Raw genomic sequence first — 137,828 nt, 5'->3', positions numbered from 1 at the left:
AAATGTGGTTGTTGAGGCCCTGTGAAGTTTAATAACTTTTCAGTAATCACAGGTGCTTTTCTGTCCCCTGAAGCCCACGATCTTAAAACACTCTAAAAGAGTTTAAGTGTCATTATTATCTTCTATAAAGGTTTTGCTAGTTTTCCTATCGTGACTGCCACTTCCAGGATAAGACCACTGGAGGGCAGCAGAAAACTTTGTAACATTTTATACCACTCAGTCTAAAAGAGGGAGAATAGAAAAGGGAATGGGGCAGGGAGCAGGAAGGGGGAAAGAAAGAGAGACAGAGAGAGGGAGAAAGATAGAGGGAGAGATGGGGAGAGCGAGAGAGAGGGGGAGTGAGAGAGTGTTGAGGGGAGGGGAGAGAGAGAAGGCAGGGGGAAATAAAGAGAGAGAGAGAGGGAGAAAGATAGAGGGAGAGACGGGGAGAGCGAGACAGAGGGGGAGTGAGAGAGTGTTGAGGGGAGGGGAGAGAGAGAAGGCAGGGAGAAAGAGACGGCGGGGGGCGGTGGGTAGGGAGAGAGAGAGAGAGAACCATCAGTGAAAACAACTGGGGTAGGGAAAAGCCCAAGGTCTGGTGTATATGTGAACATATTTGAATTAAAATGAAAAGAAAAGTTTTCTGACTGGAGTCAATAAAAAGTCATCTTTTGCCTTAAGGGCTATCTTATTAAGATTCTTATGTGATAATCTAATATTAGTTAATTTAGAGTTTGGGGGGCATTCAGTTATCATTTAATGATACCCGGTTCTTCAAAATGCAGCCTATTTGTGCTGTCTTGATGGGTTGGGATATACGTTTTGAAGTAGCGCAGACCTTGTGTTGGAATTTTACTTCCATCACTTCCTACCTTTGTGAGTTGGAACAAATTACACTAATTCTCAGTTGCATTTTCTTCATACGTAAAAGTAGGCATGGTAACACCAGTCTTGCAGGGCTCTGTTCACAATGAAACGAAAGACCAACAACTCATAGGGTGTCCAACACAGTGAAAGCTAATTTTATTTTTTAAGCAGCTGTTTAAGAAGAGGTTTTGCTAATTTTCCAGATCTATTTTCTGGAATAAATTCTAGACATTCTAGACTATTCTAAACCTTCTTTCAGAGAATGGGTTGCAGTACTCACTAGAGGGCCTTTCCCAGGGAGGAAACTTCTGCTACCAGCCTTAAGGTTTGGCAATGACCTTTAGTAGTTCCTGTTTAGATCTTGTTGAACTTCAGATCTGTGTCTAAATTTAATAGGAGTGTTTTATTGCCAGAAGTACTTGTTATTGACAGGAAAGTTATTTGATAGTGACCCCATAATTTGGTAGGCAGAACGAGTTTGAGTTATCTACGTTTTAACTTATCAGTTCCTCCTTAACTCTTAACACTCTTACAGAAGTGAGCAAAGCTCCCTCAGTTATTTCACATTTTTATAACTTTTTATTTAGATAACATTTCATGCTTACACAAAAGGTGCAAGAGTAGAAGGAATTTCGATACACTATCCAAATTAATCAGTTGTTAATATTTTACCCCAATTGCTCTATCATTCTCTTTTTTTAAACAACTTGAGAATAAGTTGCAGACATCATGCTGTTTTACCCTTAAATACCTCAACATTTATTTCATAAAACAAGGACATTCTCTTATATAACCACAGTTAATTACAAATATCATTTATATAATATCATTATCTAATCCATAGCTCATAGTCAAATTTATTAACTCTTCCTATAATGTCCTTTATGGCTCTTCCCAGGATCACAATTTGCACTTAGTTGTCAAGTCTCCGTAGTCTCTTTAAGCTGCAATAATTCCTCAGTGTTTATTTTGTCTTTTGACCTTGGCAGGTTTGAAAAGCATTGGCCAGTTATTTTGTGGAATGTCTGTCAATTGGGGCTTGCACGTTATTTCCTGGTAATTAGATTCAGATTATGCAGTTCTGGCAGGGAAATCACAGAAAGATATTCTACCATTCTCAGGAGACGTTTGCATCTATTGTTTCAATACCTTTTGCAATAATAGTTATTAAAGCAATTGCTTTATTATAGTATCTGGTTGCATGGTTATATATTGATCTTCAGATTAGGTTATTTACCCTTTCTTTTTCTCAATTTTTTCTTTAAAAGCATAGGATCTTAGTGTCAGGAAAGAGCTTTGTTTTCCTTATCGTCGCCCCCACCACTCCTCTGTGAATTTCCTCAACATTGTTGACAGAGCAACTTCTGCTGCATGTGCCCTCACAACAGCTAGCATTCTGTGTTTGTTGAATGAATGAGTGAATGAATAAATGTTTCCAAATTTCAGTAGCTTTGGTACCATCCCCAAGAAGGCCATTTATTCTGGGAGAGACAGAGCAGAATTCCTAGTGGTGCATAGGAGGTTCTGAGGCCCAGGCTCACAGAAAAGACATTTGCCCAAGGACTATGCCTGAGTCTGTCCAAATCCCGGGGACACAATGGGCAGCAGAAGATCTGACATAACTCAGGGACTGTCTCAACACTTGGGTAGAGCAGAGTGATTGGGAATACAGGGTAAGGGAGTAGCCATCCTTTCACACATTTGAAAACGATATATTTGCTGAGCATGAGCTGTGCATGAGGCTCTGGGGATTCAGCCATAACCAACCAGATATGGTCCCAGCTCTCTAGGAACTTAGATGGGTGCAATTTTGAAGGTCAGCTCATGGTAACAGGGGCCTAGCAGTTAGGAGGAGATTCTGGCAAAAAGCTCCATTTCTCAAAGGGAATTTTATAAAAAGTACTAGTCACATTAATTAGTTAGAGAATGGGGATTAGAAATGGGGTCTTAATTTCCAAATCATCAATTTTTAGTGGGGAGTAGAAGCTCTAAAATTTTCGAGGCATAGTCAGGACTAAGAGAACTGGAAGTTACTTACATTTCTAGGGAGGAGCTGTGATCCCAGATAAGTCTGGGATCACGTTCCTCGATGAAAAGAGCAGTGACTAAGAGGACCCAGCATCCAATGCCCAGGCACCAGGCCCAGCTCTCACTGAGGCATGAGGGCATGTGAGGCTGCACGTGAGGCTGTCTGCACACAGGGCAGGACTGAGCTTTTAGAGGTGGAATGAGTGGGCGCATCTATGGGAAACAGGATGGCAGAAACGGGAGATTAAGCAAGGGAAGAGCAGCATGATGACATGAGCACTCCTGCAATCTCCTTCTAGTTAACTTTCCTACATATCTGTTTTTTCAAAAAAATTGCGTGTGTGTATGTGTCTGTGCACATGTATGTGTGACAATATAGTTTTTTTTTTTGGGGGGGAGCAAGTATTGCTTCAAAATCTGGAGTTTTCTATTGCATTGTGTTCCTCTATTTTCAGCATCTCCCCCGCTTTGGCATTCATTTTGGTGGAATCCGTGGTTGTTTCTCGTGTACGTTGAGCTTGCTAAGCAGACCAAGGTTTCCCACCACCGGCAGCAGCAATTCTCTGTGTTCCATGGATTAGTGGTTGTAAATTTACTTCTACACTTACGTTAGCGCCGAGGCTTAATTTGAAATTAAGCTACATCTCTTTGGGTATAATGGCTTTATATTAAATAATCCTTTGTTTATACATTTCTAGTTTGTTCACTAAGAGACAACGAACTGAAGGCCTTTTTACCAGGTTTTTTATCTGCACCCCGTGTAGTAAAACCCCTTCTTTTATTTCCATGTGTCTCTACTATACTGGGCAGAGGGGCACAATTCAGTGAGGATGGACCTCGCTTTTCTCTGGATAGATCATGGTGAGTAAATGCTTCGTGTGGCTCAGAAGTCTGCCTTTTAAAGGTTTTCTAACTTATTATCCTACCAAACATAATAGCTCTTGCCCCACTCCCTATTTTCCCTGGATCACAAGCTACTCCCTAGAAACAAAGTTAACTTTTAGCATCTTCTGTCCTGACTGTATCTTGAACAATTTGTAGCTTCTGTTCACTACTAGAAATTGATAGCTTTTCTCCTCCACCCAGCTATAGCTTCTTTGTGAAGGAAGACACAGCCTGGCTTCACTGTCTGTTACTGTTCCTGGGGAGGTGGGAAGAGTGAGCTACCTTTTTATGGATACAGTGGGTTCTAAATTTATACTACAGCTGTTCTCCTCTTAGGTTCCATGAGTATCTGGAGTTAAATCCATTCTACCAGTTTAAAGATTGATTTTCTTTAAAAAACTCTCATCTACTTGAGAAATTAATATTACATTCATGAACATAAAATTGATCATATTCTTATAAAATTCATAACCCTGGCCTCCTGCTAACAGAGATTTTGCTCCTCCCTTGCTCTGAGACATGTTATGATCTTCTTGCATTGACTAATAATGAATGATACAAACATAAATCACTTTTCTCTAATCACTACTTTTTTGTTTTTACTGACTGGAGGGGAAAATGTTTCAGTCCGTCTTACCCCAAAAGTAATAACATATCAGATAACACTTACTACATCAGTTTCATTGAATCCAAATTCATTCACTATTATTTAGAATGTTTCTGGTCTGCAGGGGCCAAGTCTGTCTCACTGCTCTTTTCTAATGTTTGAAGATGCTATTCTGTTCTTCCAAGTTTTCCCTTTCCAGACTCAACATTCTGACTCAACTTTTCCTCAGAGAGCACAGTTTCCAGACTATCATCCTGGCCATCTTTCTCTTTCTGAATTCCAGTAAGCCAATGACCCCTGTAAAATACAGCAACAAGACACTCCACATGTGTCTAATCTGTGGGACTAAAGGCTTCCTTTGTTCTGAACACTTTGCTTCCACTGATGTTATTATAATCTAAGGCAAAGCAGCTTTTTTGGGGGCAATTATGTCATACTTTGACTCACTGAATTTGCACCTGATAGAAATCATAAGTCATTACCATGTGAACTTCTATTAGTAAATCAGCTCTCGCCAATTCTATGCACCTGTAAAGTTGAAGTAGATTTATCAAGCCCAATTTTAGAACCTTACATTTATGCATATTAAGTCTCTTTATTTTAACCTGTCAAGCACTTCATGAATCTTAATATGAAATATATAGCAATAATTCTTAGTTTAGTTTCATGAAAGAAAACCAGAATACTCTTCTTTCTCTATCTTCATTCCACACCTTAAAATATTAAAATTAGCACAGGACTAAGTAGAGATTGCTGGCCATGACAATAAGAATTTCCTTGTAGGTTGAAAGTGATTCATTTTAAAGCTCTTTTTAGTTATTGATCAACCAGTTCTGCTTAACCAGGTTTGAACACATAATTCTGCTAATATGTTAATTAAGAAATTCAACTTGTCAGTTGAATTCTAAAGACATTTTTGGTTTAGCATGCATAGTTAAAAAAATATTTGTATGCCCTCAGGTAGTCAAGCATTCTTCATTTACTCATAATTCACACCTTTCACCCTTAGACTTGTTTGATCATCTATATTCTCCCCCTGGACTTTGTAGGCATTTGAGTTTGCCAGCCCTATCCGAATCATTCCACTTAGGATATAGAAACCTTTAAAGCATGTCACCCCTAGCCTAAAAATGAGAGGAAAAGCTATATAACTTATAAAATCACAAATTTTCTTGAATCTGTGAAAAAGCCGAGGTCACAAGACAACCAGGTTAACTGAATTTCAAAGGGCAACAGGCCCTCTGAGGAGAGATGGGGCACATGAATTGCTACGTCTTTGTGGGAGTAGAGGAGAAAGAGGCAGCTGTCTTGAGTGGGTAAAAAATAAGCAGCCAAAATTTTAACAAATTCTTAAAGGTCCACTGTAGGCTAGTGAGACAGTTCAGAATCTTCTAGAGATCTAGACTCAAGAAGAATAGACACTCATTCTCAAATCCTTTTCCATAAGCCTCCATGGGGAATTCACAAGAAAGACTGGAGACAGGACCGGAGACCTGAAAGATTCCTTCTCTGAGATGAAAGCAGGTACAAAGCCTTCACTATTCTGTCTCTGCTGTTATTTGAAGCAAAAGCTATGTGCTCTGGGGGAGGGCGAAGGGCACTTGTCTGGTTCAGGAACTTGCAATCAAACAAAGCACAGAGGTCAGCTGCCACCAGGGGAAGAGTAGAAACTCTCCATGCAAGATCTTTCTTAGACACAAGGCAGAATTTGCTGCGGGGATGAGAAGAGAAGATGGAGGAGGGGGAGGAGTACTGAGAAAGCCCCAGGCCATGGCCCAGGCACGAGAGTCCTTCCTTAGTTTGAGGCTATACCAGAGAAACCCCTTGCCCTGCCTTACGACAAGCCTGGCAGCAAGTAACAAGCAAGCAACACTAGACTACTGCAGAGGGAGTTGGAGGTGCATGCCTGTGGAGAGGCATGCTGGGCCTGCTGCAAGCTGAACACAGAACAGAAACAGAGAAAAGCCCTCAGGTGTTTCAGACTCCACAATAGACACAAGGTAAAAGCAACTCACAGCTGGAGGAGTTTGAAGTTGTGGTGCACTGAAGGCAACTAGAGCCAAACAAAACCCAAACCCAGCTCAACTACTGACTAGATTGACTCAACTCCCATACTAATTGCCTGAAAGAAGAAGATATGTGTCTATTTCAGGGTATAGATACCACCTACCTCAGTCTTTATTGTTTTTCTACGCACAGCATGCAACATTCAATAACAAATTATGGGCTGGGAGTTATAGCTCATGCCTGTAATCCCAGCACTTTGGGAGGCCGAGACAGGAGGATGGCTTTAGGTCAGGAATTTGAGATCAGCTTGGATAACAGAGTTAAGACTCCATCTTTGCAATAAAATTAAAAATTAGCCAGGCTTGGTGGCATACACCTGTGGTCCCAGCTACTTGAGAGGCCAAGGCAGGAGGATCCATTGAGCTCAAGAAGTCAAGGCTGCAGTGAGCTATGATCACACCACTGCACTCCAACCTGAGTGAGACCCTATCTCAAAAAAAAAATTATTACACTCACACAAAAACGAGACAAACAATTCATTGTCAAGAGATAAAGCAATCCACGGAATCATACTGGAGACATTAGACAGGGACTTTAAAATGACTGTGATTGATGGGTTAAAGTCATTATGAAAGTTTGTCAAATGCTTTCCTAAAATCTAGACTTAACATATCCTAATTTTCCTAAAGCAGTTGACATTTTAAGAATCGGTATCCGTAGTTGTGGCCATTTTTTTTTTTTAACTTCTCGGAGTCTACTTCATTAGAAACTGGGCTATAATATCTATTAACTTAAATTTCTTCATGCTAATCATCATGTTTGCTTAATTCTCCAGGTAACACAAAGCAAACAAAAGATTCAGACCAGATCTTCTCCCCTTCTCCTTCTCCTTCTCCTTCTTCTCCTTCTCCCACTCCCACTCCCCTTCCCCCTTCCCCTCCTCCTCCTCCTCCTCCTCCTCCTTCTTCTTCTTTTTGAGATAGGGTCTTGCTTTGTCATCCAGGCTGGAGTGCAGAGATGTGATCACAGCTCACTGCAGCCTCGAACTCTGGGGCTCAAGTAATCCCCTCACCTCAGCTTCCCAAGTAGCTAGGACTACAGGGACATGCCACTATGCCCAGCTGATTTTTAAATTTTTTGTAGAGATGGAGTCTCACTCTGTTGTCCAGCCTGGTCTTGAGCTCCTGGGCTCAAGTGATCCTCCCGCCTCAGCCTCCCAAACTACTGGGATTACAGGGGTGAGCCACTGCATCCAGCCCAGACCAGGTCTTCGGACTCCAGTCAATGATGATTTGCATGAAACTACACTATAGTTAGCTGTAGGTGATTCTCTGGAACAATACTAACTGCAGCTAATATTTACTGCTATTAATATTTACATCAGATATTGTGCTAAATATTGTACATGTTTTATCTCATTCAATTCCCCAACTGCCCTTTTTTTAATAGTATAATCAATACTCTAAGTGCTGATGAACTGAGGATTAAAGCAACTAAAATAACTTTCAGCCTTCTTACTCTGTCTCTGTTGTCTCTTGTTTTCCATATCCTTTGTTGGGGTAAGGTGAGTGGGAAGCTGTTTGTCCCTTTTGTCCTCACTCCCCTGACCTGGTTGATGAGCCCACATCCTCTGAAATTTATTTTCTGGAAGTGGTGGTACCGGCTTGTTTCTTTTCTAGCTGGCCGACTTTTCTGTGTTTGGTTCTTGTTCACATAAACTGTAGGACCTAGTGGCTCTTTTCTGATTAAGTTTACTTTTCTGAGTTTGACAGCTCAAGTTATAGACCCTCATGTGCAGGGTTTATGATTCTCTGCTCCAGTCTAGATGAATTCCAGACATGGTTTTAGCATCTCTCAGTCAGCCCTATAGTCTTGATCCTCAATAAAATTATATTTTTCAAGTCCCTGCATGATCAAAGGACACAATTGTTTAGGAGATGGGCAGATTCAGGCTTCAGTCCTGATTCTACTTTTTGTAGTCCAATGACTTTGAGCATATTATTTAACATCTCTAAGTCTAGCTTACACTTTGGAAAACAGAGATAACATCATCTGTCTCAAATGGTCATTAGAACTGAATGAATAAAGTTTGTAAAGTGTTTAGGACAGTGTCTATTACTACCTAGGGAGTGCCCACTAAATGGCAATTATTATTATTGTTTTTAATACTGTGATTATTATTCTTTAGAAGGAGGTTGGCTAGACCTAAATTGATAACATTCAGTGTTCTTGGCCTTATAGGCCAATTAGTCAATCAAATCAGTCACAATCACCTAAATGCACAACAGTTTCTTGGCAAATGTACCTCACTTTTCATATATCCATGTTTTCAGTTGAATTTAATAGTTGAGTGACTGCCTAGCAAAGACTTTGGGGAGTGGGTAGATGGGAAAGAGATTTAAGTATCAGATGAGAGGCCTTTAGGATTTTTTTTCAAATTTAAATAAAGGTCCTTTTTTTAAAAAAAAATTAATTATGTAATTCTTTTTAGTTGCAACTGCTTGTGTTTCGGATTTTGTTTGTTTATTTATTTTTAGAGACAGGGTCTCTGTTGCCCAGGCTCTAGTGTAGCAGTGTGATTGTAACTAACTGCAGCCTTGAATTCCCAAGCCATCTTCCCTCCTCAGCTGCCAAAGTAGCTGGGACAACAGGCACGCACCACGCCCAGCTAATTTTTCTATTATCTTGTAAAGATCTGGTCTTGCTGTGTTGCCTCAGCCTCCCAAAGTGCTGTGCTTACAGGCATGAGCCCTGCACTGGGCTGCTTACCAGTTTGTATTGTTCATTTTTCCTTTTTTAAGCAAGCATGGATATTATTAAGAATTTTTTTTTTAAATAGAAGAAAATACCTATAAGATTTTTTGTACATTTCTCAAGTTGATGGTTTGTAAATTCAATGGATGTTTAACATATTTAATTATAAAAATGTTAGTTGAAAGACAACATGTTATTGTCCAAATGTAGAGAACAGTTAGAATGATATTTTAGCTGAAATATAATGTAAGTTTTCTGGACTTGGTGTGGGGTTTTATTGCATCATTTATATCTTTTTTTTCCCTTAATTAAAAAATATGCCTTTAGATGTTGTTTCAGACTGGGAGATCTTTGGGTAAAACTTTAATTGCTGTCAAGGGAAACATAGTTTTCTGGCCAACTTAATGTAGCCACATGGTTCTACATTCATGTGAGTTGTGTACAAAAGCAGAACTGTACTGTAGTATTGAGAAAGGAAAATTTTGGTCAAGCTGCTGCTTCTGGATCTTGACCACAGTTACATAAACATTGAAATTTTGTGACTAATGGCCAGGAAAACAGCATTGTTTACATATTGGCCTAGCGGAACAGTTTACTATAATTCTGTCAATAATTTGAGTTGCAAGTTTCCAGAGCCAGTAGGGGCAGAAGAACTGGGCAGCTAAGCACATGATCTCTTCTACTTGCTCACTCATGCCTGACGTCCCCTAAACCAAACAGGGGCTAGGCTTTCAGGGTATAGCTAGAGAGGACTCTTACAAGGCAATTATCTACGGAAAAAGGCATACATGGACTTTCATATATCAGGGTACATATGACTGATTGCAGATTACTCCCAAAGGAGATTTTTTACTGGGATATAAATCAAAGGGGCTGACACAAGGTTACTTTATACCTGAAAGTAATGGATGGTGGTGAAAGGAAGAGCAAAGAAAAGGGAAATGAGAGACACTAGAAAAACAAACCTATTTTAGTATTTTACCTTCAATTACTTCTTTGTATAATGAAGAGTTTCCCATTCTCACATTTAGTTTAAAAGTGTTTGATTTTTAGAAAATATGGTGATACAGAAATTAATACATTTTTCACATTTCTGTGTATTACATATAAGAAACTTCTATTTTAAAGACTGGTATCCGAAGTTAAAACAACAAAAAAGGAAATGATTTATGTTCTGCTAACAAGCGGTTGATTTGTATATTTTTATAAGTTCTATATCAAGAAGTATGTAATAGTGTAGATAAAAATATCTAACCTAGCTCCAGAACTCTTTTTGTACATATTTTCTTCTTTCGTATACTAAATATACACTTAGCATTTAAAAATTATCATCATTATTCAAGTTAAACTTCATAGTAACCTAAAAAGTAGTTAGAATACACAGCATTTGCCCTATTTTCCAGGTAAGGAAATTGAGGGCAAATAGGCTAAGTGACCTTGTTTTGTTTTTGTTTTGAGGTAGGGTCTCTCTCTGTTATGTAGGATGGAGAGCAATGGCATGATCATAGCTCACTGCACCCTCCTCCCGGGCTCAAGCAATCCCTCCACCTCAGCCTCCTGAGTAGCTGGGACTACAGGCATGTGCCACCATGTCCAGCTAATTTTTGTGTTTTTTGTAGAGATGGGGTTTCACCATGTTGCCAAGACTTGTCTCAAACTCCTGGGCTCAAGCAATCCTCCTGCCTCGGCCTCCTGAGTCCTGGGATTACAGGCGTGAGCTGCGCCTGGCCAGCTAAGTGACTTTGTTAAGAAGCACATAACTAGTATGTGTTAGGACTATATGTAAGACTCACATCTACTGTCTAGTGTCTTTAAGCCCAGTTTCTTTCTTTTTTTTTTTTATTTCCAACTTTCATTTTAAGTTCAGGGGTACCTGTGCAGGATTATTACATAGGTAAACATGTGCCATGGTGGTCTGCAGCACAGATCATCCCATCTCAATACCTGGGCTTAACTTCCAGCTATTAAGTCCAGGATCCATTAGCTATTCTTCCTGATCCTCTCCCTTATTCCGTCCCTTGCCCTTTGACAGGCTCCACTGTGTGTTGTTCCTTCCATGTGTCCATGTGTTCTCATTATTTGGTTCCCGCTTACGAGTGAGAACATGCGGTGTTTGATTTTCTGTTCCTGTGTTAGTTTGCTAAGGATAAAGGCCTCTAGCTCCATCCATGACATCCAAAAGACATGATCTCATTCCTTTTTATGGCTGCATAGTATTCCATGGTGTATATGTACCACATTTTCTTTATCCAGTCTATCACTGATGGGCATTTAGGTTGATTCCACGTTTTTGCTATTGTGAATAGTGCTGCAATGAACATATGCCTGTAAGGTCTTTATAGCAGAATGGTTTATATTCCTTTGGGACTATACCTGGCAACAGGATTGCTGGGTGGGATGGTGTTTCTGCCTTTAGGTCTTTTTTTTTTTTTTTCTGAGACAGAGTCTCACTTTGTCGCCCAGGCTGGAGTGCAGTGGCGCAATCTCGGCTCACTGCAAGCTCTGCCTCCCGGGTTCACGCCATTCTCCTGCCTCAGCCTCTCCGAGTAGCTGGGACTACAGGCGCCCGCCACCACACCCGGCTAATTTTTTTTTTGTATTTTTAGTAGAGATGGGGTTTCACCGTGGTCTCAATCTCCTGACCTCGTGATCCGCCCGCCTCGGCCTCCCAAAGTGCTGGGATTACAAGCATGAGCCACCGCTCCCGGCCCTGCCTCTAGGTCTTTAAGGAATCACCACACTGTCTTCCACAATGGTTGAACTAATTTTTTTTTTGAGACAGAGTCTTGCTTTGTTGCTCAGGCTGGAGTGCAGTGGCACAATCTGGGCTCACTGCAATCTTCATCTCCTAGGTTCAAGCGATTTTTGTGCCTCAGCTGGTCACCACCATGCCTGGCTAATTTTTACATTTTTAGTAGAGACGCGGTTTCGCCATGTTGGACAGGCTGGTCTCCAACTCCTGACCTCAGGTGATCCGCCTGCCTTGGCCTCCCAAAGTGCTGGGATTACAGGCGTGAGCCACCGTGTCCAGCCTGGTTGAACTAATTTACACTCCCATCAACAGTGAGTATTCCTTTTTCTCCACAAACTTGCCAGCATCTGTTGCTTTTTGACTTTTCAATAACAGCCATTCTGACTGGTGTGAGATGGTGTCTCATTGTGGTTTTGATTTGCATTTCTCTAGTGATCAGTGATGTTGAGCTTTTTTTCATATATTTGTTGGCCGCATGTATGTCTTCCTTTGAGATGTGTCTGTTCATGTCCTTCTCCCACTTTTTATGGGGTTGTCTTTTTAATGTAAGTTTGTTTAAGTTTCTTATAGATCCTGGATATTAGACCTTTGTTAGTTGGGATAGATTGCAAAATTTTTCCCCATTCTGTAGGTTGTCTGTTTACTCTGTTGATAGCTTGTCAATTTTTGCAAAAAAAGTTGCAAATTTTTTGCAAAAATTTGTCAATTTTTGTTTTTGTTGCAATTGCTTTTTGCATCTTCATCATTAAATCTTTGCCCATGCCTATGTCCTGAATGGTATTGCCTAGGTTTTCTTCTAGGGTTTTTATAGTTTTGGGTTTTACATTTAAGTCTAATCCATCTTGAGTTGATTTTTGTACCTGGTGTAAGGAGGGGGTCCAGTTTCAATTTTCTGCTTATAGCTAGCCAGTTCTCCCAGCATCATTTATTAAATAGGGAATCCTTTCCCCATTGCTTGATTTTGTCGGGTTTGTCAAAGATTAGATGGTTGTAGGTGTGTGGTCCTATTTCTGGGTTCTCTATTCTGTTCCATTGGTACCTGTGTCTGTTCTTGTACCAGAACCGTGCTATTTTGGTTACTGTAGCCCTGTAGTATAGTTTGAAGTCATGTAGTGTGAGGCCTCCAGGTTTGTTCTTTTTGTTCTTTTTGCTTAGGATTGCCTTGGCTATTCGGGCTTTTTTCTGGGGTTCCATATGAATTTTAAAATAGTTTTTTTCTAATTATGAGAAGAATGTCAGTGGTAGTTTAATGGGAATAGTATTGAATCTATAAATGGCTTTGAGCAGTATGGCCATTTTCACACTATTGATTCTTCCTGTCTGTGAGCATGGAATATGTTTTCATTTGTGTCATCTCAGATTTCTCTGAGCAGTGGTTTGTAGTTCTCTTTGAAGAAGTCCTTCACTTCCCTTTTTTAGCTGTATTTCTAGGTATTTTATTCTTTTTGTGGCAATTGTGAATGGGAGTTCATTCGTGATTTGGGTCTCAGCTTACTTGTTGTTGGTGTCTAGAAATGCTGTCAATTTTTGCACATTGATTTTGTATCCTGAGACTTTGCTGAAGTTGCTTATTAGCTTTAAAAGCTTTTGGGCTGAGACAATGGGGTTTTCTAGATATAGAATCATGCAATCTACACACAAAGATAGTTTGACTTCCTCTCTTGCTATTTAAATAACTTTATTTCTTTCTCTTGCCTGATTGCCCTGGCCAGAACTTCCAATACTATGTTGAATAGGAGTTGTGAGAGAGGGCAGCCTTATCTTATGCCAGTTTTCAAGGGGAATGTTTCTGGCTTTTGCCAATTCCCGTGTGTTATTGGCTGTGGGTTTGTTATATATGGCTCTTATTATTTTGAGGTATGTTCCTTCAATACCTACTTTATTGAGAGTTTTTGACATGATGGGATGTTGAATTTTATTGAAGGCCTTTTTTTTTCATCTATTGTGATAATCATGTGATTTTTATCTTTAGTTCTGCTTATGTGATGAATCACATTTATTGATTTGCATATGTTGAACCAGACTTGCATATCAGGGATAAAGCCTACTTGATTGTATTGGGTAAGCTTTTTGATGTTCTGCTGAATTTGGTTTGCAATTATTTTGTTGAGGATTTGACGTTCATCAAGGATATTGTTCTGTATTTTTTTTTTGTATTTCTGCCATGTTTTGGTATCATGTTTTGGATGATACTGGCCTCAAAGAATGAGTTAGGAAGGAGTTCCTTCTTTTCAAGTCTTTGTAATAGTTTCAGTAGAAATAGTATCAGTTCTTCTTTGTACCTCTGGTCAAATTCAGCTATGAATCTTTCTGGTCCTGGGCTTTTTTTGATTGTCAGGCTGTTTATTACTGCCTCAATTTCAGAACTCATTATTGGTCTATTCAGGGATTCAATTTCTTCCTGGTTCAGTCTTGGGAAGGTGTGTGTGTCCAGGAATTTATCTATTTCTTCTAGATTTTCTAGTTTATGTGCATAGAGGTGTTTATAATATTCTCTGATAGTTTGTATTTCTGTGGGGTCAGTGGTAGTATCCCCCTTATAATTTCTAATTGTGTTTATTTGAATCTTCTCTATTTTCTTCTTCCATTAGTCTAGCGAGCAGTCTATTGCTTTTATTAATTTTTTCAGAAAACTACCTCTTGGATTTATTGATTTTTTGAAGGGTTTTTCATGTCTCTTTCTCCTTCAGTTCCACTCTGATCTTAGTTATTTCTTATTTCTTGTCTTCTGCTAGCTTTGGTGTTTGTTTGCTCTTGGTTCTCTAATTATTTTAGTTGTGATGTTAGTTTGCTAACTTGAGATCTTTCCAGCTTTTGGATGTGGGCATTTAGTGCTATAAATTTCCCTCTTAACACTGCTTTAGCTGCATCAAAGAGGTTCTGGTATGTTGTATCTTTGTTCTCATTAATTTCACAGAACTTCTTGATTTCTGTCTGAATTTCATTATTTACCCAAAAGTCATTCAGGAGCAGGTTGTTCAATTTCCACATAGTTGTATGGTTTCTAGTGAATTTCTTAATCTTGAGTTCTAATTTTATTGCATTGTGGTTCAAGAGACTGTTTGTTATTATTTCAGTTATTTTGCATTTGCTGAGGAGTGTTTTACTTCCGATTATGTCATCAATTTCAGAGTAAGTGCCCTATGACACTGAGAAGAATGTATATTCTGTTGCTTTTAGGTGGCGAGTTCTGTAGATATCTATCAGGTCCACTTGATCCAGAGCTAAGTTCTGGTCCTGAATGTCTTTGATAATTTTCTGTCTCAGTGATCTGTCTAATATTGTCAATGGGGTGTTAAAGTCTCCCATTATTACTGAGTGGGAGTCTATGTCTCTTTGAAGGTCTCTGAGAATTTGCTTTATATATCTGCATACTCCTGTATTGAGTGCATATATATTTAGGAAAATTAGCTCTTCTTGTTGAATTGAACCCTTTACCACTATATAATGCCCTTCTTTGTTGTCTTTTGGATCTTTTTTTTTTCTTTGGTTGTTGTTTGTTCGTTTTGTTTTGAGACAGAGTCTCGCTCTGTTGCCCAGGCTGGAGTGTAGTGGCATGATCTTGGCTCACTGTAATCTCTGCCTCCTGGGTTCTAGCGATTCTCCTGCCTCAGCCCTCTGAGTGGTTGGGACTATGAGCACATACCAGCATGCCTGGCTAATTTTTATATTTTTAGTAGGAACAGGGTTTTACCATGTTGGCCAGGCTGGTCTCGACCTCCTGGCCTCAAGTGGTCCACCTACCATAGCCTCTCAAAGTGCAGGGATTACAGGCATAAGCCACCGTGCTCAGCCCTGATCTTTGGTGGTTTAAAGTCTGCTTTGTCAGAAACTAGGTTTGCAACCCTTGTTTTTTTCCGTTTTCCATTTTCTTGGTAAATTTTTCTCTATCCCTTTATTTTGAGCCTATATGTGTCTTTGTGTGTGAGATGGGTCTCTTGAAGACAGCATACCAATGAGTCCTGGTTTTTTATCCAGCTTGCCATTCTGTGTCTTTTAATTGGGGATTTAGCCTGTTTACATTTAGTATTGTTATGTGTGGATTGATTCACACATAACATAATGCTAGCTGGTTATTTTGCAGACTTGTTTACTTGGTTGCTTTATATTGTCACTGGTCTGTGTATTTCAGTGTTTTTGTAGTGGGTGATAACAGTTTTTGCTTTCCATATTTCGTGCTTCCTTTAGGAGCTCTTGTAAAGTAGGTCTGGTGGTAATGAATTTCCTCAGCATTTGCTTGCCCGAAAAGGATCTTATTTCTCCTTTGCTTATGAAGCTTAGTTTCACCTGATATGAAATTCTAGGTTGGAAATTCTTTTCTTTGTGTTTTTCATTTATTTTCTTTATTTTCTGTTTTCTTTTTTTTTTAATTATACTTTAAGTTCTAGGGTACATGTGCACAATGTGCAGGTTTGTCACGTAGGTATACTTGTGCCATGTTGGTTTGCTGCACCCATTAACTCATCAATTACATTAGGTATTTCTCCTAATGCTATCCCTCCTCCTGCCCCCCACCCCATGACAGGCCCCAGGGTGTGACGTTCCTTGCCCTGTGTCCAAGTGTTCTCATTGTTCCATTCCCACCTATGAGTGAGAACATGCAGTGTTTGGTTTTCTGTCCTTGTGATAGTTTGCTCAGAATGATGGTTTCCAGAAAGATGCATCCATGTCCCTGCAAAGGACATGAACTCATCTTTTTTTTTTTGAGATGGAGTCTTGCTCTGTCACCCAGGCTGGAGTACAGTGGTGTGATCTCGGCTCACTGCAAGCTCTGTTTCCTGGGTTCATGCCATTCGCCTGCCTCAGCCTCCTGAGTAGCTGGGACCACAGGCGCCCACCACCATGCCCAGCTAATTTTTTGTATTTTTAGTAGAGATGGGGTTTCACTGTGTTAGCCAGGATGGTCTTGATCTCATGACCTCGTGATCCACCTGCCTTGGCCTCCCAAAGTGCTGGGATTATAGGCGTGAGGCACCATGCCCAGCCAAACTCATCCATTTTTATGGCTGCATAGTATTCCATGGTGTATATGTACCACATTTTCTTAATCCAGTCTATGATTGATGGACATTTGGGTTGGTTCCAAGTCTTTGCTATTGTGAATAGTGCCACAATAAACATACGTGTGCATGTGTCTTTATAGTAGCATGTTTTATAATCCTTTGGGTGTATACCCAGTAATGGGATCGCTGGGCCAAATGGTATTTCTAGTTCTAGATCCTTTAGGAATCGCCACACTGTCTTCCACAATGGTTGAACTAGCTTAAACTCCCACCGGCAGTGTAAAGGGTTCCTATTTCTCCACATCCTCTCCAGCATCTGTTGTTTCCTGACTTTTTAATGATTGCGATTCTAACTGGTGTGAGATGGTATCTCATTGTGGTTTTGATTTGCATTTCTCTGATGACCAGTGATGATAAGCATTTTTTCATGTGTCTGTTGGCTGCATAAATGTCTTCTTTTTGAGAAGTGTCTGTTCATATCCATTTCCCACTTTTTGATGGGTTTGCTTGTTTTTTTCTTCTAAATTTGTTTAAGTTCTTTGTAGAGTCTTGATATTAGCCCTTTGCCAGATGGGTGGATTGCAAAAATTTTCTCCCATTCTATAGGTTGCCTGTTCACTCTGATGGTAGTTTCTTTTGCTGTGCAGAAGCTCTTTAGTTTAGTTAGATCCCATTTATCTATTTTGGCTTTTGTTACCATTGCTTTTGGTGTTTTTGTCATGAAGTCCTTGCCGATGCCTATGTCCTGAATGGTACTGTCTAGGTTTTCTTCTAGGGTTTTTATGGTTTTAGGCCTAACATTGAAGTCTTTAATCCACCTTTAATTAATTTTTGTATAAGGTGTAAGGAAGGGATCCAGTTTCAGCTTTCTACATATGGCTAGCCAGTTTTCCAAGCACCATTTATTAAATAGGGAATCCTCTCGCCATTTCTTATTTTTGTCAGGTTGTCAAAGATCAGATGGTTGTAGATGTATGGTATTATTTCTGAGGCCTCTGTTCTGTTCCATTGGTCTATAGATCTGTTTTGGTACAAGTAGCATGCTGTTTTGGTTACTGTAGCCTTGCAGTATAGTTTGAAGTCAGGTAGCATGATGCCTCCAGCTTTGTTATTTTGGCTTAGGATTGTCTTGGCAATACAGGCTCTTTTTTGGTCTCATATGAACTTTAAAGTAGTTTTTTCCAGTTCTGTGAAGAAAGTCATTGGTAGCTTGATGCAGATAGCATTGAATCTATAAATTACCTTGGGCAGTATGGCCATTTTCACGATGTTGATTCTTCCTATCCATGTTCTTCCATTTGTTTGTGTCATCTTTTATTTTGTTGAGCAGTGGTTTGTAGTTGTCCTTGAAGAGGTCCTTCACATCCCTTGTCAGTTGAATTCCTAGGTATTTTATTCTCTTTGAAGTAATTGTGAATGGAAGTTCACTCATGATTTGGCTCTCTGTCTGTTATTGGTGTATAGGAATGCTTTTGATTTTTGCACATTGATTTTGTATCCTGAGACTTTGCTGAAGTTGCTTATTAGCTTAAGGAGATTTTGGGCTGAGATGATGGGGTTTTCTAAATATACAGTCATGTCATCTGCAAACAGGGACAATTTGACTTCCTCTTTTCCTAATTGAATACGTTTTATTTCTTTCTCTTGCCTGATTGCCCTGGCCAGAACTTCCAACACTATGTTGAATAGGAGTGGTGAGAGAGGGCATCCCTGTCTTGTGCCAGTTTTCAAAGGGAATGCTTCCAGTTTTTGCCCATTCAGTATGATATTGGCTGTGGGTTTGTCATAAATAGCTCTTATTGTTTTGAGAGACGTTTCATCAATTCCTAGTTTATTGAGAGTTTTTAGCATGAAAGGCTGTTGAATTTTTTCGAAGGCCTTTTCTACATCTATTGAGATAATCATGTGGTTTTTGTCATTGATTCTGTTTATGTGATGGACTATGTTTATTGATTTGCGTATGTTGAACCAGCCTTGCATCCCAGGGATGAAGCTGACTTGATCATGGTGGATAAGCTTTTTGATGTGCTGCTGGATTTGGTTTGCCAGTATTTTATTGAGGACTTTTGCATCAATGTTCATCAGGGATATTGGTCTAAAATTCTCTTTTTTGTTGTGTCTCTGCCAGGCTTTGGTATTGGGTTGATGCTGGCCTCTTAAAGTGAGTTAGGGAGGATTCTCTTTTTTCTATTGATTGGAATAGTTTCAGAAGGAATGGTACCAGCTCCTCTTTGTACTTCTGGTAGAATTCGGCTGTGAATCCATCTGGTCCTGGACTTTTTTTGGTTGGTAGGCTATTAATTATTGAAACCTGTTATTGGTCTATTCAGAGATTCAACTGCTTCCTGGCTTAGTCTTGGGAGGGTGTATGTGTCCAGGAATTTATCCATTTCTTCTAGATTTTCTAGTTTATTTGCGTAGAGGTGTTTATAGTATTCTCTGATGGTAGTTTGTATTTCTGTGAGATTTGTGGTGATACCCCCTTTATCATTTTTTATTGCATCTATTTGATTCTTCTCTCTTTTCTTCTTTATTAGTCTTGCTAGTGGTCTATCCATTTTGTTGATCTTTTCGAAAAACCAGCTCCTGGATTCATCGATTTTTTGAAGGGTTTTTTGTGTCTCTATCTCCTTCAGTTCTGCTCTGATCTTAGTTATTTCTCGCCTTCTGCTAGCTTTTGAATGTGTTTGCTCTTGCTTCTCTAGTTCTTTTAATTGTGATGTTAGGGTGTCAATTTTAGATCTTTCCTGATTTCTCTTGTGGGCATTTAGTGCTATAAATTTCCCTGTACGCACTGCTTGCAATGTGTCCCAGAGATTCTGGTACGTTGTGTCTTTGTTCTCATTGGTTTCAAAGAACATCTTTATTTCCGCCTTCATTTCATTATGTACCCAGTAGTCATTCAGGAGCAGGTTGTTCAGTTTCCATGTAGTTATGTGGTTTTGAGTGATTTTCTTAATCCTGAGTTCTAATTTGATTGCTCTGTGGTCTGAGAGACAGTTTGTTGTGATTTCTGTTCTTTTACATTTGCTGAAGAGGGCTTTACTTCCAACTATGTGGTCAATTTTGGAATAAGTGTGATGTGGTGCTGAGAAGAATGTATAGTCTGTTGATTTGGGGTGGAGAGTTCTGTAGATGTCTATTAGGTCTGCTTGGTGCAGAGCTGAGTTCAAGCCCTGGATATCCTTGTTAACCTTCTGTCTCGTTGATCTGTCTAATATTGACAGTGGTGTGTTAAAATCTCCCATTATTATTGTGTGGGAGTCTAAGTCTCTTTGTAGGTCTCCAAAGACTTGCTTTATGAATCTAGGTGCTCCTGTATTGGGTGCATATACATTTAGGATAGTTAGCTCTTCTTATTGAATTGATCCCTTTACCATTATGTAATGGCCTTGTCTCTTTTGATCTTTTTTGGTTTAAAGTCTCTTTTATCAGAGACTAGGATTGCAACCCCTGCTTTTTTTTGCTTTCCATTTGCTTGGTAGATCTTCCTCCATCCCTTTATTTTGAGCCTATGTGTGTCTCTGCACATGTGATGGATTTCCTGAATACAGCACACTGATGGGCCTTGACTCTTTATCCAATTTGCCAGCCTCTGTCTTTTAATTGGGACATTTAGTCCATTTACATTTAAGGTTAATATTGTTATGTGTGAATTTGATCCTGTCATTATGATGTTAGCTGGTTATTTTGCACATTTGTTGATGCAGTTTCGTCCTATCATTGATGGTCTTTACAATTTGGCACGTTTTTGCGGTGGCTGGTACCGGTTGTTCCTTTCCATGTTTAGTGCTTCCTTCAGGAGCTCTTTTAGGGCAGGCCTGGTGGTGACAAAATCAGCATTTGCTTGTCTGTAAAGGATTTTATTTCTCCTTCACTTATGAAGCTTAGTTTGGCTGGATATGAAATTCTGGGTTGGAAATTCTTTTCTTTAAGAATGTTGAATATTGACCCCTCCTCTCTTCTGGCTTGTAGAGTTTCTGCTGAGAGGTCCGCTGTTAGTCTAATGGGCTTCCCTTTGTGGGTAACCCAACCTTTCTCTCTGGCTGCCCTTAACATTTTTTCCTCATTTCAACCTTTGTGAATCTGAATATTATGTGTCTTGGGGTTGCTCTTCTCAAGGAGTATCTTTGTGGTGTTCTCTGTATTTGCTGAATTTGAATGTTGGCCTTCCTTGCTAGGTTGGGGAAGTTCTCCTGGATAATAACCTGAAGAGTGTTTTCCAGCTTGGTTCCATTTTCCCTGTCACTTTCAGGTACACCAATCAAACATAGATTTGGTCTTTTCACTTAGTCCCATATTGCTTGGAGGCTTTGTTCATTTCCTTTTACTCTTTTTTCTCTAAACTTCTCTTCTTGCTTTATTTCATTAATTTGATCTTCAATCACTGATACCCTTTCTTCCACTTGATCGAATGAGCTATTGAAGCTTGTGCATGAGTCACGTAGTTCTCGTGCCATGGTTTTCAGCTCCATCTCATCATTTAAGGTCTTCTCTGCACTATTTATTCTAGCTAGCCATTCATCTAATCTTTTTTCAAGGTTTTTAGCTTCCATGTGATAGGTTCAAACATCCTCCTTTAGCTTGGAGAAGTTTGTTATTACCAACCTTCTGAAGCCTACTTCTGTCAGCTCATCAAATTCACTCTCCGTCCAGCTTCGTTCCATTGCTGGTGCGGAGCTGTGATCCTTTGGAGGAGAAGAGGCACTCTGGTTTTTAGAATTTTCAGTTTTTCTGCTCTGGTTTCTCCCCATCTTTGTGGTTTTATCTACCTTTGGCCTTTGATGGTGGTGACCTACAGATGGGGTTTTGGTGTGGATGTCCTTTTTGTTGATGTTGATGCTATTCCTTTCTGTTTGTTAGTTTTCCTTCTAACAGTTAGGCCCCTCAGCTGCAGGTCTGTTGGAGTGTGCTGGGGGTCCACTCCAGACTCTGTTTGCCTGGGTATCACCAGCAGAGACTGCAGATCAGCAAATACTGCAGAACAGCAAATATTGCTGCCTGATCCTTCCTCTGGAAGCTTCGTCCCAGAGGGGCACCTGCCTGTATTAGGTGTCAGTTGGCACCTACTGGGAGGTGTCTCCCAGTTAGGCTACACAGGGGTCAGGTACCCACTTGAGGAGGCAGCCTGTCCATTCTCTGAGCTCAAACACTGTGCTGGGAGAACCACTGCTCTCTTCAGAGCTGTCAGACAGGGATGTTTAAGTCTGCAGAAGTTTCTGCTGTCTTTTATTCAGCTATGCCCTGCTCCCAGAGGTGGAGTCTACCTTGCTGAGCTGCAGAGGGCTCCACCCAGTTCAAGCTTCCCCTGGCCACTTTGTTTACCTACTCAAGCCTCAGCAATGGTGGACGCCCCTCCCCCTGCCAGGCTGCTGCCTTGCAGGTTGATCTCAGACTGCTGCGCTAGCAGTGAGCAAGGCTCCGTGGGCGTGGGAGCCTCTGAGCCAGGCGTGGGATATAATCTCCTGGTGTGCCATTTGCTAAGACCATTGGAAAAGCGCAGTATTTGGGCAGGAGTATCCCGTTTTTCCAGGTACTATCTGTTATGGCTTCCCTTGGCTAGGAAAGGGAAATCCCCCAACCCCTTGCACTTCCCAGGTGAGGCAATAACCGACCCTGCTTCATCTCACCCTCTGTGGGCTGCACCCACTGTCCAACCAGTCCCAATGAGATGAACCAGGTACCTCAGTTGGAAATGCAGAAATCACCTGTCTTCTGCATCAATCATGCTGGGAGCTGCAGACTGGAGCTGTTCCTATTCGGCCATCTTGGAACAGAATCTGGAAATTCTTTTCTTTAATAATGTTGACTATTGGCCCCTAATCTCTTCTGGCTTTTAGGGTTTTTACTGAGAGGTCTGCTGTTAGTCTGATGGGCTTCCTTTCGTTAGGTGACCAAGCCTTTCTGTCTGGCTGCCCTTAACATTTTTTTCTTTCATTTTGACCTTGGAGAATCTGATGATTATGTGTCTTGGGGATTGATTATCTTGTAAAGTATCTTACCGGGATTATCTGCATTTCCTGAATTTGAATGTTGGCCTGTGTAGCTAGATTGCAGAAGTTCTCTGGGATGATACCCTGAAGTATGTTTTCCAAATTGATTCCAGCCTCTCCATCTCTTTTCGGTACCCAAATCAGTCATAGATTTAGTCTCTTTACATAATCCCATATTGGAGGTTTTGTTCATTCCTTTTTCTCTATTCTTGTCTGTCTGTAATTTCAGAAAGACAGTCTTCAAGCTCTGAGATTCTTTCCTCTGCTTGGTCTGTTCTGCTATTAATAGTTTGAATTGCATTGTGAAGTTCTTGTAGTGTGTTTTTCAGCTCTATAAGGTTGATTACGTTCCTCTCTACACTGGTTATTTTGGCTGGCTGCTCCTGCATTGTTTTATCATGTTTCTTAGCTTCTTTGCATTAGGTTACAACATGCTCCTTTAGTTCAGCGAAGTTTGTTTGCTTGTTTTCATCCACATTCTGAAGACTACTTTTGTCATTTCAGCCATCTCAGCCTCAGCCCAGTTCTGAACCTTTGCTGGAGAGGTGTTGTGTTCATTTGGAGGAAAGGGGGCACTCTGGCTTTTTGAGTTTTCAGTGTTTTTGCATTGATACTTTCTCATCTTTGTGGGCTTATCTACTTTTGATCTTTAAGGTTGCTAACTTTTGGATGGGTTCTTTTGTGTTTTCTTTTGTTGTTGTTATTGTTTTTTCTTTGTTTATTTTTCTTTTAACAGCCTGGCCATTCTTCTGTAGGGCTGCTGTGTTTGGCTGGGGGTCTATTCCAGACCCTAGTCACCTCGGTTTTTCTAGTACCTGAAGGTATCATCAGTGAATGCTGCAAAACAGCAAAGATGGCAGCCTGCCCCTCTATCTGAGAGCCCTGTCCTGGGGGCTACTGACCTGTTGCTGGCCTGAACGTGCCTGTACAAGGTAGCTGGAGACCCTGGTTGGGGTCACTAGGAATGATATCAGGGACCTGTTTAAAGAATCGGTCTGGCTGCTTTTTGGTAGAGCAGCTGTGCTATGTTGAGGACCCTTCAGCCCCCAATCCAAGGCCTGCAGGGTGGACTAGCTGAGATGCCCAAACAGCAAAGGTGGTGGCCTGCCCCATCTCGTGGGCACCGCCATTCCAGGGAGAAATTAGAACTCTGTTGGTCATAGAACACGGGCAGGGGTGGCCAGGGGCCCCAGCTGGGAGGCCCTGCCCAGCAAGGAGGAATGGATCCTGCTCCCTTTTATAGAAGCAGTCTGGCCACACCTTAACAAGACAGTCATGGAGTCCTGGGGAACCATCCCTGGCCCTGTCAGCTTGGACTCACCAAAGCCCGCAGGCTGGAATGGCTGAGTCACCCAAACAGCAAAGATGGTGACCTGCTCCTCCCCCTGGTCACCCATCCTGGGAGAAATCAGACCTCTGTCCATAGAACATGAACAGGGTAGCCAGAGGCCCTGAATGGGAGGACCTGCCCTGCAAGGAGGAGTGGATTGGGTTCTTGTGTGAAGAAGCAGTCTGGCTACACCTTGACAAAACAGCTCGACTATGCTGGGGAGCTGCCTCTGTGCTGGTCAACTTGCAGTCTCCACAGCCTGCAGGCTGGAATGGCTTAGTTGTCCAAACAACCAAGGTGGTGGCCCACACTTCTCCCTCAGGGAGAGATCAGAACTCTGTCCATAGAAAATGGGCAGGAGTGGCCGAAGGTTCCAGATGGGAGGTCCCGCCCATTGAGGAGGAATGTTTTGGGATACTGCTTAAAGAGGCAATCTGGCCACATTCTGGCAAAGCAACTATGCTGTGTTGGGGGGATCTTTCCTTGTCTGGACCGTTTGGATTTGCTGAGTTGACCAAACAGCAGAGATGGTGGCCTGCCTCTGTCCCCCGGGTCTCTGACCCATCTCAGGCAGGCTCCAACCTGTTGCTAGTAGCTGGCTGGAATCCAAGCCAGTAGATCTTATCTTGTGGGATGCCGTGGAAGTGGGGCCCACAGACTCACACTGGCCTCCTGGATTCAGCTCCCTTCCTAGGGATATATACAGGTCTCCTACCTTGCCAAGGATCCCAAAGCCAGAGTAGGTAAAGCTCCTGGGTCTCTGTGTGTGCCTCAGCAGCTGCTCTGCTGAGATTCCACACAGCTCTGTGTGTCGGACCCAAGGCCCTGTGGTGTGGGCTCACAAGGGAATCTCTTGATTTGAGAGTTGCAAAGATCCGTGGGAGAAGTCTGGTTTCCTGGGGTCACAGATTCACTCACTGCTTCCTGTGGCTGGGGTTGGGGGTTCCCTTGGTTCTGTGTTGCTCTCAGGTGGGCTATCGCCCCACCCTGCTTTTCTGTGTTCTCCGTGGGTCAAGCTGTTTTCCCGATCAGAGTCACTGCGAGTACCTGGATATTTCAGTTGGAGGTGCAGTATTCACTTGCCCCTTTCATTCCTCTCTGTGAGAGCCAGGTACCGCAGCTGCTTCTAATTGGCCATCTCTGCCCCCTCCCCATCAGTTTCATTCCCAGTACATCACACAAACCATAGCAAAATAAAATATGTAATACATGATTGTATTAGTTTAATTACACTTAAGATTATGAGTCACAGAGATGCTTAGAAAATAATAGAAACTCCTTCTTTCTTTCCTTTATTGTTAAACTCTTAGTTACCTATCTGCTTCTGACCACATTTAATTCACAACTCAGGGCTATGGTTTCGACAAGACCTGAAGAATTTAATCAGTTATCCAAAAAAGAAAATCCAAGCCCTAAATATGCCTACCTCAAATATATGTTATCTGTGAATATTAAGGAAGAGTCAAGACGGAGGCTTAAAATGCTAGACAGTTGCTCCTTACTTAATGTGACTTCTATGACTACTCACCCATCTAATAACATAGTTATAATCATCTTATTTGCCTACCCTCACATACTCATTCTATCTTTCCTGGGGTGCCTAAATTCCTTCAGTCTGTTTCTGTATCTTAACATACTGTCTAACCCTCTCCCTGTCCTGAGTGGAAGGGGCTAACAACTGTTTTTATGAACAGAAGTATTGGCGCTGTGTATTTCTCCCATTTAGGCATAGATAAGAATCATAGGATTTTAAGGTTTGAAGTTTCATTTGGCCTGACCATCCTTTCCAGGAATTCCCTTTTCTTTGTCCCTGTCAAGTGGCATTTCCCCTTGTTTAAACATGTCCTGTGATGATAAGCTTACTCCAGTATACATTTTCAAATGGAACTTCTCTCTTAGATTTTTCATTCATTGAACCAAAATCTTTCTCTCTGTAATTTTTATCCTTTGTTCGTAGTTCTACTCTTAGGGTAGCATATCTTTTTCCTTTCCACATGTTAGACCTCTGTAGGTTTTTACCTTGAGGCACACATGCCTTCTCTGCTTCAGATCAAATAGTATTCATTTCTTTCACCATTTGTCATGGAGCTTAGTTTTAAGCCCCTTTCCTTTTTGTATTTATTCTCCTCGAGATACAGTGCCCATGGTCTCCAGAGTCCATCTCTGGGCTGTAAAATGGAGGCATGAAATGAGCAGGATATATATATGACCACACTAACTTAAGAGATACATGCACCTAAGCTTTCTAAAGGGAGAAGTGGGTTACATGAGATTATGGTGTGAGAAAATGTTAAACAAATGAAAGGGTCTACTCTTCCAATTTTGGCCCTCTTTGGTTCCAGTGACTGTGGCACAAGGACAAGACATGAAAAGAGATACTGAAAATCAGTCCCAATTAGGTTTAGAGAAGTATAAGTGGAGATGAAGGTGATTTACATTTCATGCCCTTTCAGGAAGGAGTAACCATTTTAATACATCCTTCTCAAAGAATGCATGTTTAGTGGAACATCAGCCAATGATGAGTTGTGGAAAAAAAGCAGAGTGACGCCATCAAATTGGGAACATCGAGAAGCCTTCATTTTAGTGCATCCACCCATCCTAACTTACTCTGCAGGTCATTTTGCAGTTGAAGCCATAAGGAAGGCAGTTTGTCACTTCTTGTTGAAAGCCCAGGTTTGTGTGTACCAGCATTAGCAAAGCCAGGAAAACATCTTTGGTAGATCCACTAACTGTGCTATGGGGTGGCCTCTCATGAAAGATCCTGGAAACCTAGAGGCTTATGAATATGGATACTAGAAAAACATTGTAGACTGTGTAGGGCCAATTCTAGAGTTTGAATATCTAAAAACTCACTTTATCATATCAAGGTCTTTTTTAGCCTCTACAAGTAATATCTGTTTTTAACATGAAGGAAATAAATCATGTCATGGTTTAAAATTGCAAGGTATGTGTATACCAGGCAGCACAGACCTAAATTATGACTTTGAAGTTTTCTCAATGCAACATTTACAAACCCAGTCCAGCTTGTGGAAAACCATGGACAGATTTTGGTTTGACTCAGGGTCTTCTTTTCATCTTCCAGGTCACTGAGTGCAAAGGAAAAAAAAAAAAACCCTGTAAATATTTTTGAAGCACAGGTTTATTTTTCCCTCTTGCAAAATTAAAATTGAATTATTTAATTTTATCCAAGGGAACTAATTTGTTCTAGACAAGAGGACGACTCTCTACCACTCAAAAATGCTTTTTAGACTGATTTCGTGTTACTTCTGTGACTTTTGACTTTGTAATTTCCATGGAAGTCTTATTAGAAAATGAAAGATGATTGCAAAGGAGGTTTTCATCCTCAACATGTTTTCTAGCATTAGGGTTGGGTCTTCTCTTTTCTATATGGTTTCAAGTCTGACCTGTTTGCAGACATTGCTGTGTGTCCCTAGTCTTCCCTTTGCAAAAAGACTTTCCAAGCTTCTTACCTTTAGTAGCAAAGCGTGTGTTTAGATATTGACATTTGAGTTCCAGTGCTTGTTTTGCTTTTAGTGACTTTAACCTACCTGACTGTTCCCACACCTCTTGACTACAAACAATACTGTTCCTACTCCCCATAGATGCAGTCAGAACCGGTGGAAATAAAGTGTCTATGTGACAGCACTAAAAGTAAATACGTTTTTAAAAATGAGATGTTAACACTATACACCTGGGGCTGCTATAGCAGACTTATGAGTAGAGTCTGTGTGAAGAATTAGGTGTTTACTGAGCTGGGTCAGAGGAGGGTTATACTGCACTGAGATTGTGTCTCCTCTTTCTCTCATTGCAAACACACATGTACACCCACACACCTCATCTCTATTCTAGGTCCAAGTCTGCAACTGACATTCTAGTGGTTAGGCCTAGTGTGCTTCTCCTTCAATCTAGTCCTGGACAAATGCAGGTTCTCCAGGAGCTAGTAATTCTGAGGGGTCCAGATAAACTTCACGTTTCTCTTCATTTGGGAAATCTCTCAGAAACCACGTTGTTCTGGGTCTATTTTTCCCTTATATTTGGTTGACAGCTTGAGAAACCTGGATTGCTGTTCAGCCAGCAAAGAACCTCTTTACGAGTTGGTAGCCTAGGTTGCTACTTTATAATATGATTTGAAAGGTACTTGGAGGCCCATGCTCCAAAGAATCTTGTTCCAGAGCTTGTTGGACTAGCTTTAGGGTCACTATTTGACACCAGTTTTTTTGGGTCAACATGGTTCTCTCCAAATTCCATTTTTACAAAGCAGACATTTCCTTGGGAAGACTAAGGCAGCTTGTTTTGGTCTGTAGGTGGGGAGGGAGTAGACAGAAAAAGAGACACTAGTGTTAAATTAAATGAAATTTGGCCTAAGCCTGCCTCCATATGTAGCAAACTGTAACCTAACTTAATATGTAAATACACTGCAATGTAACTTGCAGTTAGTATATTCTTGTCATGACTAATTGAGTTTTGGCCAATCATAGCAGCTGAGCTTTCAGCAAATCAGGGCCTGTAAACTGCTTAGACATGTCCAAATAAGGCAAATGCAGAGCTGTCACCAATCAGGCTGTTTCTGCACGTCACTTCCTTTTTCTGTCTATAAATACTGCCTGCTCATATTGCTGAATGGAGCTTTCTTAACCTTTACTGCTTCAGAATGCTGCCTGATTCATGAACTGTTTCTTTGCTCAAATAAACTCTGCTAAATTTAATTTGTCTAACTTTTTTTTTTTCTAGAATGAGAAAGTCTGGATGATTAGACAAGTTTTTTTTTTTTTTGGTTGTCGTAGTTCTATTTCAGACTGACCTGATGTCAGGCCCCCTATGCCAAAGCTCATGATAGAATCTGCCTAACATGGACTCAAAGCTCTAGGGTGGGGAAGAGTGAGGAAGCCTGGCCTGGGAAGTGTGGTAAATAGCATTGCATACAGGACACTGCATCTGATTCACCGTAAGCTTTTGATGAGCTTTCCTCTACCTTCTGTCCTTTTGGTCCAGTTAGCTGGTTTTATACTGGATAATATATTAGCTAATCATTTTGCATCACCTGGCAACTTGTTAGGCATTTTGAATAAGGGAACAGAGCTAGCAGGGCCAATTGACTGACCATACATAGCGCATGTGACAAATTTATTGGCTTCCTAAATCTGCATTGGGATTTCTGATGTAGCAGACTAGACTAATGAGGATGCATGTGAAACAGCAGTGAATACAATTAAATTTGAAGTGAATTTTAGTGCCAAGCACTTCTCCCTGGCACTGCCTTCCCAGGCCTTCCCTCGCCCTGCCCTTTTGGCTCTTCGCTGTTGATATGTCTGTTTCTAATCCCTATTGGTTAACATATTTTATTCAAAGGCATACAGAAAGGCATTGCCATCAAATTTTCAGGAGATTCATATCTCCAACAGATAGCTAATAAAATGAATGATGATATTATCTCAACTATTGAATTCAACAAGATGACATTTAGATGGTGATAAAATACACGTTGCATTTAGATGATAAAATGTGCTCACAAGTACAGCATGAGGAAAGATGTGACTTGCTAGTGCTTTATGTTAAAAACACCTGAAGATTTTAACAAAGCCATTGGTGAGAAGCAACTATGAGAAAAGCAAATACAGTCTTAGATTCCTCATAGATGCAATAAGACTTGGATCATGAACAGTCATAATTAGTTGCACTCTGAGACTATCAGAAAATGTGTTGTGCTTCACATTGGGTCCTGCAAGACAGACACTGATAAATTAGGATATAATCAGAAAAAGATGCATGGGAGTGTGAAGGTATCTGAGCAACATATCCAATGTGGAAGACTGAAAAGAAGAGCAGAGAAATGAGTGAGTAGAATAGACTCATTCTGTTTTGTTTGAGAGAGAAGAATTAAGGCCAAAATGTTTAAATTGATTCAATATACAAAAACTAGGGCATCATGTGGCCTAGAGTGCTTCATAACACATGTCTGCAAGTACAAACTGAGTGACCATCTGCTACATTGGCCACATCATATGGCATAGAGTAGGCATATGATAAATATTTGTTAAATGTTACATACATGTAGGTGGAATGCCACGAATGCTGTAGAAAGAAATAGTGGGAGGCTGGGCTTGATTAATGGTTCTAAATAGTGTTCTGCAAGATTTTGGTCAATGCCCTTTGAAAAAAACATTATATTGTCAAAGTATCTTGCAAACCCCTGTGCTAAACAGACTCAAACATATTCATTTACTTATGGACCACACAGAAGGTTTGATATATTACATTTAGTATATTAAACATATATATACACATGTATATATTTCTAAGATGAGATATACAAAAACAGTAGAACTTGTCTGGGCATAGTACAATTTTGGCAGCACACTGGACTGGAGTATTATTACTGGAATACTTGTTGGGGGAACATCGAACTAAATTTGCTTTATATTTTTTCCAATTCTCTTTTATGTTTTCAAAGAGATGGATGCAGATTGCCCATATGCTTCTAGTAAACTTTGTAGTTCTAGACCCATCTTTCTGGATCCTGTGGCTGTTCTATAGAAATTTATTAACCAGGATAGTGAAAAAATTATCTCCTCTTTTTCAGCTCTGTAATTTCTTCTTTGGTATGCTCTCGTGTTTGAAGTCTAATTCACTCCTAGGAGTAAGTACCAACATTTATGATTTTCTTGGAATACTTTTATAATGCAAAATTATTATCTTTTAGGCCTTTCCAAAACTCCTCCTAAGGAGGAAAATTCTCTCTCAGAATGTTTAGAAAACATCAATGTACGCAAATTATTTTCCTACTTTATTTATTATAGGTTTGTGGTCACAAGGAGTAGTCGTTATCCTTAGATGAAATGGGTAGGGACAAATTTCGTGTATTGCTCTACCCAAAGTAAAGGAGTCAGAGGGTTTCTAGGCAAACACCATAAAAGTCTCCTGTATTAACCAAATGAGCAAAGAGCACATTTCTTGAACAGTATTTTTCAAAGCTTAACCTCATGTTTGAACAACCCCAGATGACTTACGTTTCTGGCTTTCTTAATTGTTGGTTAGCTTTCAATGCCTGAATTCAGAAAAATTAGAGATGGAAAAATCCCCCAACAGGTCACCCAGCTCATTTCTTTAAAGGAATTAACAGATGAATCTCATAATGTAGTCCCTGGTTTTAACATTCTTGAGGATGGGCCGGGGGTTTCATTTTAAATTCAGAAATATTGGGGCCAATTTCAGTCCTAGGATGAATTTAGAGACCACCAAGAGAGGTTACTATATCCTACTTCTGCTTTCCCATTACTCAGAATGTGTAAAGTCATAAACTGAGCAGTTAAGTCATGATAGATCTTGGCTTTTCAACATGGAGCTGGCAGGGGAAGGGTAGATAAGAAAGATGCAATCACAAGACTGAAAAATGTCAGTGTCAGGGGAAGAGGGCTAGGTGTTTATATCCCTGCATTGACGAGTTTTTGGATACAGGCTGCTTCTGGAGAGAGATGCAAACTGGGGCAAGATGACTTTCTTCAGCTAAGAGCAGTTTCAGGAAAGAGACTCAGGCAGCTGAGAAAATGAGTGCCTCAGTCTGAAGGGATCTGGGCAATGCACCACATCATTCATTACACTTACCCATCATGCTTAAACTTGCTTCATACAAACTGTTCCAGAAACAGCTTCTTCAAGATTCTGATTGGTCTAATAGAGAGGTTCTAGTCCTACTTTCCTGGATACTGTGGTTGTTTTATGCAAATGTATTTCCCAGTTTTAGTGTGATAACTATCTCATTTTTCCCAGCTCTATAATTTCTCCTTTGGTATATTCTCATGTTTAAAGTCTAATTCACTTGTAGGGTCAAGCCAGAACACGTACGAAGGTTAGTGGGACTAATTATAGCCTGTGTTGGTACAGATAGTTGCAAGGCCACTGCTAATACTCATTGTTTCCCTCTTAAAAACTACCCATTCTAGATTTTGCTCACTCATAGCGTATCTGGTGGTCTTGGTGTCTAACTGGTAAGGGAGTTAGAGCACCTTTCTGGAGAGTTGGGAGTTCCTGGACTATGCTCTTCTAGACCATGGCTGATATATCTGTCCATTTACTATCATGATTGGGCACAGACATATCAAGAGATGTTTCAGTGGTATCAGATTCACTTTCCCTCCTTAGATTGTGTAACGGAAGCCCTACCTCCTCCTGATGAAATTACCTTCTCCTGATGTCAATTACCCCTGTTAGGAAGCCCTACCTTCTCCTGATGTCAATTACCCCTGTTAGGAAGATGACTCTTTCATTTGCTGCCTGGCATGAAGGGCCCGAAGTTACTGTGAAGCTTTAGAACGTAAATGAGACTCTTCCTGTGTTCCATGGTGAAAATATTTCCTCTTTCTAAACCACACTTTCCAGGCCTATAGATTGGAATTGTAAGGATTTAAAGTATAAATTCCTCATATGGCTTACAAATGATGACAAGTAAGGCCACTCCTGCTTCCACACCTTATTATCGGACACATATAGTCTACCTACTGGGGACACAGCCCTATGCAATGCTTGGTAGTTTAGGGTATGTAACACATCGTGGATTAAGGTGTCTCTTTCTTGCCAGTGAAGCAGAGTAGATTAATGTGTTTTGTTCTGAACTGACATTAATGGCCAGGGATACTTACTGGTGGAAGGGACATGGCAGAAGGTATATCTAGGAATAATCAGATGGGTAGCGATGTTTGGGTTCCAGAGGAGGGCCAACTAGGATAAAATAGAACCCTAGTTCGTAAATAGAGGCAAATATAGGCAAAGCAGAGGCAATAGAGGCAAAGTTTCAGGGTTCCAAATCAACATGAGTTTAGGATAGAATTCACTCTCATTAGAGTTCTGTATTATGACAAGGAAGCATTAAAACTGAAGAACTGATGGAAAGGCTACAATGATGGATAATTAAGGACATCAAGAACTTAAGGTACATATAGCAACAGATTATTTACAGATTCCCTCCATTGAAAGGGTAAGGGCACATGGTGCTTGCATATATTTTACTACTACCCCTCCTCCTAGTACTACTATATAAGAATTTAAGTTTAGCTCCATTCTAGTATGAACTACTTTGGCTGCAAAAATTTCAAACCCAGTTGGGTACAAAAATGAATATCATTAATTTTCTAGTCTTTTTTGAAACTGCATGCTGCTCAGCATAGGTAGCCATGGCCTGGTGGAGGAGAGGAAGAGTGAAGTGAGTACAAACTAGCCAGTGCTGTTTATAGTGTTTGGCTATGAATTCTGCAGACCGCTCTTCATAGGCAATTATAGATGCTTGAGGCGTAAGTGTGACTCTCCAAAGAGTCATTGTCTTGCCATTTTTAATATCCAGACTATAGTAAAAGTACAATACAATAGAAATAGCTAACAACTATTGAGTGCTTACTACATGCCAGGCAGTGTTTTGTGCACTTTACATGTATTAATTTGTTTAACGTTCACAGCAACCCTAAGATAGGTGCTGAAATAATCTTATTTTACAGATAAGGGAATTGAGGCCCAGTGAGATTACTTAACTTGTCCAAGATTGACACATTCTCAGTGGCAGAGCTGGCATTAAAAACTAGGAGACCTAGCTACAAAGTACTTATTCTTAGACACCCTTCTAAGATGCACATTGCTTTTACGGGTGGTGGCAGAGTAATCTGCTTATGTTTAAACACTCTTTGGTTCTCAGGCTAAATTAATCTATGGAAAAACCTTACCAAGATGAGCAAAGGGGAAGAGAATAAGACCTGTAACATGTTACTTTATGTGTCTTAGTTCTGAAAAACAAGGATATATCAAAAAAAGAAATAATAGAGCTGAGATGGTAGATAGATAAAATTTTGACTGAGGTAGAAACTACATTAAAAATAGCTTCATCAGATTGGAAAGTGTAACTATACACAATGGGAGGCTAGTAAAAATATATGGACTATTTGTACACAGCTCTTTAAGAAACTGGCTTAAAGAATTAGATTTTATGAGGTCACTACAAGTAAATTTCTCAAGAAAATAGAATTACTTGCCCTTGGGACAGTCACTTAAGTCACTTAGATTTTAAGCTCTCAAATTCTTAACTGAAAAATGAGGGGATTGAAATAGATTATTGCTGAAACTCTTGCCAACTCAAAAACTATAAAACTAGTGTTATGTAATGAATAAAACAAGCTGGAGCGAGAAGATTCTGGAGCTAGAAGACGCTGGTTGACTATTCAGTATTTACCACCTGAATGATTGTCACGGATTTGGTTCTCTAGGAAGTAGACTCTAAGATTTAGAGACTTGTGTGTGGGTGATTGGGGAACAACACATGAGAGGGGTGAGGCAAGTAGGGCTAGCCAGAGTGAGCATTTAAACTGTGATGTAACTGCAGTATATGTCTCAGCCAATTTTACCGGGGAACTCTTGAGGTTGGGATCACTGTTTAAATAGTCCTGCCTGTTTTAATGGACTTTTAGCTAAGATGGAGTCTAAGGAACTAAGGATCCCTCTAAGAAAGGGGGATTTACCTTCCTTTCAGAAACAACTAAAAAAAACCAAACACCGCATGTTCTCACTCATAGGTGGGAATTGAACAATGAGAACACATGGACACAGGAAGGGGAACATCACACTCCGGGGACTGTTGTGGGGTGGGAGGAGGGGGGAGGGACAGCATTAGGAGATATACCTAATGCTAAATGACGAGTTAGTGGGTGCAGCACACCAACATGGCACATGGATACATATGTAACAAACCTGCACACTGTGCACATGTACCCTAAAACTTAAAATATAATAATAATAATAATTAAAAAAAAAAAGAAATAGGCAATACATGTGAAAAAATGTCTTTCAAGACCTTGGACAATAGGCAATTAAAGATGGCGTTCCTATGAGATGGAAAACAGAGTAAGTCCTGTGACTTCTCCAGCCTATTGCCTTAAGGGAGTTTCTAGGCCATGGCTTAGGGAGAGGGAACCAAGGTGGGGTCCAGTGGGCATTTTGAGTTGAGATGGAGTTGAGAGTTCTAGAAAAACGCAGTGACTATATTTCACATAGCAAAATACTGCAAAGGAGAGAGTGAGAGAGATCCCTGGATATCAGTGGAGGGCACTCTTGTGTACACACAGAGAACTGATTGGCATATGTGTGTGGGGAGATTACCATCCAAGAGGAATAGAGGAAACAGTGGCTGCTGTTAACTCAGGGCTACGATTATTGTCATGGGACATTGGGCGCAGTACTCAGAAAGGTCTTGCCTCAGAGTGGGGAAATAATTAGCCTTAGATTAAATACTGATCAGTTTTATCCACATGATTTAACTGAATCCCAGAGCAAAGCTCAGGAACACATACAGAAACAGAAGAATATCCAGTACACAAAAAGGTAAAATTTACAATGTCTGGCATCAAATAAAATTAAGCAAGAATGCAGAAAAGTAGAAAATTGTGATTCATAAGTAGAATAATCAACCAATCAAACCAACCCATAACTGACATTATGTTAAAATAGTTATTGTAACAATTAAATGTATCAAAGACATTTAAAAAGATAAGTAGAGGCGTGGAAGATATGAAAACATCCAAATCAAACTTCTGGTGATTAAAACCACAATGTCTGGGATGAAAAATACACTAGATGAAATTAATAGTAGATTAGATATTGCCAAAGAAAAGGTTAATGAACCTGACGACACATTAATAGAAAGTGTCAAAAATAAAACACACAGAGAAAAGCAATTTGTAAAAATTAAAATAACATCAGAGAGTTGTATTACTTCAAGTGGTCAAATGTGCATGTCATTGGACCCTTTACAGGAGAGGAGGAGTGAGGGATCAAAGTATTTGAAAAAATAATGACTAAAAATTTTTCTAATTTTATGCAATCTAAGAAGGTCAATAAGCCTCAAGAACAAGAAAAATAAGAAAAATCAAATCAAGATAGGTCTGAATCAATTTGGTCAAAAGCCCTAATAAAGAGAAAAATGTTAGAAGCAGCCAGAGATAAAAGATGCAGTATATACAGTGGAACAAAGATAAGAATTACCACAAATTTTATATCGAAAAACTGTGCAAGCTAGAATTCAGTGGCATATCTTAAAATAATTAAAAGAGACGTGGCAACTTGGGATTCAATATACAGTGAAAATATCTTTCAAGAATAAAAACAAGCATACAAAACAAAGAATCCTGCAGACCTGAACTATAAAAAATGTTAAAGGAAGTCCTCAGGCAGAAGGGAAGTGACACCAGATGGAAAGGAGAATGAAAAAAACAGGAAATGAAAATTACATGGGTAAATATATGAGATCTTTTCTTTCTTTTTTATTTTTCTATAGAGACAGAGTCTCACTCTGTTTCACAGGCTGGAGTGCATTGGCATGGTCATGGCTACTGAGATTACAGGTGTGGGCCACTGTGCCTGGCCTGGGATATTTTCTTATTATCTAAACTTTAAAATAAATTATTAAAATTATTTAAAGCAAGAATAGTAAACATGTAGCGTGGAACCTATAACAAATGTAGAAGTAAAAATATAACATATGTAGAAGTAAAAAATAATTGGATTGTTTAAACTATTTACATATAATGTGATTATTGATATAGTTAAGTCTATAAACTATTATTGACAGTTTTTGCCAATTGGTTTTATTTGCCCCTTCTGCTTTCTCTTTTCCTTTTCCTCTTTTTTCTCTTCTAGATTATCTTGATTCAGAAATGTTTTTGACTTTGATGCATAAGAGATGAAAAGCAAATGAAGGGAGCCCTGTATTTGCCACAATTTACAATAGGAAAATCTTGGAAAAAACATACCAGATTCCATTCACAGATTCCAAGGTAGAGAGGGTTTAGATAATTTATGGCTGAGTGAGTGCCTTCTAAGCTTCCATCTTTTTATGCAGTTATTTTTCTAATCAATACTAGATGTGAGATGAACAGAATCTCCTATTTTGGGTAAGGTGGGCCATGATTTAAATATCTCAGTATTTTCCCAAAAGAAAGCAGATTTACAAGATGAAAGTATCACACCAGAAGTTTATTATGGAACAATCACATATGTTGACTCTCCTTTGACCCTCACTGCAGTGCACTTTCATTACTTATCAATCTGGGGGCAGGAAAAAGGGGTGCAGCCAGACAAGAGAATATACAGGAAACAAGCATTGTATATAAGTCTATGTATTTCAGTAATGCTGCTACAAGGGGATACAAAATCAGGTGCCAGCCTCCAGAAAAAAGGAGATTTTTTTTCTTCCCCCAATCTCATTTGGCCCCTCGGCGCTCCCTGAAGTAGCGATTATAGGCAGCATTGTATCCATAAACCATGGCGTAGCGTTCGCAAAGTCTGTAGTCATCACAGGCTTCCCTATTGAGCTCGTGGACAGGCTTAGAGCGTTCTCGGATCCTAGAAAGTGGAAAAAGAGGCCAAAATTGAGAAGCATAAAGTGGAAAAATACAAAAATGGAAAAGAAGAAGAAAATATCGGAGAGACTTTCTCTCCATGCCCCCCTATATTAAGAGATATTTAAAGAACAGGGAGAGGCTGGGTGCGGTGGCTCAGGCCTGTAATCCCAGCACTTTGGGAGGCTGAGGTGGGCGGATCACTTGAGGTCAGGAGTTCAAGACTAGCCCGGCCAACATGACAAAACCCCATCTCTACTAAAAATACAAAAATAGCTGGACGTGGTAGCACGTGCCTGTAATCCCAGCTACTTGGGAGGCTGAGGCACGAGATAGTACCACTACAATCCAGCCTGGGCAACAGAGTGAGACTCTGTCTCAGAAAAGCAAACCAACCAACGAAAAAAACCAGGGAGGGAAGGCAGAACAGATTTTTTTTTTTTTTTTTTTTTTAATGAAAATAGACGTTTTCTTTCTGTCCTCCTTTCTCTCCTCCTTCCCGCTCCTTTCCGGATCTTTCCCCACATAGTTTTCTAATAATTCAGTTGTTTTCTGTATATTGTTTTTAAGTTTTTTGATTTTAAAGATACAATTAGAAATAATGTATATGATGAAAAAGCTGTTTCCCACTCCAATTCAGATCTGTGATCTACACTGGGAAAAATGACCGCTCCTCATGAAGTTTTGTTACTGACCTCTCTTGGACTTTAGCTCTCCATCTCTGCTGAGGGGATATGAAGGTATTTGCATTTCTCCTGTTAATGAAGGGATCTTAGAACAGAAAATAAACAAATGCAGTTTTAGTAACACATAGCTGAAAATATTTCCGTGAATATTCCTTGACACAAATATATTTGAAAGTGCCTTAACTTCTGCAACTCATATAAACAGAGATTGGCAAAATTAAAGGAGAGTATAAAGTAGATTTCATTAACTTCCTGATCAAATAAAATCAGTAATCAATCCATCTGTCTTAGAGACTTGTCATATAGGCTTTGTTGGTTTTGCCTTTGGATGATCACTTTGCCTTTCTTAATTTCTGTATTTCTACTTGGTAGATTTTAAATTCCTTTTGAGGAGAAATTCTCTGTCCTGAGGATTTATGAAGCATAACTCTAGATTGCCAGTACATGAACAGTTTAAACACTATAAAAATAATGAATAAATTAAAAATGAGAGTGATGTGCCATTTCCTCCTATGCTCAGTCTTTATAAGTCCAGCTATTCAACAGCAATCAGCTGGCTGGGTGTGGTGGCTCATGCCTGTAATGCCGGCACTTTGGGAGGCTGCAGTGGGTGGATCTCTTGAGGCCAGGAGTTCGAGACCAGCCTGGACAACGTGGTGAAACTCCGTCTCTACTAAAAATACAAAAATTAGCCAGGCATGCTGTCATGGGCTTGTAAACCCAGCTACTCGGGAGGCTGAGGCACGAGAATTGCCTGAATCTGGGAGGTGGAGGTTGCAGTGAGCCGAGATCATGCCACTGCACTTCAGCCTGGGTGATAGAGTGAGACGCTGTCTCAAAAAAAAAAAAAAACAAAAAAAACAAAAAAAAAAAACAAAACAGCACTCAGCTTAACGTGGCGCCTGTGGTCTCCCAGCTGACTTGGCGTGCAACTCTGTGCTTTACCATTTGTCATTACTCCTCGATTTCCATCTGTGCAGTTGATGTGGTGCCAATTTAAAATTTCCAAATGAGATTTTATGGCTTCTAAATATGTTGCCTGTAGCTTAAATCCCATATTGCACTACTTCAAGCTTAAAAAATTACTTCTTTGGCAATTTTTATAGTCATTCGATTTAAAAATTTACTTTAGTTTTCCAAAAGAGGCCCCCTTTTCCCTCCCTGTTATATATCTTTCCATCTTGTTTATTTAAAAATAGGAAGAGGTTCTTTAACGCAAGGGATTTGAATAAAGAAGTTAAATATGCACTTACTAAGTTCATAAGATTCCATGCTTTCATGTGATTCTGGAGTTTAAAAAAAAAGATTCATTATATCAGCATTTATCAATGATTCATTATATTATTATTTATCAATTTAGACACTGTGATAGTTTAAATACAGGGATGGAAGAAGAGGAAAGAGTCTAAACATGAAGAATATATTTAGCAGTGTGGTTATTACAAATTTCAGGAATTTAGGATTTATGAGGTTTTTCTCTAGCTCTGGCCTTGCTGTGGGTATCTCTATATTTTAGTTTCTCTGATGTTGAAGGAGGGAGTGGCCATTTTCAGCTAAAATTTCCCAAGGGCTGTGACGTCATCAGACAAGCAAAATAAGACACTTTAAGTGCTGTACAGAAGTCTCCAGAGAACCTTCTTCTCTGGTTTATTCAGACCCTGTTTGAGAACAGGGTCAAAGAGGATTAAGAAGCATCCAGAAGACAGCCAGGTTTCTCCAGGCAAGAGAACTACAGGGCAGTTGCTCTGCTGGGCTTACTAGGACAGGTTTCTAAGACGGTTCCGAAAGCCTCTTAAGAACCTGTATTAAATTGGCAGCCACAGAAACCACTGGCTCCAGCTGACAGCTCACTCTGGGCACGATGCCAGTTCAGAGAGAGAACTGAAATGATATCAAAGCAGAAGTTTTCTTCTTTCTGCCACTCTCCTGAGCACAGCAGGTAAATTTTGGAATAAGAAACTTCTATTAATATTTGCCAGCAAGTGAATTTTCTTCAAAAGTTAAAAAGGAGGTGAAGAAATCAAATCCTCTGATACAGAAAATTTGTAATACAAGAGTGACAAGCATAATCTTTATGGTTGTTAATGTAACTTAAATTTAAAAACAGTGAAAATATCCAAGTAATTGAAGCAAAAGACTGAAATAAGTAAATAACTTTGCTTCAGATTTCCTTTTATAAGCTTTGAACAAATGCAGGTATATTTAACAACATATAGAAAACAGGCAAAATTTATTTTCTGACAACTGAAGTTATGAAAATGATTCTTTTCTAAAATTCTTTTCATGTAAAACTTTATTTTAAAATTAATTAACTGAACAAACATAGTAAGTTCATGAGATTGTCCAGTCTCTAGAAAGGGCTATACTTAATACTTCACGAGAAATTGGATTTTCTCAAAGGCAAATGGTTTAAACAATACCCTTAACCCATTGATACCAAAGTCTAAATAAATATCCTTAAAAACGAGGATGCAGGGGGCTGGGAGTTTGATATCTTCTTTCTGTAATATCTGAGTTTCTTAGAGACTTACCACTGAACAGGTTTGCCTGTTAAGTTGCACAAGACTCTGGATATTTAGGATATAAAAAAGACTTAATAGAACAGATCAGTTTCTGTGGAGACTGGGAAATGTGAAAGTAATGGTACTTTAAGATTATAACAGAGAAAAGGGGAAGAAGAGGAGGAGGGAGAGGAAAAATAGAAGTAAGCCAAAGTCAGAGGCAGAAAAGTAAATACAGAGAAATGGGAGAAAAGTTTCTCACCATAACACAAAGTTACTACCGCTAAGGCGGCCAGGATGGCGAGAAGGACCAGACTCTTCATGGTTTCGTCCTGCAGGTCAGTCTCAGGGTCTTGTGTAGCAGCAGTAGGGAGAGAGGCTCCTATGAGATGTTAGTGGAAGTCTGTGAAGTTTTTATAAGAACCAGAGCAGTTGAGAGGGGAGGAACCAGTGGGAGAGGGCCGGAGAAGGTGGGGAAGGGTTGGCACTGAACTAGCATTGGAACTTTTCCCAAACAGTCATTCCTTCCAGATATTATCTACTCTGAGTGGGCAGTTTTCCCTCACTCCTGGACCTGACTGTGCTACAGCAGGATGCTGCACTGGTGCAGAAGTTTTGGCCATCGTATGCTTGGGGACAGACCTGGGCAAAAGCCCACAGAGGAAGTGGCCACGAACACATGATCTACCCTCCTGGCCCTGACCACAGGCCTTTTGGGTTTGGTCCACAGACAGAGCCCTAGTGTTCTGTTTGTTACCCTGATTGATTGATGAGAGGTTTTGGGGGAGGAAGGACTTCACTTTCTTTTCTTTTCTTCTTTTTAACCTTTGCTTCTTCTTCTAGGAGGACTTTGCTTTCTATGCTGATTATAATTTAGACATCTTCCCAGTAGGGCTGAATCCTAGACCAATCTATCAATCCCAGACTAATCAGGCATTTGCCTGGGGATATGCATCTTTGGCATTTTTCCAAGGGTTCATCAGGGTAGAGATATCTGGTGCCCCATGAGTTCTGTTTCCTTAATCGACACCGTTGTAACTTGCCCATCCAGTTTTGTGACATTAGTTCAAATCTGTGCCCTAGTCCTCTCTTAGGCAGTGTATCAGTGGTGGAAAGTGCAGCAAGGATAAGAGGGTACTGTTCTCTCATTTCTGAGGGCGTTGTCTCGATAATTAACTAACTTGATAGACTTTTTAGTGAGTAGCAGATGAGATGCAAGGTACTGTGCTAGGTGCTGTGGGGGATGTACAGACAAACAAGACACCTCCCTAAGGAGGTAAGTAATAGCTACTTACTATTCACTTTGCTCTTTTACTGTAATGTATCCTCAAGCACAGGTTTTCACTACACCATCAGGCACAGAAGTACTAGCTTATTTTCCACAGGAGGATTTCAGTTTGATGCCTCTGGTTATCTAGTATAGAGAGCTCTTTTTTTTTCTTTCTTTTTTTCCCCTTTCTTTTGCAATCACAAAATCTGTCCTACCAGATGTGCCTCTGTTGCTTGGGAACCCAATAGTTTTCTTTGCAGACAATAGACTTGAGTCACAGAGCAGCAGATTGTAGAAGAGCTACAGCTTCAGGACCTCTGACTCTTGGGCTGGAACAGCAATAGGGCTGGGTTGGGGGTGGGGTGGATGTATCTTTCAATACTGATGTATTTCAAGGGGTAGTGATGAACTAGGTGGAGGCTCATGCTTCATTCTTTTTGTCTTATTGGAATGGAGTTTCCCTCCCACCCTCCATCCTGTGAAGACCTTTTATAAATATTAACAGAGTCCCCATTAAAAGAAATAGCTCCTTTGAAATCTGAAAGATTGAGTCCTGAGGGATCAATAAAATTCAAATTTTCTCTCCAAAACCTAAGAAATAGATTATCTGTGAGAAAATCTTAAAGAAAATCTCAGAAAGAAGACCATGTATGTTCATCCTTGATAAATTCACCCATCACAATTTCCACTAATGAGATTGGCAGTTGTTCCACTCTTTAAACCACAACTTACTCTGAGTGTTAGTTTCAGTGTCCATCTTGCAAGATGAATCACCTGAATCATTACACGATCAATGAATAATTTAAAGTGTGAAAACCAGTTCACTATATTGCATGATTTTGGGGGGACAAGCTAGCCATAGATAAAAGTTTTATATGTACTTAGCTTAGTAATTAACCCCCAATTAATATAACATCAAACAAGTTGAGTTCCAATGTTTCACCCTTAAAATGAGTAGTCTACTCTCCGCGTCCCCACTCCATCTCCAGAATTAAAGAGAAATCTTTCCATTTTCATGCTATAAATATGTGCTTTGCAATGTACATTAGCTCTGTCTTTTCCAGCCAAGTCATAGATGCTTCCTCTATCCCCAAGTTCAAATGACAACTATAATCTTTCAGCCTCTGACATCACAATTGTTTGTTTATTTTTACAGTCCCAGAAGCTAAACTTGAAAACCCTACACTTCTCCTTTCAACTTAAGCTTCACCTTTTGTCCACCTTAAATCACTGCTTCCACTGGATCCCTTAAACTTAAGCATTTCTCTTTATTTTCTTGGTCTTTGTAAGGCTAACTTTCTTTTGGGAGCTGTGTCTTTTTGGTCCTTCATCTGCCTTTCCTGTCCATTGCTTTCCATCTATTTCTGGGTTCTTCTCTGCAAAATCCCATTTATATATGATATGTAAAAATTATTAACATGTCTGAGAATCCAGAGCCCTTCTTTTTCTCTTCTGTCACCTTACTCCCCATTTCAAAGACAACTTTGTGAATGCCAGCTCCAGTCATATGTTTTTATGGTGAGGACTTGGACTAACTCTTAAAGCAGGGATGGGAGCTTTGCATTAGAAAGGACCAAGATTGACTTATCTGAGAGAAGACAGAAGAAAAGAATGGAGGTAGGAAAAAAAAAAAAAAACGGAGAAGGGGAAATGAGAAGAGCCTTACCAATTTGGTTTGCTGGGTGAGTTTTAGGTAGAGAATGAGTGACAGAGAAAAACGGAAGCAGTTGTAGAAGGTGAGACATATTAAAAGCGAGACATGGGAACAGAGAAATAAAAGTTGTTTTGGTTAGGAATAGCATTGTTTGAGATTGCAGAACACTGAAAATTTTCAGAAAATATTGAAATTTAAACAAATTAATTTTGCCAGCTAGTTTGCATTTTCTTAATTGGGATATCTTGTCAAGACGAGACCCCATGAAACTCTAAATTCTAATTAGGTTTTAGATAATTATGAAAGGCACTTATATAGACATTTTCCCTTAATAAAAGAGAAGTGTTATTCAGAGGAGAGAATATTTGAAGATACTCCCAGAAGTGATAACAGAAATATGAGATAGTGATATGATTGCCAGTTTTAAAAAATGTATCGGAATCTCCTCATGTGAGGTTGGCAACGTGGGAACTGAAGCAAGAGAAGCCATGGAGTAATACAGATCTCCTATTCCACCTACTCTCAGGCAGAAAAGAGAAGAATGACCATGCCTGTCAGGGCCAGAAGGAGCTTCACGATTTCATAATTCTCCCATCCATCCATCCGTCCATCCATCCATCCATCCATCCATCCATGTACTGAGCATCTACTGTGTGTCAATTCTAGGCTGGAAAGACAGTAGAGAAAAATACAGATATGGGCCCTATCCTCATGCATCAAGTGTGCTCTTTGAACACAAATCTAATTAAAAAAATTGTTAGGCAGCCAACTGGCCTTAAAGGAGACCAAGTGATGAGCTTTCTCACTGGGCTGACAATTCTTATGGGCACTCAGGAGTATCTCTGTTTCCAAAGCATCAAGAAAGGTGCTAGTGACCAGCTCAGATAATTCTGAATTTAGGGAGGGAATGCAGGAGAGGAACATTGGCAGAGCTTCCGAGAATTACTGTGGGGAGAAGCTTCTCAGAAAAGTGTATTTGCCAGAGAATATACCAAAAGAGTTATCCCCTTCACATGGTATTTCTGTGACTAAAATAATGGCACAGAGGTAGTAAGTGTAATATATTTCCCCATCAATTCTACCTCCTTCTCTTTCTGTCCTTGCTTATCCTTTAACTAACTCTTTTTCAGATGGCTAGGCATTTTGTCTCTTTGAGGAATTTTCCTGGCTCCAGTCAGATTTCTTTTTTGCTGTTCCATGAAATTCAGCTTTATTTACTGAATTTTGATTTTAAATATATATTTTTTAAACTGGCAGCACTAAAGTCCTTACCCTTGCCAGTAAAGGAAAAATGCAAATGAATGAAGAGTTAGGAAGAAGCAGCCCTGAAGACAAAAACAGAAATCACTCTCTAGGACATCAAAGGACAATGAACTGGGAGACAGAAGCCCAGCCAATGTTGTGGGACAGTGCCATGCTCTTAGTTCTTTTCTTTTAAGGGAAGCCCCGTGAGAGGATTCTGTGTGTCAGATTCCTTAACTGACATAACTTCCTAGGCACAGACAGAATCCTTCTTTCCTTTCCTTAATTTGTCTTAGAACTATGTAAGAATAAATGTTTGTCAAACTCAGGCATGGGAGGAGCATCTAGGGACTCATGGGCTGAAACTTCCAGGGAAAGTTGGAGATGCCTGATTATTGAATAAAATAAAGGTGGAGAAGTCTGAGAGGTGGAGAGCTTTTGGCTGGGAATGGCTGGGATTTTTCTTTTTCTCCTCTATTGATTATTTCCTCCACCCTTTCCTTCTTAAGAAAAGCTTCAATTTTTAAATAAGATAGCAAATATCAAATAAAAATTATACATCTATCCAAGTGCTATTATCATATGTCAAATGCTTGCTATATATTAGATGCTCTGATAGTCACTCTTTGTTATTTACTTCTCTTAATAATCCTATAAGCTAAGTATAATGACCCACATCTCATATATAAGAAAATGGAAGCTCAAAGAGGTAAAATAGTTTATCCAAGGTCACACAACAACTAAATGACAAAGACAGGATTAAAACACAAGACTGTTTGATGTCAAATCATATGTTTTTAATAATGATACAACCATGCGAGATCCCTCCAGGTTCTGACACCTGCTTAAATAATTTTGTGATTGCGTCTTACAGGGTTCCTTGAGCTTCAAATTTCATAGCTAGAGACAAAATTACACAAAATTAAGATATACACATTTAAAATGATAATTGTTTCAATATCCTTTAAAATAGTGCAATACGAATTAAAGGTCTACATACACTTAAGCCCAGTAAGTTAAATGGGAGAGAGGGATGGTTTTGGTATTGGATCCTAAGTCCCCTGTTTCTTTCTCCAGTACACTGCACACTAAACATTTGCCCAAACAAGCTCCAACTCAAATATGGTACTTTCCAAAACCTTTCAGCTTTCTTCAGGAATCACCAAGTCTCATCCAGTCTGTGAACGCTGTTTGCTGTCATCTGACACTCACTCTGGTTTGGTGTAACTGACATATTAAGAATGTCATCTCCCAGTGCCCACAAGGCCAATTTCTGTAGTCACTTAGACCACCGCCCCCCTCCCCCCCCAGAAAAGTGGAAATCTCAGCTTAATTTATAGAATGCTCTGTCAACTTAAAGCAAAATAGAGAGCAGGTTCTATGTCTCCTGTCTCGACTAAAGATGAAGATGTCTTGACTAAAGGCTGTCTATTTAGTCATCAGACTCTGGCTGCCTTTTCTGGATGAGGTGCGATCAAGACAGTCCGAGGAATTTCTCCTGCAGTACCATGGTCTCAGCTGGAAAAGAAGGCGCCCTTTTGTATCAATTCTACTGTCATCCCACACTTTGGGATATCCTTGTAATCTCCTTTGATTATTCCAAATCACCAAAATAAAATACTCCTTTTTATATTCAAGACATTTACAACCCCAAGAAATGGAGCCAAGTAACTTGCAGGAATTGCAGGGGTTATTGGTGACTGGCAGAAACAGGATCCTAAAGGTAGGATTGGTGAGGAGAGAGGATATGAGAATAATGACATAATGTCTCTAGGAATGAGATGGAAGCAGAATAGGATTATGTTTACCACTTGTGAAGACATGAAGGGGGTAGAGAGAATGATAGCTTAATTCAGCTAATCACAGTACCCAAGAACTTGATAACACTGGTATGAGTTATAAGAAGTGGTTTTAGGGAAGATAGAAGTAATGCTTTAAACAACAGAGAATAATTTTTAAAAGTTAAGTAAACATAACATTCGTTACCAAATGAAGTTAAAAATAGTTGATGATAACTTTTAAAGTTGACATGAGAAATGAAAATATGCTGTCTTTGAAATCCTTCAGTCTGAATGGACCCCATGTCTAACCTAAGGATGCTTCCTTGAAATGGAAATTTAAATCTTTTTAAGGGTGATTTTAAGTTTAGGTAATAAATTAACTGGAAGAATATCTGGTAGTTGTATGAGTCAAATCTACCACGTTCCTTCCATATTCCAGCCTGTACCCATTTCATCTGTTCTGTTGCTCTCTCAAAACAATAACAACAACAAAAAAGCAGACAGTGGAGGGGAGTGAGCATTCCCTCGCTTCACTTCATCTAGATATTCTCTCCATACTTTTGGTAGCTACTCTAACAAACAGTCGTCACATAACCTTGATAGGACTCTAAAGACAGGCTCTGTAGAAGGGGGCCAAAGGATGTAGTTTTTAGGATAAGAAAGCCTGGATTTGACTTCTAACTCTGCTGCTTTTTCTTTTCTTTTTTTTTTTTCTTTTGAGATTGAATCTTGCTCTGTCACCAAGGCTGGAGTGCAGTGGCACAATCTCGGCTCCTTGCAACCTCCACCTCCCAGGTTCAAGTGATTCTCTTGCTTCAGCCTGCCGAGTAGCTGGGACTATAGGCCCGTGCCACCATGCCCAGCTAATTTTTTTTTTTTATTTTTAGTAGAGGTGGGGTTTCACCACGTTGGCCAGGCTGGTCTCAAACTCCTGGCCCCAAGTGATCCGCCTGCCTCGGCCTCCCAAAGTGCTGGGATTACAGATTTGAGCCACTGTGCCTGGCCTCTGCTGCTTACTCTGCATGTGGCATTTGATATGCTGTTTAAGCTCCTGAGCCTCAGTGACACAGGTAGGGATTATAAGTGTCTGCAACATAGTAGATGCTCACTAAGTGTTAGAGGACTCTAACTCAGAGGACCATTAGATGAATTAAATAAGGCAATACCTGCAGAGCTGCTAGCTTAATGGCCTACATACATGTAATGCTGTGAAGTACATGCACACACAATATTATTTCAAAAAATAGGTTCAACTCCACTGGTCTAGTGTTACTTCCACTTCTTCGCAGTAACGAGGGAATAGATTGTTGAAAACCAAAGCAGAGGAGAGAATGCAAAACATGGGAGGGATTGAATCAGCAAAGCCTTGTCCAGTGGGAACTGTGGAACTGGCTGAAGCTCAGTGTAGTTCTGACACTGCCACCCAATGGCTGCGTTACTGTTGAGCAAGCCATTTGCCTTTTTAAACAGAAGAGCTGGAATAGACCTGTATAATTTTGTGCTTCTAAATTATTTCATCCTTGAAATGAATAAACACGATAGAGAAATTATATAATTCAGTGTTTGAAGGAACACTTTGTTCTTAATGAAATTTTGCAAGTGTTTCTAGGGCTGATTGGTGTTTGGATGTCCACCCCTCAGCCGACAAACCACTAGCAAGATGCCTTTTAAAAGCTTCATTCAAATAACTGCCTGCCAATAGGCCATGTCTGCTGTTGTTTCCCAGTTGTAGTCAAATAACTTGATTCGTTCGAGTTGGATGCTGATATACTTTGAAATCCTTAGGAGAAGAAAGTCAATCTTTTCAGCCAGGATTTGGTCAGTGAGAGAAAACTCTCCTCCTCGTGAAAGGGATCAGCAACTGAGCAACTCTTTTTGTCTCATCGCCTATTCATTGCAAACCATGGAAATGAGATGAAATTCAGAAAAGGAAGTTTAGAGAGGACACAGAGGAAAAATGTCCAGGTTAACATGAGAGAGAGAACAGCACAGGGAATGCCTTTGCTGATCAAGCTAAGAAGTGAACAGGCTGTCAAATAAGTGATTGTTTCCACATCTGATTTCTCCCTGATGGAAAAAAAATGCAGTGAAATGTTGGCTGGACTGACTGTGGAAATCTATTTCAGCCCCGCCTGCTGGCATGTGTTTAAGAGGTCTTGTAACCAGAGTTTGTCTGAATCTCAGGGGCCTTGCTCTGACTCCAATTCTTCTAATCTATCATTCTCTGTGTTTCCCGTTTTTTCATAATCCCATGCTAATTTTTTTATGCCATTTATGGAATTTTGAAAGAGACTTTTATTTTGTTGAGAGGATAAAAGGAGTTTTCATTGGGGTTCTTTGTCTTTTGGTAAGCCATAAACCAGTGGGGAAAAGAATAGAATCAAAAGGAAGAGACAATAAGCTGAAGGGAACAAGATGTAATTTTTGGTCTTACTCTGTTTTGGGATAGCAATAGGAGGGCAGGGGAATGGATACAGGCTGGGGTGAAGGATTAGGAAGGATGAGAGTCTGATACGAATGCTTGTTTGTCTTGCTTCTCTACCAGACAGCAAGTTCTTTGAGCTTAGCCTCTGGCTCTTAGTCATCTTTTATTAAGACACACAACAGCTTCTCATTGCTTACAGAATTAAGCTGACATCCTTCTCAAGTTCACATACATCCTAAATTCTCTGGTGCCATAATGAGATAGTGGAAAAGAACATGTGAATCCCACTCCATTTGTCACTGAATGATCTCTGCTGTCTCTCAAATCCTCATTTTCTTCATCTAATAAAATGTGGGCAATAATGGAAAGTAGCTTATAGAGTTGTAGTGAGGATTAAATGAGATAATTCGTGTGAGGGCCTGGCTAGCCCAGTGGTGGCATACAGTAAACATTCCATGAAAGTAGCTATTATTATTACAGTGTCTAATTATGTGACCCTGAATAAGTCATTTTTTTCACTGTAATATGTGAGCAATAATTCTTTTGTAAATTGTTGTAAAGATTTAATGAGGAATTCTTTGTAAAATACCCAGCAGGTGTCTGTGATGTCATAGGTGCTCATTAATTGTTATTTCCCAGTTGTCTTTCCCATTCATTTCTTTCACTGTTTCCCTTCATGTAACCAATCCTAGAGCCAAACTGAGCAACTTGTTCCTGACACACCCTTCAGTGTTCGCTATCACACGTTTGCTCATTTTATGGTGTCCTCTTTTTCTGCCTCCCTATCTCTGTCTATAGGAAAGTTGGGTATCTTTTAAGGCTTAGCTCAAATACCACCTGCTACATGATGTCTTACTTAAGCTTCTCAACCCAGTGTTATTTCTCCTCCCTTCAAAAACTCCTTTAGCACTTTTTGTTTGTTTGTTTGTTTTTGTTTTTTTGTGAGATGGAGTTTTGCTCTGTCGCCCAGGCTGGAGTGCAATGGCACAATCTCAGCTCACTGCAATCTCCACCTCCCGGGTTCAAGTGATTCTCCTGCCTCAGCCTCCTGAGTAGCTGGAATTACAGACATGTGCCACCACACCAGGCTAATTTTGTATTTTCAGTAGAGATGATCACCATGTTGATCAGGCTGGTCTCGAACTCCTGACTTCAGATGATCCGCCCGCCTCGGCCTCCTAAAGTACTGGGATTACAGGCGTGAGCCACCATGCCTGACCTCCCTTAGCACTTTTATTTCTTTACTGGTACATACTTTCTTTTTTGAATTACAGGCATTTCTGTGCCCCATCTTGTGCACACACTCCTCCCAGCTATTCATGGTACAATCAATCACCTGTCTCCTCATCTTCCTCACCCCGTATTCATTTACCCAAAAGATTCCAGCTCTTTATCTAGGAAACTGTCATCTCTAGAAAGACTTCTTTCTTGCTGAAAGAAGAAAGAATTCTCTTGCTGAATTGCATTTCCAGTTAGATGCCTTAGTTTTTTCATACTAGTCATGTTACTTTTTCATAGATATTACTGGATTTCAATACAGAACGTTAAGCTCCACAAGGGATGTCAGGGATTGTATCTTTTTCATCTTTGCATTCTCTATTTCTTACACATCATCTGGCACACAGTAAGTGCTTATTTATGTTTCTTAAACTGAGCTGATCCTGCAAACCCAGTGCAATGTTTAAACACCACAAAAGCTCAATGAAGTTACCCTTAACAATCCACTACAGCAGTCTAAGAACTTTAATGGAAACCTCTCTGCCTTTTGTGAAGATAGGAAATTGCTGTAATTTGAAATGCTAAATAACTACATTGTATGTCAAATAAAAGAAAAATGCTATTTCACTATTATTTTTTACCCTGGCCTTATGCAGCAATCCAACTAAATGATTATCCTTTTTATGAAATAGCAATATTCCTGAGAAGTTTCCAGATAATGTCATAAAATTAAATTATGGCATAAATACATGTAAAAATTCACTCTTTTTAAAGAAAAATCTTAGTAAAACTACTTGAATAGCAAGAATTCCTCTGGAAGGGTAAAATAAGAAACAGTCCCTTACTGTGTTTGGATATAAACACGTGTTTTTCTTTGCATCTGTATTTTCACATATTGATTAACAGGAGTGGACTTGTGCATGCCATATAAAATTGTGTAAAGAAGCTGACCCCGGGTACAGCACCAAGCAAGTTATGAATATTAGAAGTTCAATGAAAAGGAAACGAGAATATTTGAAAGATTGCCAAGGGATAGAATTAATTGATTTAATAAATTTTGCATTACAGCAATAGGAATAGCTAATATTTATTAAGTAGTGTTTTATTTCTTTGTTTTCTCCACTTTTTTTCTGGTCCATCAAAACAAGCCTCTTATCTATGCCAGATTGCTTAAAACAAAGCACAATTTTTAGTTTGAAAAAGAAAAGTATGAATGTATTATCTATAAGTAATAAACAAAAAGTTAATTTGTGAAAAAGAGTATAGCTATTCCAAGATGTCTCTCTGCAAATTTTATATGTTTGCAGAACATTTACCAAATAGCTGAAAGGAAGACAATTTTGTATCATTTTTCCTTTTCCGAGAAGTTGTGCTGTATTTGTTGGAATAAATTTCAGTACTTTCATCTGATCCTCAGATGACGATGCCATATGATGTTTCTCACAGGGTCAGCAGCGAGAGATAGAGGATTTCTGGGGATATGTGTTTTAAAGCCAGTGATTCTTGGGAAGGAGTACGAACTCCGATACAAATACTGGCTCATCTCTATACCATGGAATCTCGAGAACAGCAGTGTTTCACCACTTAGCATTTTGTTGCCAGAAATAAATCAAATGGACAATGGTGCAAAAGTAACAATGTTCCTGGAACAACTGGAGGTCAGTTTTGACCTTAGCTAATCTGGCAATTTTGCTTGGATTTCTCAGTGCCTACATTTGATCTCTAAATTATGTTTTGTGGCTGAACTCACCCTTTCTAGGGCCAGACACAGTTTATCTGGCTGGGATTTTTCCTGTGTAGGTTTAAAGATAAGTAAAATATCTGACTCACTGCTCATCTTGCCAGCGTGTCTTTCTGTTGCACAGAAAGATCGCAACAGCATAAGCTGCCATGAATAGGTTTGGCAAGGCTGACTGGTAGGAATGATTTCCATATGGTGTAAGATTAGAATTAATTGCTCAAACACATGGCAGTTAAAGAACCCTAAGGTATTTCAAGCATCCTGAAAGAAAAGACCAAGAAAGGAAAAGAAATTAAAACACTTCAGTGAGTCTCTAAATAAATTTATATAGGCCATAGCATATTATTTAAACTATCTAGGGCCTAAATGATGTTTTAAGGAAAAAAATTTTACTAACAGCATGCACGGATATTTAAAAAATAAAATACATGCATAAAAGAAGGCAATTTCTATTAATTATATAGGCATCTTTGAAGAGGACCAGGAATAAAATGTATGCAAACAACTGAGCAGTTCCATAATAAAAATTCACACATGCACGTGATTATAAAACATAGTTTAAAATATTATCTTGATATAAATAATGTAATTTATTTTTATAAAGTTCTTATGGGAAAATGGAGGCTGAGAGATGTCAACTGATTTTGTCCAGAGGGACACTAGGGGCTTTCATGCCTTGGACTTTACCTGACTTAGAATAGTTCTCTGTGTGCATATTTATGTGTTTGTGTGTATATTGTTTATATTAGATTATAGATATCTAAAGAGTGAAGATTATGTTCAACTCATAATTGTACTCCAATATAACACATGCTACATTGCCTGGCAAATAGTAAGCACTTAATAATTATTTGCTAAACTGAATTTATAAAAACAAGTTAACATATCCATGATGGGAATTTCTGAGCATAATCATAATATTTCATTCATTTGCTCATTTATTCTACAAACACAAACTGTCTATTGTATGCCAAATACTGTTAGAGTTGATATCTTTCCTCAAGAAAATTACACTTGATAGAGGGATAAAAAGTTTTGTAAACAAATAATTATAAGTACATGGGAAAATCTTTAATCAATTATGTAAAAAGCATTTTACCACAGAGAGTAGTCCTAATATAGTGGCAATTCTAATTAATGTAAATGGGCCAAACTCACCATTTAGGTGAGGAGGTCTAATGTGTGGTCTCTAAGAGAAACATTTAAGATACAAGATACAGCAAGGTTTGAAATACATTTCTCTTATTATACTATTCTTGTCCTATTTTGATAGAAAAATTATGCTAGCCTTATAATATGAGTTGCAAAGACTTTCTTCTTTTTTCTATTCTCTGGTACAGTTTATATAAAAGAGAAATCTTTAAATTTGAAAAATATATTAAATATTATTTCTTTTATGACTTACAAATTATTTAGTAGTCTTTACAACTTGCTAAATGCATGGGTTTTAAAATATTTTGATATTGATTCCTAGAATTATTGCATATTAGTTAGAGAATGTGATGATTATTAAATTTATTCTTTGGTATTTTTCAAGGCTTTTTATGGCCTAATACATGGTCAAGTTTTATAAAGTTTTCATATTTGCATAAATGTTTATTCTTTAATTATTGGATGCAAAGCTGTATAAATGCTTATTTTAGCAAGCTTATTAATTAATTGTATTACTCAAAACTTCCTTGGCTTTATTAAATTATTTTTGTGTGCTTGATTAGTTCATTAATGATTAAAATCTGTAGTTCTAATTATAGATTTTTCAAATCTTGCAATTTTTCCAATTTTGCTTTATATGCTTTGAGGATACACTTTTAGGTACTACATATAAGTTGAGAATTTTTATGGACTCCCAGTTAATTTTTCCTTCAGTTGTCATTCAATGTGTCTCTTGTCTACAACAATGCTTTCTCCCTTAAAGTTTCTAGTAACTTATATTAACTAAATTTTACTATAACAGTTTTCTTTAGCTAAGTATTTGGTTGCTGTCATTATTTTCTAACTATTTTGTTTATATTTTTATAAATCCTTATATCTTATTTAGCTGTCTTGTTAATACATATCAATAGAATTTTAAAATTAAGGTAATTTACATTTATTCTCATTATAATATTTAGATTTATTTCTAAGATATTATTTTGTGCTTTTATTTGCTAAGCCTTTAACGCTTATCTTTTTAAAAAGTAATTTCAGACTTCTATTGGTTTATGTGACACTTGTTTATTTAATTGTATCCCTTTATTAATTTGTAAATTTTACATATAATATCTAAATTTTTGTTTCTTTGTTTGTTTTGGAGACAAGGTCTTGCTCAGTTGTCTAGGCTAGAGTACAATGATGTGATCATAGCCCACTGCAGCTTTGCACTCCTGGCCTCAAGGGATTCTCCTACCTTAGCCTCCTGAGTATCTGGGTAACAGGTGAATGTCACCACATCCAGCTTATCTAATTTTTTAAGAGAGTTTTTTGAATTATTAACATCTATATTTTCTTAACACAATAAAAAATTAGTCAATACTTCTATATACCTCTTGAGCAATACAAGAAAGTTTAAATGTTTTAATGACAATTAAAGCACTGCCATAATTACTCACTATTATCCTTAATACTTTATACAGTCATCATGTGCTTTGATTTACATGCATGCTTACAATCTCTTTGCATTCAATTTTTTCTATGGTTGTAGAATTTTCTGAAGTAAAGCTTCTATCAGCAGGGGTTTGTGAATGGTAAGCAATCACAATAATTGTCTAAAAATAGACTTATTTTGTCTTTGCTCTGAAATGATAGTTTACTTAGAAATACAATTTTAGTTTTAAACTTGGTTTCCCTCATACTTTGAAGATTTCTTTTTTATGATTTTCTGGTTTCTTCTAACGCTGTTTCAAAAATCTGAGGTCAGCTTCACAGAGGAGGCAAACACTAAAGTAGTAAAATAAGTAAGTAATTTTATATGAGGTAGTGGCAGATGCTAGAAGGAAACAGAAGCATCAGAGGAATTACTTTGAGGGTCTGCACCGATTCCACATAATCTTCAGCTCACTTGTTGTCATTAGGATGTTTGTCTGGATTAGCTTACCATACCCACCCCCAATAGATGTTCATCTGTGTGTTGTGCTGTGTTAATGAACAAGATGGGTAGATCGCTACCCTGGTGGGACACACAGTTTTGTGGAATGAGATCATCATAAAAATGTGCGATTATGAAATTTGATAAAGTTAATGAAGGAAAAGTATAGAGTTAGGAAAGTACATGACAGAGGATCCAGACTTAGTTTAGGGGGTTAGAAAAAAATTTCCTAAAAAGAATATTTGATCTGCAATTTGAAGTATAAATGAGAGTTAAATGGATAAAGGGGGAAGTAAGACCAGAAAGAGAGAGTCTTACAGGCTGAAGGAACAGTCATTATGTAAGTTGTAAGGTGGAACAAGGCTTGAAGTGTTAAAAGACACATGATGAGGCAGGGGATTTAGGCAGGTCCATGTAAAAATGCAAAAGAACTGATATTTTAAAAAGATCTTAAAGTGATTGGAAATGATTAAGAACTTTAAGAAGGACAAGAGAGGCATAAACAGATTGTGTTTTTTATAAATGAATCTGGAAGCACTGTGGAGAATAGATTAGAGAGTGGTAAGAGTTAATGCAGGGAGACCAGCTAGGGGTCGGGCATTGCAGCAGCTCAGGTAAGAGGTGATCATGACTTAAACCAAGATGAAGTGTAAGAGAAAGAAAGAAGAAGAGGGATATGGAAATTCTTTAGAAGGTGGTGGTGAACCAGTGAATGTAGGAGTAAAGGTCTGGTGTCAAGCATGGGTCCTTTGTTCTGGATTGCACAATTGATGCTAATCTAGAGCAGCTCACGGTTTGCAGGGAGAAATATAAGCTAGTATAAAGAGTTGAGATGTTTTTGTGATATCTAGATAGAAAGATAAAGTAAGCAGTAGGAGTTCCGTGTTTAATCTTAGCTGGAAATACAAACTTGAGAGTCATCATCCCATGCAAATAAAACACTTCGATTTATTTTTTCAAAATAAATGGCAATACCCTTTTCCCTAAATGGGTCCCACCCATCTTTCACCATAGAACCAACCATTTGGTACTCAGGGATAGATGAAAGAAATGAGCGTTTAGGAGCAAATGACCATTATTTCCCTTTGCTTATTCTTTTTCAACTCTTTCATGAGTAACAGTAATAAGACCAAACAATATATTGCACAATATCAATAAAACTGAGTTATATAGAGAGAGTTTAAACCACGTAAGTCCATTGGGTTGGTTTGCACAGAGTAGGCGATCAATACATATTTGTTGTTTGACCAAGTCACACTAAAAGTATTGCTAAATCACTTCCTTAATGTTGGCTTATAATTGGGTTTGTTGTCAGAAACATGACTGTAGCCATAAATACTTTTGTACTCCTCCCTGAGCAGACAACAGAAAGCCCTTCTCACCCTGGAGGCTGACTTTGGCTACAAAGGCAGTTCAGTGACCTGGCATAACCTCAGATCCACAGCTTCAGGCTGTCACTGAGACTTTGGTGGGCCGTGGGCCTTCTCAGCTAATATAATTTGGCAAACACAAAGTATTTTATGAGAGAGGCAATGTGGAAAGAACTCTGTAATTTTGCAAAAAATTTTGCCAATGTTTTTAACCACTCAACTTCCCAAATACTCTGCTTCGGGCAAATTAATTTACAAATATCTTGTATTTTCCATGTCTTTTTCCATTCTCTCTTTAGGGACCAAGGATTCAACATGAACTCTAGTCTTAATAGTCTCAAGGGATCAGGCTGAGTCCTCTGGAGGGGCCAGAAACAGATACAATGTAAGAGGCGAGTTAAAATTATTATCAAGGAAGGGGACCAAGGAATAGAACCAGGGAAACAATATTATATGTTGGATCTTAGAGTGTGAGACTGTAGATGGGAAATGTGGCAGGAACTCGAGAGTTGAGATCAGCAATAGGCCTCTAGGCCTAGTGCAAGGTTATAAGAAAATGTAAAAAGTCCGAAAGGTAGCTCTGAATAAACAAGGGTGTCAGGAGTTTCCTCCAGTGGTAGCTGTAGGGGACGTGATTAAAAGCTCAGGATCATTTCAGATACCCAGGTCCCTTTGCGTTACACCACTCCATTCTTTTGGAATGCCTTTTCCCGCCTTTGCCTGCCAGTTCAATTCTGTTTTCTGTGGACATGTGACCACTGATATAGGATTTAATTAGCCTGAGAAATATTTGGGTAAAAATCTATTTTCTAACAAAATGCCCAGTCATTATAGCATGTTTGTTTTAGAAGGCAAATTTTGCAACCTTTATATGTCTTAAGCATTTTGCCCCCTTCCCCCAAAAAGTCTAAAGAATCTTTCTCTTCTTTTGCTTTTGAAAAATTTCTAATGGATTTTCAGGAAACAGTTACCTAAGGTGTTTTAGTCCTATTTTTAAATGTAATGTGTCACATGTTTATTGCCTGTGAACCTGCTTGAAGTTAGGAGCCATGTTTTATTTGCATTGCTTTATATCCTTGGTTAGACTAGTAAAATGAGAATATCTATTATTTATCAAATGCTTAATTACTTTACCTATACTATTTCTAGTATTCACAGAAACCTTTCCAGGTATGGGTGTTACCTCCGTTTTAGGCTTAGAAAGGCTAACCTGCTCAGAGATAGAACCAATACATGCTGGGGTTGTAATCAGAACTCAGATCTGAGCTCTCTTCATAACTCCGCACTGCCTTAAATATTTGTTGGTTTGATTAATCTAAATTGTTGGTTACACAGTTTATGTCCTTTACCTCCTAGGGCTTCTGTGATCATCCCCAGAGCCTGACTAGCTGGGAGCCAGTAAGAGGAGAGGAAAGAGAGAGAGAGGGAGATATTGAAACCACATTTTGTGCCTTGTCATTTCACAAGGGAGAAAAGCTTTAGTTTCTCTCTTTAGTTTTTATCTGTCTTCCCTTTTGCCTTTTTAATTCTTGGCCCTATTCCTTATTCATTTCTTATTTATTATTATATTCTTTTTCATTATTAAAACATTCATTTATTAAAAAATTATTTTCTTATATTGTTTACTTATATGAGTAAATGCCTTGGTCTAACCTAAGCTTACAATTTCCTAAAGGTTCTTTAGTTAACTAGCTAAATTCCAAAAAAGTTAATTTGCCCATGGGGGCTAATTTGTATGGTCTTCCTAGGGAAACACACACACACACACACACACACATACACACACACACACACACACACACACTTTCTTAGGGGAGAAAACCAATAGGGTATGACAAATTCATTCGTGAAGTTAAGTAAACTAAGTTTGGAAACTGAAAAGATAAACTCTGTGGAGTCTCTTGAATTGCTCAGTTCTGGTCCTGAAGCTCAAGTCCCCACTTGCTGTCCCCCAGCTCTGTGCTCAAAGACCTTCTTCATGCCTCAGACAGCTCTGTGCTTTCTGGCTGGTCACTGTCACATGTTCACACATTTTCAGATCAGCATGAACAGGGTGGCAGAAAGAAGCTATTGGGAACTAGTGTTTGGATGTATCCCAGAGATATTTAAACTATATATTGAGTTCCCAATATGTGTTATACGGTTTTTTTTTAAATAAGCAAATGTAGAAATTAATGGTAGTAATAAGATGTGATTAATTCTATATTAGTCAGGTGTATCACCATGTGTTAGGGGAGCCCAGGAGCATGAGGGAGGTTCCAAGAGACCCATTTCGTGACTGATGAGAGGCTGCCAGCAAGGGAAGGTGGGGAGTGTATTCTAGGTAGAATGAACAGCTAGTGCCTTAGCACAGACCAGAAACAAAGAAAAAACACAGAAAGCTTGAGACATATGTGACTTCTGAGCACTTTGGGATATTCCTCAGTTGTAATAACTGAGGCTTGCTCTGTGCCAAGTCACCTTCCAAGTGCTTAACTTGTGCTGTTTATTTAAATCTTCACAACAGGGCTATAAGATTAGTTCTGTTACTGTTCACACTTTCCATTGCAGAAACAGAAGCACAGAGAAATGAGACTTGTGAAGGTTCACACAGTAGGTAAATACTCAGGTTCTCTACCCCAGAGCCTTTGCTCCTAACTGCCACACTATGCTCTTCCAAGTGTTTGCTGAAGAACAATAAATATTTATTAATGTATTTCTTCTTGCAGGCCACTTGTGTCCTTCACTAATCAGAAACTTTTATATTTTAATGGCACTTCACAAAATCCCCTTAGAAGAAAAGAAACAGGCAGACCCACCAAAAAAAAGAAAACCCCAAAGGTGAAAAGACAAGGACTGAAAACAAACTCCACCCTGGATTGAGTTATAGCATCGAATACCCTATTGGTGATATGGAAGTGCTGGGTAGAGGAGGGCGTGGTCCCTCCCTAGGGCTCCACCCCCACAGACCTAGGTGAGGACAGGCATTTCCTGCCCAACTGTTGCATTTCCCAAGACCACCCTGGCCTGCCGCACCCCCATCTTGTGCCTATAAAAAACCTCAAGACCCTAGCAGGCAGACCAGAGGCAGCTGGGGGTCGAGAGGAACACACTGACACTGGCACACCTGCAGGCCACCAACCGGCAGAGGCAGAACGACACAAATTTGGTAGGGACAGTTAGAGGAGAGTCCAGGCTGCTGATCAGCCAGACTTCAGGGGAAAACCATCTCCCTTCTGGCTCCCCCATCTGCTGAGAGCTACTCGCATTTAGTAAAACCTTGCACTCATTCTCCAAGCCTCGGTGTGATCTGATTCTTCTGGTACACCAAGGCAAGAACCCAGGATACAGAAAGCCCTCTGTCTTTGCAGAAGGTAAAGGGTCTAACTGAGCTAACGCAAGCCGACTACGGATGGCTAAACTAAAAGAGCACCCTGTAACACATACCCACTGGGGCTTCAGGAGCTGTAAACATTCACCCCTAGACACTGCCATGGGGTCGTAGCCCCACAACCTGCCCATCTGCATGCTATCCTAGAGGTCTGAGCAGCGGGACAATGAAGAAGCGAGCCACACCCGCATCGCACACCCTGCTAGGGGGACAAGGGTACTTTTCCTGTTTCGACGGGACAGGAAGTGTTACAGGCCGCCATCTTTAATTACAAAGGCAGTGAGTGCCAAAAAACAAGGAATGCAAGATTCAGACTAAAAATGTGTCTCATTCGCTGGGATAATTGTGCCAACTTTCGTTATAGGAAGCCAAAAGATCCTATCAGGGTAGTTATCAGATCATTAATTTTGTGTCACATACAACCTGTATTGTTACCTTTAAGAACTTCCTGTATTCTCGGCTTCAGATATTTCAGGAAGTGGTCAGGTGTAGTACAGAGATCTGGGGCAATCATTGCATGTTGGAGTCCCAGATTCCAAGGGCTTTTGGGAACAGATTTGTGAGAAAAGAGTGAAAAGGAAGCAAGCAGGAGGATGTTTATTTTTAATAAAGGGACCCTGCCCTAACTTCCTGAACTAAAACCAGTCTAGACTTGTTTTTTCCATTTTACACAATGTCCGTAACAACAGAATACATTTATTAAAACCAAACAAACTGGGGGTTGAGTTTTGGCACAGAAAGTCATACAGAAATAGAATCGGCTGCTCTTGAGTTGGGGCGAGTGACTGATTTACAAACCAGCAGTAGATTAAGGCTACACTGGCCGTAACTGAACTGAAGTTATTTTCATTATGAAGAGACAATAGAGAGGCAAAATGTCTGGCCTGGTGCCTGGGACGTGAACTAGTTAGTCCATCAATTCTGACCTCCTTTTCCTTCAGTTTTCAAAACTCAAGAGATTAGAGCTAGGAAGGACCCTTATGGCATTTTCTTCATAACTTTGTGTGGAGAAAACTGAGTCTCAGAGAAGTTAGATGTTTTTGCCTCCGCATTCACAGCCATAGATTAAAGCAATGTATCACTAAATTACCAGACAGTACCTACAAATGGGGAGATTTAGTTTTGGCTCCTGTTGGTTGGGAACATAAATGTGGCAACAATTCAATTTGCACACAGTTGAGCATAGATTCACAGTCAACTCTTTTTTTTTTTTTTTTGAAATGGAGTCTCGCTCAGTCACCCAGGCTAGAGTGCAGTGGCATGATCTTGGCTCACTGCAAACTCTGCCTCCTGGGTTCAAGTGATTCTCCTGCCTCAGTCTCCCAAGTAGCTGGGACTACAGGCACCCACCACCACACCCAGCTAATTTTTATACTTTTAGTAGAGACAGGGTTTCACCATATTGGCCAGGCGGGTCTCGAACTCCTGACCTTGTGATCCTCCCGCCTCGGCCTCCTAGAGTGCTGGGATTACAGGCATGAGCCATGGTGTCCGGCCCACAGTAAACTCTTTAGTAACTGGTAGACTCTGTGTTTGGAGATGATCCGGCTTCTCCCCTCTCCTTCTCAGCCATTTTAGGGTGCCTTCAGTAGTGCTTCAGCATTTAGATGCAGGTAGGTGTGTACTTAATCAGCGTTTAAGGAATGTCTGAGTCCAGGCCAAAGTCAATGTGTATTTTTACATTTCAGAATGCTTTCCATTCCTCATCTCGCTTAATCCCTACAGTATACTTATAAGGAGACAGAAAGTTAATTTGAGCTGGATGTAGTGGCAAGTGCCTATTGTCCCAGCTACTCAGGAGGCTAAAGCAGGAGGATTGCTTGAGCCCAGGAGTTTAAGGTTACAGCTATGATCATACCACTACACTCCACCTTGGGTGACAGAGTAAGACCCTGTCTCACGAAAAAAATTGTAAAAAAAACAAAAAAGAAAATTAATTTGGACTCTATTTCACCTGTGGAGAAAATGAGATATAGTGATATTCCCAAAATGGCATATTGAGTTTCATAGGGAAGTCAGGATTAGAACCCAAATATCCCTCCTCTAATTTTCTTTACAGTGGGCCATGATCTCCCACCAATCCCCTCCATTAATAGGAATTAGAGAAGTTGTAACAGTAAATGAATCTTGAAATGTACAATGGAAAGTTGTACAGTAAATGAATACTGAAATGTAGTGAAGTTGTACAGTAAATGAATACTAAATACTATGTTCATTTTCACAAAAGGTGCTTCTAGTTAATTTACTTCAACATGTTGGGCTAATTTTGGAGATGTACAACATTTGGAACCAGAACAGTCACTTCATTTCTAAGACTCATTGTTTTAAAATTTAACTCTTCATGCCCAAAGAGACTAAGATTCTTTCACAGGCCCCTTCATGATGAATGATACTCCTTCCTTGACTCTTCCAATGCACAATCATTTTCCAGTGGCAGACTGCAAAAAACTAAATGTTTCAAGTAAACCAAACACTAACAGTCCTTTGAGTGCTGAGCACCATAACTGGTGAAGACAATGGCTGCTTGGAAAAGTGACTTTATCCTTAGGAGATTTCTCCATTCCCTTGAAATTTCTTCCCTTTCATACAACTGCGACCACTTTGTTCAGATCTTAGAGGCTCAATCTCTCTATAGTAAAAATAAAATAAAACCTTCTATCTTAAAGGATTTTTTAGTATCTTTATTTAAGGGGTGTGTCTTTTACAGAAACATAGAAATTCGTAGAGGATGATGAGAAATTAATATTAGCTCTATGAACAAAATAGCCTTTGCTGTGGTTTGGGTTCTATTCCGTTTTTGATGACTAAGAATCATAACTAATAATGGCGTCTTCCAAATACATTTCTTTTAAGAGCCTGCTTGATGGTTATCACAGCTTTCCTCATTCATTCGTTAGTTATCAAGTGACAAAGTCCTTTTAAGTTCATTCCTAAAATTTCCACCTCTGCTTAGAATTTGATAACATTGAACTTAAAATCAGACATTTTGAGAGGCATGTAGAAATTGTGTTTTGTGACGTGAGCTTTCCAGAAACGGCTATGTTAAGATACAAAGTTGTAATTAGAATCACACAGACAGAAATGATGAATCTTCTTGAGGAAACCTTGATGAACTTGAATATTTTGCAACTTAGAAAATTGAAAAATGAGAAAGTGGAGGAACTAGAGGGTCATAAGACAGTTCTCAAGCTATAGATAGCCTTTAGTAAATTGCCATTTTAACACTTTGTCTGGCTTGCATAATTATCTCCAGCCTTAACTATATTGGCTACCATTCTTTCCTAAACATCAAGGGGCTTCAACAGAGCAGTGATTCTCTGACCCATTAGCACTCACCTTACAAGTCAACATCACGTTACCACCCACCACCATTCTTGTATTTCACAATCATGTAAATATCCTACCACAAGCCACCCTGCCCTCCCATGAACACCTAACATTACCACTTGTTGGCTGACTTAGCCTCTTCCCTTCCTCAGCCTTGGTATATTATTAGTGGTGTTATGGGAAAAAAGAGTGTGGAGTGAAGAGAATGCGTCAATCCAAGAGAGGCTGCAGGTCTAAGGAGTTAGGTCACAAGTAGTCATTCTTTCCCATTTTCATTCTATGACATGTTTGCCAAAGTGTGGTGGAGTAAAGGGTATGTAGGTCTCAAAAGAGTGCCCTTTGGAACCAATAAGATTCTGATGGTCATGGTGTACCAGGTAGAGATTGCAGGACAGGGCCAGAACTTTCAACATACTGTTCGATATGTATCCACTTCCTTTCAGAGACTTCCTTCCCTGATCATTCCCCTTTGTGCTCAGCCCTCATATTATCACTCAATCTGCCTGAACTTTTGTCCCATGTAGTGACCTAGAGCAACATTATTTGAAGAGATGGAGATGGAGGGAGAAGTAGAGATAGAGGCCATGAACTGGTAGGAAAGTAGTAAAGGATGGACCACAGGGTGGGCAACTATTAGCAAAAAGGAGGATGTGGCAGGAGAGAGGAGCAGGAAATGAAGACAGGAAGGTAAGGCACTATCAACTCTGGACATAAAGACAAGAGATATTTAACAACAAATAAGATCACCTCCATGAAATTTAGCTGGCATAAATAAGCATTAAGGTCAGAATTTGGAGTTAAATCTAACATCGTTTTTTGCTCACTCCCAAGTTACTATACAAGTCTTTGCCTTATTCTTATTGCGTATACATCATCATCATCATCATTATTATCATTAAAATATTTGACTCTCTACTAAGTACATTAGAAATTCAGGCCATTCCTCAAGTTGCCAGTGAACTTCATATTTATCTTACACTAGGGATCCAGATGGCTGGAGAGATGTGAAGTCGACATTATGCTTTGTGAGTCTGATCTATTTTCTCGACCTCCTGGGCTCAAGGAACCCTCCCACCTTAGCCTCCTGAGTAGCTGGAACTACAGGTGCATGCCACCACACCCTGGTTTTTTTTTATTTTTGGTAGAGACAGGGTCTCACTATGTTGTTCAGGCTAGTCTTGAACTCTTGGCCTCAAGTGATCCTTCCACCTAAGCCTCCCAAAATGTTAGGATTACTGTTGTGAACCACTGCACCTGGCCAGATCTATTTCCTGATAAATCTTTATCTCTTAGTAGGCACTCAATAAATGCTTGGTGAGGGAATGAATGAGTGAATGATTGTAGAGTGAATACTTTTTACCGCCCTGGCAGGATTACCTTTTAGTGAAGACAACATAGAAATGTTCTCCCCCAGCACAAACTTAATGAGGGTGCTACATTTTTTATTTGATGAAGTGAATCCATCCTTTCCTTATTCTTTTGCATAGCATTGGTGCAATAACTATGATGGTATAAAAGGAGATACAGTTCTAGACATGTATAGTGGATGCTGTGGTGAGCTGCACAGATCACCCCAAAGTCATTAGCTTCTCCCAGCTCTGAGTATGTTGACAGCTAAGAGCTCTTAGATGAATCCCACCCACCAACCAGCCCAGAAATTTCCCTCTGCTCAAATGAGCCATCTTGCCCACAAGCACACACCTTTCCTATGTGCAGCTTGCATCATCAAATGTTCAATGTTGGGGTATAGAGGCCTGGGTCTCATTCTCCAATTTGGGGTACTCTACAAGGAACCTCAGCACCAAATATCCACATGGGATAATCTAAGCCTTTGTTGTGACTGCATCACAGCCTAACTTATATTTCTGGGGAACCCTACTTTCTTTATTTCTTCACAGATCCCCAGACGCTCCCCAATAAACTCCTTGCAATGGAATTTAGTTGCAGAGTCTTCTTGGAAAACATGACCTGTAATACCATGTTAATTTTAAAATTGTTACTTCGCCACAGCTTGAATTATGTCAAACATGCTCTATTTTTTCTTCCTTAAGTGTAGGCTAACACCATATTATCATTTTAAGACCAGTGGGCTAATGTAGAAATTAAATTCTGCTATTAAGATTTAGTGCAATTGTTTGGATAATTAAACATTAAAGCCTGGATTCCACACAACTTTTCATAACCTATAGAAGTGGCTTAACACCCTCATCCTTTACTCACCCATATCCTTCCACCCCTAGAATGACTCATATTTCATTGTCAAGGCCACAAAAACAATGACTTCTTGTTCCAGAACAGAAAAAAAAGGGAGACCTATCTTAGAACTGATTTGAAGGAGGGTGAATCACCTTCAAATTTACAGAGGTATGATTTTAAAATTCACTTGCTTCTTTGATTTCCAGAGTACCTTTTTTCCGAAGGTTCAACACTCAAAAGGTGTTGGTGTTTAACTTCCTCCTTTTCCAATTCTCTATGTCTCTCCATGTAAGGTTTCTGCAATTAGGAGCCATGAGTCAGATCCATCCCACTTCCAGTCTTACTTTTCTGTTTAGAAAACCAGATATTTTCAGAAAGGTGAAATAAATAGGACTGGTTCCAAATTCAATTGTGAAATAAAGTTTGCTCATGATGGTTGTGGACTGTTTCCTTTGTGGCTCCTCCTCCCCCAGCTCTGGGGCCCCCTCAGCCCACGGCCAGCCTCCTGCCCAGTCCCCTCCACAACATACCTCTTTCCTTGTGTATTGCTTTCCCTGTTTGACTGCTTTCTGTCCATGACCCAGAACCATTCTGGTGGCTTCCGTGTTGCCTGTTGTCACTACAACTGAAATGTCTCTGTTCTACAGCTCATTATCCAATGATCACCAATTGCTCTCTCTCTTCAGAGGGCAGCTTTGCCTGGCACACTCATAGTTGTTTAATGAATATTTAAATGAGCGAATGAGTATATAAATAAACTACTCTCTCTCAATATGCTACATAGCCCTCATCCTACCCCTGACTGCTCAAGGTATATGTGTATTAAGATGGGCCTGATGAAGGCAGCCTTCCCTTCTGGCATGACCCAATAGGTGAGGAACGACAGGAACCCCCTGACAAGTGGATGTTGGAGCTATTTTACTGTCTATGTATTTCTAATGCTTTGACATCTGGGACTTTGCCTACCTTGGAGAGATTGCCCCTCCCTCCTAGAGATAGCCAATTCCTAGAGATAGTAATAAACTCACCTGCTAGTATAGCTTTTATATGCAAACCCATCAGTCCAGAGTCCATACCCCAACTGTCTCCTTACTGGACTCTCATGGGGCTCTCACATGCTGGGCTACCACCCAGCCACTCAACCCAAGGCCAGGTTCCAGGCAACAAGGGAAATCTCCTATGCCCCAGAGCCTGCTGAAATTATCGAAACCAGCCAATCCTAAGCATCCTTACCCTCTTAACCCTTTCCCATTTCTTCCCATGGAAACCATAATAAAGGCCCTTGTCATTTCCCCTTTACTCCTTCTGCCTTCTGATTGACCCTGATGCTTCCCCATGTGGCCCTGCACAGCATGGCATGCATCCTCCTCTTGGGAACTGTGAGTAAAAACTATCTTTCAAATGGCAATCTTTTTTGATCTGTTAGCCACCCCATACCTAGAAAACAATAAAACCTACATTTAAAATCTGTTATTTCAAATACTTTTTCAGCCTCAAAGAAACAGCCTGAATGAAGTCTCTGCCTTCCCATAAGTTCTAACAATTAGAGAAATGATTATTTCCCAGAGAAGGCAATGTATTATTAACTTAAGAGAAAAGTAATGGCCAAACTTTGCTTAATATGGATTATCACCCTGGGATCTCAAGCAATCCTAATAATTATTACATTAGCCTTAATAAATCAAAGTTCAAAGATAAAAGTAATTTTTCCAGTGTCATAGAGGCACATACATAGAATAGGTGAGACTCAAACCCAAACTTTCCGGTCATTCCTTTGAATCCTGCTTCAGTCCTTCTCCTTCCATCATAGTCTTCCAAATATGTTAACATCTTTTTCAAACTTATATTGTATAATATTATCACTTCCTTCGTACTCTAAAGAAAAAGTATGGCAGTCTTGTCAGTGAGGGCCATTGAATGATTCCACAATGAAAAATAGCTGAGATGTACCTAGACATCTGAACAATAACATAGCCCTGGGGAAATGGATGGAGACCTGGCAAAAGATTCTCAAGACAGAGAAAAAATTGCAGATGTTTATAAGATCTGATTTTTTTTTTTTTTTGAGACAGAGTCTCGGTCTGTTGCCCAGGCTGGAGTGCAATGGCAGGATCCAGGATCTCGGCTCACTGCAACCTCCGCCTCCCAGGTTTAATTGATTCTCCTGCCTCAGCCTCCTAAGTAGCTGGGATTACAAGCCCGCACCACCATGCCCAGCCAATTTTTTTTTTTTGTATTTTTTTTTTGTTTTTAGGAGAGACGGGGTTTCACCATGTGGGTCAGGCTGGTCTTGAACTCCTGACCTTGTGATCTGCCCGCTTTGACCTCCCAAAGTGCTGGGATTATAGGCATGAGTCATTGCACCTGGCTAAAGATCTGATCTTTAATAAATGGGTGAAAATCTTTACAAATTTCTTCTTTCTGAAGTCCCATTCTTTGGTTTTGAGACCCCCGGAGCTACAAAGAACAGGACTGCCTATGAAGAAGACTGGCAAAAGTAACAGGCAATTATGAAGAACCACAAGATGAGAAGGAATAATTCAATTCAACACTATATACATACAAATAAGCATATAAAATAACATAATAAAATTGTTATTGAATGTCAGCAAGTAGAAAAACGCATTGTAAAGATGTTAAGACCCATGTGGTCAGTATTGATTATTGTTTCTCAGGGGAACACTTCAAGAAAAATAATTGAAAAATTGGCACAATATTAAACAAAATGTAGCTCATGGGTCCTACTATAGTTTGGGTTCCAACTATTTTAAGCAAGAAAGAGGAAAAGTTGGGAAAGAATGGGGCGAGAAAAACAATGAAGTAAATCAAATGATAAAAACCAAATGATGAGAATTAGATTGTGAGTATGGGGGAAAGATGGCTAGATAAAGGGGCTTCAGTGCAGCCAGCAAGGGGTTAAAGGCGCGGTTTGCGGAGGGCATCTGGAAGCTGTTAAGAATTTCTACAAAGGGTGGGCAAGAAGAAATAGCTTGCATGGCCAGAGGACCTCAGCTGGATATCAGGAAGAATTTCCTGACCGTAAATGTCAAGAGCTCTCGTTTACAGGATCAAAAGGAGCCTTCTGGGATGTGCCTATCTTAGGAATATTTTTCAGCCTCAAGTGAGAAGCTGTTTGGGTGGTTTTCTGCAGCGCTGGGATGGACTGGATGACCTCCACAGAATCCTTTGGTCTCGTTGCTGAAGGGCACGCCTTACACTGGGGCTTTCACAGTGTGGTTGCCAGCAGCTGACTCCTGCCCAGGGGCTGTGGAGTTTTCCCCACAGAAAGAACAACTGAGCCTTTCACTCCCTGTTCCTCACTTGGACCAGTCCTTAGGTACATCTGTGGTTTTTCAGCTCTTCAGCACTTAGGCACTTTCCTCCTGAGCCAAGGGCCTCCTGGGAACAATGCAGCATCTGTGTGTTGATAGTAACAGCTTGTGGGCCAGAGTCACTCAGCCAAGCTCTCCTTTCGCCCCACAGGAGCTGGATCACACACTTTACCTGCAATAATCCAAGGCTTAGTCAGCCTCAGCCCATCCCACTGCCAGTGCCCTGCTTCTCCTATCTGCTCCCCAACCTTTCACCTGATTTGCTTCCTAGCTCAGTTGCCACATTTGTTCCAATCCTCTTGCAGGACGGTCTCTATTTTCCACCCATCCCACCCACAAGTGAACAATAACATGTTAGTGGCTTATGGCCCGACACTAAACAGTGGGCACTGCAGAGGGAGGAACATGCTGTTTAGTTGGGCAGCTGGGTATTTACAAAAGGTTTGGCCTGCAAAGAGATGCCAGCCTTCTCCTATAACATGATTGCCTTTTATTTATTATGCAGGTTGTTGATTTACATGGGGAGTTGGAGATGCTAACCAAGCATGGAGTTTTCACATGGTCTATTTCTGCTGAGTTCAGGGACTTGGAGACAGCCTTTAACTTCTGGCAAAAAGACAATTTCAGAAAGGTGTTTAAAACCATCCTTTGGGTTTTGATCCTGAGTCAGAGATGGACGTGTGCTTATGAAAGAAGGTAGAGTTTCAACCCTTAGGTAACCTTAAAAGAGCAGGAACTATGTTGTGTGTAAGTCATGTGCAGTATACAAACTTGATATTAAATGACAAATTGGAACAATCTTTCTCTAGGAATGCCTCTCTTTCATAGAGGCATCACAGTGAGTCTCTTAAAGCCTTGATCTAGGTGTGTTAAAGATGGGCTTACAGAGTATGAATGCATAATAATAAGGAAATTGGGTAGGGAGTGAGGATATGACGTTTAAAAGAAGGAAGAACAGAAAATGAGATTTTAAGGAAGGGAATGAAGCTCTGTGTGTGTGTGTGTGTGCGTGTGCGCGTGCGCGTGCATGTGTGCGTGTGGTTGGCAGGCCTGGTGATCCTGTTGTTTAGTGTCTCTGAGATTTGAGTTGTGCCTTTTTACTTTGCATAAAGTAGATACTTGGTCATATGTAGTTCCAAGGAGAAGTCAGAGTTCCACCTTTGGAGTCTTTCTTTCTGATTCACGATTTTCTTTCTGGAAAACATTATAACAATGATATTTAGATTAGTAAACTGAGCTGTTTACTCCTGGAAGTCCTAAATCCTTCTTTAATTTTATCTCATGAACACTTTTATATGAAATTTGATTTGTTGCCCATTGATACTTTAAACTAAATGCTGAAGTCCAAAATTCAGCCTCCGAATATGCAAGGCCTTTCCAAACGTGCTTTTCTGGTTTGAGTCTCACGATATATCCTAACAAGCATCCTGACTCTGGCCACCACATCCTCATAGACTTTTGCTTTTAATCAAATCTAGTAGAGCCCAAATAATTTTTTTAACTTTAATTTTTTTGCTTTTATCTTTGTTTTTAATTGACACATAGTAACGTTTTTATGGGGTACAGAGTGATATTTCTATACATGTATACAGCATGTAATGATCAAATCAGGACAATTAGCATATCCATTGCTTCAAACATTTATCATTTCTTTGTGTTGGAAACATTCAAAATCTACTGTTCTAGCTATTTGAAAATATATAATACATTGTTCTTAATGACAGCCACCTGTAGTGCTACAGAACACTAGACATTCCTCCTATCTATCTGCACTTGGTATCCATTAACCAATATTTTGCTCTCCTCCCTCTCTGAGCCCAAAGAATTCTTATTCAACAGGAAATACAAGGGACATAGACAGAAAACAATTTGCTTTACCTGCAGTCTCACACTTACCAACAGTTTCCCACTCAGGAATCCATCACAAAAGTTTTGCACATGCTCTACAGAAACTTCTGCTTTGGGTAGTGTATCCCACTCATCGTCTAGAGTCCGGTAAATTGCCAAAGCTGGCAGTTGAGACTCCTTTAGTTTGAAAAATGATATCACCTTCCCATTTTCTTTCATACCACTGTCCACCAGAATAAAGAGAATCTGCAGTTGGGAAAGTTTGAAAGAAAAAGTTCTATCTGAGGTCCAGGGATAAAGAGATACCTTGTAATTGTTGCAGCTTACTCTGATTGAATTTATGGTCTGCACCATGCAATTGAAATCTTGAGTTAAAATAAATTTTTGCAGCCATAACAAAGAACGAAATCATGTCTTTTGTGGGAACGTGGATGGGGCTGGAGGCTATTATCCTTAGCAAACTAACACAGGAAGAGAAAAGCAAATATCATATGTTACCACTTATAAGTGGGAGCTAAATGATGAGAACTCATGAACACAAAGAAGGGAACAACAGACACTGGGGTCTACTTGGAGGGTGGAGGGTGGGAGGAGGGAGAGGAGCGGAAAAGATAACAATTTGCTGCTGGGCTTAATGCGTGGGTGATGAAATAATCTGTACAACGAAGCCCCATAACACAAGTTCACCTATGTAACAAGCCTTCACATGTGCCCCTGAACTTAAAATAAAAGTTAAACAACAATGAATTTCCTATTATTTTGTGTTGCTTTGGTGTTTTATCCCTTTGACGAGACTGATTTAATTTTAAGAACATAGAATTGGAAATTAGTGATTATCTAAGAAAGGAAGTATAGCCTGATGGTTAGGAGCAGGGCGCATGTTTTAAATTCTGCCTCTGGTACTCTCTAGTTACGTGAGTTCGGGAACATTACTCAGCCTCTCCGAAACTCAGTTTTCTCATTGGCAAAATGGGCTTTTGGTGAGAGAAATTAAATGAGGTAACGCATTAATATTTTTATTCAGCTTTTGGCCTATAGTAAGTGCTTGATAAATGTAAACTATTTTATATTATTAAATCAAGCCTTCAACCCAAAGTAGAAATCTTCTTTATAATATTCTGATCAGATGATTGTCTACTTTCAGTAACACTAAATACTTTCAGTGTTAGAGAACCAACCATCAGAAAGGCAGCTTATTTTATTACCAGACAGTTCTCATCATTAGAACAGTGACTAGTCAGGCACAATAGCCTTGAAGTAGTTGCAGTTTTACTATGTCAGTAATATCAAGCAGAACTTCACAAAGGAGGGGAGGGAAAGAAAGAAATATTCATTGTATATTGAGTAGGCACCAGGTACTTGGTAGGTGTTTTATATGAGAAATGAGCCCTGAGGTCTAAATCTCTATAAAATTATGGGAAGGATTAAACAAATGGTGACTTAGAGGTGATTTTGCTTTCAGTCTCTTTGGATCTCTATTTTCTCTCTACTAATCAATGCAGGAAAAAACCCACACTTAATCACTACAGGAAGATATAATTACATATGCCTTTAATATGATAAAATACGACATCTCTAATTTCAAATAATGTGATTTATTATGTCCTACTTCTTGCTTTGCTATCTCCTAACCATAGTTGTTTTCCTTATTTATCTCTGCTTCCTAGCCCCATCTCCCTTTTCCTAGTGTCCTGGAGGTGTGTATGCAGTAGGATATTCCCATTCTTGCCTTACCTTCCCCTGGAAGAGCTTGGCTGCCTTCTGGTATCTGTGCATGTTCTCTTCATACTCTGGGGAGGCCTTGTTCATTATCAGGAGGAGATGAATCTGAATTACACTGTTGAATAGCCCAATCACAGTCTGGCAAGTTGAAATGTGTTACAGTAGAGTGAAAGAGAGAAAGAATGCATTAGTACCTGGGAAGGAGTGAATAGGTAGATTGAAACATAAATGTGAGCTGGCCACTGGTAACATAAATGGAACTAGCTTCCAAGATGGCTCTCAGTTAAGTCTTACCGTCTTTTTTTCATGCAACTGTGTAGATCCTTCCTTCCCACACTGAATGGGGTGGAACTGAGTAACCAAGACAATGTTACAGAAATGATGGAGTGTGACTTCCAAGGTGAAGTCTTAAAAGACATTGTGGTCTCTGCTCTTCTCTCTATCTCTCACTCTGAGGAATACCAGCCCCAGTGTAGGGCACTCAAGCAGTCCTCTGAGGAGAAATGCATGGCAAGGAACTAAGTCCTTCTAACAGCCAGCATTGACTTGCCAGCCATGTGAGGGAGCCTTCTTGGAAGCAGATCCCCAGCTCCAGTCAAGCCTTCAGATGACTGCAGCCCTGATCAATGACTGCAACCTCCCAAGAGACCTCAAACCAGAAGTACCTAGCCCTAGCCACCCCAAATTGGATGACCTGCAGAAACTGCATGAGATTATCAATGTTTTTTATTTGAAACTCCTAAGATTTGGGGTAATCTGTTTTGCAGCAATAGACAACTAATACACTATGTAACATATTAGTCATTTTATTTCAGCCCCCCTTCTTGTTGCAAGATTAGTCAGAGACACTTAAAATGTAGTCTTTATTTGAGTACATATTAGCACTTCATACTTATTGAGTGTTCATTATGTGGAAGGCACTGTCTCCAACTCTTAACGAATAATAAGTAATTTAATCTTCAAGGTCCCAGTTTTTCAAATGAGGAAATTGAGGCATAGATAGACTAAGTAATTCTCCCAGAGTCAAATAAATGGCAGACAGGGATTCACACCAGGTGGTCTGTCTCCAGAGTCCATGCTCTTGATCATGAGGATGGACTCATGCACAGTGGATAGCAAAACCCCATATAAACCAACTCCATCCCAAATGTGGCCGAACAAATGTACCAAAGGTCAGCGGAAGGTGAGCTCTTCAGGAGACCAGAAGCATTGACCTTATTTTGCTGATTAGAGATGGTGATTTTTCCATGAAGTTGTCAATGACTTAGAGGAGTGGAACAGCCACCAGTCAGAGAGAGGAGAAGAAAAAGAGGGGAATCCATGGCACTGGTTCCCTTCATTTCACTGTCCTGAAATAATGCTGCAAGTCTATTTCAAATCAATTTCATTTCTTTTAACCTCTCCTAAATGCAGAAAGCATTGCTACAAAACTAGTGTGTACACAGGAAGAGAGAGAACATGGTGGGTTAACAAATCTTTGGTCAGAGTCTTAGGAGGACGGGGAAGGGCGCAGCTAGGTAGAATTCTTCCTGATTTTTTACACACTTTTGTAGAGATTCTCCAGCTCTTTTGGCTGCGTACAATATGTAGGCAAGGAGGGCCCAATGGGTCCTTTCCTAAAGATTTCTCCATGGAGTTTAAAATCAAGTTTTAGATTTTTCATTTGGGAGATTGGATGACACATGATTTACTCTTGTTTTACTAAATCCTGCTACTTAAATTTAGAGCATTCATTCACTATTCTAAAGCTGAGATGGAGGATAACTCCTGGGAAGAGTAAAGAAATAAAAGTTAAGATGTCAAAAGGTACAGTTATCTTAGCAGAAGGGATTGACCATAGCTGAATGGATTAGTTTAATCCTAACAGACACCTTGACGCCAAGTACTGAGTGTGTGCATTAAAAGTGCATGGCAGGTCAGGTGCATGGCTGGGATTTTCTGCCCAGCTGCTACTGGTGCAAACCTTTGCACCAGAAGCAGATGAGAAACAGCTATAGTAGAATGGGCAGTTTTCCAAATGAGAAAAATATTACTTTCAGGAAATAAAAAAAATAACAGTACAAATTGAACTTGCTTCTTTAAAGAAGTTCTTACTGAATTTTCTCTTGATGTAATCTGCCTTCACTAATAATATGGAACTTAAAAAAGATATGTCACTGCTCTGCGAAATGAGAGACGGATCAGGCATAAGAAACCAGGAAGGTTAGTGCATTTCCCTGCCTTAGCTAGCTTGCAAAATGCCACAACACGGAGGCCATAGCCCAGGGACCATAAGATCATCTTTTCTGGCCCCACATGCAGAAGAACGCCTTTTTGATTATTACTGCCAATACCCCAGGGGCATATGTGTTTGGAGCCTTAGCAGAAGTGGAAATAGAGTCACCAACTCCACAGAGATAAAGATGGTGTGAGAGGTAGGCCAGATTTTAGTCAACAAGAAAAGGGGTGTTTTCTGTTGAAGGCAGTGTAGGGCAATAGACAACCACAGGATTCAGTCACAGGAACCAGTCATAAAAAAGCAAGGGCAACTACATAGGCTGTCTCTGAAGCTCGAATTACTAGCCATAGGGCTTTGAAGAAGTTACTTAAATTTTCTGAACTCCCATTTCCTCTACTGTAAAATGGAAGTTGGCAAAATGTGCTAATGCATCAGTTACATTTTGTCCCTTAAATTATGCCTTTTCTATTTACTCATGATGTGACCTTGAATAATGTCATCACTTGGATCTTGAATGTTCTCCTCTATAAAATGGACACAATAATTTCCTCTCTTCTACCTCAAAAAAAATCAATGTGAGGATTAAATGAAAAAAATGAGGATGAAAGGGCTCTGTAAGTTCTCAAAAATCATACCATGCATGTAAAGTACTGGTATTGGAGAATAGAAGGTACAGCATTTTGAGCTGATGTAGACCACTAGAAATTAATACTCTGTAAGATTCTGTAATCTATGTCAGGGAAAATAAAGAATGGGACACATAAGATAATACTGTAGACTGTTATAGTCTATAGAGAGTGTTAGAAGGCCATTTGGTGATCAGGACAGGTGGAGCACCAACTTTACCCAGATTGCATGCAGCATGCAACACCAGAGGAAGACACCAGGAGAGAAGGCTGAGGCATGCTGAGGGTGTAGGCATGTGCTAGTCAAAGCATAGTTTGCAGCTGCTGCCAGACCAGGAGCTGTTTGTTACTGGTCTACAAGGAGGTACATACAGAAAATGAAATGGGTGTTTAGAAACAATTACAGAAACTTTACATTGCCGTGACATCCAAATATGTGATCAGTGAGCTTCATTTAAAATTTTGTTGTCTTTCATTTACTCTTATTTTATTTTAGGCACACACCATCATACCTGGCTAATTTTAAAAGTTTTTGGTAGAGACGAGGTCTCGCTATGTTGCCCAGGCTGGTCTCAAACTCCTGGGCACAAGTGATCCTCACGCTTTGGCCTCCCACAGTGCTGGGATTACAGTTGTGAGCCACTGCACCTGGCCTTGAGTCAGTCACCTTAACTGTGCATTCTGGTTCTCTTTCTTACTAGCAGTGTGATAGTTCATTGAACTTTTCTCTGTTTTTTGTTTAACAGGAACAAGTTAAATCTTTAAAAGGTGTAGGAAGGATAGTAACATAAACAATACAGTATTGTATTGGTGGAAGAATTGGAACTCTGGGAGGAAGAGACCTCTGTTATGAAGACCAGTACCTTCCTTGACTCAGGCTCTGAAGGGACTAGAACAGGAAGTATTGTTTACCGCAGGGTTGTACTCTGTCACCATGTGGAGGCTGTTGATCTCAATGAAACGGCTCAATTTGGTGGCATCAATGCTTTCAGTGTCTTCGTCCTCTAAATTCAGTTGTTCATTGTCTACCTGGGTAACACAAAAAAGAATAAAGTCACTATTCCATCTTTTTTTCATGTATTGATAAATGTCTTGAGACCCCCATGTGACAGGCACTGTTTAAAGCTCTGAAGATCAAAAGATAAGAAAGTTTCCCTGCCCTAGAGGGAAAAACTGTCCTGTAGAATCCCAAAAAGTGAAGAGAAATGTCCCACATGATGTGGCAGGTGTCATCACAGGAGAATCACAGGCCTGCATGTCACCTAAGGAAGAGCAGAAAAGCTTCAAGGAGGAAGTTCCTCCTGAAAAGTGGCTAATACTTGATCAGATAAATGAGGATGAGGAAGGAGCTTTAAATAGAGAACAGCATTTGCAAATACTGTGAGATGTGAGAGGTTGTGTTCTGGAAGCTGCCATTAGTTCACTGTGACCCTAGCAGATGTGATGTGAGGGTTGCAGAGAGATGAGGTTAGAGGGATAAGGAGGGGCAAATTTGGAAGTGTTCTGAAGCCAAGGCATGTAGATTAAATTCTATCTGAGGGCAAGGGGGGCCATTGGCAAGGTCAGATTTCTGTTATATTTATGTACCCTTTTACTGTGAAATAAAACACATGTAGAGAAAAATATAACAGTATAAACATTTGCTGTAAAGCTCAGCAAATTATCACAGAGAAAACTACTGTAGAACCACCACCCAGGTAAAGAAATAGAAATTGCTAGAACCCCTGAAGTCCTGGTGCTTCCTTCTAGTTTATAATTCATCCTTTTTTTTTGCCAAAGGTATGCTGACTTTTATGTTGACCATTTTCATCCTTTCCTTTATAGCTTTACAACTTAAAGATGCTTCTTTTAATGCTATAGTTTAGTTTTACCTCATTTTTCACATTAAATACATGTAAACAAACTTCTTTGGCTTACCATTTTGATTATAAGTCATTTATGTTATTGCATGTAGCTGTAGTTTGTTGATTTTCCTTGCTGTATAATATTCCATTGTCTGAATAAACACAATTTATTTATTCATTTTACTACTGATGAACATTTTGGTTGTTTCTAGTCATTAAGACAATGCCATAATGAACACTTCTTGACTTTTGGTATATATATGCCTCTGTATCCACTGAGCATATACCTCAGATTGGGATTTTTGATTATAGGATATGTATATATTTAACTAGTAGAAAATGCCAAGCTATCTTCCAAAGTGGATAATAATTTACACATGCCAGTACTGTGTGTGAAAGGTCCCATTGCTCCACATCCTTGCCAACACTTACTATTGTCAGTTTTTCTAATTTTACTGATTTTGATGGATATGGTTATGTCTCAGTGGTTTTAATTGCATTTCTCTCATTAACCACTTAATAATAATTTAAGGATATGAGGACAATTAAAGATAATTATCCTCTTTATGAAGTGTTTATTCATGTTACTTGCCTATTTTTCTGTTGTCTATCTTTTTCTTTCTGATTTGAACGTGTTTTTATACATTCTGGATATGAGTCCTTTGTTGGTTCTACAGTATATATATTTTCTTACGAGGGCTTCTCCTTTAATGGTGACTGCACATGAAAGAAGGTAATTTAAACATAGTCAAGGTTATCATCTTTATCTCTAATGTGTACTTTTTTGTTTTGTTTTAAGAAATCTTTGACTACACCAAGGTCATGAAGATATTCTCCTGTGTTTTCTCCTAGAAACATTGTCTTTCACAATAGATCTAAAATCCACTTGGAACTCATTTTTCTTACTTCTTAAAATGGATGCTAAGGTAGGCCAGGCGCAGTGGCTCATGCCTGTAATTCCAGCACCTTGAGAGGCTGAGGCCAGCGGATCACCTGAGGTCAGGAGTTCGAGACTAGCCTGACCAACATGGTGAAACTCCATCTCTACTAAAAGTACAAAAATTAGCTGGGCGTTGTGGTGCATGCCTGTAATCCCAGCTACTCGGTAGGCTGAGGCAGGAGAATCACTTGAACCCAGAAGGCAGAGGGGAGGTTGCAGTGAGCCGAGAACACGCCATTGCACTCCGGCCTGGGTGGCAGAGTGGAACTCTGTCTCAAAAAAAAAAAAAAAAAAAGAATGCTAAGATCCTTGATTTTTGTATTACTCTTCTCTAAAGTGAATATTAAAGTCCTTCTTTCTGATTGCTTGCATTAATTGGGGCATTAGTCTTCTGTCCTGGGTGTTTCTGGCTCTCAGGCCTTCAGACTCAGACTGGAATCTATACCACTAGTGCTTCGGCCCTCAGGTCTTCAAACTAAAACGCTGGCTCATCTGGGTCTCCAGCTCACAGGCAGTAGTTGGTGGGACTTTTCAGCCTTCATATTTGTATGAGCCATTATCTTATTTAAAAAATCTCTTAGTATGTATATTCATATATATAATCTTTACTATATAATATATATGTAATTTGTATTATAAAAATAATACAATGTAAAAATGTAATTTTTACTATGTAATATCTATCTATAATCTATCTATCTATCTATCTGTCTATCTATCTATCTATCTATCTATCTATCTATCTATCTATCTATCTATCATCTATCTCCTGTTGGTTCTGTTTCTCTGGTGAACAGAGAAACAGAAAAACAGAACCAACCATATTGCAAATAATACTGCTATGCCATTAGTTTTACTACTATTATTGTTATTGACAAATTGGTGAAAACTTTTCTTAGTGTTTGAAGTCTTTTTCCTATTTTATTATATTTTACTTTTAACCTACTATTCAGTTTTGTACATATTTATGGGGTATAGTGTGATGTTTCAATACATGTATACATTGTGTAAATAATCAACTCATAGTATTTAGCATATCTGTTGCCTCAAATATTTGTCATTTCTTTGTGATGAGAACATTAAAAAATCCTTTCTTCTAGCTATTACGAAATTACAATACAATATTGTTGACTATACTCACCCTACTGTGCAATAGAATACCTAAACTTATTCCTTTCATCTAACTGTAACTTTGAACTTATTAACCAATTTCTCCCCATCCCCACTTCCCTCTTCCCTCCCCACTTCCCCCTCCGCTCCCCAGCCTTCCATAACCACTATTGTACTGTCTACTTCTATAGATCCATTTTTTAGGTTGCTTGTATGAGTGAGATCATGTGATATTTGTCTTTCTGTGCAAGGCTTATTTCACTTAACATAATGTCCTCTGGGTCTATCTGTGCTCCTTCCCATGACAGAATTTCATTCTTTTTTATGGCTGAATAGTGTCCATTGTGTATATGTACTGCAATTTCTTTCTCCATTTATCTGCTCATGGACATGTAAGTTGATTCCATTTCTTGGCTATTGTGAATAGTGCTGCAATGAACATGGGAGTGCAGCTATCTCCTCGACATACTATTGCTTTCATTTCCTTTGGATGTATGTCCAATAGTGAAAGTGCTGGATCATATGGTAGTTCTATTTTTAAATTTTTGAGGAATGTTCATACTGTTTTCCATAACGGCTATGCTAATTTACATACCCATTAACAGTGTATAAAAATTCTTTCTCCACATCCACACCAGCGTTTGTTATTTTTGTCTTTTTGATGATGGCCATTCTAATTGGGGTGAGGTGATATCTTATTGTGGTTTTCCAGTTTTTAATTTAAAAAATGTAGAAAGCAACCCCTGGCCTGACATATGTGCTCCTTTTCTCCCCAGAAGGAGCCTATCGTTGTCAGAGATGTTTGAACCAGAGCAACTCCATCTTGAATATGGGCTAGGAAAAATGAGCTGAAACCTACTGCGCTGCATTCCAAGATGGTTAAGGCATTCTAAGTCACAGGATGAAATAGCAGGTTGGCACAAGATACAGGTCATAAAGACCTTGCTGATAAAATAGGTTGCAGTAAAGAAGCTGGCCAAAACCCACCAAAATCAAGATGGTGATGAGCATGACATCTGGTTGTCCTCCGTGTTACCCTCCCACCAGCCCCATGACAGTTTACAACTGCCATGGCAATGTCAGGAAGTTACCCTATATAGTCTGAAAAGGTGAGGCATGGATAATCCACCCTTTAGTGCATATAATCAAGAAATAACCATAAAAATGGACAACCAGCAGCCCTTGGGGCTGTTCTGCCTGTGGTGTAGCCATTCTTTCATTCCTTTACTTTCTTAATAAACTTGCTTTCACTTTACTCTGTGGACTCACCCTGAATTCTTTCTTTTGCAAGATCCAAGAACCCTCTCTTGAGGTCTGGATCAGGACCCCTTTTCACTAACATCTTTCTGGAAACCATGGAAGGAACTATAGTGAGGAAACCCCCTGACCCAAAGGCTAACTTCGGGTAAGTGATGGGGTTCAGTTACACCATAAATTAAGGGCCATTCCATGTTTTTATGTTTCCAAGATATCAAATCCTATTATTTGGCCAATTTTAAATTTGTAAGTTGCAAAAAATACGTAGATTTCTGTACATTTCCTCCTTAGAAGGCTCTAAATGCACTTATAAATTTAATATGTAGAATTTTTATCATTCAGTTCAAAACGTTTCCTAATTTTTTGTTCTTAATTCTTCTCTAAACTATTAGTTATTTAGAAGTGTATTTCTTAATTTTAAAATGTAAGATGTTCTGGTTATATTCTTATTGATTTCTAGCTTTATTTTTATATTTTATTTGTATTATTTGTGTCTTTAAAATTAAGTATATTTTACAGTATTGAATACAGTATTCTATGAATGTTTATCAGGTCACTTGGTGAATATTATAGTCGAAATTTTCTATATCTTTCTTTTTTTTTAACCAGCTTATTTTATTTAAAAGAGTGTTGGGGTTGGGTGTGGTGGCTCACGTCTGTAATCCCAGCACTTTGGGAGGCTGAGGTGGGTAGATCACAAGGTCAGGAGATCGAGACCATCCTGGTCAACATGATGAAACCCTGTCTCTACTAAAAATACAAAAAATTAGCCGGGCATGGTGGCGTGCACCTGTAGTCCCAGGTACTCAGGAGGCTGAGGCAGGAGAATTGCTTGAACCTGGGAGGCAGAGGCTGCAGTGAGCAAAGATCGCACCACTGCACTCCAGCCTGGGCAACAGAGCAAGACTCTGTCTCCAAAAAAAAAAAAAAAAAAGTGTTAAATTTTTCTATTATGTTGTGGCTTTAGCCATCTTTTTATTCAATTTTGTCAGTTTGTGCTTATATAGTATCAGGATATGTATTTGATAAATGCAAATTTAGAATTATTAAATCTCTCTGGCAAATTGAAACTGTCATTACGAACTGTTATTCTTTATCTCTAGGAATCCTTGTTGCCTAAAAGTCTACTTTGTTTGGTATTAATATATTCATATCAGCTTTCTTTTGGAAGTGTTGGCATGGTATAGCTCCATCCTGTGTTTTGTGTCACTTGTAGAAGGCACCTAGTTGCATTTTTCAATCCAGCCTGATAATCTTTGTCTTTTAATTGGATTATTTCCACGAAATGAAATTACTGATGTATTTAATTATGCATTTTCCATTGGTTCTATGTGTTCCAAATGCTATTTTTCTTTATTTCTGGCCTACTTTTGAATTGACTGAGTGCTTTATATTATTTTCTTCTTTCCCTTTATTGGCTTAGAAGTTACTTAGGCTTTAATTATTTCCTCAGGGATTGCCAGAATACATTATACAACATGCATTTTTTTTCACTTCTCAGAACCTAATATTAATTGGCAATTTCAGCTTCTTCTTGGACAATGCAGACATTAGAATATTCAAATGCAGTTTACCTCTTTTAAATTCAATTTTCTGGCTCTGCATTCAAGATTTACACACGATTAGTGTCGTGTTTTAATTCCAGATCTCACAGGATATTATTATTTTTGTTATATATTCAATGTACACTGACATTAATGTACATATTTACATTTTAGCTTCTCTTTATTTATTCCTGTATTTTTTAGCTTCTATGTGGATTTTCTTTCCTCTGCTTAGAGAAGACCTTTTACTATTTTCCTTAGTATGAGATGGAGTTGTTGAGTGACAAATTCTCCTAGTTTGGCTGTTTAATATATATTTATTCCCTGTTTATTTTTGAAGGCTGTTTTTGCTGGGGGTAGAATTCTAAAGTTGGTAGTGATTTTCTTTCAGTATTTGAAAGATATAATGCTTTGTATTCTGCATTCCGCTGTTGCTATTGAGAAGTCAGCTGTGAACCTTGTGGTTGTCCCTTTGAGATTATTTTGATGATAATCTCTCTTTTCTCTGACTTCTTTTAACATTTTATCTTTTGTTAAGTTTTAGATGTACTATGGCATGGCTAAGAGTAGATTATGCATATTCCACATGTATATATATTTGCATATGTGTAGGCATATGTGTGTATATTTGTGTGTGTGTGTGCGCATGTGTGTGTGTGTGTGTGTGTGTATATATATATAAAATCACTCTAATTCAATTTCAGGGGCTGAAATGATTTGCATCTGTGCTGCAGCCCTCGAGAGGGCTTATCTACTATGATTCATTCCTGTTTTTAGGTACAGCTCTGTAGGATTCAAAGGGGATGTGAAAGGTGTTGTAATAGATTCACCTCCTATTTCCCCTTGTGAGGCCTGGACTCCAACATTGAATTTTCAATTCCTGAGGATCTCAAAATGCGAATTTATTTCTTAGCTTCTTGGCTGCTTCTAGAACTGACCAAAGCCGTCTAGACAAAAAGCAGTCATCAATACAGGGTTCATCTTTTTGGGTTTTCATCTTCTAGATCTTGACCTAGATATTTTCCCTCTTTTACTAGCTCTCTAATGCCTTCAGGCACACACACACTCACACACACACACTCTCTCTCACACACTTACACACACATTCATGCACACACATTTTAACTTTTAAAAATAGTCTTTGGTGGAAAGGATTGTCTAGCTACATGATCCATTATCCCAGATTTGTATTTCAGAACAACCTTTCCACCACACTCAGATATACTGAAAGATAGGACTTCATTCTTCCAATCATTGTTATCAGTTTTCTATTTCCTCACCCCAATCTACTCATACCCATAAAAACACAAAGATAGTGCCTCCACCATCCATAGATATATCCAAGCCTATAGATAAAATTATTAGTATCAGCTCCTGAACAATTTTGTCCATTTCCTACAATCGTTTGCATCACTTTTGAGATCCTTGGGCCACCTGCCCTTGGACATCTCCTTAACCCTTTCTCCTCCATGTGCTATCTGTATAGGTCCTGCCCAATCAGATCTTGCCTTGGATCAGAACCACCCTTTTGTCCCCAAGGTACTTTCTCCTAGTCTACCCAGTAAAATCAGAAGCAAATCTCATGTAGGTTAAGGTAGGAGGGAATTCAGGCAAAGGGAAATTAAAGTCACTAAACAGCAAGAATCTAAGATTGCTCTTTATTGTCATCCCAGTGATGATTCCTATTTCACCTCTTTTCTTCAAGAGGGTCTCCCATTAGGGTGACTAAAAGCAATAAGAACGTTGGAGATGCACAATGCACCCATTATGGTTAATTTTAATTCTGGATAGATCTAGTGATTCTCTTACAATCCATTTGTTTAATAATTATTTGGTGAGTGCCTGCTATATGCACTGAGGCATAAAATTGCAGCCATTCATTCAGATGACAATTTAAGCACTCTTTATTTTGGGACTGCTTTACACAATTTAAATTTATGAAATAAATAAATGTTGAGGTACAGAAAAGTTTGTATTTCTAAAAAAGAATTTTGAAACAAATCAAAACCACAGAGTAAAAATGAACTCCTTGTGTATATTTAATTGTTTAAAAATTCACAAAGTTTTGAGTAGAAAGCTTGGGAAAAAACAAAACAAAATATGAAAGCAAGAGAAAAGGTCTTAGGTGGATCCTTGCTCATCCTCCTACCACCTCCTTCCCCTTCCCTTGCCCGTATCAGGAAGAATGAGTAGAGAAATCAAATGAGCACACAAAAAAATAATATTTGCAGCTCCTCTGGATACTTAATGCTGCTACCGACCTGTATTTCCAGCTGGTATCTCTCCTTCATACTTAAGGCTTTGCTATTGCAGCCACCAAAATCATCATCATTATCATTACAATCAGGACTCATTTAATATTTGATGTGTCTAAATGCTTCCTGACTATTTTTCTAGGAATTCCTAGGCCTGGCGCCTGCGCCTCAGCTGACATCGCTATGCATGGACCAAGAATCCCCCCCTCCCTGTACTCTTTTCCGGGCAGTCCTTCATACTTCCCAGAACAAAGAGAACAGGAAAAGCCAGTTACTCTGGGTGTTTCTGGACTTAAAGAATGCACTAAATTGGAGGCAGAGGATGTTAAGTGGTGATAACATTCTCTAAGAAGCAAAAGAGCTTTAATAAAAGCCACCCTCCTGCAGTCTCTCCAGTTTGTTGTACTTCTTTTAAGAAAACATGCCCGATCTTTCATTATTTCTTAAACTAATAAACTCTGGAACATTCATGTTTAGGGCTTCTGGAAACAACATTTGAACAGGAAATCTCCCTCTGTAAAGGGAATTATTTGCATAATGCACTGGAAAGAAAATCCAACCCTGGAACCAAGAGTTGGAAAAACCTTTTAAAATATCTTTTCTCAGTTTTATGGAAAGAATTTTACTTAAAATATCATATTTTTATATCAGAGAAAAGAGGCACCAGAAGAAAAACAGAAATAGTAAACTGGAAAGATTGCTACCTTAAAATATAATGTTGAGTTTCCTCAAGAGTATCTGAAGTAGATTTTTTTTGTTGTAGACACTACATCATACCAATCACTGATTTTCTATTCATTAGTATTTCAGCTATATTCATTTGAATTCCCGTGGAATTTTCTAACAACCCAGATTTTTATAAAATGTATTAAAATTGTCTTAGTTTATGCCACAGTTATGGGATTAAATGTCTTTGGTGGCACTGAGAAATCATTTGCTAAACAAAGGTCCTCACGTCCTCGGTTTGTTTTTTTAAGCTGTTCAGCTTATCATATATTTAGTAAATATATACTTTAAAAAAATGTTTCATCATAGACACAGGTAAGGGAACATCACACACCAGGGCCTGTCGGGGGATGGGGGGCTAGGAGAGGGAGAGCATCAGGACAAATAGCTAATGCATGCGGGGCTTAAAACCTAGATGACGGGTAGATAGGTGCAGCAAACCACCATGGCACACATATACTATATAACAAACCTTCATGTTCTGCACATGTATCCTGGAACTTAAAGTAAAATAAAATAAAATAAAATAAAAAATGTTTTATAATCTGACATATCTTCTTGCATTTCTTATCAGTTTATTCTCATGCACTAGTTTCTTCTGATTCTCTTTGTCTGGTGAGGTATATTTCTTATAATAGTCACCCAATAAACAACTGTAAAAGGAGCAAGGGATGACTGCACTGTGTTTTCATTACTATCCCATTAGGTCAAAGTTAGGTTAATTATGTTTCTTTAAATAGTAGTGACTGAAAAAATCCAAAGCGGGGTAAACATTCAAATAATATTTCAAATTCCATTGTAGGACAGGCTCATAGTTTATTTAACCTGGGAATTACATCTCTGCTAGGGCAACAATAAGAGTCCTGTTGAAAAATTTGAGAATTTATCTGCTGTTACACTCACAAATGACAGGCTGTGCCCTCACACAGCAAGATTGTTATATGCAACTTCTTATGGTTTCATGAATTTTACCTAAATTCTTCCTGATTACATTTATATAGTTGGCCTGCACTATTTTTGGAGAATATTATGTTGCATAAACACAGCATTGGCTGGCCTTTTATTGCTCCAACCTTTCAAGCATGAGTAATATCAATTTATTGTTATTTTTTCAGTTAATCAATTATTTCAGCTTATTTCTAGATATGTTCTTAAAATGGAAAATTTTGTAAATTTAGACAATATATAATGTCTAGATTAAGTCTTGATAAATAATTCTGCAGTTTGATTAAGGAGTGCTAGGAGGCTAGAGGAATAATTTAAGAGAAAATAGTTAAAAGAAAAAAAGTAGGCTTTAGAATGAGGGACATTAGATAGAATTCAGTGTAAAAACAAAGTTTTTCTTCAGGGTCAAGTGCTTAAGAAAGCCACTATAGTATAGTAAAAAGGGTATGATTTTAGTCAGCAATGCTGGGTATGAATCAGACATCTGTTACTTCACAGTTGTGAGATTTTGGGCAACTAAACCAATCTCTCATGGAACTTTCTTTATTAAAAATGCAGGAATAATAAAAATTACTTCATCAGATTCTTGTGTGAATTAAATGGTCAAATATTGTAATAGTGCCTATCATAGATTAGGCTCTGAAAACAAACAAGCAATCCGAACAAACTGGATCTAAAAACAAAGAAGGTCCCAAAAAATTTTCAATAGGTTCACGTTTCCCAGTGTAAAATAGGGTAGTCTTGGTTGATGTTCCCTTTTCAAAAAAAAAAAAAAGTACTCCAAACTCTTGAATAATGGTCCTATTAAAATATGTACTGAACTTTTGAAAGTGTAAACTGTGAAGAAAATATTTATCTGAAAGCTGGCATGACAAAAGTTGAGCTTCTTCCAGCTCTGCCAATGAAGTAGGACAGGAACCAGTTTGTTTGTTTTCTGGTATGGCACATAAATAATCTTGCCCACAGAGGTCCCAAGAGTTCATTTAGAGTAGGTCCGTCACTAACAGTAAACAAAAAACAGATGTTAAAGAAGACTGAAAAACTGAGAAGTCATCAGTGAGGCTTTATGAGGAATAAATTGTAAGCAACGCCAATGCTCCTGTTAGAGGATGTTAAACCTGTAGAGATGTTGGAAGCAATGGCACTTGTTTTTCTTCCCCATGTGCGTTATCTTGGTGGTACTAAGCCTTTTAAATCAGGCCTTTATAAGACCGACAAACAAAAAACTGAGAAAGAAGTACGTGTGGAGTGTAGCTTATTAGAATTTTTGTATTGAAGGATTTCTACCAGGGGTTCAATGGCAACATGAAAGGCATTTGCCTAACCTTCCATATATTCCTCACCAAAGCTTTTCACAGAAGAATTTGATTTAATCTTATTTCACACTGGTGAGAATGCAAACCAGCAACCACTGTGCAGGTGGGAAAGGGGTTGCTGAAGGGAGCTCACACAACTTAGACATGCTTTTGGAGGTGAGTTCAGTTCCCCAAGCACCTTCCGAGTGCCTTCAAGGTGCCAGAGGTGTATTATAGCCCTTTGAATACAAAGATGAATAAGTCATAGTTTCCAACCTTGAATAGGTCATGGCCTAAGAGGGTAATAGAGGAGACAGATACATAAATATATGATATGAACTATAAAATGATAAAAGAAAATAGAGATAAGGAGTTACATATAGAGGAATGCTTAGGCCCATTTGGAGATTCCAGGGACACTTCCTGAAGGGTAACATTCCTGAACTGATTCACTGGAGTCTGAGAAGGAGTCATCCAGGTGAGGATAGGTGAAAGGGGACCCTTGGTGGGTGGTGGCATTCTAGACAGAAGGAATAGTCTAGGCAAAATCATGGAATTGGATGATCATTATGTGTATAGTTGGCTACTGAGAGGGTAAAGCCCAGGGTGGAAGCTGGATGGAAAAAGGACTAGAGAAGCAGGCAGTGGGGCAGGCCAGCAAAGCCTATTTGTAATAATAAATGTCTCATTTTTTATTTTTTAAGAAATGAGAAATATTGAAGAGTTTTTTTTTTTTTTTTGAGACGGAGTCTTGCTCTGTCTTAAAGAGAGGAGTGCTATGGCCAAATTTCTATCTTAAATACATCATTGTGATACCATTTTAGAAACTGTATATAAAGTAGTAAAAGGAGATCTGTTCAGAAGCTAATGAAATTGCTTATGCTTAGGCTAAGAGCCTGAATACAGAATGAGGTAGAAGGAGTGGAAGAGAATATAGATTCAAGATAGAAGATACAACTGGCAAAAATGTAAGACCAAATGAGCATAGCCATTTAATAAATAGTATCTTAGATGGAGGAATATGATTAGCACGTGCAGACAATAAATTCAGTTTTGAACATTTAAAGAGTATAGTGCTTATGAGGGTATAAAAATGCTTATACCCAGCAAACATTTGAATCATGAGAAAAGTCCAGACTAGAGATAAAATATTCTAAATGCTCAGCAAGCACATAATAGTGGAATATGCAAAAGAATTGTACTTCTTAAGAAGAACATATTCATTCATTCATTGATTCATTCATATATTCATTCTCAACAAATACTTAGTGAGCACCTACTGCATAGCAGGCGCTGTTCTAGGCTCTGTGGATACACTGAACAGAACAGTCTCTGCCTTCACAGAGCATGGGCTCCATGACCTAGATTATAAAAAGTGTTGAGTCAGGCAGCATTGTAGATACAGGAAGAGAAGGTCTCAAAGAGACTATAAAAGCAGCTGGAGGATCAGGAGAAGTAGTTTCCTAGAATTCAAGGAAAGAGAGAACATTAAAAAGAAAGAAGCCATCACTAACATCAAACATGACAGAAATGTTGAGTAAAATAAGAATTAAAAAGGGTTCACTGAGTTTGACAATATGGAAGCCATGCAGACCTGGATAAATGTAGTTTTAATGGCGTGATGGGGCATAAACTAGATAGTAGTGTCTAGCTTAGAGAAAGACAGTACAAAATACACTTAAAATAAGTTTCAATGGAAATGAAAGGGAAAGAAAGGATGGAAACTAGAAGGGGCACGACATTCAGTCCTGAAATACTGAAAACTTTTTCTTTTGCATCAATTTCTCTTTTTCAGTGGACTCTTGACATCTTTATCTTGATATTCAACCAACAAGTAGAACTCAGTGACCAATGAAAGCATCAGAAATCCCTATTTCTGCACATGACCTCCCTATTTCTAGACACCCTGGCTTTGAGCTTTGCCTCCTTTCCATAACTGTGATATCTAATGATCACAGGATCTTCCTTTTCTTTAATTTCTGTTGCTACCTCTCTACTACAGACTCTTAATACTTCTCACATGGTCTATTTTGTCAGCCTAACAAAAGCCCCCTCTTCTTTTGCCTTTTTACCTAAAAATCCATCCTCCGCCTTGCAGTCAAAACAATCTAATAAAACACATTCCTGTTCATGTTACTCCCCTGATGTAAAGGCTTTAGGGGCTTTCCAGTAACAGCCAAATTCAGGGCAAACTCATTAAAGTGGTATTCTATTTTTTCCCCACAATATGATTTTAGTCAAGTTTCTTTCTGTTATATTCATTTTCCCCAGTGTATACCCTGGGATCCAGTGAGATTGGCCTGGTTATTGTTTCCTGAGTTTTTTCCCGTTGGCCATGAATTCGTTAGCTTGTCTAAATTTATCTATCCTTTAAGTTTCAATTCTGTTGTCTTTTTCTTTTCTTTTTTTTTTCAGAATTCCCACACTGTTTTTATCCTTTGAACTGTGATAAAACTTTACCCATAGTGATTCTCTTTGTATTATAGATACTTGCATATTATGTATACAATACCTACTATACTTTAAGGTCTATGAGACTGGAGAATATATTTAATATGTTTTTATTATCAGTATCTTGCATAGGGCATACAGGAAGTATTTAATAAATGTTTGAAGAACGTAAATGAACTCCTCAAAATATTTAATATAAAAATTTTGGAGCTCAAAGTGACCTTAGAGATAATACAGTCTAACTCTTTTATTTTATGAAGGAAATAATTGGAGATAAAAAATGTTAAGTGACTGCCCAAAGTCATGTGGCTGTTGAGCGACAAAACAGTACCACAAATTCCATTTCCTGGCTTTCAGTCCTGTCCTCTTTCCATTTCATTCCAGTATCTGTTTGGGAAGCTTGAATTGAGTCATCATCCTTGTCAACAATGTCCGTGAATTTGGTACCATCATTAGTGTAAAAGACATAGCGTCCTTTCCAGTCTCACAAGTTTATGAGTCCACAACCCAACGAAAATGTGGGAGAAAGCTCAAGCTACCCACCCAACTTACCAGGCGAAAGAGGCAGATGGTGTTCCCAGTGATGTTGTAGTGTGTCAGAACGTCAGAATCAGTGCTGATCCCAAATGACACGCCTGGGAATTTTTGCACCATGCTACGGAGTATGGGCACTGCTGGTATTTCTAAATCCTAAAAACAAGAGAAAAAATAATACCACAGTGGTTATTTTGAATGGCAGAGACAAACGATAGGCAAAAGAAATATGCTATGATGCTTACCAGAAATCATAGATTTGATTTACTGCCCAGTAACACATGATTTACCTCTTAACAATTCAGGTTTAACTGGCAGTGACATTCTTGAGTTTTCCAGCCCCTGTGAGTTAATAGGTAACCACAAAATTGTAGCTGAGCCTGAGACTCCTGTCAGGCCTTGTCATAGGCTTGAAGTTTACTAGGAGCTTAGAGAGGCCTCAAAATCATAAAAGCCTGCCTAGTTTGGCTGCACTGTTGTAGATGTACATGAGAAGCAACTGTTCTGGGAACAATTTGTTTAACAGTGAAACAGCAAACAAACTAACATAACCAACTCTATTAAAGGGCATTTATTTACTCATTCCTGCATGTAGGTTAGAATAATTTTAGAGCACTGAGATAATATGCAAAAACAGCAGTTATATAGTTTTTAAAACTAACTCTGGGATTAAAGGAAAAGTATGTAAACAACTAACTATGTTGTGCTAAAGATTTATAGGTGCCTGTGACCTGACCAAGGACAAAGAAGTTCCCAACTTCCTGAGACCCTTGCTGGCGCCCAGATGCCTATGGTTGCCGGTTTTCACTTGATCCCAACTCCCTCCTCTTCACCCTGCCCTTAACATACAAAGAACCTAAAATTGGTAGTGACTTAAGGTGTACTTTATTTATTTTTTTTGACAGAGTCTCGCTCTGTCACCCAGGCTAGAGTGCAGTGGCGCAGTTTTGGGTCACTGCAACCTCTGCCTCCTGGATACTTGTGCCTCAGTCCCCTGAGTAGCTGGGACTACAGGTGTGCGCCACCATACTTTGCTAATTTTTTCTGTATTTTTAGTAGAGATGTGGTTTTGCCGTGTTGCCCAGGCCAGCCTCGAACTCCTGAGCTCAGGCAAACCGCCCCACTCAGGCTCCCAAAGTGCTAGAATTACAGGTGTGAGACACTGTGCCCGGCCAAGATGTACTTTAGGATGCTAGTCCACTGTCTTCTTGGTTTACTGGATCTTCAGATAAACTGGCTTTTCCTCCCACTGGCTCTTCCTCTTGAGTTTTGGCTTTGGTTACTTTTGTGGAGGAAAGGAAAAAATGCAAAAATATGAAATAGGTGCCATCAAAAGGGCCAAAAAAAAAAAAGAAAAATAAAACAATTAAAATGAAAGCTTAGAAGTTTTAACAAAAGTTTATGCAGGGTATGGGAGGACAGCCCCTCTCTTGCCACTGTAGATAAGCCTGAGCTTTGCACATGAAGATGCTGTTCACTCATTCAACTCTGCAGCCCAGGCCTGCAGGAGGGAGCAGAGAAGCAGCCACTTGTAAACAGTGATTCCAGGCCTTCCATAGAGGCTGGCATCATTTTCCCTGCTGTCACGGGACCTTTATCCATAGTAGCTCTAGGAAATTAACAGGAACAAACATGTTCTACCTGCAAGTCCCCAGCCTGAAGGAGGAGATGTGCAAGGAGAAAAGAAGATGGCCAGTTGATGTGGTTTGGCTGTGTCCTTGACTAAAATCTCATCTTGAAATGTAATCCCCATAATCCCCACATGTCAAGGGTGGGACCAGGTGGTGGTAATGGGATCATGGGGGCAGTTTCCCTCATGCTGTTCTCGTGATAGTGAGTCTCACAAGATCTGGTGGTTTTATAAGCGTCTGGCATTCCCCTGCTTGTGCTCATTCTCTCTCCTGCCGTGCTGTGAAGAGGTTCCTTCTTCCATGATTGTAAGTTTCCTCAGGCCTTCCAAGCTATGCTGAACTGTGATTCAATTAAAACTCTTTCCTTTATAAATTATCCAGTTTTGGGTGCCTTTATTGGCAGCATGAGAATGAACTAACACACCCGTCTTGCATCTGGGGTCAAGCAGAGGGAGCTGGTATTTACTCTTCTAGAGGCCGAGAACAATAGTTAATTGAGGCCTCCTCTCTTATTCTGCTCCTTCAGATGGAATTGCTCAAGGATAAAAGGATGGCATCTGGCGGCTGTTTAAGCTATTGCACACTCCTCCAGTTCCATGCTCTTGCCCCTTCCCCGTCTTTCTGAGGGTGTTTTTGTCTACAGCTCATATTTCTCATTCCTGAAAAATGTAGTCCCCGTCTTTCTCCCTGACTTGCATCTCATTGCAGTGATTTCCAACTGTGTACACAGAACCGACAGGGTAATCAGGAGTCGTAACTGAGAAATGGAAACAGACAAGAAGGTCTGCTATGAGAGAGTAGGGGCTTGATCAGCTGTGAGGATTTCCAGATGCTACCACCAGAGAAAGATGAAAATGCTGGAATGAGGCAGTCTCATTTATGGCTGCCTTTGTTAGCCAAGAAGCTAATCTGGAAGATGGAGGTTAACACCTTGAATATACTAAATGCCATCCTTTTCCAACATTTCAGACAAGGCAAAGAGAAAGAAGAAGGAGAGTCTACCTTATTTGGGGGAAAGGCTTTAAAAGGCTGTGCACTGACTAATGTCCAGGATCTTCGGCATCCTGTAAACAGTGTTGCTGGATGATATAAATTGGGTTCACTCTGGCCCCTGTCTATTCACAGGGTGCTATGAGAGTACAGACCAAATGTGTTTAGGACAATGGTAGGGTTCCATGAAGATATTCTTTCTGCAGATACTGACTTGAGCTTCAAAGCATCCATAGATGAGGAGATGCAGCCCACAGGCTCAGAACTCTTGAAGTAAGTATGAGAAAGATATAATTTAGAGACTAGGAATGTCTTGAAAGTAAGAGGTCCCAATGGACAAGATGAAAGCAAACTGTGTGGCTGTCTCCCTTTACCCCCACTTCTAATGCAGTGTCATCTGCCAGCAGGTGGCTGCTGTGGTTCCCTTGAGGTAGAACATTTCTAGCTCTTGGGGGAATTGCAAGTAGGGTAACTGAACTAACCTGGAAGAAGCCTATGACAGCCACCTCAGTGGCGGCAATGAATTCCATGGCAGCTGAGACATCTGCAAGCCACGCGGGTTCCTGGGCAGCACCAGGACCATCTAGAGAGAGAAGCAGAAGATGTCAGGATACTGAGGCGAGAAGAAGCAGCTCTAAATAATGAGGGCATCTATACCTTTTATCTCTATACTAAGGCCAAGAAGAGCACAATTTATAGGAGTACTGTTGGCATTCCAAAGCATAATGTTTTTACTAACATATGGAAGGTGACCCCTACTGATGGTCTGTCTCTGAAGGATACTGCCAGACTTCCCTGCTCTCCGTTAGGCAAAATGCATCTTATCCAGGATTTCCTGGAAAGCTTTCTAGGTGTGGAGGAAAAGTTCCTAGAGAACCACTATGCTCCCTTTCCTTCTCCTAATAACACTTTCACACTGTAGCCACCCAACTACATTTTTCTTTTACCTGAGGATTTCTCACCTTCTGCAGCAACTTCTGCAGCCAGCTCACATATAAGGAGAAAGAGGAGGAACATGAACCTGGACGGGGCAGCTTCCATCGTCCCTCTCCTGCTCCTGCTCCAACCCTGGACTTTGTGTTTGGGAGGCCGACTCAGGGCAGCCCACTCTGTAGCTGATTGGCTGTGGGGTTGTTAGGGCTTTGGGAACTTTGCAGCTGGCTCCAGGGGAGCCTTCAACTTCTGAGATAAAAGACCAAGGTTAGTAATAGGGACTCAGAACATAACCAACCAGAAGAAAGTCAGGTCAGTTTATTTAAATAAAAAATGTAAATATGCTATGCCAGGCACTGATCCTAGCACTAGGAGTAGAAAGATAATTATGATCTGATCCAGCCTCTGCCAGCTTAGATTGTCAGTAGGAGAGATGGGCAAGTAAAAAGATTATTTAAATATAAGATGGAAAGTGATATAGAAAAATTCACAGGGTGCTATGACAGTACAGATTAAGGGTATTAGGGACAATGCTAGGGTTCAATGAAAGTGTTCTTCCTGCGGAGGATGCCTGAGCAGAGTCCTGGGTAAGTAAGATTTTGCCAGGCAACACAAGGTAGAAAGGGAGTTTCATGTGAAGAATCAAAGCACAGGCTGGGCGCGGTGGCTCATGCCTGCAATCCCAGAACTTTGGGAGGCCGAGGTGGGCAGATCACGAGGTCAGGAGATCGAGACCATCCTGGCTAACATGGTGAAACCCTGCCTCTACTAAAAATACAAAAAATTAGCTGGGTGTGGTGGCAGGCGCCTGTAGTCCCAGCTACTCGGGAGGCTGAGGCAGGAGAATGGTGTGAACCCGGGAGGCGGAGCTTGCAGTGAGCCAAAATAGCGCCACTGCACTCCAGTCTGGGCAACAGAGCGAGACTCAGTCTTAAGCGCGGGAGCATCAACTTTATTCTGTAAGTGATGAGAACCACTGAAAAGTCTTAAGCAGAAGAAAGAGATAAAGTTTGATTTTGCTCACAAGTGTCTGAGAAAGTCCAAGATGAGATTTCCACAGGCATTGGGATATGTAGTCTTAAGCTTAGGAGAATTTTCATGTGAAAATATTACAAAAGAAATTAGGAAGCCCTAGCCAGAGCAATTAAGCAAGAGGAAGACATAAAAGGCATCTAAACAGGAAAAGAAAAAGTCAAACTATTTCTCCTTGTTGACAATATGATTGTATGCCTAGAAAGCTCTAAAGACTCTGCCAAAAGGCTACTGGAACTGATGAATGATTTCAGTAAGGTATCAGGAAAAAAAAAATCAGTGGCATTTCTATATACCAATAATGTCCAGGCTGAGAGTGAAATCAAGGATACAGTTTCATTTACAATAGCCACAAATAAAATGAAGCGCCTAGGAATACAGATAACCAAGGAGGTAAAATATCTCTACAAGGGGAACTACAAAACACTTTTGAAAGAAATCAGAGGTGACACAAATGGAAAAATATTCCACGCTCATGGGTAGGAAGAATCAGTATCTTCAAAATGGCCATACTGCCCAAAGAAATTAACAGATTTGGTGCTATTCCTATCTAACTACCAATGTCATTCTTCACAGAATTAGAAAAGAAACTATTCTAAAATTTATATGGAACCAAAAAAGAGTCTGACTAGCTAAAGCAATCCTAATCAAAAAGAACAAAGCCAGAGGGGTCACATTACCCAACTTCAAACTGTACTACAGGATTACAGTCACCAAAATAGCATGGTACTGGTACAAAAACAAACACATAGACCAATGGAACAGAATAGAGAACCCAGAAATAAAGTCATATACCTACGACCACCTGATGTTTGACAAAGTTTACAAAACCAATCAATGGGGAAAGGACTCCCTACTCAATAAATGGTGCTGTGATAGCTGGCTAGCCATACGCAGAAGAATGAAACTGGACCCTCATCTTTCACCACATAAAAAAATTAACTCAAGATGGATTAAAGATTTAAGACCTCAAACCATAAAAGTCCTAGAAGAAAACCTAGGAAATACTCTTTTTGACATTAATCTTGACAAGTAATTTTTGGCTAAGTCCTCAAAAGCAACTGCAACAAAAACAAAAATTGACAAGTGGGACCTAATTAAAGAGGTTCTGCAGAGCAAAAGCAACTATTGATAAAGAGACAATCTATAGAATGGGAGAAAACATATGCAAACTGTGCATCCAACAAAGGTCTAATATTCAGAATCCATAAGAAACTTAAACAAATCAAGAAGCAAAAAACAAATAACCCCATTAGAAAATGGGCAAAGAGCATAAACAGATACTTCTCAAAAGAAGACACACAAGAGGCCAATAAACATACAAGAAATGCTCAACATTACTAATTATCAGAGAAATGCTAATCGAGGCCACAATGAGATACAATCTCACACTAGAGTCAGAATGGCCATTATTAAAAAATCAAAAAACAACAGACACTGGTGAGACTGCAGAGAAAAGGGAATGCTTATACATTGTTCATGGGAATGTAACTTAAGCAGTTAAATAGCTCAGCCACTGTGGAAACAACTCTAAGTAATGAGGGCATCTATACCTTTTATCTCTATACTAAGGCCAAGGAGAGTACTCCAGTCTTTAGGAGTAACGTTAACATTCCAAGGCATAATATTTTTACTAACATATGGAGAGTGACCAGTTTGAAGATTTCTTAAAAAACTTAAAACAGAGCTACCATTTGATTCAGCAACCCCATTACTATGTATATATCCAAAGGAAAGTAGATTGTTATACCAAAAAGACATGCACATGTATGTTCATTGTTGTGCCATTCACAATAGCAAAGACATGGAATTAATGTAGTTGCCCATTAATTGTGGATTGGATAGAAAATATGGTGCATGTGACCATGATATACTATATGGTCATAATAAAAAAGTAAAATCATGTCCTTTGCAGCAATATGCATGAAACTGGAGGCCATAATCCTAAGCAAAGCAATGCAGAAGCAGAAAACCAACTTCCATATGTTCTCAGTTATAAGTGGGAGCTAAACACTGAACACACATAGACATGAACATGGAAACAGTAGACACTGTGGACTACCTGAGGGGTGAGGGAGGGAGTGGGGCATGATTTGAAAAACTACCTATTTAGTCCTAGGCTCACTACCTGGGTGCAATATACCCATGTTATGAACCTGCACATGTACCCTCTATATCTAACATAAAAGTTGAAATTAAAAATAACTAACTAAATAAGTAAAATGTAGATTTCCCACTGGCTGTATTCTGAATGTGCATTGCCTATTACAGTGTAATAGGGGACCAATTTGTTCCCAAAGACGTAAATATCTCCTCCAGTGTGTTTTCCTCATCCCCATCCCCTCTGAGGGAACTCAAGAACGTGAACCATCTAGTTATCATATTTGTTCAAAGGAAGAAAGCAGGGAAATGAAGGTCTCAGTCAGAACACACGCAGTTATTGTTTTATTCTTATTCTCTTGTGTTGTTTACAGTGTCTCTCACAAAAGAAGAACTCCGTCTGGCAGGGGACGTGACTAGGGACTCATTGGGCCAGCAACAACCACAGAAGAATCTAGGCATTAGAATGAACTACTGGAACCTGAGTCAAAGACCTGTTAGTGATAGTTTGCCCATTTCCTGGCCTCTAGTTGCTCGAATAGGGATAAGAGAGGGAAATATTAAATGATTGTGTATTGAGATGGAGACGTGGATGATCTGGCCCTGATGGAGGATCAAAGGGAGAAGGCAGGGTGGAAGCCCGGTTTTAAGCCCCTTGTGCTAGGGACCACACTGAGTGACAGGGTGGGAAAAGATGCATCAATAAGGAAATGTGGCAGTGTTGAAGAGGGACCCAGCTGTGGACATGGAGGAGGGACAGGGTGTTGAACACGCCTGAGAGAATTCTTCCAGGTGGCAAGGGTGGGGAAAGGGATGGGTGGATGCATTCATTCTGTCCACTCCTTCTTAATCGACAGGTTCCACTCCCAGCTGAGGTGGTCTTGCTTGTCATCATCGGTGAAGAAGGACTTGTTGTGGTACGTGCCTCGGGCCAGCATGCCTTTGGGAGCCTCCTCAACTGGCGTGAGGAACTCATACTCCTCAGGCCGAGGCCCATAGCTGCCAACCATAAATGTTGCTTTATCCACTAGGAAGAAAGAAGAAAGAGTTCATTAGGGTAAGAGCCTGATAGAGGAAAAACACACACTGCAAATTGGAGAATCTGGACTACAGCCTACAGTGATTAAAGCCAAGGGCAATAGTTTCCAAGCCTAAATAAACATGAGATTTACTTGAGGTGTGTTTTTTTTTTTTTTTTTTTTTTAAGGTGGAGTTTTGCCCTTGTTGTCCAGGCTGGAGTGCAGAGGCACAATCTCGGCTCACCACAACCTCCGCCTCCCGGGTTCAAGTGATTCTCCTGCCTCAACCTCCCGAGCAGCTGGGATTACAGGCATGTGCTGCCACGCTTGGCTAATTTTTTATTTTTAGTAGAGATGGGGTTTCTCCATGTTGGTCAGGCTGGTCTCGAACTACCAACCTTGGGTGATCCGCCCGCCTTGGCCTCCCAAAGTACTGGGATTACAGGTGTGAGCCACCACACCTGGCCCTGAGGCATCTTTTTAAAAAAATTATTCTTCAAAACATTTTTTAAGTTGGAGTGCCTTTTAATAATACAGTTTCCTTTGTCCTACTTCCAAAGGCTATGGTTCAGTAACCTGTGGGTCCCAGGGATCAGTGTTTTTAAAAAACTACACCGTTGATTCTGAGGTAAAGTTGGGGAACCAGTGGCCTAAATCAATGGGGATTAAGCCTGTTTTTTTTTTTTTTTTAATGGAGATATAGCAGATTACACCATTAAAAAAAACTCAAACAAATTGAGACCTCAGTTCTGATCTCAGTCCTGCAATGGCCTAAGTCATATAACATTTTTGAGCCTCCATTTCTTTGTGTATATGATGGACTTTAAGGATCTCCTATCTACAAACTATCGTTGTATGAACATTTCCGTTGGGGGAGATAAAGTAACAGATGGTGATCAGAATTCATGGATAGAATAATTGGATGGAACAACAACAGCCGTAAGTTGGTAAAAAAAAAAAAAAAAGTGAAGAACTAGGACAAATGGTGAAAATAGCCAATCAAGTTTATTTATAGGTGGTTAACTGGAATATATATTAAGAATAGTTGGGCATTGAAAAGTATACATAGGCAGATAGGTGGCATGTAGTTGGCTAAGTGTTGCTAATAAGTTTGAAAAAACAGCTGCAGACATGTCACTGTCCTTTTGTCTAAGTGAGGCGATACGGGCTTTATGCCCAAAGGAAAATAGGAAATTAAACCTTTTTTCATGAGACTACATATCGGAAAGGCCGATCAATATCTTTCAGGTCAGTGGTCTTCTCTGGGATTTGAGAAATTGACTGGTCCTCTATGTCATCCAAATTTATCAGACAATTTCTCCCCTATCTTGCTTATTAATTTGGTGGAAACTGAGACATGCTTTGTTGTTTCTCGCCTCTGGAGGGGACAGACCCTCAGGTAGAAAGGAACTGTAAAGTGCCTCCATCACCTTCCCGCCTCTCATTTCTCCCTGCCTGTATTAATGAAAGAAAATTGAAGGCAGGCTCCCAAGGCATGTCAGGAAGAATTGCAGATTAAGTAATGTTGTCATGTTATTTTAATTAGACAGACTTTTTCAATCCTAAAAATTTTTTTTTTTCTATTTCTTTGTTAGGAAATTGAGCATTGCCTCCCCCTTCCTTCCAATGCACCCCCACCTACTCCCACCCCAGATACACATAGCACTGGGCAAGTTTTTTCTTTCTTGGGTTTCTCTGACACTTGGGTTTTGTACCTGTGAATTGCTTTTCTTTTTTTTTTTTTTTTTTTTTTTACTTTGTAGAGTATTTTTATATACTTTATTTCCTTCAAACCTATCTTGGTTACTCTTCTCCTCTACGAATGATAATGTTGAATCCAAAAAGCTGATTGCTGAAGGTTAGCAGCTGACCCAGTCTAAACGAGGTCCCCTGAGCATTGGCTTTGTCAATGTCTAGATCAGAGGTGTATTTGTGCCTTTTCCTAGAGCCGGCATCCACAGCTTTTATCATATTCTCATCTGAGTCTATAGCTAAAAATTGCTAATAACCAGAAGTTAAAGTATCAGTGAGAAGCAATTTGGGACAGTGTGGAAATGTGGGTTCCCTTACCTTTCACCCCAGTCCTGTAGGTGTGCTGAACATATTTCAGGCCTGACACAATATCCCTGTTCACCTGCAGGTGGGAAGGAATGAAGATGTTCAGATTAAGAGGGTCTTTCATTTTTTCTCATCTTTCATGCTGATCCTGCCCAGCTGAATCTTCTCTGACAATGGAAAAACTAAAGATTTAGTTCAGAATTGGTGTTTCTATAATTATTTAGCATGGCTGTGAGGCAAAGATTAGAGAGGGGAAATAATAAAATGCAACATTGCCAAACTGGTTTAATTATTGAACATTTTGATTTTTACCATTTCAGGAGAGAGAAGTGGTTCATTAAAACATTGGCTCAGTATTCTTCATTGTATTTCTCCTTTCTCAACAGTCCCAAGAATGGCCTTGAGCTTTCCCTCTCCAATACTACTGACCAAGAGAACATCCTTGTCTTAGGAAAAGTTATGAAGATACCAGTAGAGCACATTAGGTAAATATCGAAAAACCACAACCTCAGAGATGATCCACCTACCATATAAAAAACAAACAACAAGGAGGAAAGCTGTAATGGAAAATTCATGTCTAGAAGATGGCTGTGTCTGCAATATAACTGAAATAATGGGTGAAATTCACTTGTATCTGGCAAGTATTTTGGATGTCTGTCATTTTCAGACGTTGTCTGAGATCTTGCTATTTTCCCAAGCCTTTCAAAGAAAATTCAGTAATGCAGAATGAAAATGTGGACAGCCCAAGAGCTTTGTTTTTCCATGATTCATTTCACCTGGGACTGACCTGGGTTGTCTGTTAATTTTACACAGTGGTTATGTCTATACAAACAAATTAAAGTGAACATTGCATCATTAGCCAAAGAGCTTGGTTATCTCTTCACCAATGTGAAGAATTAAAGCATCTTCAAATAATTTTTCTTCAACAATAATTATGGCTGTCCTTTTGTGTTGGACACAATAGTTCAACCAATCAACCAGTGCTATCTTTTGTTTTGTTGGCAGGGAGGTGGCAGAGCAGTGAACACTGCCAGCTTAGATTCTTGACTGTCACAGGGTAAATTTGTAGTATAAACCTATGAAAAGCTGTCAGAAAAAAAATTAGCATCATCAAAGAGACCGTGATAAAGCCCAGACTTTCTAATACTCTGAGTCTCAAATGTAGCTCATAGGAATAGGGAAAATAAATGCACCTTTCTAGATGTCCCCAAGCTTATTCCTTTCACCTAGTGGGAGAAAGACCTAAGAAGAAGAATGATATAGGTAAAGCAATAAGGACTTCAAGACACAGAGTCTACCATCTCACCAGCGCTCTACAGTGGGTCCATTTAATATAAATACATTTGGGGTGGGTGAAATAAAACTATGAATATTCATAGAATCATCTTCTGCCCACATCCCCATCCCTATTGTGTCTCCCACTCCAGGGGGAAGAAGCCTTGGTGTTATGAATCAAAGTGAGAGCTGTGGAAGTCAGAGATACCACATTTCCTTGGGAGGCAGAAAAAAAGTTGGGGAGAACCTAAAATAACAATCCTAGGCCAGGTTTTTAGAAAGTGCTAAGAAGTTTGGGAGGAGAAAAAGAACATTGAGTGCAACTAACAGAGATCGTGAAAGAGGACTTTAGCGTGTGTTACTAGTGTTATAAATGCAAACTTTCTTGGACGTTTTTCAAGAGACTTTAGTGAAGATTTAAGTTGTTTTTCAAGGATTTTTGACTTTGATCTGGCATTTCTTCTAATTGTAGCACCATGCTGGGACAAGCCACAGGATGGTTCAACTTTATGTAGGTTACTCAGAGAGCCATCAAACCTCTGAATTAGAGAGTACTCAAAAGCCCCTTTCTGTGGCCTCTTCCTGCATCATCCTAATGTGTAAACCTGACCACACAGACCCACATACCACATTCCTCCTCCACCTCCCCATCCAGAGGAGAAGCCCCTGTTCCAGAGCTTTCCTTCTCATCTTAGTCACATCAAAATTTACCTGTCACATTTCATTTGAGGAAAACTGGTTTACCAAATAGACAAATTAATGCAATAGCATCGATGATTAAAAATGAAACTGATGTGCAACCCATTCTAGGCATATTTGGATATAATGCCTTACCAAACCCTCAGCTGCTTCAATAATAAATAATACGACGGGAAACAAGTAAGTGAACCCTAGCTCAGTGTCCATTATAGAGTAGGCATCAACAAATATTTCCAGGATGAAATTATTTTCAGGTATATTTGTATGGGGTAGGGAGGGGTCATCCATCGACCCTGAATCATATCCTGTACCTTGGGGAAAAAAGTTCCCAGTGTGCAAATAGAGAGAGCAGATGGAGTCTTCCTTGGTGGAGCCCAGGCCCTGGAGACTGAGGCTAAGTGGGAATGAGAGGCCACCAAAGCAAACATAAACCACGAAGTGCAAACACTGCATTTCTAACTTATTTGTTTTCAAAGTCAGAGTTATTTTTCTTGTGATTTTGGCTGTTCATTGGGATATTTGGCTCATTGGGATATATTAGATGTCAGTTTATTTCTTATTTAGTTTCCTCTTTCCTGGTTACCTATTCCACAAATATAATTGTAATTTCCAGTTCTTTAGCAAAGATCACACTCCCTGGATTTATATAATCCTTGAGCAATTAGAGCTGAGGCCCTGTCTGTTCCATTTTCTTTTCCTATTGGTTGATTCACTTGTTTGTCCACTTTTCAATATATATTCATGCACTATATTCTATTTACAAAGTTTTGTGTGAAATATTGGAAAGGAGGGATGTACAATTTCACCCTAGATTGAGGTGCTTATACTGTATGAAGAAGAAATGACACAGGTGGTACAACACAAAGCAGCGTGTGCCTCGTGGATGTATTCGGAGTTCACAGACAAAGGGATCCGATTGGCTTAAGCGATAATGAATTGTTTAAGAAGTCCTGGCTAGGAAAAGACAGGAAGCAAGGGTGGGTCTCAACAGGTAGCCCTCAGGGCTGGGAAGAGGACATTCCAGACCCGGCTTGGGGGTACTGGGAGAGAAACAAACAAAAAGTACCTCAACATGATCATGCAAGAAATGTAGTCACTGATTAAAGAAAAGATTTAAACTTTACAAAAACACACAAGGCAGGATACTTACTTTGAAGTGAATTTTGACTCTATATTCGGAACCTTCCTTTAACACAATGGTTTCTTTTTTGAGGGCTTCCAGATCTCCTGTAGAAGAAGATTCAGAGAGAGTTTACCCTCAAAAGCAGATACGCAAGTTAATAAATGACTTTAAAGCCCCAGAGAAATTTGTTGGGCCCACCAGGGCAACATGGTTCATAGGGCCCCCAATTCACAGAGTATTTGTGTTTAGTCCTTGGTGCGCGTGCGCGTGCACACACACACACACACACACACACACACGTAATGCCTGAAATCTTACAGCTTTGTTATGAAAAACACGAGAGTATCCCTGCCCCCAAGTTTCATGACAATGCTAAAAATACACAAGACATTACCAGTAATGAGTTGTGAAGATAAATCTTTTTTTGGTCAATTTATTCTCTCATTGAGAATTATATTACTGGTCAAATGAAGAGGTTAGTAAAGAATATGCCCCTACCCCTCAAATAAAAAATATAAGAAAAATATTATTTAAGAGTGTCAGCTATTTGTTTTTATAGATTTGGTGATGTTTGTGGCATTTTCTAGCTTTTAAAATTCTACTTGATTTTATTCATTTTATCACTTTAAGAAAATATTCACCTTTGTGTTTATTCTTGTATTTTCATTTGCAATTTCATACTATTTTTCTTAAGGAATATCACTGAAGTTATAAAAGCTTCAGGTTCCGTAAAACCAGGATCTGTCCCTAATTCCTGTACCCTGATTAAGGAGGTAATCACACTCTATGCTTTTCTTCATGCATAGCAGCTTGTTTGTGACAGAAAACCAAACTTGGTTTTCCTCTGCTGGGAAAGGGGACAGAGACCAAGTTTTCCTTGCAATACCACCAGGTCCTGCTGAAGAGAACAGATTTCTTTAGCGCTAATTCAGACCTTATCTTGCAAACTGGCAGCTGTACCTGGTAATATTAGGAAGACTCTGAGTTCTGGTGAGAGAGTGTGAGTTTCTCTCCTGGAGAGATGTGAGATTGTGGGGGTAGCTGAATTCATGTGTGTGCCTGCTCTAATGATTTCAGTTGAACAGGAAGTGTGCCTTCTCAGCCTCTGATTTCCTCCCTCTGACAAAAAAGCCCATATAAGGTAAAGACTGGCTATGTCCTGTGAGAGGGGAACTACTCTGCTGCTAACTAAGCCAACTGTTCTAGACTTGTGCTTTGTCTGTCTCACAAGAGTCCAATTTTTTCATTTGGTAACTATTTTTTTTTTCCACTAAAAACTTGCCTTTGATGGCCCCAGTCTCCTGGCTCCCTGCTTCTCCTCTCATATCCCCTCTGATGCCCATTTCCTCCACAATAACCCCCTTCCCAGTCTCTCTCCTTCTCCTCAAGCCCTAAGTCTCAGGGAAAGGCTTGACCCTTAGTTACAATAGGGTGAAAGAAAATAACAACATCTTAATTTGTACGCCTTTAGTAGGAGACGTTGTTTATTTAACAAGAATCAGAGTTTCAAGCTAAAGCAATTCAATCTATAGCAGTGGAATTTCTAGTATAATTCAGGATTGCTTCTCACCTTCCGGTAAGTTTTGTAGCTGATAGAAGATCAATACTTTGATGTTTAGATTGTATAAACCTTACAACTTCAGAAGCACACAATTTGTTTCTTAATATTTCCATCAGCAGTCTTTATTGCATAAATAACAATTCTCTTACTATCATGTGGAGACAAAAATCTGTAAATATATCAAATGCATATGCCTGCACTCTCTTCAGTTAACTAGAGATAAAAGATTGGGCTTTTCATGAAACATGGTAAATACTGTGCACTCTAAGAGCAATGATTTGTTAACTGGTCCTAGCATATATATATCTCTCTGATTCACCAGTTTTCTTTTATTGGAACAGGAGACAGAGACCACGTTTTCTTTGTGATATCTTAGGCCCCCTTTGACAGATGTGTCTACATACCAGTAAGGTCCATGGTGATTGGTCCTGGGGCACTCTCACAAACCAGGGTGAGCCGGGTGACAACGACGTTGGGGGCTTTCGGATCTGCAGGATCAAAAGGGAATGTAAGTACCAAGAAGAGACGTGTATAGTGGGTGTGTGCATCTCAAGTGGGAGACAGAGAGTATGAAAATAAAAGTGATCTTTCTATCTGGAGTAGAAATAGAAATGGATGTGGCAGGTTTGCTATGCTTGGTCTTGATGGCCTTGTAAATTACAGCAATGTTATTTCTGCTTCAGGCACTTGTAGGTCCATCTAATTATTGACATCCAACATTTCCTGAATGGCTATGGGTCAGGTACTCTGCTAATTGGGCACTGTCCATTTATATCTCTGGGCCATGTCTTGTTCTGCCACGGTGTATGTGGAAGAGATGAATGGTTAGGTAAGGACTGAGAGAGAGAGAAAATGGAGAGAGGGAAATACAATTCTAAGTGGTAGTCTGGAATTCTTTCTAAATCCCCTCCGTGTGTTATGTGTGCCTATCTCACTGCTGACTTGCATCTTATCTCTTAAGAAGACTTAATTATACAGTTCATAACTTTAATCAGCATATATAAATTGTGCCTCGCTCACTTATTCCTGGAAGCAGTTGGTCCTCTTCCCTTTGCTGCTGCTCCTGAGCAGCCAAAATGTCTTCTTCCTTCTTGGGGATCTTCCACCCACCCTGTTCTCTGTACACACATACCTGTTACCACAGGACCATCTCCCAGCAGCGTTTTCTTGTACTTAATTAGACTCTCATCATCTTTGTCCATTTCCTGCAGCTCTTTCAGGGACTTCTGTGGTGGAGGCTTATAATTGAGCTTGCTGTCCAGCTCATCATCGTCATCCTCCTCCACATGTGGCTCTGGGGCTTTTTCAGTCATTTTGATCTATTTCTGGGAGAGAGAATGACAGCCCATTACTCAAAAGTCATGGATATAAAAGATGTTTGTGGGGCTGCTGTTAGCGGCCTCCTTACCCCCATGGACTTCTCTGATCATCCGTCACTTTCCTGATTTTTTTCCTAATTCAATCTCATTAAATTCTATGAAATAATAATCTAATGTATTCTAGTAATTTCTCTGACCTGCCTGAATTTCTCGGTACCATTGTAGTATCTTCTATTCACTGAACAAAACTGACAAGAAAGAAATCACTCATATGTGAATAACATACTACGAGTGAAGCAACATGGCACAAAGACTCCTGAACAAATGAAGCAAAAGCCCAGTCAAAAAGCTGTAGGAGTTACACAGTCCTCCAAATCCAGCCAGCCTGGCTAGCGTCAAAGCTTGCAGCATGCACAGTCTGAGTGATAATAGTGGAGAGAGGCAGGAGAGAGAGGAGAGAGGTGGAGAACTTGCCAAAGAAATGGTTGGCTCCTCCCCATCAATGGAATCTGTCCCTGAACTCCAGCAATGCCTCAAAGATGACTCATGAGGAGCTGTTGACCTTTATGATACCTGCCTCAGGTGCCTGCATGGTTCACACCCAACACTGCTAATCACCCCTCGAGGGTGGGTACTAGGTTTGCTGTTTTTCTTGAATTCCCCCAAAACACCTGCATAGTTCTGGCACTTTATAAAATTTCCTTGATTGATATATAAGGTTTTATATCTAACGATATTCTGTTCTTTTTAGATGCCGCAAAAATAGCGAAGGACACTTTGATTCCTCCAGACAAAATCGTAAGTACAAATTTGCCCTTAGCATTTGTCCATCCATTTCCCTTTTCTGGATCAACTTCCCTTTCAGCCTCTCCCCTTCTCCCCTTCCCAGGTTTCTATTGACCTTATAAGGCCCCACCTGGGCATACCCTGGAGTCTTCCTTCATCTCTCATTATCTACATTTACTTGTTTTGTGTTAAAACATTGAGGAGAAATCTAGGCAAGTTATTTACCTGTTAAGGGTTAATGACTGAATAGTAGATTCAAAAATTATTCCTCTTAGAGGTTGTATAGTCACAGCTTTTCAGAGCTGAAATGAACCATTGGGGTTCATGTAATCATTGAGGATATTGAGATCCAGAGTTAAGAGACTTGCCCAGGTTCACACAGCTGGATGAGAGGCAGTATACTAACCAAGAGGAAGAAGTCCCTCTAGGAAGAATTTCAGGCCCTGTGGCTGACAGCCACATGAGATGGCTGCGGGGGAGATATTTGGGCAAGGAGATCATTTTCTGATTTCCTTAATTCTATCTTGAGGGCAACTCTTTTCCCTGCCTGTGGTTAAAGCCTTCATTGCTCCTAAGTGACACAACTAAGAAAATGTCTGTCACATCACATCCTGAGTGGCTCTGCAAACCTTAATAAAGTCTCCCAGGAGTGAAGATATCGCTGGCCAAAATCAGTTCTGGTTTTGAGTTTCAATGTCACTATCATTGGCAAGAGGAAGAAAAATAATTCGGAAGTAAAGCCAAATGAGAGCAATTTTAATGGAACCAAAAAAAAAAAAAAAAAGAGAGAAACAAAGAAATAATATCCCTTGGCTCATCAATTCTCTTCCATCTAAATAAGCAGCCAAACATTATGAGCTAGCCTTGACCAACTCTGAAAACAGCATTGCAATGCCCAGGTTCACTTCCTGTACAGGAAGAAAACATGTAGGCCTGTTCCTATGGCAACTCTTGCTTTAGCAGAAGAACCAGCACCACTCAAAGATGAGACTCTAGAGCACAGCAGAATAAACATAGTGACTAATGCAATTCATATTCCAAACAACACTCAGGGAAAGTGAATGAACTGGTTGGAAAAAAATGAAGGAGGCAGCGTGTTGATGTTGTAGGTTGTGGGTAATTTAATGACAATCATTAAGGGGCAAATGAAGAGCAAGCCAGATAAGACTAATCAGATGAGACAGGGGCCTACCCAGAACCCTGGTGATCCCCGGAGGATAGGGGCCACATAACAAACCTGCTGACCGAGCATCGGAACAACTATTTATAGAGGAAGACATCCCAGGCCCCATGGTCAGGCCTTTCTGAACTGTATCACTTGGTTCTAACAAGTCGCCTGATTGAATGAAACCTGGCCATCAGATGGTAACATTACATCCGGTCACTGGCTCAAGATGATTTCAGTAACCTCCAGGAAATTGTTAACTATGCAGCCTCAAATCTCAATGTTGAAAAGAGAAAGAGAGAGAAAGAGAAAGAGAGGGAGAGAGGGAGAGAGAGGGATTAGGTATAGGACAAGATTTGCCACCTTCTAACGGTGTGACCATTGGCACGTCGATTTATCTAACATATAGGTCTTGATCTTCTCATTAGTAAATCTGAGGCTTATGTTCTATATTTTCTCGATTCATTGCAAACAGATATAACAATTGTTTCACAAAAACGAGACACAAATTTACCTAGACATTAAAGAGTGGAGGATACTGTGGGATTTCTGTATAAAATTTTGTTGCAGTCGAAAGGGGGAAATAGAGGGCCACATTAAAATCATTTGGTTTAATTATAGCATAAGAAAAAGAGATATGAGACCAGGTGATCCCAAACTAGCTCATTCTAGAAAGCTGATTAGAAAAAGTAATAATACAACAAATAAAGGACTGGAAGAGCAGTTCTCAGAGAAAGCCTTTTAAAGTAAAATTAGGGTCATGATTATTTGGTGAGCACCCACTGTTTACAAGACACTGTACTTTAGCCATACTGATGTTTAAATTACTCTTCAGAGTAGAGAAGAGGCTGGACGTTGGGCAATCTAACCATACTAAAAGGGCCCACCTGGTTTGGTTGATTTCTTATTTTTTTTGGAGATTACAGGTCTCTTTTTTAAAAATCTGATAAACATTATGGTAATTATCTCAAGGAAGAAAAAACAGATAAACCCATGACACTGTGCATATGATCCAGGGGTTTGTGGACCCCTGAAGTCCTTTATAGACTTATTTGGGTTCAAGATCTCCAGATTAGGAACATAACCTCAAAACTATGGAAGCATGAAGCAGAGAGTGGAGTGTTACAGAGGAAGCTTGCTTTTTTGCTTTTGCTTGCTCTTTCTCTCTTTCTCTTTCTTTCTTTCTCTCACCCTTCCTTCCTTCCTTCCTTCCTTCCTTCCTTCCTTCCTTCCTTCCTTCCTTCCTTCCTCCCTTCCTTCCCTCCTTTCTTTCCTTCCTTCCTTCCTTTCTTCTTTCCTTCTTTTTTTGAGGCACTGTTTTACTCTGTCACCCAGGCTGGAGTACAGTGGCTCTATCTTGGCTCACTACAACCTCTGCCTCCTGGACTCAAGCAATTCTCTTGCCTCAGCCTTCCAAGTAGCTGGGACTACAGGCACAAGCCACCTGCCTGGCTAATTTTTTGTAGTTTTGGTTGAGATGGGGTTTCCCCATGTTGCCCAGGCTGGTCTTGAACACCTGAGCTCAAGAGATCCACCCGCCTTGGCCTCCCAAAGTGCTGGGATTACAGGTGCCTGGGCAGAAGCTTGCTTTTTCCTGGAGCTCCACCAGATCATTGACACAACTTAGTCTCAAGCAGAGAGTCATGTCCACCTGCTCAAAATGTTGAATATGTTGAAGCAGAAGCTATCAAGTGACACCTGTGTCTGAGGACGCATGACCACAAAGCCTGGCAGAGAAGCCCAGGTGCACATGGGTGCAGGAAGTAACTAACCCCTTAGGAGAATTCCGTGGTCATTCCGTTTGATTTTGGATAATGATCTCTTCACTGAACTAGGCCTTGTTATGCATGCCTGGGTTTGGGTTCTGGCTTTCCTACTAACTAGCTTTTCCCTGTTAACTGAATGTTGCACCACTGTAGATCTGAGTTTCCTCATCTTGGGAGATGAGGGATTAGAGCACATCATGTTTAGATGATTACTTTTCTAAGGCCTCCACATATTTCTCCTGACCTGCAGTCATGTGTCAGCTAAGTTACCATTCAGTTATCTTATTTCACCTGTGAATATGAGAGAATATCTGTCTGTGTTTTGTTAATTAAAATGTATGTGAATCCCCATGCTAAATGAGTAGACATTAGCTGCTCTTGGTACAGAAACAAAAAAAGGGTAACTATGTGAGATGATGGATATGTTGATTTGCTTCACTATAGTAACATTTTTACTATTGATGTGTATCCCTAAACATTATGTTGTATACCTTAAATATATGCAATAAAATTCATCTTTAAAAGGAAATTTAAAAATTAAAAAATAACATGTATGGGAATCCTCAAAAGATGCTGCATATTTAATTTTATTTTATTTTACTTATTTTTCTTCCAGACATAAAATTATTTTTCTTTCACCAAACAGGTCTTTGCATAATAAAGGGTACCATAATAGTAACAGCAAGTTGTTACTGAACACTTATGAGCCAAAAACTCAGTTATTATGGGATAAGTGCTTTGCATGCATTATTTCATTCAGTCATCGCAATGTTGTGAGGTAGGCACAATTAGTTACATTTTACAAGTGCAAAAACTGAGACATAGAAGAAAATATTAAATATTTCAATTACACAAGTATTTAAAATTTCTTTTCCTAATATCACCCTATAGATAGTGAAAAGAGTAATGGTCTGGATTCTAAAAATGAGACATTCGCAATGCATATATTAACAAGAGATTAATATCTGGAATACATAAATACCTCCTATGAATCAATTTCTTAAAAAGTATTTATTGTATATATTTAAAGGGTAAAATATGTCTGGGATACATAGATAGTGAAAAGGTTACTATAGTCAAGCAAATTAACATATCCATCATCTCACCCACTTTTTTGTGTGTGTGTCAAGAGCACCTAAAATCTACTCTTCAGCAAAAACTCAAGTACAGTACAATATTATTAAGCATTGTATGGCATTTTTAACATTATCTCTGGGTAACCTCAGTTTCTCCCGAAGCCCCAGCCATAAATGGGATATATAGTTTGACAATGATTTCTCAAATTATCTGTGTGCATATTTAACCACAAACAACAATTTTCTCTTTTTATCCTCCTATTTTATGGATGCGTGTTGAAATGAGAATAGGAATTTTATGAAAATTCTACAGACTGTTTTCCAATCCCATCATCTAAAGGACAACTGATTTTCCTATTGATAATATTGATATTATTGATACAAATTATAATAGTTATCACATGTAGTGCTAAGTGCTTTCTAGAGGATTATCTCATTTAGTTCTTACAATAACTTTGTTGGCATCATCATTCTCTTTTCCAGACCAGGAAACTAAAGTTCAGGTTAAGTAACTTGCCAAAGAAGACATACCACGTGGTAGATAGAATTAATGTCTGAGCCCAGGTTGTCTGACTTTTAAGCACTATGTTTTATTGCTTCAGTTGTCTTTAAGAAGTTATAATAAAATTAGAGTTTGTTAGTCATCTTGGGAATCTACCTGGAGGTGCGCAAGCAGAGGTAAATGCTTCTTTGCAAGCTCTGCAGAGACAGCTTTAACAAATCGGGGAAGTGTCAGATAACGATGTTGCAGCACAACTCGGTTCCTGCGTTACCTCGTGCAAGTTACTTAACCTCACTGGGCCCCAGTTTCATCCTCTGCAAAATGAAGCCGTGGCATGAGAGGATCTCTGAGACCCCTTCTTAATTTAATGACTCAAATGCTCCCTAATTTAAAGAAGCTTGTGAAATGAGAAAAGAAAAGAGGAAGTAAAAGGGAGATTGGGGAGGACTCAGCCCATCAACATAGAATCTTCTGGATGGGCTTTCCTCACCTTCCTCAGCTGCTCATCCCCCATTCTACAAAGGGCAGAGTTGAGTTTTGTTTATTTTTGACTTTGGTCCTTTGAACAGGAAAAATGAAATGGGAGAATGAACTATTATATGTTTAACCAGGTTAATGTGGACCCCATTTTTTAGGCCCCAAAGCACATATCATTTTTTCACACAGGCTTGCTACTCCAGTTTTCTCTATTTTCTGCTTCACAGATGCCCATACAGGTTAACTTTCACAGTGGTGCCCTCACATCCCCATGTTTGCTATTCAGCAAAGCATTGGCAAGCATTAGATGTGCTGAGATGGGGACTTAATCTTCTCAGGCTCAATTAAAATGTCAAATTAAATTAGGATGGTTACTCACAGCATGCATATGACATAGCACAAATCAGTGTTTTTGCTTGCAAATTCAGTGAAATTTCCAAGACATTGAAAGTGAATTACACTTAAAAATTTACACCCATGTCAGGATAGAGCATCATCTGTTTGATTAATGCAGCTCTAAATGAACTGAGGACAAGAAAAGGTAGAACTCCTGAGTTTAGATTAAACAAATTACCTGGGTAATTCAGAGAAAGGTGACTTTCATGTCTCATAGGACATAGATTGAGTCAGATAGACCAGGGATTCAAAACCAGGCTCTGCATTATTACAGGACTCAATCAAGTTGCTAATTTCGCTGAGCCTCAGTTTTACCACCACTAAAATGGGTGGTATTCTTTTTTATGGGGTTGAAAGATTGGAGAAAACACGTGAAAATTATAGGACTATACTGGTCAAGAATAGATGTTCCATGAATATTCGTTCCCTTCCTCTTCTTCCTTCCCTGCCCCGATGTGGTCTGTTTTGTTGCAAGGCTTCAGTGAAGCTAGGTAACTGCTTCCACACCAAATACTTTCCCCTCGATGGGAGCTATGTCCCCACTCCTTCCTCCTTAAAAATAGATTTTTGTCTTTGAGGAGTATTAAAGAGATAAGAAGTTCTGGGGAATTGAAAGGATTGTTTAAAAATTGAATCAACCTTAAAATGAGACTATATTATATTTCTTTTAAAAACTTCCATGTAAACAATTTAATTTTAGGTTTTATTTATTGCTCCCTTTCTTCATTGAAGCCAGAGGTCACTCTGTGAATGATGAGAAATGTCAGTGAACACAGGCACAGCTAATTAAGAGAATTCCCTCTGGCTCTGGAGCAAAATACCAGAGACTTAACTCATGGCCCAAAGCTGAATCTGCAAAATTGTGCTAGATTATGCATCTAGACACACAGGGCATGGATATTAATGTATTAGGTAGAAGAGATAGAGATGAGAGAGAGAGAAGGAAGGGGGGAAAGAGAGAGAGAGAAAGAGGAGAGAGAGAGGAGGGAGAAGGGAAAAAGAGAGAGAGGGGAGAGAGAGAGAAAAGTGGAAATACCAGAAGTAGGGGATTTCTATCAGAAAAGTTCCTATGTGAGCATCAGCATTCTCTGTAAGTCCTGTTACCTCCACTTTCCCTGCTGACTAGGATATGTCTGACTTCCCCCAAATCGGGCTGTGGGTCTAGTGCAGGTCTGGAGAGTCAGGCCATCTCTAAAACACTGGTGGCATTTCAGAGCTAGTCAAGGATTTGAATGTGCTGTGCTGCTTGCCTGGCAATTTGGTGTGTTACGGGATTGCAAGTTTGTCTCTCAGGACACCAGAAGCCTTCTTGGTTCAGGATTCCACCCTCTCCCCACCGCCCTTGTCCCCAGTGATATGGAGGAATCCATACTCCCCACTTTGCGGTGCTGCTTTCTACCACCTCAGCCCCATGAAGGACTATGAAAACTTCAAAATTGGGTGAGAAAAACCAAAGACAAGATTATTTTGTAGGAGACAATAAATATTGTAATCAATCCAGAGAAGGGCACAAATTACTAGAAACGTATTTCTTACTATTTCTCTTTGTGAGAGAAACAACTTATTATTTCTTGCCTGTGCATTCATAGTGTGTTTTTCTAACCCACATTCATATGCACAAAGAGAGAGAACTCAAGAGATCCCGTGAGCTTTGCTGAGTGCCCAACGTGTGAAGTCATGCCACCAAGTACCTTTACAAATATTATTTTAAATAATCCTCAAAGAAAACTGTGCATTAAGGAAGCCATTGCCTTCAGTATCTCGATACATTCACAAAAGTTTTAAATTAGCATGAAAAGTTAGACAGAAGTGAGATAATTTTTTTATGACCATTTGTGCTAAGATTATCAGGCTGTTTAAGAAAGCCCAAGTGAATTTTTACCAGCGGTAAAATTCACTCCTTGGCTGAGGACACCAGAGAGTAACACAACACAGGGTGATTCAGGATGTGCTTATTGCACAGATAAATGTTGCTGACGTTTCAGGGGCAAATGAGACTCATCTCTGGGTATGCCAGTGTAGCCTTGAATACAGGATCCCGGCCGGCAATAACACAAACCAGGAATAAGGACTCTCAAAATGTGGAATTGGAGAAAATTTCTTCTATGTGATTCTTCCTAAAGAAGGTGGGAGATCACCTGAGCCTCAGGAGGTCAAGGCTGCAGTGAGCTGTGTTCATGCCCCTGCACTTCAGCTCAGGTGACAGAGTGAGACCTGTCTCAAAAATAATAATAATAGGCCATGCATGGTGGCTCACGCCTTTAATCCCAGGACTTTGAGAGGCCAAGGCAGGTGGATTGTTCGAGCCCAGGAATTCGAGGCGAGCCCTGGCAACATGGAGAAACCCCGTCTCTACTAAAAATGGTAAAATTAGCCAGCGTGGTGATGCGCGCCCATAGTCCCAGCTACTCGGGAGGTTGAGGCGGGAGGATCACCTGAGCCTCCTGAGTAGCTAGGACTACAGACACGCACCACCATGCCCTGTGAATTGCAATTCGGAGGCATTGTGGCTGTTGATCCTTTTTGTATCAGTATGTAATTTTAGTCACATTATTGAACACTTCTGCATTCTTCTCAGGAACAAAATTTGAAAGTTTCTATCACCAGGCCTGACACATAGAAGGCACTCAACAAATGTTGGTTCTCTTTTTCTATCTGCATAATTTCGAATCCCCAGGGCTTCTCTTTTCCTGCTAGCTGATGTTTGTCATGTACTGTGCTCTCCCAAATCAGCTCAGACCCACATCTTTCCCTCAGAATGACTTTGTGGTGCTGTGTCTACTGAAAACAGAACCTTGATGTTGCTCAGAGCTTACTTCCCTAGGGACAAACTCATGCTCTCCAAAGCAAGAAAGGACCAAATTCTAGTCGAGGCCTGAAAAATGCTTGCCTGTTTCTGTTCAGTGACAGCATAGTTAGTCCTCAGGTTTTGCATCTGTGAAGCATGGATGGAGAAAGAACTGTTCTCTTGGAATTTCACACATCTCACAAAAGAGTAAGATGCTCTTGTTACTAAGCTTGTGCTATATCTGCTTCGGGAGGGAATATATTCTTACAAATTAAAAAAACACAAAGCCAGTGGCAAGATTCACGATGCCTGCTAGGGACTGGACCTCTGCCCCCCGTCTCCCCAGACCAACAGGTGACATGGTCCTCTTGATCTCCTGTGCCTGACCATCCCTGCAGTGAGGATCGCCAGGCCAACCCTGACTCCAGTGGCTCTAGGTCTCCGTGTGAAGGGGTGACCACGAGCCCTCTGGGTGAGAGTAGTCTGCCTTTCCCCAGTCTGAATGAAGAACTGCCCAGGGCTTACCAGACACACACCTCAAGTTACCATAGGTCTAGAGTTTAATTACAGATTACGTTTATGAAACATGCTGGCTGGGAAGTCCTCTAAAAGGGAAGAAAGTAGTTCAGGTCATACCTAAAGCACTTCTCCTAATGGTGGCTGAAATTCAGCCCTTGACATTTTGAAGGCCCACTGATCAACTGTCCTAGCTGGGCCCCCTTGAATTTTTCTAAAACCTGTCTCTTAATACGTTATTTGGTGTTTTCCATGTTTGCTGTTAGTTATCTCATACGTAAAGGGCTATTATTATTATTATTAATATTTTTATTTTTTGAGCCGGAGTTTCACTCTTGTTACCCGGGCTGGAGTGCAATAGCGTGATCTTGGCTCACTTGCAACCCCCGCCTCCTGGGTTCAAGCGATTCTCCTACCTCAGCCTCCCAAATAACTGGGATTACAGGGATGCACCACCACACCCAGCTAATTTTGTATTTTTAATAGAGACGGGGTTTCACCATGTTGGTCAAGCTGGTCTTGAACTCCTGACCTCAGGTGATCCACCCCCTCGGCCTCCCAAAGTGCTGGGATTGCAGGCATGAGCCACCACGCCCAGCCCTATTATTATTTTTGACAACAACAGCAACAATCTGCCCATCCGACTGCAGGAATTTAATACACAGCCTTTGTCAGTGGTAGAAATTCTATCACTGTACGACTCATGAGTACATAACGATGTGCTATACCATACTTCCTCTTTGAGGGCTAAATCCCCTGCACTCTAAGGGAGGATTTCATTATGCATTTCTCTTATATCACGAGAAAATTCTTTAGTGGAAGACAGTTTAATATTTGACAACTTTGAACCATTGTTTTTTTCTCTTTCAACCAGTCTTTTTACATTGTCTGCTTAAAAACAGGAAACCACATATCTCCACCCCAGCACAACCCACCATCCACCAGCACAGACGGTATCAGTTTGGATCTACAGCCTTTTTCTTCCGAGCCTGGCCAGGTGCCTGCGCCTGCTTTGCAGGAAACCCCTCCAGGCACTCCCGGTGCGTGTTCTCAGAGCCCTTCTCAGAATATTCAGGATTGCACCTCCGGGGCTGCAGCGCACCCTGTACCCTCCTTCTTTAAGCCTCCTCCCTTGAGTCACTACTACCCTTCCCTCCTCTAACTTCCCCTTCTTTGCAGCTTCCTTAGCAATTTCTTATCATAAAGTTTGTTTTAAAGGAGAACTGCCCCTCTAAAAAACTAATAAACTGTCGAGGGCGGTAGCCTGGTCTAGAGGTTTCCGACTTTGCTCTGTGCCCACCTGAAGCCTCCCCAGCCCGAGGTATTTGAACTTACATTCAGCGCTTCACGTCTCTGTCCGGGGTGCCTCTGTCTCTCAACTCTGACTTCTGAGTACTGGCAGTTAGAACAGGAAGGAAGTTAATGAGAAAAAAAAATGTTTTAGACCAACTTGAAGAGGAAACCCTGGGCTGTCTCAAATCCTGTTCCTTTGCACTGCCTATCTCTTGATCAGCCAACTTGAGCAGCATTCTTGTCAATTAATGGCACATGTGTGAGCATGACAGCCCGTGTGACGTGGAGATGCATGAATGTACACGCAAGAGTGTGGAGCCTATAGCTATGGGTATTATGAATAATTGTGAGGGTATGTCTGATAATCAGGTCATTTCAGTGCATAAACCTATGGAGGCAAGGAGCCTGAAACCAGTAGCAATAAATTCATATCGGCTTTACTTTGTACCACTCACTTCTGTTCCCACTGGGTCCCCGCCAGCTTCATTATCAACCAGATACGTTGAAAGTAGTGCTGGCAGTGAATGTAGAGTGCTAAGAAATTATGATTGTTAACTGTATATACTTGGTCCTAAATTTAGAAATGTGTCCTTAAACAGATTTCTGGAGTTTTGTTGGTTATAATTTCAAGATGTAGCTTTGTATTGCACTACAAACAGTCAAATATTGTTTGTAATAGTTTTTGCTGATTTTTCTTCAAATGAAACAAACAAGCAAGCGAAAGTACTGTCTTTGATGAAACCTAGGAAAGAAATTACAAAAGGAAGTAAAACTTCATTAATTCATAGTCTTCTAACTCAGAATTTGTGACAACTTAACAAGTGCTAAAATAGACTTTGTACCATATTTGAGGAAATGGTTTATGAAGTAATTTAAATGGGAACAAGTCTCGGAGGCCATGTTTAAACCATCTGAGGAACAGTTTTTAAGCAGCCAAGTCACATTCATGTTGTATATTCCCATAGCTGTTACCAATAATAAATGCTTATTTAGGTTAATATTTCAATATTCAGTATTTACACTACATCAATATATTTAGAACTAAGCACACAAATTTGGAGAAATTGACATTTATTTTGTTTTCACCTAAATGTACTGCATCTTCTTCATTTCTCTTTGTCAATTGATACCACAGGGTTTGCCTTCTACTTAGAGTCAATGAGATCACAATAATCAAGGGTGGGGGGTAGTCATTTCATGTGAGAAAAGAGATTAGCCTAGACAAATATGAAAAGAAAAATAGTATATAATTAAAATGAGCAAAAATACTAAAAGCCTAATACCACTTTATTCTATAAATTTTAAAATAGCATAGACAGAATACAGCCCTTGAACAATGTGTACAACTTTATTGTAAAAACAAAGCAAACCCTAACTTACATAGAAGACAGTAACTTACACATTCTATAGCTCTGCACCCTCAAGAGGGGACACATTTATTCATTCCATAACATTTACCGAGTGCCTCTTTTCTTCCAAGTACTGTTCTAGTTCCCTTGTGCAGCAATAGACCGCAGGCAACATCTCTGCTGCCCTGTGGAGCTTATGTTTTACCGAGGAGACAGTTAAAATAACACAGGCAGAATACATTAATTGTAACAAGAAATATTTAAAAATCGAAATGGTAAATTCATGGTGTATATTCCACCACTCATTTCTCATGCTGTTAGGGAACACCTCACTAGGCAAACCCGGCTTTTTTTTTTTTTTTTTCCCTCCTGAGCCCAGTGTATATCAGAGGGTATGGGAGCACCCCTTCCTAGAAAAATCTGTAAAATCAATATATATTTTACTGATTTGTATTATAGATTAATGTATTTATTGGGGGATGAGAGAGCATCCATAATTTTAGAAAGTTCTAAAAGGAGTCCAGTTATCAAAAAATACTTAATTCCTGGTCATATGCAAGGACCCATGGAAAGGTACAGAAATAAACAAGACACAGTCCTAGACCTCAGGTAGCTGAAAGATGTAATGGGGAAGACAGAAGCAGACAAATTTTTTTTTTGTGAGCATAGGAGAAGAAAAAATACATAGTGTGTTTTGAGAATCCATGTAAGGACATCAAGGAAGGCTTCTTGGAGGAGGTGACCACTGTGCTCAGTTAAGAGGGACAGTAGGTTTTGAGTAGTTGATGAGTGAAGGGTTGGGAGTGAAAGAGAAGGCACTTGAGGTAGAGGAGAAACATGAGCAGCAACATGGCCCTGGACTCCCAAAATGATGTGGGATATGCAGGGTGTTATAAGGAAGCAGCTCAAGATTGTTGGAATGTAAAGTGAAAGTTACATGTGAATGAGAAATGTACCTGGAGCAGGGCAGGAACAGTGTTCAGATCACCATGGACCTCTTATGCCTTGTTAATAATGACCTCGGCCTAGATCCTATCAGTGATGGAGAACCGTTGAAAGTAAAGGATGGACATGATCAGTTTTGCGTTTCACCTAGTTTATTCTGGCAAACCAATGTGGTTGGATTTGAGGTGAATAAAATCTATTAGGAGACTGTTTAGTCTTGAACTAGAACATTCGTAATGAGGTAGACAGAAATGGTCAGATTTGAGAAATATTTAGGTGAAATTGGCATGCCTGGATAATTGGTGGGATGTGAAGGATAAGGGTGAGGAGGAATCTGGAATCAGGAATGACTTCTGGATTTTTTTTGCTAGAATGATTGGGTCCTTGGGGGTACCATCAAGTGAGATAGAGAATACAAAAGAAGAAATAGATGTATTAGGAGACATAAGGACATATGTTTGGACGCGTCTAGTCCTGAGTTTGAAAAAAAATGGTGTTGTTTGTTGGAGATGATGTCTGAAAGATAGTGAAATATATAAGCCTGAATTTACATATCATCAGACTATGGATAGTAATTTAAACCAGGCCACCCAAAGTGTGGCCTGTGTACCAGCAAACTACCATCACCCAGAAACTCCTCAGAAATGCAAAGTCTCAGGCCAAACCTCCTACATCAAAATCTCTCCCTGAGGTTGGTCCTGGAAATCTATGTTTTAAAAAGCTCTGCAGGTAAACTGTGAGGTGGTAGAAACACTGGTTTAAACCATGTAAGTCGATGGGATCACCCAGAAGGAATGGAGAAAGAGAAGTTGGCCAAGCATGGGGAAATCCTGTTAGCCCCACTTTCAGTGAATAACCTGCTGACAACTTCTTACCTCCTCCTTGATTAGCACCGTAGCCTACCATCATTGTGCCTCTGCTGGACTTTTACAGCATTCTCTTTATATGTTTTCTATTTCCATAATAGTCTGATTTAACCTTTATTCTCATAACAGAGTAAAAAGCATACTCATGATCACATCTTTCCTTCGTTTTCAGACCTCTAGGGATCTTTCATCCACTTAAAATAAAACAGAATTCTATTTTCACCTGTATCTGCAAATTGGCTTATTGTAGTAGCCATCTTCCAAGACAGCCTCCAGTGATTCTGCTATTCAACCCTGATCACGTTGTATCGAGATTGTTCTGTGTGGCCAATAGAATGTGGCAGAAATGATGGCATGTCGCTTCCAAGGTTGTTAGACATGGTGTCTTTTCTCTTGATTTCTCTTAGATCATTCATTCTGTGGGAAGCAGGGTACCATGTCATAAGGGCACTCAAGCCCCCTGTGGAGTGGTCCATGTGGTGAAGACCAAAAGCTGTCTGAGTGAGCCATCCTGGAAATGAAGGTCTCAACTCCAGATGATGACAGCCCTGGCTGACAGCATGACTGTTAACCTCATGGAAGATGTGAGCAGGAATCACCCAGCTATGCCGCTGCTGATAGACCTATAGAAACCGTGGGAGATAAGAAATATCTATTGTTATGGGCTGCTAAATTTTGGGGTGATTTGTCACATAGCACTAGAATTCTAACATACTCATGATCTAGCCACTTGCAATCCTCCAGACTCATCTCCTAACACTTAGCCATTATTTCCTCCATTCCAGATCCTGCCCCTCTTGCTAATCCTTTCATGAGAAACAGGTTCCCATTTTAGGGATCATTCTCTTTGCAGAAATGTTCTTCCTTTAAATAATCATACCTGATTCATTTCTTTCTTCATTCAGATCTCTGCTCATATGTCAATTTCTCAGAGAGGTCTTTTTTAACCATTAAATTTAAAATAGTGCCTCTATTTCATCATTTTGCTTTATTTTTATTTCTAGCATGTAACATCCCTTGACATATTTCCCATGTATTATTTTTTCTGTTTGTTATCCATGTCTCCACAAGGCTGTGAGCTCTGTAAGGTCAGGGACCTCGTCTTATTCACTGCTGTATCTCAGAGACTAGAGCACTAACTAAAAACATAGTATATTGTCAAAAAATACCAGCGGAATTAATGAGAAAGGCCAATATACTAGGAAACCTCAGTATTTAGAAATGACGAAGTGAGAGATGCCTACAAAGGAAGCAAAGGAGGAATGGCTTGAGAGGGGAGTATAGGAAAAGGGGAAACAGCTCTGCCTGCTGAGTCAGGTCACCTATATTTCAGCTTTGAACAAATATTTATCTGATTGCTACTATGGTGAAGTTGCTATGCATCCTTCTTATGAATTTTCGAATGACAAATTTATTTAAATTTACACTTTGAAATACTTATAGGTTTACAGAAAATTGAAAAGAAATGTTCACTTTCTCTCTACCAATGTCACCATCTTGCATAAATGTGTATAATATCAACCCAGGAAACTGACACTGATACAATTCAGAGCCTGCTCCTATTTCTCCAGTTATATATGCACTCGTGTGTGTGTGTGTGTGTGTGTGTGTGTGTAGTTCTATGCAATTTTATTGCATGTGAAGCTTCTTCTAACTACCACCACGACGAAGATACAGAACTCGGCCATCACTGTGAGGCTTACTTGTTCTACCCTTCTGTAGCCACACCAACCTCCTCACACCCATCCCTAATCCATGGTGACCACTAAATTGTTCACCCTCTCTATAATTTTTTTAATTTTAAAAATATTAAATAAATGGATGATAGACTAGATAAACAAAATGTGGTACATATACACCATGGAATACTATGAAGCCATAAAAAAGAACATAAAAAAGCCTTAAAAAAGGATATCACGTCCTTTGCAGGGACATAGATGGAGCTGGAGGCCCTTATCCTTAGCAAACTAATGCAGAAACAGAAAACCAAATACTGTATATTTTCACTTATAAGTGGGAGCTAAATTATGAGAACACATGGATGCACAGAGGGAAACAACATGCACTGAGGCCTATTGGAGAATGGAGGGTTGGAAGAGAGAGCAGAACAGGAAAAATTACTCATGGATATTAGGCTTTATACCTGGGTGATGAAATAATGTGTACAACAAATCCCCCTCTACCTGTGTAACAAACCTGCACACACGTACTCCTGAACTCAAAATAAAAATTTTTAAAAAGAATATTATGTAAATGGAATCATACGTACATTTGTAATTGGCTTTTTTCCTTTAGCATAATTTCCTTGAGGTTCATACCAGTTGTTGTAGGTATCAATAACTTCACTCCTTTTTACGGCTGGGCAGTATTTTCATGGTATAAAAGTACCACAGTTTGTGTAACTATTCACTCATTATAGGAAATTTGGATAGTTTCCAGTTTGGGGCTAGTATGAATAACGCTGCTGTAAACACTTGTGGACACAAGTTTTCACTTCACTGGACGAACACCCAAAAGTGCAATTGCTAGGTTGCATGGTAAATCCATGTTTATTTTTAGGAAAACTGGCCAAATGGTTTTCCATAGCGGCTGTCCCATTTTACACTCCCACTCACAATGCACAATTGATCCAGCTTCTCCTATATCTGTGCAATAATTTAGTGTTACACTATGTTTTTTTTAATCATTATCATAGGTGTGTGGTGATTTCTCATTGTGGTTTTAATTTGCATTTCCCTAATGGATGATTACGGTGAATATCTTTTTGTGTGCTTGTAATCTACATATCCTCGTCAGTGAAATGTTTACACGTGTTTCGTGTTCATTTTCTAATTGAGTTGGTTGCCTTTTTAATCTTGAGTTTTGAGAGTTCTTTACATTTTTGAGGTACAAATCCCTTGTTGGGTATAGGGTTTTCAAACACTGTCTTCCAATTTGTAATTTGTCTTTCAATTCTCCCATCAGAGTTTCTCACAGAGCAAATATTTTTAATTTTAATGAGGTCAAATTTGTCCATTTTTACTGTTATGGATTGTGTTTTCACTGGCAAGTGTAAGAACTTTTCACTTAGTCCAAGGGCCTGGAGATTTTCTCTCGTATTTTTAAATTAAAGTTTCATAGTGTTACATGTTATATTTTAGTCTGTGATTCATTTGAGTTAATTTCTGTACTAGGTGTGAGGTGTTTGGGGTGCATAATGTGTGAGGCTTAAGATTCTTCCTCTTCTCCTCTTCCTTCTCCTCCTTCTCTTTCTCCTTCTCCTCTCAGTTTATGGATACCCATAGACAAAATGTCCATGCTTTCCAGCACCATTTGTTGAACAGACCATCCCTCTCCTATTGCATTGCTTTTGTCTCTTTTGTCAAAAATTAATCAGGCATATTTGTGTAGGTCTATATCTGAGTTTTCTATTCTGTTTCATTGATCTGTAGGTTTTCATAGCTTCTTTATGAGAATCTTATTCTCATAGAATTCTTAGTTCTATTCCTAGTTTGCTGAGAGTTTTTATCATTATTGGGTTTTGGATTTTATGAATCATATTTTCATCAATTGATATGATCATATGATTTTCTTCTTTAGCTTGTTAATATAATGGGTTATGTTGATTACTTTTTGAATATTTAATAAGCTTTGCAAGCTGGAATAAATCCCACTTGACCCTAGTGTATTGTTCTTTTTATACATTGCTGTATTTAATTTGATAATATTTTGTTAAGAATTTTTGCATCTAAATTTATGAGAGATACTGGTCTGTAATTTCCTTTTTAATTTTCTTTGTCTGGTTTTGGTGTCAGGATAAAATAGGCCTCATGAAATGAGTTGGGAAGTGTTTCCTCTTATCTGTTTTCTGGAAAAGAATATTGTGTTTTTAATTCATAAGTTTTTTTCCAAGATTAATGTTGTTCTGGAGAATCAAACGTAGGGTATTTAGGGAAAGAGGGGCCAGGCTTGTACCTTCCTTTTTCACGTTTAGTGTGTTCGCCTCTGGAGTCCACTATGCATTAGTCAGAGTGGAAAGTTCAGTCTAGGAGATTCCAAATGTGGAGGAAATGTGACTTTAATGTGTCTTCCCACTCACTGGTATTTTAAGAAGCACTAAAGAAAGATTAGAGATTAGCACTTGCGTAAGCAGCTAAAGGACAGCTAAATTTTTAATTACTTTCTAATTACTTAGTACCTGCACTCTACTTTCCAATATATAATTAATAATACTTTTCCATCTGTCAGAAGGGATCAAGAACCAAAAGTTATAGAGCTATGGAATACAGATTTAAGAAAATCATCTTATTATATTTAGTCATAAAATTTGCATACAGTAGAGCTTACTCCTTGTGATGGACATATGGGTTTTGACAAATGCATCCAGTTGTATGTCTACCACTATGATCAGGATTCCAAATAATTCCACTACCGCTCATAAAATTTCTCGAATTTTCTCTTTGGAGTCAACTTCTCCACTCGATCACAGTCCCTAGCAACCAGTGATCTATTCTCCAACCCTATAGTTTTGCCTTGCCAGAATGTCACAAATGAAGTCAAACAGTATACTGCCTTTTGACTGTGGATTTTTTCATTTAGCAAAATGTTTCTGTGATTTATTTATGTTATTGAATGTATCAATAGTGAGGTTCCCATTAGCTTTATTTCTTGTTTCTGTGAAAGCTTAGAGTGTTCAATACACCAAAGTTATTTTGGAGGAATTCCTTTGAGATTGGTCATTTTACTTATAGCCATATAGCCCGATTACCTGGTTGATAAGATGAGAGATAAACTGACCAGAAATCAGCCATTACTAGACTAGGCAATGAACTATGAAGGTATCTGGTAAAACTGCTCCATCCAACAGAGGCAATGTGTATTGACTGTTGCTTGCCCAGCCTACACCAATCCCCTGAGAGTCAGTAGGAGTCAGAGAAGTAGAGACAGGAAGAGCAGCCACTTCAAACAGGGAACAGTGGATGAATCCCTGATCCAAGATGATGACCAGACCCTTAGAACCTCATAGTGCCTTGAACAATGTTTCGTTCTCCACCAAGCCTTGCTGAAGGTGGTTGAGTTTCTTATCTTCCATTTTTCTTTTCAGATAGTCTAAAATTCATTCTTTTATCATTTATTTTTTGTTTCAAAAATTTTCCTTAGTCATCCTTTTAGAGTAGGACTTCTGATTATAGATTCTCTTAGTCTTCCTTTGTCTGAGGATGTCATTATTTCCCCTTATTCCGAAGAAGGATAAATTCACATGACATAGAAGTCAGGGTTGACAGTTCTTTTTCTCAGGACATGAAAAATGTGCCATATCCTTCTAGTCCCCCTGGTTTCTAATGGGAAATCTACTGTCAGTTGGGTTATTTTTCTTACAGATAAGGTGTTGCTTCTCTTTCACTGCTTTCTAATTTTTTTCTTTGTCTTTAGTTTTCTGAAGTTTAGCCATGGTGTATTTTGGTGTAGATTTCTTTGAGTTTATCCCACCTGGGTTTCCCACCTCCTTGCTGTTATACAATTATGTCCTGCACTACATTTGGAAAATTTTTAGCCATTATTTCTTCAAGTACTTTTTAAGCTTCACCTCTTTTCTCCTTTCCTTCTGAGATGCTGATGACATAAATATTAGGTCCTTTAGTCTCACAGATCTGTGAGGTTCTATTCATTTTTTTGTGGGAGGTGGGTTTATTTTCTGTCTTTTGTTCAGATTGGGTGATTTCTATTGTTCTTTCTTCAAGTTCACTGATTCTTTCTTCTTTATTCTCCATTCTGTTTTTGAGCCTATCCATTGAGTTTTTTATGTTGGTTATTCTATTTTTCAGTTCTAAAATCTTTATTTCATGCTTTTTTACATGCTGTGTTATTTCTGAATGGAGGTGAAATTTCCCACTTGGGCTTCTTTGATACTGCTCTGGTAGGGAGAAGAAGGTGGCCTCGTTATGACTGGTTGGAGGTGAAAGTCCAAGATCCCAATGTGGCTTTCTCTGATGCTACCCAGCTAGGGTGGGAGAAAGAAAGTCACCCCGTTGTAGCTGAATCAAGATGAAAGTCTTGGCTCTCCACTCAGCCTTTGCTGAGTCATGTCATGTTTTTTTTCCATGGTATTTGACTGGAGTAGGGTGGTTTTTGTTTAAATGTTTTCGTTCTTGCTAGTTTGCTACTCTCTTGGTCACTTGTCTACAGAAAACAGGCTTTTGGGGAGGTTTTTTGTTTTTTCACTCCTCTTGGTGTTTTTGGGTTACTGTCTTTTCCTGCATCAACATCAGGATATACAAAACAAAGAGAAAATTCAGGAAACTTACTGCCATATTGTTCCTTGCATCTAAAGCCTCTCTTTGGTTTTCCTCCTCTCAAATATTTTGAAATATTCCATGTTTCTGTCATATATAATATCCAGGGTTTTTAGCTGTACTTAGCAAGAGGCATGAGAGGAAATGTGTCTACTTTACTGGGTCCAAAACAAGAAAGAACATAGATTTTTAAGACCATAGAGTAATTTAAGAATTTTCTAATTCTAAACCCCTGAGAACCATATTAGGGTGGCTTTAGGAGAAATTTTTCAAACTATACACCTAGACTTTCTCCACACCCCTAACCTGTCACTCTTCTCTCTCCTGGATTTTCTTTGGAGGAAGAAGACGTATGGCACAACCATCCCCATATTCAACATTGAGAATCACAAGATTATCTTTCTCAAGTGTACTAGGATGAAAAAAAGTTGAGAACCCTGACATTCTAAATCATTCATTTTACATATGAGGAAACTGAGACTCAGAGAGGTGACAGTTTTTCCATATAGCAGATAAGTGGTAAACCCAAACCTGCATATGGGTCTAGAACAGTACTTTTCAAGCATTAATATGCAAACACATCACCTTGGACCTTGTTAAAATGCGGATTCTGATTCGGTAAGCATGGAGCAGGGCTGAAATGCTGCATTTTTAACAAGTGCACAGATGGTGGTGCTGCTGCTGCACTTTGAGTAACAACATTTTAGAACATTCACTCAGCTTTTGGCGCTTTCCACTGTCCTTAAAATTTGTATTCTTTCATCAAGAAAATGGAGAATATGTAAAAGTTTGACAGATAAGCATCTAAACATTCACGTGTCTGGTATGTAACAGTAAAGGAAGATGTGAATGGTAATGGAGATACAGAGGAGGGAGCAGAAAGACCCATGCAGAGACCACTTTCCTGGCTTTGCAAGGTATTTGTTGCTTTCATAACTCAGAGGAATTTTGGTAAAGACCAGGGGAGAGCGTATGAACGACTCTAGAGCTGTTTAGTTGCTCATGTAATCTGCTTAGGGCTGCAGGTTAAGAACCTCTCCCTGTCTAGAAAGGATAAATTGACCTTCTTTCTCTATAATGTTATGGAGTGTAATTCTCTAATAGGTAACAACTGGGGAAGGAACACTGAAATTCACTGGCAAGGCATGGAAGTGACCAGCAAACAGACATGTTGGTCCATGTCTGCTTTGATGTAGTATAGCACAAAGACAATTGAATATGCAAGGTACTTCCAGATTTGGGCCCAGTTCCTGGCTCCACTATTAATTTTATTTGCAGCCTTGAATAGGTCACTTAATCTTTCTATGATAAATTTATCAAAAGAGCTTACTGATAACTAGCATATGGGTTGAGATCGATTTAAAATAGAAAAAGTATTAATCTATTAATAATTAATACTAGTGGATCAATATAATAGGAAGACTGAGTCAAGGAGTCTCAGTAAATTGGATCGTACCCTAAACCCTACACCCTGAAACATTTAGGTACGGAAGATCCGGCAATCGATTCTCAAATAAGTGTCCTCAGTTAACAATTCCTAGCTGTCATTTGGGCCCTTTCTGTGTCAGATATCACTGAATTTGATATCAGTTTTGACTCTGAGATTCCATTTCTCTGAGGAAATACACACAATACCAGTTAGGGAGAGATACTGTGTGTTTCCCAATGTCACTGCCCGCATGTTCAATGTCCCTATATAGCAGGAGGCACTGTGGCTCCCTCTCTTCTCTCCAGTTATCTAGAGCCCCATAAGAATTATGTCACTGTGTATATGTGTGTGTGTGTGATTGTGAACATAGGTGTGTGTTTGTCAGGGAAAGGGAAGAAATGGGGGTAGCGAAAACTAAAGGTGAGAATAAAAAAAAGACAGAAGATATTGAATCACAAACTGAAATTTACCCTTGGATGTCAACACTTTTTGTGTTTTTGTGAATACAATACCTATTTTATTATTGACTGGAATGAACCCAAGTCAGTTTTGAAAGGGTCTCTATTATTGGAAAACTCCTAAGCCTGTCCCAGCCTCAACCCATGTTCTCCTAACTTCTTTGCACCTGGGTTGCTGTTCTGAGCTTATGACGGTGAGATTAAGCAGCATAAGGGTATTACAGGGAGATAAATCAGGATGCAAAGATCCTTTTGTCTTTTACAAAGAAGGCAGCTGGGCAGCTGATAGGAACAACATTCAGCTCCGTGAGTACTTCTGAACTTCTGGTGAATTTGAGCAGGATAATTGAAGGGCTTTGGGGGGTTGGTCAGGTTCTAAAAGAAAATTTGCAGAAGACAACAGCCTGGGCTGTGGCTGGAGATGAAAATGGGAAAGAATATGAAGGAGATACATGCAGACCTTCTTGTTATGCCATGGGACAAGCAAATAAGTGAAACTTGATTATTACAAGGTCACTGCAAAACTTGATTACTGAATTCATTTAGAAGGAGCCCAATAGTGACCTCCCTGTTTGCAGCTTCATAGTAAACAGTTTTCTGAAGAAGGAGGAATCTGTGGCACTAAATAACCACAGAGAAAACAGTTCTTTACTCCCAGGATGTGCTTGCAAACTTGGCCCAGGCACTGGTAGGCTGGTGTGAGTGTGAGGAAAAGGAGAAGGGGAGCTGAGAGTGAGCATGAGAATGACCGCAGGGCAGTGCAGGTGGCTGAGCCTTCTGCCTTTGAGGTCAAAGTGTTTGTTTGTTCCATTCTGAAGCAGGGTGCTGGCTGCATTTTTGGTAATTTTTTTTTATGGCTTTGGTTTGGGTCTTGCTTTGCTTTTCAAATTATTGATTTTCTCTGCCTCAGCAGGACCCTGGGTGATATTTATGGGCTCAACCCCAGCAGTACTTCCCTTCCCAGCTCCTTCCAGCCTCTTTCTTTGTCCACCAACAATGGACTGGTCTATCTGTCTACATCGTTGCTGAGAAAAAGAGAGCTGGAAGTGTAAGGTGATAACAGCAGCATCAGAGAGGCTGTCTCAGGAACCTCCTAAAACTGCTTTTCAGAGGATCATCCCCTGTCACTATATACAGCTGGGCTTTGCTGTATAAAACAACAGAAGATGATTTTTTGCTTTATACAAATCTTTAACTTTGTTAAATTGACCCTAGTCCCAGTCCCCTACAAAAGTATACCTTGAAATATTACTTTGTGGCATCCACTTATTTCTGCAGAAAAACAGTTTGTAATCTTCAAAAGGGGAAGGGCTAACATTGCTTTAAAAACAGGAAAATGTTCTGCCTCACAAAAGAATAAATTGCTTAATGCTTTTGGAGGAAAAAAATGTGAAACTTCTTTCAGCTAAAATCAAGTCTGATAATACATTTAGGGTTACTCAGCTCCAGATGCCCTTGGAATTTCTAGAGAAGTGTGGTCAGGATGAGGTTAGCCTTTGGTGATGTTTATGGGCAACAGGACTGGCTTCCAATGCAGGAAAAGGTCAGAGGTGTTCTACCCTTCCTAAAGGTTTTGCAGAGAGAATTAGAGGGTAAATCTATGACAGAAACTGCATAGGGATTAGTCGACTGTTCCGGTTACCTAGTGCAAATCCTGAGCACCATTAGGATCAAGGGATTAACCTGGCACCTGTTACGTAACTCTTTCTGAGGAGGCTTCTTTCATGTAATGCCTCAAACTCAGACATGAACACTTTCTAAGCCTAGAGGTGTAACTTCAAAATTATGTAAACATGCAGAAGAAACTTTCAAGAAAAAAGGGGATGTATCATTGGGGAATATGGATGTCACGTGTGATTTTGAAATTCTTCGGGGTTGCTGATAGGGTGTCAAAGGAATTCAAGGAAAGCTTCTTAAGACAGAATTTTAAGACCACAAATAAGTCAACAGCTGGGGTGTTTGAAGGAAGCAGAGGATTACCCAGCAAGGGCGGATGACAATTGCCCCTCTGGTGTATGGCAAGGGCTCTTCAGCAGTTGGCCCAGAGGAAGGAGGTGCAGAGTCCAGGTGAACAAGTGTCATAACCACAGATTTGTTTACATGGCTTTCTTTTCTCTCAGTAGGTCTAGCATATATTTGCTCTTTTTGAACACTTTGTACCACTCTACTTATATTGTCTTCCTAAAATTTCCCCATAACCCTAAAAGGAAGGCATTATTTGATTCATGTTATAGATGGAGTAAGACCCACAGAGGATTACAAAACTTATCCTAAGTCACGTAGCCAGTTCTGTGGAGTAGAAACATAAAACTATACCAATTTGATTCTAAAGAGTACTCTCTACCGTGTTACCATCAAAGGGCAATTTGACCCATGAGGGTCACTTTAGGCCCTTACATTATAGAACTCTGGATCCAACATAATTGGATCTTATTAGGGCTGCCAGATAAAAACGAAGGATGCCAGTTAAATTTGAATTCCAGAAAAAAAATGACTTTTTAAAGTATAAATATGTACCATGAAACAGCTGAGATATACTTTACTAAAAAAAAGTATTTGTTTGAAATTCAAATTGAACTGGGTGTCTTGTATTTTTTTTTTTTTCGCTTAATCTGGCATTTCTAACCCTAATAGATTCTTTAGATGAGAGAAAAGAAACTTTTTGATTTCTTCTACCTTGAAAATCCTGGGCAGTTCAAAAACCTTGATCTGAGAGCAATTCTCTAGCTGCCCTCTGTGACTCTGGCAGGGCTGGGATGTGTCAGTTACTGGTGGTCCACTCTGAGCACAGCGCAGATCTTGGCTGCTCACCAGCGATTTCCAGGGTCCAAACCACACTTGGGACAGGCACAAAGTTTGCCTGCCCACCAGGGGTAGAGAGGGCCCACAGAACAGGAACTGAATTTAGTGAGCAGAGGAACTGGCAGTGCATTTCCTAAAGCCTGAAAGCTAATGACTTCTCTGTGCTCTGATGGAGAAGTCAAAGGGTCAGGATCTCATGACCTAAGGTTTACGGTATTTGTTCAATTTCTTGTTTTTTTCTTTTTCTTTTTTTCTTTTCTTTTCTTTTCTTTTTTTTTTTTTTTGAGACGGGGTCTTGCCCTGTCACCCAGGCTAGAGTGCAGTGGCGCCATCTCGGCTCACTGCAAGCTCTGCCTCCCGGGTTCACACCATTCTCCTGCCTCAGCCTCCCAAGTAGCTGGGACTACAGGCGTCTGCCACCACGCCCGGCTAATTTTTTGTATTTTTAGTAGACACGGGGTTTCCACCGTCTTAGCCAGGATGGTCTTGATCTCCTGACCTCGTGATCCGCCAGCTTCAGCCTCTCAAAGTGCTGGGATTACAGGTTTGAGCCACTGCGCCCAGCCTGTTCAATTTCTAAATTAATTTATTAACTCATTTGACAAATACAATATATAGGGTGTAATTACCATACACCATGCACTGTTGTAGGTTCTGAGACTGGAAGGGCAGCCTCATGAAGCTAGTCCAGTAGGGGATAAAGGAAGAAATCACAGCATGAGCAGGTGGTCCAGGGTCCTGGCCAATCTCACCATCCCTGGTACTGGCAAGGATAATAATTTAGTAATAATCAGAATTTAAATCTTGGAGGCGAGGATAATAATTACAACCCAATTTTGAAAGAAATAAGAAAACAGTATGAACTGGAAGTTATAGAATATGAGGTTTGAGGGATATGCAGTGTAGCCAGTAAAGAGAGTCATTGTTAGCATGAGCCAAAGACTGTCAGGGAGGTTTGCAGTTAACAGTATTAGCATAGGCTGGTGTGATGGGTCATGCCTGTAAACCCAGCACTTTGGGAGGCTGAGGTGGAAGGATCACTTGAGCCCAGGAGTTTGAGGCTATAGTGAGCTATGGTTGCAATTGCACTACTGCACTACAGCCTGGCTGATGGAGCAAGAACTTGTCTCTCTTAAAAAAAAAAAAAAAAAGAATATTAGCATAAATCTGTAATGGGTGAAATAAGGAATCTTACGGAGACAAAGCCCCCACACACTAGATTTTACAGAAGAGATTGGCTCAGGGTAAGAGGCGAAAGCAATTTGGAGTTCTTTGGGGCTTTTCAGGATCTTCCTTCCAAGAGCAAGTTTTGTTAACTCTTATGAAAGAAAAGAAGAAAGAAGATAATGTCATCCACAATGACACATTCTTTACATTTATCTTTTTCAATAATTTTCTTTGATTTGTATTTGAAGAACGGCAATGTGCGTTTCTGTAGCCAAATTAAAGTCTGAGAACACCATATTGGATAGGTCCATGGTGTGGATAGAAGAAAGCATTGAAGATTAGTGAAAAATGGAGGCTGAAGAACCTTATGTCTTGATGTAGACTTGAAGCACAAACTTATTACTTAATTATCCTTCATTAACTTCTCTATGTGTGTGTGTATTAAGATGTGTTGAATATATTCATGGGTGTTGGTATTCCTGCTTCAGAGGTCCTCCTGTCCAGACAACTGTGTTGTCATCTCCCAAAACTAGAGAAAAGTTTCTGGTTCATGTGAGGATTAAACAAAATAATCCTATCTTAGACTATAAGGACTTGAAGGACTATAAAAAAACAGAGGCCATAAAAAATGCTCAATAAACATTTTGAGTCAGGTTATTTTACATCTGGATGGAAGAATATGTAAAGCTTAAAGAAATTGCAGATGCTATAAAAGACTATAGATATCACTGAGTCCATTTTCCTCTCTTTATAACTGATAGAACTGGTAGTCACAGAGAAGTACAGAATCATAATAAATTCACATAGAACACTTGTGGCGAATCTATTTTATTTATTTATTTTTAAATTTTAATTTGTTATACCTAATGTGAAGCTTTAATTTAATTTATTTATTTAAAAATTTTTTTCAGTGGCAGATCTATGAGAACAGCGTAGCTACCTAGATTTCTGAGTTTTAAAATCTATCAATTGTCCATTTACATAACTGATAGATTGTATAAGTAATACAGCAGAAGGTAAGTTAACATTCCATTACATTAAGTGCCTGCATTGATTTATACTCTGTTTTGTTAAAAATCTGTTTTAAAGATGATAACTTCTCCCCTTTTGTGTCAACACAAAATACTGAGCTTTCTTATTGAAGTACTACTTTTCTTCTCCAGCCTAAAATAAAGATCTAATAACCAATGGTCCCCATGACTTGAAAGATCTTCTTTTTTTAATCTTTCACTGTCTAAGGAGGCTGAAAGAGAAACATCAGCTGCCCGGGGGCGTTAAAATGAGTGACAATGCTACTCTGGCTGCTCCAGCTTCAAATCAGGGTCCTACCACCCCACGCAAAGGCCCTCCCAAGTTCAAGCAGAGGCAGACTCGCCAATTCAAGAGTAAACCTCCAAAGAAAGGTGTGAAAGGGTAAGACCAAAATGAAAAGAAAAACTTTCTATTACTTTCTTTTTCCCACATGACTGCTTTTGTTTTGGGAAATTAGTGCTCACAATATTAAACAGACTTACAAAAATTTCCACTCCATCCTCTCTTTTCCTCTGTAACTCCATCTTTGATGAATTATGTCTTTATCGCTGGAATTCTTTCCTTCTCAACTTCCAGGTCTGTGGCCGAATTTAACATGGCAAATGGAGGCTTTTTACAATAAACTTTGACTTTGCCTTGCAGGCTTTTGATGACCACTCCTCTTTATGACACAACCTCTACGTTAATCTGTAACACTGAACCACTGACCATTTCCAGAAAATACAGCTTATATTTATGTCTTCCAATTTTGTATCCTCAGTTCTTTATTTTCCTCTTCCTCTCCTTGGCAAAATCCTACTCATTTTTCAACCCACAGCTCACATGCTAATTTCTTTTTGAAGCTACCCCTGACTCTCTTTAACAAACTATCATTACTTTCATGTTTGCATTTTGTACATTCAGCTATCATAACTTACATTATCTTATCTTATATTTATTTATTTGTATCTATTCTCTGAGGCTAAGACCACTCAGAAAATTTGTCTGTTTTCTTCTTAACTCTCTGTGCTTAACAAAATGCCTGGTATATAATAGATGCTTAGTTAATGATTTTGAATAAATAAACAAATGGATGAATTCATCATTTTTAATGCGTTTTGTATTGCTTTCTCATTTCAATTTTTATTATAAAAAGTGAAACTTGACTAAGTTGTCCCACTGATAGTTCTTTCTGACTCTTAATTGTTTTAGGTTAAGTTCCTACAGGAGAGAAATATCTCTCCACTGGGATACACCAAAACCTGCCTGAGTGACATTTTCTTTGCTCCAGTTCAGTGCAAACAAAAGGAGTCTCTCAAATACAAACACTTAAACCTCTCCTTCTTTCCCCTTGAATCAAGAAACTCTGCATGTGAGTGACTCCAAAATTCTTTGGCTCTAATCTCAGCTAATTTCCCCTTTATTCTTTTCCATAGATTTGGAGATGACATTCCAGGAATGGAGGGGCTAGGAACAGGTAAGCCATCCACTGATTTAAGTGAGAACTTTGCACTTGGAGTTCTGCCTTTTTATATACTTCAGGCCTCAAGGGGCAGTTGAAAGTTATGAGAAATACCCAAGGCAGAAGATCTGTGAAGACATAGAAATGTGGGGATTTAATTTACCCTCCGAAATAAGTACATGTGTGCCCAGATACAAAAGCCCTAAAAGAAATCAGGGTAGGCCCAAAATTTCATAAACCTTGTTTTGTCAAACAACTTTTGAGGGCATACAGTGATAAATTACAGACTTTTATGGTAGAAAGAGTTTCATAATTCATCTCGCCAAACTTCATTTTTCAGGGGAGAAATCTGAGACATAGAGGAATTGGCAGTCTTTTGTCTGTACCAAGTGAACTATTGGAAATAAGGGTGAGGTCTGGAGATCTCTCCACTCTACCAGGCAAACCACCTCCTTACCAATTTCCTCTTTTTACACATCCTCTAGCACCCAGAGGAGGATCTTACATACTGAATGCCTGCAATATAATTTTAAAAATTGGCTACCAGATTTTTATGTATCATACAGTGAATGCAATCACTGCATTTTTTTAAATTAATAGACTTTATTTCTTAGAGGAGTTTAAGATTTACAGAAAAATCAGCAGAAAGTACAGAGTTCCTATATGTCCTCTCTACCACCTGTCTCCACTTTTACGGTTTCCTCTATTATTAACATCTTGTATTAGTGTGATTATATTTGATGAGCCAATATTGATGGAATATGCTAATTAAAATCCATAGCTTGTGTTAGAATTTTTATCCTTTGTGTTGTAAAATTCTAAGGGTTTTGATAAATACCGTGTACCCACCAATATAGTACATACTGTAGTACATATAGTTTTATACAGAATAGTTTCGCTGCCCTATGCTCCACCTGGTCATCCTTCTCTCTCTCTCTAAACCCCAGACATCCACTAATCTTCTTACTGTCTCTATAGTTTTGCGTTTTCCAGAATGTCATATAGTTAGAATCATACAGTATTTGGCTTTTCTGGACTAGCTTCTTTCATTTAACAATATTCATTTAAGGTTTCTCCATGTTTTTATGTGGCTTGATAGCTCATTTTTTAAAATCATGGAATAATACTCCATTGTAGGGATATACACAGTTTTTTATCCTATTGAAAGATACCTTGGTTTCTTCCAAGTTTTGCCAATAATGAATAAAATACCCCTAAATATTTATGTGCAGGCTTTTGTGTGGACATATTTTCAACTCATCCAACACACCTTTGACAAACAGTATCACTTGTAGTAATCAGTGTCCTTCCCAGGCAATCCTCAGTGTATCTTTCTGCAGGCAAATACCAATCCTGGGGTCTCGAATGAATTTTCCAGCCATGTTATAAAGCAAATTTGCTATTCTCTTAGATCAACTGCTTCCGTATTTTGGCAAGGTGCATACAAGACCAGCAAATTTGCTTTGGGATCTGGAAGATATGCTTGACTCTGACAGTGTATTTGGAATAATGTAGAGAGGTTTAGAGGGAGTGAAAGTCTAAGGTCGTTGACCTGGTTCTAGTCTCAGCTCTACAACTATGTGGTTTTTGCTAATTATTTCATCTTTCCGTGTGTCAGCAAGCTTCTTTGTAACTCAGGGATAATAATGTCTTATTGTCTAAAACAAGAAGCTGGACTAAAAGATGCCTTGTGATCATTTCTCAATATGTCATTGGATATAGGCAATTCAAAATGTAAAGGAATAGAAGAACAGTTAGAGAAGAAACCGATCTAGATTGGTAGGGAAGACTGTGGATACCTAGACGAGGGAGATTCAAAGTTCTCCTCTTTCTCATTTTAACCCTGGGCCTGGCTAGAATTCCACTTCTGCTTCCTCCTTAGTGGTTGTGGTTTGGGGAGACTCTGTATGATCAGTGGGCTGTACCCCACAGGGAACCCCCCAGTCAAAAGCTGTGGATCACCTCCGCAAAGAGGAAGCAGAATGAAACCAACAGAGATGCCTGGCGCAACAATTAAGCAATTGGTCTGATCCTTCCTGGGCCACAGGGCCACGCCAGGGAACTTCCCAGTCAGGGGACAATGAGCAGGAGAGAGGAGTGAAGTGTCTCTGCCTGGAGGGTGTCTTTCTGTGAAGAGGCTGTCTTTGGGGTGAGGTTGGCTTACATGCTCTTCTTCCATCTCTTGCAGATATCACAGTGATTTGTCCGTGGGAGGCATTCAGCCACCTGGAATTGCATGAGCTCGCTCAGTTTGGGATTATTTGAAGTGCCAGAGGTTCTGCCACTCTCAATGATATCTGCTGTAATTTTGGTTGCTTTTGCCCTGTTGATCTGCTGGAATCTTGAAATTCAGCTGATTGGAAGTGGTTTCTTTGACTTTCAAGGTCATTTCCTATCAGTTACTACTAAGAGTTCTCTTACTGTCAGAATCTCTCTTGCAGTACAGCTCAAAATAGTGGATGCATTTCAAACTTGACCACCTTTTCCTACCAGCTAGTTAGAAGTCATCAATATTTCTCTACGTTTTCTTTATGTGTAAGTCCTTTAAATCTATTTTTGCTAGGCATTCATTATGATTAATAGTAGACTTTTAAGACAACATTTATGTCACTCCCCACCTCCTCTTATTTAATAAAGGAGATATTTACCTTGAATGTTGGTGAAGTTATATTAAATGCTACATGGAAATATCTGATGCTGTGTTCTGACAACCAGTTAAACAAAGAAGGCACAGTCATACAGGAAATAAGTGCAGTGCTTACAAAACAGCATAGGATTAAGATTTGAATTCTGTACGTTTGTAAATTGTATACTTTCTGGGTCTAAATTTTATTGAACTAGGTTATTCCAGAAGTCTCATGCAGCTCTAAGTTGTATAGTTCTAAGTTGGTGAGGAACTGAGATTTAAACTCAGAATTCTGACAATGTGAGCCTTCTTTTTGGTACTCTGAGGAAGGTTTCCTTCCACAGCATCCCTTCATTGAAATTATTTTGTCCAAAGACTTAAAATGGGAGTCACAGGAGTTACATACATTGACTGCTTTGTGCACATCTGTAGTAAATCTAACCTTTAAATTGTCAATTGAAAAGATTTATATGCTATAAGGTTTAGACTCATATGCAAAGTATGGGCAGTTGACCCTCTAAATAAAATGATGGTTTGCCTCACCCCCGAAGTTGTGTCAATGTAATGTGCTCATACTTATCTTTTCCCAATACTTTCAAGGCAATAGTGCAACTCAAATGCTGCCTCTATGTGACATGGATGCTTTGGAACTAACAGTATGAATTTCTTCATTTCAGTTTTGAAATCTGTGGTAAAGGAATGGAGTAAATTAACCGAAGAGAGAGACAGGATGATAGAGAAGCAAGAGATTCAGGTTCTAATCCTGTCTCTACCAGTAAATTGCAATAAAATTTTGGGCAAAGATCTCACCCTTTGTACCTTCATGTTTTCCTGAATCAGACAATCTAAGGTTCATGGTAGTGATAAAT

The 137,828-nt window shown here is 39.4% G+C and overlaps 4 protein-coding genes across 7 annotated transcripts; 1 reads left to right on the top strand and 3 right to left on the bottom strand.

The window, feature by feature from the left end:
• Window positions 1-36,168: 36,168 nt before the first annotated feature.
• MGP (matrix Gla protein) lies at window positions 36,169-41,269 on the bottom strand. Of its 2 annotated transcripts, XM_055280568.2 has the most exons (5): window positions 41,025-41,269; window positions 40,113-40,187; window positions 39,515-39,547; window positions 38,271-38,346; window positions 36,169-37,579 (listed from the first exon to the last, which is right to left on the bottom strand). In XM_055280568.2, exons 1-5 carry the CDS (start codon window positions 41,083-41,085, stop codon window positions 37,438-37,440), a joined length of 387 nt encoding a protein of 128 aa, XP_055136543.2. In that variant the 5' UTR covers window positions 41,086-41,269; the 3' UTR covers window positions 36,169-37,437. The 2 variants fall into 2 exon arrangements, with proteins under 2 accessions (XP_055136543.2, XP_055136544.1); XM_055280569.2 differs by lacking the exon at window positions 40,113-40,187 and having other exon boundaries at window positions 41,025-41,209.
• A 27,958-nt stretch (window positions 41,270-69,227) lies between these two features.
• Window positions 69,228-94,142, bottom strand: ERP27 (endoplasmic reticulum protein 27). 3 transcript variants are annotated; one of them, XM_055280556.2, is made up of 7 exons: window positions 93,636-93,758; window positions 93,171-93,271; window positions 90,086-90,223; window positions 76,079-76,195; window positions 72,335-72,460; window positions 70,649-70,846; window positions 69,228-69,946 (listed from the first exon to the last, which is right to left on the bottom strand). In XM_055280556.2, the coding sequence occupies exons 1-7, from the start codon at window positions 93,727-93,729 to the stop codon at window positions 69,899-69,901; spliced, it is 822 nt and encodes a 273-aa protein (XP_055136531.1). In that variant the 5' UTR covers window positions 93,730-93,758; the 3' UTR covers window positions 69,228-69,898. The 3 variants fall into 3 exon arrangements, with proteins under 3 accessions (XP_055136531.1, XP_055136532.1, XP_063495709.1); XM_063639639.1 differs by having other exon boundaries at window positions 69,293-69,946; window positions 93,651-94,142; XM_055280557.2 differs by lacking the exons at window positions 90,086-90,223; window positions 93,171-93,271; window positions 93,636-93,758 and adding an exon at window positions 84,123-84,308.
• Window positions 94,143-97,069: 2,927 nt separating this feature from the next.
• Window positions 97,070-117,590, bottom strand: ARHGDIB (Rho GDP dissociation inhibitor beta). Its single transcript, XM_055280560.2, has 6 exons — window positions 116,615-117,590; window positions 105,621-105,813; window positions 104,893-104,976; window positions 102,955-103,031; window positions 99,843-99,906; window positions 97,070-97,780 (listed from the first exon to the last, which is right to left on the bottom strand). Exons 2-6 carry the CDS (start codon window positions 105,799-105,801, stop codon window positions 97,581-97,583), a joined length of 606 nt encoding a protein of 201 aa, XP_055136535.2. The 5' UTR covers window positions 105,802-105,813; window positions 116,615-117,590; the 3' UTR covers window positions 97,070-97,580.
• On the top strand, window positions 99,901-137,501 carry PDE6H (phosphodiesterase 6H). Its single transcript, XM_055280566.2, has 4 exons — window positions 99,901-100,315; window positions 133,100-133,273; window positions 134,308-134,348; window positions 136,522-137,501. Exons 1-4 carry the CDS (start codon window positions 100,056-100,058, stop codon window positions 136,596-136,598), a joined length of 552 nt encoding a protein of 183 aa, XP_055136541.1. The 5' UTR covers window positions 99,901-100,055; the 3' UTR covers window positions 136,599-137,501.
• Window positions 137,502-137,828: the final 327 nt, after the last annotated feature.

Source organism: Symphalangus syndactylus, chromosome 5 (assembly GCF_028878055.3).
Source record: "Symphalangus syndactylus isolate Jambi chromosome 5, NHGRI_mSymSyn1-v2.1_pri, whole genome shotgun sequence".
In the NCBI taxonomy this organism is placed as follows: Eukaryota; Metazoa; Chordata; class Mammalia; order Primates; family Hylobatidae; genus Symphalangus; species Symphalangus syndactylus.
This window is presented reverse-complemented; position numbering and strand designations above follow the sequence as displayed.

Coding starts and splice junctions, on each gene's coding strand:
- PDE6H (XM_055280566.2), top strand. CDS start 100,056: ATGGCTGTGAGGCAAAGATTAGAGAGGGGAAATAATAAAATGCAACAT. Junction 100,316..133,099: donor ATACCAGTAGAGCACATTAG/GTAAATATCGAA, acceptor TCACTGTCTAAG/GAGGCTGAAAGAGAAACATC. Junction 134,349..136,521: donor AATGGAGGGGCTAGGAACAG/GTAAGCCATCCA, acceptor CATCTCTTGCAG/ATATCACAGTGATTTGTCCG.
- ARHGDIB (XM_055280560.2), bottom strand. CDS start 105,801: ATGACTGAAAAAGCCCCAGAGCCACATGTGGAGGAGGATGACGATGAT. Junction 103,032..104,892: donor AATCACCATGGACCTTACTG/GTATGTAGACAC, acceptor CTTCTTCTACAG/GAGATCTGGAAGCCCTCAAA. Junction 97,781..99,842: donor CTACAGGACTGGGGTGAAAG/GTAAGGGAACCC, acceptor CTTTCTTCCTAG/TGGATAAAGCAACATTTATG.
- ERP27 (XM_055280556.2), bottom strand. CDS start 93,729: ATGGAAGCTGCCCCGTCCAGGTTCATGTTCCTCCTCTTTCTCCTTATA. Junction 93,272..93,635: donor AGAAGGTGAGAAATCCTCAG/GTAAAAGAAAAA, acceptor TTCTCTCTCTAG/ATGGTCCTGGTGCTGCCCAG. Junction 69,947..70,648: donor TCCTGAGTGGGAAACTGTTG/GTAAGTGTGAGA, acceptor AATGTTTTCCAG/AAAGAAAATCGTGAATCAGA.
- MGP (XM_055280568.2), bottom strand. CDS start 41,085: ATGAAGAGTCTGGTCCTTCTCGCCATCCTGGCCGCCTTAGCGGTAGTA. Junction 40,188..41,024: donor GGTAGTAACTTTGTGTTATG/GTGAGAAACTTT, acceptor TGCTGTGCTCAG/GAGAGTGGCAGAAAGAAGAA. Junction 38,347..39,514: donor CATGGAATCTTATGAACTTA/GTAAGTGCATAT, acceptor TTCTGTTCTAAG/ATCCCTTCATTAACAGGAGA.